This window comes from Pelophylax lessonae (genome assembly GCF_965119305.1).
Source record: "Pelophylax lessonae genome assembly, chromosome: 4".
Classification (NCBI taxonomy): domain Eukaryota; kingdom Metazoa; phylum Chordata; class Amphibia; order Anura; family Ranidae; genus Pelophylax; species Pelophylax lessonae.
Window position 1 is genome coordinate 636151417 of NC_138771.1, and position 144179 is coordinate 636295595.

At 45.1% G+C, this 144179-nt stretch overlaps 3 protein-coding genes across 3 annotated transcripts in view; all 3 read right to left on the reverse strand.

Moving 5' to 3' along the window:
- The window catches only part of LOC309554709 (very-long-chain 3-oxoacyl-CoA reductase-like), a gene marked incomplete at its 5' end in the record, with an annotated part of 154346 nt that extends 135225 nt beyond the window's left edge, over positions 1–19121 (reverse strand). The window contains 2 exons of the mRNA XM_082256412.1: positions 12371–12579; positions 19066–19121. Of these exons, the coding sequence (XP_082112538.1) occupies positions 12371–12579; positions 19066–19121 (265 nt within the window). The remainder of the gene's footprint in view (positions 1–12370; positions 12580–19065) is intronic.
- Positions 19122–38452: 19331 nt separating this feature from the next.
- On the reverse strand, positions 38453–102731 carry LOC309552383 (very-long-chain 3-oxoacyl-CoA reductase-B-like). The gene is made up of 11 exons (XM_082253327.1): positions 102522–102731; positions 84751–84797; positions 84599–84674; positions 79389–79499; positions 67385–67452; positions 61715–61759; positions 57263–57297; positions 54496–54577; positions 50647–50712; positions 47197–47346; positions 38453–38619 (listed from the first exon to the last, which is right to left on the reverse strand). Exons 1-11 carry the CDS (start codon positions 102679–102681, stop codon positions 38503–38505), a joined length of 957 nt encoding a protein of 318 aa, XP_082109453.1. The 5' UTR covers positions 102682–102731; the 3' UTR covers positions 38453–38502.
- Positions 102732–118467: 15736 nt separating this feature from the next.
- The window catches only part of LOC309555180 (alpha-2,8-sialyltransferase 8F-like), a 47846-nt gene continuing 22134 nt past the window's right edge, over positions 118468–144179 (reverse strand). The window contains exons 5-7 of the mRNA XM_082257024.1: positions 139602–139711; positions 139427–139513; positions 118468–119074 (exon numbers count right to left, since the gene is read on the reverse strand). Of these exons, the coding sequence (XP_082113150.1) occupies positions 118615–119074; positions 139427–139513; positions 139602–139711 (657 nt within the window). The 3' untranslated portion in view covers positions 118468–118614. The remainder of the gene's footprint in view (positions 119075–139426; positions 139514–139601; positions 139712–144179) is intronic.

Genomic DNA, 144179 nt, shown 5'->3' on the forward strand with positions numbered 1-144179 from the left:
GACCCTGGATCCTATACACCTACTCATGGATGGACTTCGGTCACCTTTCTAGAGCAGTGGTCCTCAACCCTGGTCCTCAGGGCCCAGTAACAAGCCAGGTTTGCAAGTTAACTGAAATACATTCCAGGTGATATAATTTGCTGCTCAGTGATTGCAGTATTCTAGTCTGCATCTCCCCAAGGTAATACTTAAAATCTGGCCTGTTAGTGGGCCCTGAGGACCGGAGTTGAGGACCACTGTTCTAGAGGACCCAGATGACTCCTTCTTGCATCAATTATACCCACTCGTGTATGGACTGTTATCACTCCTCGGATAAAATTTCTCCATACTTGGAAACCCTGAATCCATTAAATGTACTTATGTATAGACCAGGCATCTCCAAACTACGGCCCCCCAGCTGTTGCGGAACTACACATCCCATGAGGCATTGTAAAATTCTGACATTCACATGCATGACTAGGCATGAGGGGAATTGTAGTTCCTGAACAACTGGAGGGCCATAGTTTGGACACCCCTGGTATAGACTTCTGTCATCTCTCTATTAATAAGGAACCAAAAATTAACTAACATTCCCTTATTATTGCACATACCCATTACGATTACCCAAGTATGAATGTCTGCCACCTCTCTAAAGGGACCTGGACTTATGGATCAATCACACCCACTCGTAAATGAGCGGTTATCATCACCTCTTTAACAAAAAATTACTCAGACTAATATTTGGAAACCCTGAATCCTATACAACTACTAAAGGTATGGATATCTGCCACCTCTCTAAGAAAAAGGGACACAAAATGTATTATTATCCACTTTTATTACACTCATGCAAAATTCCTCCATACTTGGCAAGATGAGAGCCATTACACCTACTCGCATGGACTTCTACCACCTCTCTAAGATAAATGAACCCAGAATTCAATTCTTTCCATTATTATTGCCCTCAAGAAAAATTCCTCCATACTTTGCAAGATGGGATCCATTACACCTCCTTATGTATGGATGTCTGCCACCTCTCTAGAGAACCAGAATGACCCCATCCTGGATCCATTACACCCACTCATGTATGTACTGTTATCACCTCCCTGATAAAATTCATCCAGACAAATTAACTGTTATCTGTTATTATTACGTTTACTCGAAATTCTTCCTTCCATACTTGGCAACTGTGGACCGGTTACTTCTACCACGTATGAACTTCTGCCACCTCTCTCCGGGAAATGGACTTTCTGGATGGATTACACTCACTCATATGAACTTTCTGGATGGATTACACTCACTCATATGAACTATCATCACCAACAAGATAAAAAGGGACTCAAAATTAACTATTAACCACTATTACTGCACTTATTCAAAATTCCTCCAGATTTGGCAACCCTAAATCCATTACGCTTACCAACCTATAAACTTCTGCCACATCTCTCAGGGACCTAAATGACCCCCTCCTGGAATGATTACACCCACTCATGTAGGAACTGTTATCACCTCCCTGAAAAATTTCCCCCGTACATGAAAATCCTGGATCTATTCCACGTACCCATGTATAGACTTCTGCCACCTGAAAAAAGGAAACCCAAATTTAACTATTATCGATTTTTAATGCACTCATGCAAAATTCCTCCAGATTTGGCAACCCTAAATCCATTAGGCCTACCAACTTATAAACTTCTGCCACCTCTCTAAGGGACGTGTATGACCTCTTCCTAGAAGGCTTACACCCACTCCTGTAATAAGGCCCACCTCTGTAATAGAAAGGGACCCACAATTTACTGTTATCTACTATTATTACACTCCAGACATGGAGACCCTGGATCCTATACACCTACTCATGGATGGACTTCCGTCACCTTTCTAGAGGACCCAAATGACTCCTTCCTGCATCAATTATACACACCCGTGTATTAGACTGATAAAATTCTGGTAAAATGTCTCCATACTTGGAAACCCTGAATCCATGAAATGTACTTACGTATAGACTTCTGTCATCTCTCTATTAATAAAGCCTAGTACACACGCAACGAATTTCTGCCGACCGGTCGTCCATCTTTTGTCCAGAGTGGTGTTTTGTTGGTTGGAATGTGCCTAGACTGCACATGAATTTTCCCACCCGACAAAATTCTACTTCAGAAGTGATGTCATGTGTTGGTTTGCTTTCTTTGTGTTCCCTCTTCTCTGAGCATGCCCAGTCTTGCTCATAAGATTTTTCCCTGTCGAATTCTGTACTGACTGCACGAAAATTGGCTGTGTTTTGACGGAGGACAAAAATTTTATAGCCTGCACACCAGATTTTTTTCGGCCGAAAAGTCGGAGTCGGTTGTCGGAATCATCATACTAATAAGCCGAAAAACGGCAGATCGGTCGTCGGACGAAAATTCCCGGCCGAATTTCGACTCGTGTGTACGGGCCTTTAGGAACCCAAAATTAACTATTATTCCCTTATTATTGCACATACCCATTACAATTACCCAAGTATGAATGTCTGCCACCTCTCTAAGAGACCTGGACCTGGATCAATGACACCCACACGTGTATGACCGGTTATCACCTCCCTAATAAAAAATACTTAGACTAATGTTTGGAAACCCTGAATCCTTTACAACTACTCATGTATGGATATCTGCCACCTCTCTAATAAAAAGGGACAACATATATTATACACTATTATTACACTCATGCAAAATTCCTCCATACTTGGCAAGATGAGATCCATTACACCTACTCGCATGGACTTCTGCCACCTCTCTAAAATAAAGGAACCTAGAATTAATTCTATCCATTATTATTGCCCTCAAGCAAAATCCCTCCCTCCATACTTGGCAAGATGGAATCCATTACACTTCTACATGTATGGACTTCTGCTACCTCTCTAGCAAAGCAGAATGACCCCATCCTGGATCCATTACACCCACTCATGTTTGTACTGTTATCACCTCCCTGATAAAATTCATCCAGACAAATAACTGTATCTCTTATTATTACGCTTACTCAAAATTCTTCCTTCCCTACTTGGCAACTGTGCACATGTTACATCTACCCACGTATGAACCTCTGCCACCTCTCTCCAGGACATGGACTTTCTGGATGGATTACACTCACTCATATGAACTATCATCACCAATATGATAAAAAGGGACTCAAAATTAAATATTAACCACTATTACTGCACTCATGCAAAATTCCTCCAGATTTGGCAACCCTAAATCCATTACGCCTACCAACTTATAAACTTCTGCCACCTCTTTAAGGGACCTGTATGACCTCTTTCTAGAAGGCTTACACCCACTTCTGTAATAAAGCCCACCTCTGTAATAGAAAGGGACCCACAATTTACTGTTCTCTACTATTATTACACTCCAGACATGGAGACCCTGGATCCTATACACCAGGGATATGCAAACTGTTGTCCTCCAGCTGTTGCAAAACTATGACTCCCATCATGCCTCTGCCTCTTGCTGTCATGCTTGTGGCTTTTGGAGTCTTGCTATGCCTAATGGGACTTGTAGTTCTGCAACAGCTGGAGGGCCACAGTTTGCATATCCCTGCTATACACCTACTCATGGATGGACTTCTGTCACCTTTCTAGAGGACCCAGATGACTCCTTCCTTCATCAATTATACACACCCATGTATTAGACTGTTATCACTTCTCTGGTAAAATTTCTCCATACTTGGAAACCCTGAATCCATGATATGTACTTAGGTATAGACTTCTGTCATCTCTCTATTAATAAGGAACCCAAAATTAACTATTATTCCCTTATTATTGCACATACCCATTACGATTACCCAAGTATGAATGTATGCCAGCTCTCTAAGAGACCTGGACCAAATCACACCCACACGTGTATGAGCTGTTATCACATCCCTAATAAAAAATACTTAGACTACTGTTTGGAAACCCTGAATCCTTTACAACTACTCATGTATGGATATTTGCCACCTCTCTAATAAAAAAGGGACACAAAATTAATTATTATCCACTTTTATTACACTCATGCAAAATTCCTCCATACTTGGCAAGATGGGATCCTCTCCACCCTGCCACCTCTCTAGAGAACCAGAATGACCCCATCTTGGATCCATTACACTCGTGTTTGTACTGTTATCACCTCCCTGATAAAATTCATCCAGGCAAATAACTGTATCTGTTATTATTACGCTTACTCAAAATCTTTCCTTCCCTACTTGGCAACTGTGCACCGGTTACATCTACCCACGTATGAACTTCTGCCACCTCTCTCCAGGACATGGACTTTCTGGATGGATTACACTCACTCATATGAACTATCATCACCAACATGATAAAAAGGGACTCAAAATTAACTATTAACCACTATTACTGCACTTATGCAAAATTCCTCCAGATTTGGCAACCCTGAATCCATTACGCCTACCAACCTATAAACTTCTGCCACCTCTCTAAGGGACCTGAATGACCCCCTCCTGGAATGATTACACCCACTCATTTAGGAACTGTTATCACCTCCCTGATAAATTTCCTCCATACATGAAAATCCTGGATCTATTCCACGTACCCATGTATAGACTTCTGCCACCTGACTAATAAAAAGGAAACCCAAATTAAATTTTAATCAATTTTTACTGCACTCAGGCAAAATTCCTTAATACTTGGCAACCCTTTATCTACCCACATATAAACTTCTGCCACCTCCCTAAGACTTCCTGGGATCGATTAAACTCACTCATATGAACCTCTATGATAAAAAGGGACCCAAAACCCACTATTACTATTCCACTCATGCAAAACTCCTCCATACTTGGATACCCTTGGATCCAATACACCTACTCCGGTATGGACTTCTGCTTCTACTCACGTATGGCCTCTCTAAAAAAAAAAGTCCCATAATTAGCTGTTATTTATTATTGCACTCATGCAAAATACTTACATACTTGGCAACCCCGAATCCATTATACAGCTATGGCCTTCTCACACCTGTCTATGGGACCAGGACTTTCTGGAATGATTACACCCACTCGTGTATGAACTGTTATCACCCCCTTTAAAAATATCCTGCATACGTGGATACCCTGGATCCATTACACCTAATCATGTATAGATTTCCGTTACCTCTGAGATCCAGTATTAACTACAAATCCGATTCCAAAAAAGTTGGGACACTGTACAAATTGTGAATAAAAACAGGATGTAATGATGTGGAAGTTTCAAATTTCAATATTTTATTCAGAATACAACATAGATGACATATCAAATGTTTAAACTGAGAAAATGTATAATTTTAAGGGAAAAATAAGTGGATTTTAGATTTCATGGCATCAACACATCTCAAAAAAGTTGGGACAAGGTCATGTTTACCACTGTGTGGCATCCCCTCTTCTTTTTATAACAGTCTGCAGACGTCTGGGGACTGAGGAGACAAATGGCTCAAGTTTAGGAATGCTGTCCCATTCTTGTCTAATACAGGCTTCTAGTTGCTCAACTGTCTTTGTTGCATCTTCCTCTTTATGATGCGCCAAATGTTTTCTATGGGTGAAAGATCTGGACTGCAGGCTGGCCATTTCAGTACCCGGATCCTTCTTCTGCGCAGCCATGATGTTGTAATTGATGCAGTATGTGGTCTGGCATTGTCATGTTGGAAAATGCAAGGTCTTCCCTGAAAGAGACGACGTCTGGATGAGAGCATATGTTGTTCTAGAACTTGGATATACCTTTCAGCATTGATGGTGCCTTTCCAGATGTGTAGAGCTGCCCATGCCACACGCACTCATGCAACCCCATACCATCAGAGATGCAGGCTTCTGAACTGAGCGCTGATAGCAACTTGGGTTGTCCTTGTCCTCTTTAGTCCGGATGACATGGCGTCCCAGTTTTCCAAAAAGAACTTCAAATTTTGATTCGTCTGACCACAGAACAGTTTTCCACTTTGCCACAGACCATTTTAAATGAGCCTTGGCCCAGAAAATACACCCGCGCTTCTGGATCATGTTTAGATATGGCTTCTTTTTTGGCCTATAGAGTTTTAGCCAGCAACGGCGAATGGCAGGGTGGATTGTGTTCACCGACAATGTTTTCTGGAAGTATTCCTGAGCCCATGCTGTGATTTCTATTACAGTAGCATTCCTGTATGTGATGCAGTGCCGTCTAAGGGCCCGAAGATCACCGCCATCCAGTATGGTTTTCCGGCCTTGACCCTTACGCACAGAGATTGTTCCAGATTCTCTGAATTTTTGGATGGTATTATGCACTGTAGATGATGATAACTCCAAACTCTTTGCAATTTTTCTCTGAGAAACTCCTTTCTGATATTGCTCCACTATTTTTTGCCGTAGTATTGGGGGAATTGGTGATCCTCTGCCCATCTTAACTTCTGGGAGACACTGCCACTCTGAGAGGCTCTTTTTATACCCAATCGTGTTGCCAATTGACCTAATAAGTTGCAAATTGGTCCTCCAGCTGTTTCTTATATGTACATTTAACTTTTCCGGCCTCTTATTGCTACATGTCCCAACTTTTTTGGAATGTGTAGCTCTCATGAAATCCAAAATGAGCCAATATTTGGCATGACATTTCAAAATGTCTCACTTTCAACATATGATATGTTATCTATATTATATTGTGAATAAAATATAAGTTTATGAGATTTGTAAATTAGTCAATTCCTTTTTTACTCACAATTTGTACAGTGTCCCAACTTTTTTGGAATTGGGTTTGTACTATCAATTACTATTGCACTCATTCAAACTTCATCCATACCTGGCAACCCTTTATCTGCCCTTGTATGAACTTCTGCAACCTTTCTTGGATGGATTACACCCACTCATATGAACTGTTTCAACTCCCTGATAAAAAAAAAAAAAGAGACCTGAAATTAATTATTATCCATTGCTATGGCACTTAAGCAAAATTCCTAAATACTTAGAAACCCTGGATCCATTACGCCTACTCCTGTAAATTATTATTTTACCTCTCTAATAAAAAAAGGGACCAAAAATTAACTATTCACCATTACATTTACAAAATTCTTCTAGGCTTGGCAACTCTAGATCCATAACATCTTAGAATGTATGAACACCGGTTACCTCTTTGATCAAAAAAAGGGAAAGGGACCTGGGTGACCCCTTCTGAAGAGGAGATGGTTCCTCCCCTCCCTACCCCAGTTGACAAGCCTCCTCCATTCTACAGGACGGGTCTCTTCTTACGTTAAAATTGCTCTGCCATGCAGTTGGTAAGCCCACACAGGGCACAGCTATTCTTTCTTATCACAAGTCCATTCCAGAAAAGTGATCCATGTTTTTCCTCCGACTTGTCCCCTTTCCTTCTCCCGGTAGGTTTCAAATGGGGAACGCACAATTGCTTACCCCTCCTGCATGCCTAGATAATGATCTGGTGAGGAGTTTGAGGGGCCTTCACACAAAAAAAGCAACACAAATACATTTTTTGCTATCCCCCCCAAACAAAAAAAACATATTAGAGGCTGGCTGGTGAGGAAAGGAAGAGGCAGAGAGTGTCCCCCCTGCTGAGCCAAACCCAACCACATGCCCTCAACAATAGGAGGGGGACCATGCCAGAACCCCCTCATCCTGGCAAGGCACCTTGTCCCCATGTAGATGAGGACAAGGACCTCATCACCATATCCCTGGACTGGTCGATGTGTGGGTCATATCAGAATCTAGAAGGAGGCCCCCAGATATTTGGCCCTCTCGCTTACGTCCTGCACAGTAACCTTTGTTACTCATTCACAAAAAAACAATGTAATAAACATTGTCCCCTGATTTACATCAAATGTCACATTAAATTTCCATGGATCAGTGGCGGCTGGTGCTCAAATATTTTGGGGGGGGGGGGGGCAAACAGAAAAATGTAATAGGCATTGCTTTGCGGCAAAAAATTGCATGACTTTGAGGTCACGAAAGTGTGAAAGGGGCCTTCAGTAAAAGTATAGTGTGCCCCCATTCAATAGAGAGTGACCGCAGCGTGCCCCCATCAATGCAGAGTGACCGCAGCGTGCCCCCATCAATGCAGAGTGACCACAGCTTGCCCCCATCAATGCAGAGTGACCACAGCGTGCCCCCATCAATGCAGAGTGACCACAGCGTGCCCCCATCAATGCAGAGTGACCACAGCGTGCCCCCTTCAATGCAGAGTGACCAGCGTGCCCCCTTCAATGCAGAGTGACCACAGCGTGCCCCCTTCAATGCAGAGTGACCACAGCGTGCCCCCTTCAATGCAGAGTGACCACAGCGTGCCCCCTTCAATGCAGAGTGACCACAGGGTGCCCCCTTCAATGCAGAGTGATTCGCGATTGTCACACAATGGGTGGGCTCAGGGCGCACTGCTCTGCGCCCCGGGTCCACCCTTTTCTGAAGCCTATTAGAGCCTCTGGCTCTAATCACGTGCTTCAGAGGAAAAAAAAAACCCATTGAACTCCAGGCGTCCGGCGCCCCGCATGTAGATTAGGGGGTCGGACGCATGGATAGGGGGGGCCCCAATGCACCGGCCGCCACTGCCATGGATGAAGCTCCACGTCAGTCACAAAGAGTGATGCCCCAATGACCCGTCCCATAACAACCCAACGGTTTCTTGCCACAAATGAGAGCTCCTCTGCTGGAATCTGAAAGTAAAAATCCTGGCTGATGTTATTGACCAAATATGGTCATCGCTTTGTTATCAAACAGAAGCTGGCGGGGCAGAAACGTCATTTAGCACTTAGCAGCAATTTTCTTTTTTTTTTTAAACTATCATTTTGCTGGCGTACGCTGTGCACGTGTGCCACTTCATAGGCAGGTTTAAGGCATCTTCCAGGCATGTTATTTAACCACTTGAGCGCCAGAAGGTTATACCTCCTCCTTGACCAGGCCATTTTTTTCTATTCGGCACTGCGTTACTTTAATTGGTATTTGCGCGGTCATACAACTCTGTACCCAGATGAAATTTCTATCATTTTTCCACACAAATAGAGCTTTCTTTTGGTGTTATTTGATCACCACTGCTTTTTTTTTTTTTTTTGTTAGCTTTTATCAATATAAACAAAAAAAAAGACATTAGGCTCCATTCACATGTAGGCGTTTTGGGACGTTTTTGGGGAGTTTTTCTGCTCTAGGATCAGCTCTCAAAACGCCCAACAAGACAAATCCTATTCATTTCAATGGCCCCTGTTCACATCTGAGGGCTTTGATGCTGTATACAAAACGTCCAACGCTCATAAAAGTGCATGAGCTTCTTTTTGGGCAGATTACAGGCGTTTTCCATTGGTCTCTATTCAATCTAAAAACGCCTGCACAAAAATCGCGGTAAACTCGCGGTAAAAATCGCTGTAAAATTCGCGGTAAAAAACACGCGAAAACGCTACGCTCAGGTGTGAATGTAGCCTTATAAGCACTAAAAAAAAAAAAAACAATATTTTTTACATTCTGCTATAAAACATATCCTATAAAAAATAAATAAATTTACATGAATTTTGGCCAAAATGTATTCTGCTACATGTTTTTGATAAAAAAAAAACAAAAATAAAACCGCAATAAGTGTATATTCATTGGTTTGTGTGAAAGTTGCAGAGCCTACAAACAATGGTATATATTTACACACACATACATATATACACACACAGTATTTCACAAAAGTGAGTACCCCCCCTCATGTGACAACACTGAAGAAATGACACTTTGCTACAATGTAAAGTAGTGAGTGTACAGCTTGTATAACAGTGTAAATTTGCCGTCCCCTCAAAGTAACTCAACACACAGCCATTAATGTCTAAAACGCTGACGGCAGGTTGGCTCGGCTGCGCGAAACTGCCCAAATGACACATTTTGGAACAATGTTTCGTCTAGCGTATGGGCACCAGAAGACAGATAAACAAATTCTCTATTCAGGTGAGCCCTTAAAAACTAGAATCTTTATAAATGAACAGCCTTCCTGGTGGGGGCCCCTCTTCTTCCCCGGGCCCCAGAGTAGCTGCATGGCGTGCTCTTGCTATTGTCACCTGCCCCCCCCCAGGCTCAGGACCAGGCTCAGCACTCTAATTAGCGGGAATTAATTCTCTCTCTCCAGGATGTGATATATTACAAGCCCCAGTCCTCTGGCACTCTGCTGAGCTGAGAACATTTCCCATGACACTCCCGGGACAGTCCCGGACAGGACGATGTTTCCAGCAGTGATCAGTGGTTTCCATGTGATGGGAATGTCTCACCGGTCGTATGACCGAGTCAGCGATCCTGCTTGCTAGGAGATTATCGCAGGGAGTGATCCGGCGGCTGGCAGGAATGTGGGACAGAAATATTTGGCATTGATTCAACTTTATCGGCTTTAATCACACCGTGAGATCGGAGCGCAGTGCTGTGTAGGTGTCACCGGAAAACAAAGGTTCATTCTTAGGGACATTCCTTACAGATCAAGAAGAAGCCAGGGTTTTACCATCAGTCTGAAAATATATGGGGGGGGGGGGGGGAATATATGGGGGGGTGATTCTTGTGCAGGGGCCATAGTGAGAAATATCTGCACTGCGTGTAGATCAGTGCCTACTGTATATATAGAGATCACAATGTATCAGTGTCTGTACACAGAGATCACAATGTATCAGTGTCTGTACACAGAGATCACAATGTATCAGTGTCTGTGCACAGAGATCACAATGTATCAGTGTCTGTACACAGAGATCACAATGTATCAGTGTCTGTGCACAGAGATCACAATGTATCAGTGTCTGTGCACAGAGATCACAATGTATCAGTGTCTGTGCACAGAGATCACAATGTATCAGTGTCTGTACACAGAGATCACAATGTATCAGTGTCTGTACACAGAGATCACAATGTATCAGTGTCTGTGCATAGAGATCACAATGTATCAGTGTCTGTACACAGAGATCACAATGTATCAGTGTCTGTGCACAGAGATCACAATGTATCAGTGTCTGTGCATAGAGATCACAATGTATCAGTGTCTACACAGAGAGATCACAATGTATCAGTGTCTATACATAGATATCACAATGTATCAGCGTCTGTACATAGAGATCACAATGTATCAGTGTCTGTGCACAGAGATCACAATGTATCAGTGTCTGTGCACAGAGATCACAATGTATCAGTGTCTATACATAGATATCACAATGTATCAGTGTCTGTGCACAGAGATCACAATGTATCAGTGTCTGTACACAGAGATCACAATGTATCAGTGTCTGTACACAGAGATCACAATGTATCAGTGTCTGTGCACAGAGATCACAATGTATCAGTGTCTGTACATAGAGATCCCAATCTATCAGTGTCTGTGCACAGAGATGACAATGTATCAGTGTCTGTGCATAGAGATCACAATGTATCAGTGCCTATACATAGAGATCCCAATCTATCAGTGTCTGTACACAGAGATGACAATGTATCAGTGTCTGTGCACAGAGATCACAATGTATCAGTGTCTGTGCATAGAGATCACAATGTATCAGTGCCTATACATAGAGATCCCAATCTATCAGTGTCTCTACACAGAGATGACAATGTATCAGTGTCTGTGCATAGAGATCACAATGTATCAGTGCCTATACATAGAGATCCCAATCTATCAGTGTCTGTACACAGAGATGACAATGTATCAGTGTCTGTGTACAGAGATCACAATGTATCAGTGTCTGTACACAGAGATCACAATGTATCAGTGTCTGTGCACAGAGATCACAATGTATCAGTGTCTGTGCATAGAGATCACAATGTATCAGTGCCTATACATAGAGATCCCAATCTATCAGTGTCTGTGCATAGAGATGACAATGTATCAGTGTCTGTGCATAGAGATCACAATGTATCAGTGCCTATACATAGAGATCACAATGTATCAGTGTCTGTGCATAGAGATCACAATGTATCAGTGCCTGTACATAGAGATGACAATGTATCAGTGTCTGTACATAGAGATTACAATGTATCAGTGCCTATACATAGAGATCACAATGTATCAGTGTCTGTACATAGAGATGACAATGTATCAGTGTCTGTGCACAGAGATCACAATGTATCAGTGTCTGTACATAGAGATTACAATGTATCAGTGCCTATACATAGAGATCCCAATGTATCAGTGTCTGTACATAGAGATGACAATGTATCAGTGTCTGTACATAGAGATTACAATGTATCAGTGCCTATACATAGAGATCCCAATGTATCAGTGTCTGTACATAGAGATGACAATGTATCAGTGTCTGTACATAGAGATTACAATGTATCAGTGCCTATACATAGAGATGACAATGTATCAGTGTCTGTGCACAGAGATCACAATGTATCAGTGTCTGTACACAGAGATCACAATGTATCAGTGTCTGTACACAGAGATCACAATGTATCATTGTAGAGTGTGTGTAATAAGCAGCCATAAAGAGACACTTACCTGCCCATCCTCCGTACTTCCTGAGGTCCGTCTTCCACCACCGGGACAGGACATGGACTCGGAACCCTTTCAGCAGTTTGAAGGTTTGTTTGAGAACCAAGTATCCCAGAGCCAGGAAGCCCAGCAGGGTCAGTCCCTGGTAGAGTCCTGAGTCAGACATGTCAGCTCTGCTCTGTCTCAGTACTGCAGGTGAATGTGACTGTCCCCTCCTACAAATAATAAAGTCAGATCACCGTCTACACCCATCACATTCCCTCCAATCTACACACTCAACAATGTATCATCATCCCATCATAAAGAGGAACTCCGCTCCTTTCCTCTAGAGCTGCTGACTTTTAACCACTTCAATACTGAGCACTTTTACCCCCCTTCCTGCCCAGTCCAATTTTCAGCTTTCAGCACTGCCACAGTGTGAATGAGAATTGCACGGTCATGCAACACTGTACACATTTGACTTTTTTTTTTTTTTTTACACCAATGGAGGAGTTTTCTTTTGGTGGTATTTATTCACTGCTGCATTTTTTATTTTTTTCAACATAAAACAAAAAAAAAAAAAGTCTGAAAATTTTGAAAAAAAAAACACAAGTTTTTCCTCTTAGTTTCAGTTCTAAAATTTAGCAAAAAAAAAAGATAATAATCTTTCTTTATAAATGTGGGTGAAAATAACCCAAATCAGTGCATATTAGTCTGTAGTAAAGTTATAGTCTACAAACTATTATATATAGATCAATCAGACTTTCTCATTTCTTGAGACCCGAAAATGCCAGGAAAGTACGAATATCCACTAAATAACCTTTTTAGAAAGTAAAACAGTCCAAGGTATTTAGTAAGAGGCATGGCACATTTTTTTAAGCTATAATTTTTTTGTCACAATTTTTTTTTTTTACTGTCACCAGGGCAGTACAGCTTTATTATAACTGGTGTGGCTGGGAGCAGGGACACTGACTGGTGACAGTATGTAAAAAAGATTTTATATTATATATATATAAATAATTTTTTTAAATAATTAAATTATAATATATATATATATTTTTTTTTAATATATACTGTTACCAGTGCAAAACAGCATTGTCATAACTGGTGTGGCAGGGGCCAGAGACACTGACTGGTGACAGTATATAAAAAAAAAAAAAAAAAAAAAAAAAAAAGGAAAAAGAAGGGTATTCATTTTTTTTTTTTTTCAAAAATTGTATTTATTTTTTTTAACCACTTTAATACTGGGCACTTTTACCCCCTTCCTGCTCAGGCCGATTTTCAGCATTCGGTGGTGTCACACTTTGAATGACAAATGCGTGGTCATGCAACACTGTACCCATATGAAATTTGTATCATTTATTTAACAAAAAAATAGAGCTTTCTTTTCGTGGTATTTATTCATCGCTGGGCTTTTTTTTTTGCTAAATAAATGAAAAAAGACTGAAATTCTTTTTTTTTTCAAAAGCACTTTTCTTTGTTTTTGTAAAACATTTTGCAAATAAAGAATCTTTCTTCATAAATTTAGGCCAAAACCCGATTCCAAAAAAGTTGGGACACTGTACAAATTGTGAATAAAAACAGAATGCAATGATGTGGAAGTTTTAAAATTTCAATATTTTATTCAGAATACAACATAGATGACATATCAAATGTTTAAACTGAGAAAATGTATAATTTTAAAGGGAAAAATAAGTTGATTTTAAATTTTATGGCATCAACACATCTCCAAAAAGTTGGGACAAGGCCATGTTTACCACTGTGTGGCCTCCCCTCTTCTTTTTATAACAGTCTGCAAACGTCTGGGGACTGAGGAGACAAGTTGCCCAAGTTTAGGTATAGGAATGTTGTCCCATTCTTGCCTAATACCGGCTTCAAGTTGCTCAACTGTCTTAGGTCTTCTTTGTCGCATCTTCCTCTTTATGATGCGCCAAATGTTTTCTATGGGTGAAAGGTCTGGACTGCAGGCTGGCCATTTCAGTACCCGGATCCTTCTTCTACGCAGCCATGATGTTGTCATTGATGCAGTATGTGGTCTGGCATTGTCATGTTGGAAAATGCAAGGTCTTCCCTGAAAGAGACGACGTCTGGATGGGAGCATATGTTGTTCTAGAACTTGGATATACCTTTCAGTATTGATGGTGCCTTTCCAGATGTGTAAGCTGCCCATGCCACACGCACTCATGCAACCCCATACCATCAGAGATGCAGTCTTCTGAACTGAGCGCTGAGAACAACTTGGGTTGTCCTTGTCCTCTTTAGTCCGGATGACATGGCGTCCCAGTTTTCCAAAAAGAACTTCAAATTTTGATTCGTCTGACCACAGGACAGTTTTCCACTTTGCCACAGACCATTTTAAATGAGCCTTGGCCCAGAGAAAACGCCTGCGCTTCTGGATCATGTTTAGATATGGCTTCTTTTTTGGCCTATAGAGTTTTAGCCGGCAACGGCGAATGGCACGGTGGATTGTGTTCACCGACAATGTTTTCTGGAAGTATTCCCGAGCCCATGTTGTGACTTCCATTACAGTAGCATTCCTGTATGTGATGCAGTGCCGTCTAAGGGCCCGAAGATCACACCGGTCATCCAGTATGGTTTTCCGGCATTGACCCTGACGCACAGAGAATGTTCCAGATTCTCTGAATCTTTGGATAATATTATGCACTGTAGATGATGATAACTTCAAACTCTCTGCAATTTTTCTCTGAGAAACTCCTTTCTGATATTGCTCCACTATTTTTCGCCGCAGCATTGGGGGAATTGGTGATCCTCTGCCCATCCTGACTTCTGAGAGACACTGCCACTCTGAGAGGCTCTTTTTATACCCAATCATGTTGCCAATTGACCTAATAAGTTGCAAATTGGTCCTGCAGCTGTTCCTTTTATGTACATTTAACTCTTTCGACCTCTTATTGCTACCTGTCCCAACTTTTTTGGAATGTGTAGCTCTCATGAAATCTAAAATGAGCCAATATTTGGCATGACATTTCAAAATCTCTCACTTTCAACATTTGATACGTTATCTATATTGTGAATAAAATATAATTTTATGAGATTTGTAAATTAGTCCATTCCTTTTTTACTCACAATTTGTACAGTGTCCCAACTTTTTTGGAATTGGGTTTGTATTCTGCTACATTTTTTTGGTGAAAATATCCCAAATCAGTGTATATTATTTAGTCTATAGTAATGTTATAGAGTCCACAAACTATGGTATATATATATCTGAAAACCAATCAATCCTGATGTACTGAGGGACAATCTCATTTCTTGAGGCCCGAAAATGCCAGGACAGTACAATTAACCCCCAAATGACACAACTCAACACATTATATATATATATATACACATCATATACACATATACGCACACACACACATACATTACACATTGTAAGGGGTTGGCTCGGTAGCGGGTGTGGGTGACCCCTTGGGTGGGTTCGCTACACAGAGAGACAGCCGAGGAGTGGTTGAAAAACAACAGTCTATGGTTTATTCTTCCAATTTTCTGGAAACAAGTGCAAGCATCCAAACAGCATAAATCAAACAAACATAAAATAAATCCTGGCCACTTGGGGCGTCTACCTTCACATCACAGGAACCTACCTATGGAGTCTGTCCCAACCTACTGCTGGGCAGACACTGCTGGTCATACAGCAGAAAACCAATAGTCCATTTGTTTTTCTTTCACACAGAAAAAGTCAACACCACCTCACCTTCAGAAGTCTCTCAGCTCACTGCTCTCCTTAACGCAAAAAGCCTCAGGATGGATGATAGAAGATGGATGGATCCTCTGGATAACTTATAGAGGCCTTAGTTGCCTCATTCTGAATAGCTGAAGCTTTCCAACATCCTTAAACCTTTCTGGCTACCTCCGCAGCCGACACCTGATAGTAATTGGTGAATTGTCTAAACAAGGCAGAAATGTATCTCCCGTCTGTGACAACACCCACAGATTTACCTGACTTCCTGTCACAACATACATACATACACACACACACACACATATACATATTTTTTTTTTTTTGTCACACGGTATTTGCACAACGCACTTTTAAGCGCAATTGTTTTTTTTTTAAATAAAATTCACTGCATTTAGCCCAAATGTTGTTCTATAATGTTAAAGATAATGTTACGCCGAGTAAATAAGATGCCCAACATGTCATGATTCAAAATTGCGCATGCTCGCGAAATGGCAACAAATATTGGTACTTTATGGAGAAGCTCAGAAAAAAAATTTGTTATAAGAAATGCGGGTACCTACATCCCAAATATATGACAAAGAATTTAGGAAAAGAAAAGAAGGAGGGGGGGGGGAGGCTAGATGTGGGGACTTTAAAGTGGAGTTCCGGCCTCAAACATCTTTTTTAACTAAAAATACCCCTATAATACTAATCCATCGCCCTTTACAGAACCGCTATTCTCATACTTACAAGGTGTACAGTATTGGATTTTAGTTAAAATCGAACTTTTAAAAACGCTGTCTGGGCGTGGCCATCTTAGACGTGGGCATCTGAAGCCGCAGTGTAATCTGCTGTGTCCTTCTTCCTGATTCCAGGGAGTGTTCTGAGAGTTCTTCCTGATTCCAGCCTCCTGGGAGTGATGACAAACAGCTCCCAGGATGCAATGCAAAGGTGGAAGTGATGTCGGTGACCGTGGCCACAGAGGGGGGAGAAGGAGGAAGTACAATTAAAAATGCCCTGAAAATAAGGTAAGGGACCCCCGAAAAAAATTGAAAATGCCCAATTGTTGATCAGCATAGCGAGCACTCCAGGAATCACTAAAGTTGCAAAATAGGCCGGAACTCCACTTTAAGGGTACAGTCTTATGATCAATAATGTTAAGGAAATAACTGGTAGAATAAAAATTTCAAAATTTTTTATTACAAAAACCAAAACGGATGGTACATAAACAAGCCGAGTGTACACAGACACTGAACAATAAAACACTGTATATGTATGAGTGATTTGAGCCAATTGATAATGTATGCAGACTACACCAGTATATTCATAACGAAGAATAATACCCTCACTGACTCAAGTATGGAGTCAGGTAGATGTAGCTGATGGGATGGCCATAATGGCTGACATGTTTTGCAGAAACCCGCTTCTTCAGGGGCGTGGGGTGGTACAATAATGGCACGGTATACATATACTAAGATGCAAAACATAAAAAGAAACAAGGCAAGTAGAAAATAGTGAATAAACAAACAATGCGTTTAATTCATTAACATTATGAAACGCAAACAAATCAATCAAAAACATAGTTATGTGTGTGTCCAAATCTTTGATATGCCATAACCCAGTGAGATACCTACCTTATAAAAACAGTAGCCACCATCCAGCCAGGAACATTGAGGACAGCAAGGCAACTAATCTCCCCCGGGCGAGCATGGAGACAGCAAACAAAGAGATAGGACCCCTCAGCACAGATTGTAGTAGAGTCTAAGTGGTGGCAAACATTATGTGGGGTAACCAAAATCCAGACACTAAGGGATAATTTGCTTAAGTAGAATGATAAAGAATCTTGTAGTGGGATGATTACAACATACCATCCAGAGGGTAAACCCATCAAAGACAAGGCGGACGGTGGAGCAGGTGGTATGGCTCACGTGGCTGGGAAAATATTAGGTCACCAACTAAAAAGGCATGTGCTTCCAAGTAGGAACCGCAATACAGATACCAAAGCAAAGGGTGCCTACAGAAAAAAAGGGAGTAAGATGTATAGATAATATACAAATGTAATATGCAAAAAACCAAGTTGGAAAATATAGCCCCAAAGTATTGCATTGAGTATATATCAAAAGGTCCATATAGGAGCCATAAAAAAAGAGTACAGATGAGTAGAGACATATACCTGTGGTGACCACCAGCCCAAAATCCGCCGCCAAGTAAGGATGAAGGGCAGAAGGGGCACTTTTATCTGCCACCTCAACCCAGCAGCGTCCGACCACGCATGCGCCGAAAAAAGGTGCACCACGCATGCGCCGAGAAGCGGCGCGCGCGTGTTGCCACAGTGAGGCCGGGAGGAGCCAGGCGGGCCGCTGGGCGGACACCACACCCCCCATCTGACAGGGGGGGGGGTGGCGTTGCAGATGTGACACAGCGAATACCAACAGGGCAAATAGCTGATCATAGGGCACAGAGGCAAACTCGACAAATCGAGTGGGCATAGCCTCCTACGGACGTTGCATGCTCGCCCCGGGAGACACCCAAAGACACCCAAAGTGCCCCCAGCTCCAAGACAGGTTGGAAGGATGGAACTCACCAGGACAAGCCTAAAACAAAGATGGGACACTGTAAAAAAATGCAAATAGACATAAACAGCATTATACATTGATAATGAATAAAGTAAGTACTGTATGTACTCGAGTATAAGCCGACCCGAATATAAGCCAAGGCACCTCATTTTACCACAAAAAACTGGGAAAACTTATTGACTCGAGTATAAGCCTAGGGTGGTAATTGCAGCAGCTACTGGACCTAACTGGACCCCCACAAGAACCAAAACAGGGACTGCGGGCATGGTGCAGGGGCGGCGGACATGGTACAGGAGATGCAGGGCTGTGGGCATGGTACAGGAGATGGTACAGGAGATGGTTCAGGCATGGTACAGGAGATGCAGGGCTGTGGGCATGGTACAAGAGATGGTACAGGAGATGGCACAGGAGATGGTTCAGGCATGGCACAGGAGATGCAGTGGCTGCGGAGGAGTCTCACTTACCTTTCCGCCTTACATTTAAGAATGGCGCTGCCCAGCGCCAACACATCACTGCGCATGCGCCGTCTGTCCGGGAATAGCCGAACGTGTATGGTCTTTCCCAAGCTGGGGCAGCGCAAGCACACAGACCGGGGGAAAAAGTAAGTGAGACCGTGACTCGAGTATAAGCCGAGGGGGGCTTTTTCAGCATAAAAAAAAAACCATGCTGAAAAAGTCGGCTTATACTCGAGTATATACGGTACCATATGTAAACATATAAAAATCTGCAATATTATATCAACCTGAAAATGGTCATAGGTGTAGCTTGAGGAAATATTTGGCTATAGACACATGATCAGTAAATCATGTGGTTATTCAGACAGGGAACCAAATTGCTCTGTGCCTGAAGAGCAAGCAAAGAGAAAAACAAAGATTAGAGATACAGGGCGTCTACAGAGTCCCTTGATGGACAGGGATAAAGAGAAGGGAGAAAAAGAGGGGAAAACAAGGAGAAGAAGAAGAAGGAGGAACAGGGAGAAAAGGAGGAAGAGAGAGAAAAGAAGAGAAGGAGGTGGGGGGATGTGGGAAGGGGAGTCAGACCTGTATGAGTGCACCACAGAAATGGTTTATATGTGTGAATTTCGTTCAGGCCAGGAGGAGAAAGTGAATCCAGCCTTTCTATCCATTATGTCTCTTGTTGCAAGATGCATCGGTCCCAGGCACCACCCCTGGGATTGGGGGGGGGGGGGGACAACCTCCAACACCCTGAAGGACACCACTGTGTTGTCAAACCTGTGGTGTAACCCCACATGTCTGGTTACAGGGGTAAGGATCTTACCATTACCCGAATAATAGACATGGTCCCCTATGCATTGGCCAAATTGGCGGATGGTTTTTGTACATAAAATGCCGTGCTTTGGCATGTCATGAGGTATATCACCCCTTGTGTGGTACAGTTGGGTATGTGTGCTTAATTTATGTGATTGAGCATTGGGAAGTATAGTAATGGGACCTTTGCTAACCCAGGGACAGAGTGGACATTGTCCACAGCGATATGTCTCTGGGACAGGTGGGTGATCCATAACTTTATCGCAATCATGGCTGGTTGTTAGGCGGTCACGAAGGGAGGTGGCTCGTCTGAAAACAAGTTCGGGATGATCCTTGACGTGTTTAGAAAGTGTATGATCTTCAGTTAAAGCGGAGTTCCGGGCACAAAAACGATTTTTTTTTTGTGCCCCTCCGCTAGGTAGACCTGACCTGAAAAGGAATTGGATAGTTATTTTTATTTTTTTTGTTTACTCACCTTTTTATTGAAGATCGTAAATACTTACCTCTGACTGCTTCCTCCCTCGGAGCCGCGGCTCACCCCGTCACTTCCTGTGCTGCGATGATTCCTGGTAGCTAAACGTCATAGCTCCCAGGAATCAATGCGCCGCACCGGCCCCGCTCGTCACTTCCGGGCGACGCCGCATTCCCCTGCTAAACAGCTTCTGGGCATGCCCAGAAGCTGTTTAGGAATGCGGCGCCGCGCCGGAAGTGACGAGAGGGGCCGGTGCGGCGCATTCTGGGAGAAGAAGACGCGGAAGAAGACGCAGAAGAGGACCGCGCCGGCTTCAGCTGCCCACAAGAGAGATGGAAACGCTGTGGAAGAAATTTTCTAAGTAAGTATTTCTTCTAAAAGGTAAGTGCGAACCGGGACAGATCAGAGGCTAGCCATTGTGGAATGTGCTAGCCCTGACTGTCCCGGGGGTATGTTCATCAAAAAATGACATCTGTGCCCGGAACTCCGCTTTAAGATGATGCCAGTGTTTAGAGATAATAGAACGTAATTCGGTTGAATTATCAGAGTGTTGTGTAATCAATCTTGAATTGCTCCTAGGGGACTTCTGTTTATATAGTAAGTCCAAATATCGGTACTTAAAAATCTCCATAGGCAACAATTTAAACATTTCTACAGGTTACCAGTTCAGAGTTACAGAGGAGGTCTAGGGCTAGAATTATTGCTCTCGCTCTAACGGTCGCGACAACACCATTTACAGATGTGTGCAGGAGTAATGTATACGTTCACATTTGTGCGTAAGAACGGTGGGACGGGGTTGCTTAATAATACATTTTTAATTTTTTTTAATTTTATACAAACATTTTTTTTTTACACTTTTTTTTGGATGAACTTTATTGCTATCACAAGTGATGAACAATATCTCTTGCGACAGCATGGGCCTTGACAGGGCCTCTTTATGGAGAGATCTGGGGTCTATTAGACCCCATATCTCTCACCTAGCTTCCAATGCAGCCGATCCCACCGACCTGTGCGCTGGCGGCCAGGTAAACAAAGACGCAAAACCGGAAGTGACAACATAACTCGTCGCTCCTGTTTTTTGGGGTTACAGAGAAAGAGAGGAACAATGTCAATTCCTCTCTTTCTGTTCAGGGCAGCCATTGCCATATCGCTCCTTGGCTCCGCGATGGGATGGCAGAGCCAGCGAAAAGCTGCAGCCGCCGCAGGAGGGGGGTGGGACCCCCGTTACCCATAGAAGTGATCCGAGTAGCTAATTAGCCACTTGGATTACTTCTGTTAGAAAGAATAGCCGGTTGAAAAAATACATACCGGAATGATGCCTGTAGGTGAAGGATTCATCCCGATATAACCACTGAAACCGGAGGACGTCCACCAGGCGGAAGTGGTTAAAGAAGTTGAGAATTTTTGCTGAAAAAATGTGGGGGAGTTTCCCTTTGTTCTAAATCAAATGCTGTTTTATACATGGACATACCTCTATAGACCCAGTCAGACAGCATGGTCACCTGCTGATTTGACACCATCAACAGGCAGCTTAACTCTTCAGTAAGATTCAAAAGCTGAATCCAACGCAATTTTACTTTAGCTAATTGCAGTAAAGAGGATGGTTTTTCGAAGTGTAAAAAGAATGATTTTCCGAAGCCCTGTCTCTGAGAATAACTGTATGTGATAGAAATGGGGGGGGGGGTTCTAGCTAGGATTAAAGTATAACTAAAGGCAAAACTTTTTTTTAAGTTTTGGATAGAGTGGAGAGGGATTAGAGCCCCTTCCGGTTTTTATTGCTCTCTGTGTCCGCATTCGAGAGATTCACCCTCTCGATTTGTTCTGTTTACTATTATTATTGAAAGTGAAGGTAAAAGAATATTCCAAAATTTTGTGTTGTACCCAGAAAATTAACAGGAGGAGCAATCTTCAAATAGGAACAATAGTTCTGGTGACCTGGGGGTCCCAAGGGGTTCGCTTAATTTGTAGGGACTTCCTCTCACTTCCTTTTTGGCAATAGGACAGAAAGTGAAGAAAAGTCTCCATAATGGGACACAGGTTATTCTGCTTGCTCTATCCAAGCAAGGAGAATAACAAGCTAAAGCAGTTTAATACAACATTATACATATATATATATATATATACACACACACACACACACACACACACATACATATAACATAATATATAGGTTTTATATAATATTTATATATACTGTAAATATACGGGTGCATCTCATAAAGATAAAATATCAGCAAAAAGTTATTTCAGTAATTCAATTCAAAAAGTGAAACTCATATTTTATTAGAGTTGTATAAAGTACTCGAAACCCATACTTGAGTAGAAGTGGAAGTGCTCGATCAAAAAGTGACTTGAGTAGAAGTACTAAAGTAGTCAACATTTTTTGTACTTAAGTATTCCAAGTATTTTTTTTTTTTTTAATTTTGCTACTCAAGTACTGAAAGTAAAAGTACAAGTACTGTGTTATGTAGTTATTCAAGAAAGAAGTCAAAAGTTTGAACATCATATTGTTTTTTATTATTTTAAATGCAGCTTTTATTTATACATACAGTAGCTTTTATTTTCGTATGCGCTGATAATACACATGTTTTGAGCTTCATGAAACCTGCCATCTACTGTTCTGGCAGTGGTAATTTTTATAATTCTAACGAGTAACTATGCAGCACAAAAAAAAAATTGGAGTAGAAGTATTGAAATCATTGAAAAAATGTAGTGAAGTAAAAGTGGAAGTAGGAGAAAAAAAATTCTACTCTAGGAAAGTACTGATACCGCCTTTCGGTACTTAAAGCGGAGTTCCAGCCATTTACTCACCTGTCCAACGGTCCAGCGATGCGGCCGCCCGAAGCCTCGATCCTCTCCCTCGGCGCCGGCATCACTGCTGTGGGCACCCGGCTGTTACAGTTTGCGGCTTCACAGCCGGGTACCCACTGCGCATGCGCGAGTCGCGCTGCGCGCCGTGATTGGCCGGCAATCTTCTGGGACCTCTGACGTGTCCCAGAAGATTGCTCGGAGGGAGGGGGAGAGGAGAACTTCCGCTCAGGGCGCCGCGGCGCTCCGAGCGGAAGTGGGAGCGGGTACATGTCAAAACTAGGTACCCGCTCCCCCCCCCCCAAAAAATGACATGCCAAATGTGGCATGTCGGGGGGTCAGGACTCCCTAAAGCGGAAGTTCCACTTTTGGGTGGAACTCCGCTTTAAGTACAGTAGTGAAGTAGTTCTACTTAGTTACTATACATCTCTGTATTTTATATAGATGCGTTACACACAAAGTGATATATTTCAATCATTTCTTTCTTTTAATTTTGATAAATATGGTTTACAGCTAGTGAAAGCCCGAATTTCAGTATCTCAAAAAATAGGCATATTACAGAAGACCAATAATAAAAATAAAAAAAAAGTATTTTTAATACAGAAATGTTGGTTTACTGAAAATTATGTCCATGTACAGTATAGCATGCACTCAATACTTGGTCGGGGCTCCTTTTGCATGAATTACTGCATCAATGCAGCGTGGCATGGAGGCAATCAGCCTGTGGCACTGCTGAGGTGTTATGGAAGCCCAGGCTGCTTTAATAGCGGCTTTCAGCTCATCTGCATTGTTGGGTCTGGTGTCTCTAATCTTCCTCTTGACAATATCCCACAGATTCTCTTTGGGGTTTTGGTCAGGCGAGTTTGCTGGCCAATCAAGCACAGTGATACCATGATGATGTGACCAGGTATTGGTAGTTTTGGCAGTGTGCGCAGGTACCAAGTCCTGCTGGAAAATGAAATCAGCCTCTCCATAAAGCTGGTCAGCAGAGGGAAGCATGAAGTGCTCTAGAATTTCCTGGTAGAGGGCTGGGCTGACTTTGGACTTGATAAAACACAGTGGACCAACACCAGCAGATGACATGGCTCCCCAAATCATCACAGACTGTGGAAAAGTTTGCATTTCATTTGGAAACCAAGGTCCCAGAGTCTGGAGGAGGAGTGGAGAGGAGCAGAAGCCAAGTTGGATGAGGTCCAGTGTGAAGTTTCTATGTTCAGTGATGATTTGGGGAGCCATGTCATCTGCTGTTGTTGGTCCACTGTGTTTTATCAAGTCCAAAGTCATCTTGTTGTAAAGGTTATTAACCTGATTAGCTTTGTATCATCCACAAACACTGAGATTGAGCTATTTATCCCATCCTCTATATCATTTATGAATAAATTAAACATAATTGGTCCCAGGACAGATTCTTGGGGTACCACACCACCATTCTGAGTACTCGCCATTCATCACCACTCTTTGGACACGCCCCCGTAGCCAGTTCTATATCCAGGTACTCACCCTATGATCCATGCTGACAGACCTCAGTTTGTAAAGTAAAGGTTTATGGGGAACTCTATCAAATGCCTTTGCAAAATCCAGATACACCACATCCACACGCCTTCCTTTATCAGGATGGCAGCTCACTTCCTCATAGAATGATAATAGATTGGTTTGGCAAAAGTGAGTCTTAATGAATCCATGGGGATTACCACTAATGATACTGTTTTCATCAGCAAACTCTTGGATATAGTCCCTTATCATCCCCTCCAATTATTTATATACTATTAACCACTTAAGCCCCGGAAGATTTTACCACCTTCCTGACCAGGGGGTATTTTGCGATTCGGCACTGCGTGACTTTAACGGACAATTGCGCGGTCGTGCGACGCTGTACCTAAACGAATTTGACGTCCTTTTTTTCCCACAAACAGAGCTTTCTTTTGGTGGTATTTGATCACCTGTGCGATTTTTTGATCACGCGCTATAAACAAAAAAGGAGCGTCAATTTTGCAAAAATAACAATATTTTTCACATTTTTTTATATGAAATTCCCCCCAAAAAAAAAGTAAAAATCAAAATTTTTTAAAATTTTCAGCCAATTTGTTTTATGCTACATATGTTTGGTAAAAAAAAAAAATCGCAAAAAGCGTATTTTGATTGGTTTGCGCAAAAGTTATCGCGTTTACTAACAAAGGGAAAGATTTTTGTCATTTTTGTTGTTTTTTTTTAACGCATAATGGCGGCGATCTGCGATTTTTTTTGCGGTACTGCGACATTGGGGCGGACAGATCGGACCCTTGACTGACATTTGTGACACTTTTGGGGTTACCAGTGACATTTCTACAGTAATCAGTGCTATATATATGCACTGTTACTGTAAAAATACACTGGTTGTGAAGGGGTTAACTTTATTTGGGAGGGAGGGGCTGTGTGTATCCCTAGGGGCGTGCTTTCTACTGTGATTGGCTGTGGCTTGAGCTGTAAGGACACTGATCAACGGATCTACATACTAGATCCGTTTGATCAGTGTCTTTACAGCGAGGAGAATGACAGGTGGCTTGTTTACACAAGCTGCCTGACTTTCTCCCTCTCCCCCGCCAATCGCCGAGTGACCGGCGGACATCGGGTCCGCTGGTCACACGCGCGGGGGGGTCCGTGACCACGCGGGGGCGCGCGCTCGCTCCCTAGACCCTCACAAGCTAGTGACGTAGCCCTACGTCACTTTGCCTGTGAGGGGCTGACTGCCGACGTAGATCGGCGTTAGGCAGTCGGCAAGTGGTTAATGTTAAACTGACTGGCCTGTAGTTTCCAGGTATATGTCCCTGTCCTTTTTTAAAATATCGATACCAAATTGGCTTTTCTCCAATCAGCGGGTACCATTCCAGTCAGTTAACTGTCCATAAAAATTAGAAACAATGGTCTAGCTATCCACCGACTGAGTTCCTTAAGCATTCATGGTTCCCTCAATGAACTGTAGCTCCCCAGTGCCGGCAGCACTCATGCAGCCCCAGACCATGACACTCCCACCACCATGCTTGACTGTAGGCAGGACACACTTGTCTTTGTACCCCTCACCTGGTTGCCGCCAAATAAGTTTATCTTGATCTCATCAGATCACAGGACAAGGTTCCAGTAATCCATGTCCTTAGTCTGCTTGTCTTCAGCAAACTGTTTGCGGCTTTCTTGTACATCATCTTTAGAAAAGGCTTCCTTCTGGGACGGCAGCCATGCAGACCAATTTGATGCAGTGTGCGGCGTATGGTCTGAGCACTGACAGGCTGGCCCCCCATTCCTTCAACCTCTGCAGCAATGCTGGCAGCACTCATACATCTATTTCCCAAAGACAACCCCTGGATATGACGCTGAGCACATGCACTCAACTTCTTTGGTGGACCATGGCGAGGCCTGTTCTGAGTGGAACCTGTCCTGTTAAACCACTGTATGGTCTTGGCCTCCGTGCGGCAGCTCAGTTTCAGGGTCTTGGCAAGCTTCTTATAGCCTAGGCCATCTTTATGTAGAGCAACAATTCTTTTTTTCAGATCCTCAGAGAGTTCTTTGCCATGAGGTGCCATGTTGAACTTCCAGTGACCAGTATGAGAGAGTGAGAGCGATAACACCAAATTTAACACACCTGCTCCACATTCACACCTGAGACCTTGTAACAGTAATGAGTCACATGACACCGGGGAGGGAAAATGGCTAATTGAGCCCAATTTGGACATTTTGACTTAGGGGTGTACTCACTTTTGTTGCCAGCGGTTTAGACATTAATGGCTGTGTGTTGAGTTATTTTGAGGGGACAGCAAATTTACACTGTTATACAAGCTGTACACTCACTACATTACATTGTAGCAAAGTATAATTTCTTCAGTGTTGTCACATGAAAAGATAGAATAAAAGATTTACAAAACAACTGTGGAGGGGCAGGGGAGGGCTGGCAGCCTTAGGCCTGCGGGGCAAATCCAGTCAAGTGGCCCACTGAACCATGGAATCAGCTCACCATCCATGCCCACCTGGTTTTGGACTGACAGCTGTATACAGTGTCTGGCCCCTACATTAATCCAGCCCTGAGTTTACTACCTTTTTACTAGTTTTTACCACTTTTCAGCGTGGCCCCGGGGGCAATTGCCACCCTGCCCCCCTTGCCAGTCCTCCCCTGGTGAGGGGTGTACTCACTTTTGTGAGATACTGTATATGAGGTGGGCAATCTGGAACTGGTTAAAGGAGCAGTTTAACCGCTTCCAGACCGCCTGCTGCAGTTTTACTGCGGTAGGTAGGTAGCCCCTCCTGTGCGAACCGACGTAGGTCTACATCGGTCGCGTGCCTGCAGCTATGGGGTGAGTATGCGCCCCCACTCATCAGTGAGGACTCCAATGCCGATCCACGGGGCCGGGGGCCACGATTACCACCGGCCACCTGCGATCGCTCCCCGCTGAGAGAGAAGGACAGGCAGCTGTTGTAAACACAGCTGACCGTTCTTCTCTCTGGAATGATCACAGAGTGCCTGTGATCCTTCTATATAGGATCACCGGTCTCTGTGATAATTTCACAAGCCACGCCCCCCATACAGTTAGTAACACGCCCCTAGGTACATATTTAACCCCTTGATCACTTACCGTGTTAACCCCTTCCCTGCCAGTGTCATTTTTACAGTAACAGTGCATATATATAGCACTGATTACTGTAGTAATGTCACTGGTACCCCCAAAAGTGTCAAAAATGTCAGTTAGGGGTCCGATCTGTCCGCCGCAATGTTGCAGTCCCGCAAAAAAAAAAAAAAAAAACAATAAAAATGTCATGAATCTTTCCCGTAGTTAGTAGACGCAATAACTTTTGTGCAAACCAATGAAAATACACTTATTGCAATTTTTTTTACCAAGAATATGTAGCAGAAAACAAATTGGCCTAAAATGTTAAAACAATTTTGATTTTTACTTTTTTTTTTTTTGGGAATGTTATATAGCAGAAAGTGAAAATAGTTTTTTTTTTCCAGAATTGTCGCTCTTTTTTTGTTTATAGTTTAAAATTAAAAATCGCACAGGTGATCAAATACCACCAAAAGAAAGCTCTATTTGTGGGAAAAAAAGGACATCAATTTTATTTGGGTACAGCGTCCCACGACCACGTAATTGTCTGTTAAATTAACGCAGTGCCGAATCGCTAAATATGGCCTGGTCAATAAGGGGGAAAAATCCTTCCGGTCCAGAACTGGTTAAATCCTACAAATTAACCTCTTCCCGACCGTCCGCCGTCTTTTTACTGCAGCAGTGCGGCCCTCCTGCCCAAACCAATGTACAGCTACGTCGGTCGTGCGCCTGCAGCTAGGGGGAGAGCGTGCGGCGCCGGCGGGACGTTCCCGCCCCCACTCGGCAGCGGGGACTCCGATGCACGGGGCACGCGATCGCTCCCCGCTGAGAGAGAAGTAAACACAGCTGACCATTCTCCCTGGAATAATCAGAGCTCCTGTGATCCTTCTATATAGAATCACAGGTCTCTAATGGCGCTTTTCCACTGCATGGAACCGAACGGTTCGGCTCGCTTTTGCGCTTTTCCACTGCATGGTACCACATGGTACGGTGTTAGAACGGTTCGGTACGGTACGGCGGCGCTTTTCCAGTACATGGAACTGAACGGTACGGCTCGCTTAAACAGTACCACCTCGATTGTGGTTCCAAGAGGGCCGTACCGGTACCATATCCCACAATCCTTTGCATGCAGCCTTGACTGTTTGTCACTACTAGCCACTGATTGGTCAGAGAATCATTGTTATCCCACCCACTTACTACTTTAGTGGAAAAGCAAACCGTACCGAACCGTTCCAACACCGTACCATGCGGTACCATGCAGTGGTAAACCAAACAGAGCCAAGCCGGTACTTGCAGTGGAAAAGTGCCATATGATCATTTCACAAGTCCCTCCCCTCACAGTTAGAAAACACTCCCCTAGGCTCACACTTAACCCTTTGATTGCCCCTGGGTTAAACCCTTCCCTTCCAGTGTCATTATTACAGTAACAGTGCATATTTTTAGCACTGATTACTATAGTAATGTCACTGGCCCCCCCAAAGTGTCAATTGGGGGTCCGATCTGTCCGCAGTCCAGCAAAAAAAAAAAAAAAAAAAAAAAAAACGCGGATTGCTGCCATTACTAGTAAAAAAATAGATAAATAAAAATGACATAAATCTTTCCCGTAGTTAGTAGACGCAATAACTTTTGTGCAAACCAATCAAAATACACTTATTCCAATTTTTTTTTTAACCAAAAATATGTAGCAAAATACAAATTGGCCTAAATGGATGAAAAAAAAACAGTATTGGGAATGTTATATAACAGAACGTAAAAAAATAGTGTTTTTTTTTTTATTTTTTACAGAATTGTTGCTCGGCTTTTTATAGCACAAAAAATAAAAATCGCACAGGTGATCAAATACCACCAAAAGAAAGCTCTATTTGTGGGAAAAAAAGGACATCAATTTAATTTGGGTACAGCGTCGCACGACCGCGCAATTTTCTGTTAAAGTAACGCAGTGCCAAATCGCAAACAATGGCCTGGTCATTAACCACTTAAGCCCCGGAAGATTTTTAACTGGAGCCATAGAGATCCTAGGCAATATCTACTTCTGTCACATCACTTTTGAGCGCAGGAGATTTTGTTTGTTGTTAACCACTTAAGCCCTGGAAGATTTTACCCCCTTCCTGACCAGGGCCTATTTTGCAATTCGGCACTGCGTGACTTTAACGGACAATTGCGGTCGTGCGAACGAATTTGATGTCCTTTTTTTCCCCACAAACAGAGCTTTCTTTTGGTGGTATTTGATCATCTGTGCGATTTTTTGATCATGCGCTATAAACAAAAAAAAGAGCGTAAATTTTGCAAAAATAATATTTTTCACATTTTTTTTATATGAAATCCCCCCCCCCCCCCCAAAAAAAGTAAAAATCTAAATTTTTTAACATTTTGGGCCAATTTTTTTTTTTTTTTACCATATGTTTGGTAAAATAAAAAAAAAAAAAAAAAAAAAAAAAAAAAAAAAAATCGCAAAAAGCGTATTTTGATTGGTTTTCGCAAAATTTATTGCGTTTACTAACAAAGGGAAAGATTTTTGTCATTTTTGTTGTTTTTTTTTTAACGCGTAATGGCGGCGATCTGCGATTTTTTTTTTTCCGGGACTGCGACATTGCGGCGGACAGATCGGACCCTTGACTGACATTTTTGACACTTTTGGGGTTACCAGTGACATTTCTACAGTAATCAGTGCTATACATATGCACTGTTACTGTAAAATGACACTGGCAGGGAAGGGGTTAACTGTATTGGAGAGGGAGGGGTTAAGTGTGTCCTAGGGGCGTGTTTCTAACTGTGATTGGACATGGCTACTAGAGTAAACACAGTGATCAAAGGTCCTACATAGTAGAACCGTCTGATCTCCATTTTTACACAGGGGAGAATGACAGGCGGCTTGTTTACATCAGCCGCCTGCCTTTCTCCCGCTCTACCGACGATCGTAGTGTGACCGGCGGACATCGGGTCCGCCGGTCACACGCCCGGACTCCTCTGTGAACGAGCCGAGGCGGGCGCGCGCTCGCCCGCTATTGGCTCAAAACCCGGTGACAGGCTAGCGACGTAGACCTACGTCACTCTGCCTGGCCGGGGCTGACTGCCGCAGTAAATATACTGTGCGCAGTCGGCAATCGGTTAAATGTTTTTATTGCACCAGTAATCAAAGTTTAACTGTTTCACTAGATTTGTGTGTGTCTCTGATTACCTGTACTATTGGTAATAATGACTGAACCCATGGAGGACTTCCAGGGTTAGGGCAAACCAGTGGGGGTACAGATTCTACCAGCGGCCCTCACGAGGATAGCTCTACATTTATACCAGAAACTAAGAAAAACCCTTTTTTTTTTTTTTCAAAATTTTCAGGTTTTTTTTTTTTTGCAACAAAAAAAACATTAATTCAACGCCACCAAAAGAAAGCTCTGTGTGTGAAAAAAATAAAATAATAAAAATTGAATATGGGTACAGTGTAGCATGACTGCGCAATTGTCATTCCAAGTGCGACAGCCCTGAAAGCTGAAAATTGGCAGGAAGGGGGTGAAAGTGTCGGTATTAAAGTGGTTAAAAAATTAATAAAATAAAAATTTGGAAAAAAAAATTAGAACATTTTTTTGTTTTTACATACTGTCACTAGTCAGTGTCCCTGGCCCCTGCCACACCAGTTATGATAATGCTGTACTACAGTGGTTCTCAACTCCGGTGCTCAGGGCCCACTAACAGGCCAGATTTTAAGTATTACCTTGGGGAGATGCAGACTAGAATACTGCAATCACTGAGCAGCAAATGATATCACCTGTGATGTATTTCAGTTTTCTTGCAAACCTGGCCTGTTAGTGCCGGTTCACACTGATGCGATGCGGGAAGGCTGCGAATTCGCAGCCTGTTCCCGCATCGCACACGCATCCCCGGCAGTTCACACTGCCATATGCGATCCGCTGGGGGTGTCAATGTAATCTTAACGACACCCCCAGTTTGATCGCATATCGCAGTGCGATCTGACAGTTCGCACAGGATCGGATCGCACAAGTGTGAACCGCTGTGCGATCAGATCCTGATGCGGCAGCAAAAATGCCTCCTGTGCGTGTTTGCTGCGGGTGCGATGCGAATTTAGCCATACAAACTGTATGGCTAAACTCGCACCGCACAGCTGATCGCATGTCATGTCGGAGCAGTGCGCTCCGACATGACATGCGAACCCCGCACACGCAGTAGTGTGAACCGGGGCTAAGTCCCGGTTCACACTGCCACGACTTGTCAGGCGACTTGGTCGCCTGACAAGTAGCACTCCATTCAGTGCAATGGAACCGTTCTAATCAGAGCCACTCAAATCGCTCCGACTTAGAAAAAGGTTCCTGCACTACTTGGGAGTGACTTCGGAGCGGCTTGCATTGACTTCTATTAGAGAAGTCGTTTGCAAGCCACGATGAAGTCGTGCTGCACAGGGCGGCTTCAAAGTCGGGGCGACTTTGAGTCGCCCCAGTGTGAACCGGCTTTTAGTGTGCCCCGAGGACCGGAGTTGAGAAACACTGCTGTACTGCATTGGGGACAGTATTTACAAAAATAAATAAATAAATAAAAAATGTTTGTCTTCATTTTCAAAAAATTGTGACAAAAAAAAAAAAACGACCGACCGCCATAAGCAATTCATAGTAAAACAGCGATGTCCATCACTTTACAAGGTTTACCTGTCATACCACATACCTGTTACTACAGACTGCATGTGCCCTTCTCTGCTTATGCTTTCATGACATGCATGAGATGTTAAATGTTGAAATCTGTGGCTGATCCATCCATAGCAATTCCATATTGACCCCTATATACTGCATGTGTTGAATGACCAATTTAACCCAAACAGAGGGAAATGGGAAAGAGGATTACCTTTGAAATCCATTGCATGATGGGTCAGCTGTCTTGCTGGAAAAGCTAGAGACTGAACTTTCCTGCTTTGCTTTTAGGCGGCTGCTTCACCTAATTCAGCTTTGCTACACTTTGCAGCAAGCTGTTTCTGCACTTAAGTCAGAGGGAGGGATACAGTGCCTTGCGAAAGTATTCGCCCCCCTTGAACTTTGCGACCTTTTGCCACATTTCAGGCTTCAAACATAAAGATATAAAACTAATATTTTTGTGAAGAATCAACAACAAGTGGGACACAATCATGAAGTGGGACGAAATTAATTGGATATTTCAAACTTTTTTAACAAATAAAAAACTGAAAAATTGGGCATGCAAAATTATTCAGCCCCCTTAAGTTAATACTTTGCAGCGCCACCTTTTGCTGCGATTACAGCTGTAAGTCGCTTGGGGTATGTCTCTATCAGTTTTGCACATCGAGAGACTGAAATTTTTGGCCATTCCTCCTTGCAAAACAGCTCGAGCTCAGTGAGGTTGGATGGAGAGCGTTTGTGAACAGCAGTTTTCAGTTCTTTCCACAGATTCTCGATTGGATTCAGGTCTGGACTTTGACCTGGCCATTCTAACACCTGGATATGTTTATTTGTGAACCATTCCATTGTAGATTTTGCTTTATGTTTTGGATCATTGTCTTGTTGGAAGACAAATCTCCGTCCCAGTCTCAGGTCTTTTGCAGACTCCATCAGGTTTTCTTCCAGAATGGTCCTGTATTTGGCTCCATCCATCTTCCCATCAATTTTAACCATCTTCCCTGTCCCTGCTGAAGAAAAGCAGGCCCAAACCATGATGCTGCCACCACCATGTTTGACAGTGGGGATGGTGTGTTCAGGGTGATGAGCTGTGTTGCTTTTACGCCAAACATAATGCTTGACTTATATCACTCTGTGTGTAACGCATCTATATTAAATATAGGATTTTCACTTTTTTAATAGAAATACTGAAATAAAGTAACTTTTTGATGATATACGATTTTTTTGAGATGCACCTGTATATTCATTTTTTTTACTTGCTATATTTTTTTACCACAAAGGTGGAGTTACCCTTTAACCTCTGGCCAAATGCCTAGCACAAATATGTGCAGCTGCAGGGTGTGTGTTGTCCCTAATGCCTATGTGCTGCATGTACCATGTCATTGTTTACAATTGGGTGCTGTTGGGAGGAACTCCTGATCATGTGATTGCTGTGATAGCCAATCACAGTGGTCACTTAACCTGGAATTCAACCTCCAACTCCTGTCATCCAGAACCCCCTAAAGGCCTGTCAGAAGGCACCAGCAGGCTATTAAAGCTGAATTCCAGGTATAGAAAATTTTACTTAGTGACATTGGTCCTGCTTGTACCAATGTATGTATCATATCTGTTGGATCCCCGTGGAAGCTGGAAATCACTGTAGTAGATGTCAGGGACGTAATCGCCGCTTAGCGGCTACAGAACGACTCGGGCGTGTGCGCATGCGCGGATCGCGTGCGTCATGGCGCACAACACATCAGCCCTGCCCCTATATAAGGCTCTCTCCTGGCTTACTCCAATGCTGGTTTATCGTCAGCTCCCTGTGCCTGTATCCTGTGAATTACCTTGCTTCCCTGTTGTGACCTGTCTGCTCTTTCTCCTGTGTTGACCTCGGCTTGCCTGACCACCCTTGTTCCTGCTGCACTTCTACTTGATCTCCTGTGTACCGACCTTGGCTTACTTCAAATGGACTGGCTCTGGTTTATCCCTGCTGCTACCGCTGCCCCCAGCTTGCTTGATTATCTGCTTACTTGCATCAGGACTGATTACCCGTGTATGACCCTTGGCTTGGCCCTTACTTTTGCACCTGTATTACTGGATACCATTGGAGTTCCTGGAAGCTGTCCTGGGTGTCTACCTAGCCACCCACCCACCTGTACTTCACAAGCATCCAGTGCTCCTTGGAACGTGTCATCTCCTGTACCACTTCCAGGGGTGATCCGCACCGAGCTGCAAGGAAAGCCCTCTCAGCACTTCGGCCTCAACCAAGATATCTGACAGTAGACTTTGCTACTACAGGGATTTCTACTGGCTTCTGGGTATTGTGCCAAGCTGTTGCCCTGTTGAACACAGGAGGTAACCAGGGCCGGACTGGCCCACTGGGACACCAGGAAATTTCCCGGTAGGCTGCCTGCCTGGGGCCGCTTTGGGCTGTGGGCAGCTGCTGCGGTGCCCAGGACCGATCCCGGGTGGGTGGCCAGGTGCACAGAAGAGCGGGTGCGCCGTGAGCTGAGACAGAGGGGAGGGGCATCAAAGTCCTCTTCTCCCTCCTCCCATCCTTGTGTACGACACACAAGGCTTGAGTCTGAACTGTAAGTCCCGCCTCCTGTGATGGGCGGAACACTAATCCAATGCTGTGAAATTGAATCCGTGTGACGTGATCATGATAGGAGCAGGTCTAGGAGGCGGGACTTTCTTACAGTGGCATCCCGGGCAATTCATCTCCAAGCTTCCTGACACTGCAGGAGATTGCCGATGTATGTGATCCAGGCACAGGTAGGCTTAATTTGCTGGGCACTGATGAGGCTGCATTTGGTGGGCACTGATGAGGCTGCATTTGGTGGGCACTGATGAGGCTGCATTTGGTGGGCACAGATGAGGCTGCATTTGGTGGGCACGGATGAGGCTGCATTTGGTGGGCACGGATGAGGCTGCATTTGGTGGGCACGGATGAGGCTGCATTTGGTGGGTGTGGATTAGGCTGCATTTGGTGGACATGGATTAGGCTGCATTTGGTGGGCACGGATGAGGCTGCATTTGGTGGGCACGCATTAGGCTGCATTTGGTGGGCACGGATGAGGCTGCATTTGGTGGGCACTAATTAGGCTGCATTTGGTGGACACTGATTAGGCTGCATTTGGTGGGCACAGATGAGGCTGCATTTGGTGGGCACTGATTAGGCTGCATTTGGTGGGCACAGATGAAGCTGCATTTGGTGGGCACGCATTAGGCTGCATTTTGTGGGCATGGATGAGGCTACATTTGGTGGGCACTAATTAGGCTGCATTTGGTGGGCACTGATTAGGCTGCATTTGGTGGGCACAGATGAGGCTGCATTTGGTGGGCACTGATTAGGTTTCATTTGGTGGGCACGCATTAGGCTGCATTTGGTGGGCACGCATTAGGCTGCATTTGGTGGGCACTGATTAGGCTGCATTTGGTGGGCACTGATTAGGCTGCATTTGGTGGGCACGGATGAGGCTGCATTTGGTGGGCACTGGAAGGCTGCATTTGATGGGCACTGGTGAGGCTGCACTGATCTCTTGTATCATGTCTGCAGTCTCTGACCATCTCTTGTATCATGTCTGCAGTCTCTGACCATCTCTTGTATCATGTTTGCTATCTCTGACCATCTCTTGTATCATGCCTGCAGTCTCTGGCCATCTCTTGTATCATGTCTGCGGTCTCTGGCCATCTCTTGTATCATGTCTGTAGTCTCTGACCATCTCTTGTATAATGTTTGCAATCTGTGACCATCTCTTGTATCATGCCTGCAGTCTCTGGCCATCTCTTGTATAATGTCTGCAATCTCTGGTCATCTCTTGTATCATGTCTGCAGTCTCTGACCATCTCTTGTATCATGTCTGCAGTCTCTGACCATCTCTTGTATCATGTCTGCAATCTCTGGCCATCTCTTGTATCATGTCTGCAATCTCTGGCCATCTCTTGTATCATGTCTGCAATCTCTGACCATCTCTTGTATCATGTCTGCAGTCTCTAATCATCTCTTGTATTTATGTCTGCAGTCTCTAACCATCTCTTGTATCATGTCTGCAGTCTCTGACCATCTCCTGTATCATGTCACACCAAAACCTCAGCTTTAGGGCTCATGGACACTGCTGCCAGGGAAAAGCAGCTGTAAAAACACATTTTTTAGCGTTTTTAGTGTTTTTTAGAAATAACTACAAAAGTGGTTAAAAGTTTGCTACAGCGTTTAGTTGCATTTAGTAGCGTTTAGCAGCGTTTTGCGTTTTTACAGCTCAACAGCCTCTGCTCCTGGTTACACAGGCTTTGCGCACTATTGGCTTCCGCTACTGTCAATCAAAAATAGTTAGCCAATGAGGAGAGAGAAGGGGCAGGGCCGAACTGCAGCTCCATGTCTGAATGGTTAAATGGAGCTGTGACTCGGCTCGGGTGCCCCCATAGCAAACTGCTTGCTGTGGGGGCACTCAAAGAGAGGGGAGGAGCCAGGAGAGCCGAAGAAGGACCCAAGAAGAGGAGGATATGGGCTGCCCTGTGCAAAACCAACTGCACAGAGGAAGTATAATATGTTTGTTATTTTTATTGAAAAAAAAAACAAGACTTTACAATCACTTTAGAAAAGTACCTGTTGATCTCACCAGAAAACTTGCGAGTTGATAACTTCCTGTGCTTTCTGTCTTTCTGACTGTTATCAGTTGCATTATTCCCAACTACCACTGAACGATGCCGCTCTATGTTATAGATCAGGGGTCTCCAAACTTTCTAAACAAAGGGCCAGTTTAGTGTCCTTCAAACTTTACGAGGGCTGGTTGTTTGTGTGGGAGGAATAGTATCCCATCATTGGTATCAGTAGGAGGCATAGTACCCAATTATTGGTAGTGGGAAGAACAGTGCCCCATCATTCATGTCAGTAGGAGAAATAGTGCCCCGTCATTCATGTCAGTAGGAGGAATAGTGCCCCATCATTCGTGTCAGTAGGAGGAATAGTGCCCCATCATTCGTGTCAGTAGGAGGAATAGTGCCCCATCATTGGTGTCAGTAGGAGGAATAGTGCCCCATCATTCGTGTCAGTAGGAGGAATAGTGCCCCATCATTCGTGTCAGTAGGAGGAATAGTGCCCCATCATTCGTGTCAGTAGGAGGAATAGTGCCCCATCATTCGTGTCAGTAGGAGGAATAGTGCCCCATTGCTGGTGTCAGTGGGAGAAATAGAGCCCCGTTATTGGTGTGATTGGAATCAATAGTACCCAACCATTGGTAGTAGGAGAAATAATGCCCCATGATTGGTGTCATAAGGAATAATAGTACCCCATCGTTGGTGTCAGTAGGAATAATAGTACCCCATCATTGGTGTCAGTAGGAAGAATAGTGCCCCATCATTGGTGTCATTAGGAAAAATAGTACCTCATCATTGGTGTCAGTAGGAAGAATAGTGCCCCATCATTGGTGTCAGTAGAAATAATAGTACCCCATTATTGGTGTCAGTAAATGGAAGATTAGTGCGCTATCATTGGTGTCAGTAAAAGGAAGAATAGTGTCCATAGGAAGAAGTGCCCCATCAGTGGTGTAAGTGGGAAGAATAGTGCCCTATTATTGGTGTCAGTAGAAATAATATTGCCCCATCATTGGTCTCAGTAGGAAGAATAGTGCCTCATCATTGGTGTCTGTGAAAGAAAGATTAGTGCCCTATCATTGGTGTCAGTATAAGGAAGAATAGTGTCCATAAGAAGAAGTGCCCCATCAGTGGGAAGAATAGTGCCCTATTATTGGTGTCAGTAGGAACAGTAGTCCCCCATAGTAGATGTCAGTAAGAGGAACAGTGCCCTAAGGGCCAGATAAAGGCAAGCAACGGGCCGCATCTGGCCCCAGGGCCACAGCTTGGAGACCACTGTTATAGACAGTAGAAGAAGGTTGGGTTTTCTGTGGGCATATTTTTCTGTTGCCCTGGTATAGAAAGGTGAGTGAGTGTTGTAGTACAGGAAGTGTTACTGGCAGTACCACCAAAGGAAAAAAAAAAAACGCATAAAAAAAAAAGAACACTAACGCAGCCACCACATAGGACCAGTAAGCTGCAATATATAAATTTTTTTTATTTTTGGGTTTAGATACACTTTAATAGATGCTTCCTGTAATAAATGTTTGTTTATTATACATTTTAGATTTTTTTTTTTAAAGATAAAAAAAATTGTGAACTGCTACTGGTTCTTTGGTTTGGTGGTTTCTCCCAGTTTGTTCTGGTCACCCTCATCAGGTGGTACCAGGAGGCTGGAGCTGAGAAGGGCATCAGGTAGAATTTTGTGAAGAAGGTAACTCTGCAGAGAGAAAAGACCACAAAGAATATGAATGGTGGAGGGATATCACTAATTACTGATATTACTAATTATTAAGGACTATTGCCAATGATTATTTTTTGTGATGCCCAGCACCAGGGTATGGAAGATAAATAAATGAAAAACAATACAGTACATACACCACGGTCAAACAGTGGACACCGGACCATCACGCCCATTTGAGATTGTTGAACATCTCATTCCAAAACCATGGCCATTGACCACTTGCCATCTGGGCCAATTCTGACATTTCTCTCATACTGTATATGTAAAAATGTGTGTATTTGTGCTAGAAATGTATTAAATTTATAAGAAAAACAGAATTTTTGTAAAATCTTACCTGTAAAATTCCTTTCTCTGAGTCCTCCGACAGTCGCCGCCTCTTCATATTCGTCACACATGGGGTATTAAACTTTGCTCCGAAGGAGTAGCTAGGCAACAGAATATGTTAACATTAAAGCTTTTAACATATCCCACCCTCAAGGGGTGGTCCCCTCAGTCAATACCCTCCTACTTCCTGCAACCATATCTCAGTTTTAGTGGAATAGCAGTAGAGTATACAACCAAACCCCAAAAGAGGGGCGGGGGCGGCGACTGTTGGAGGACTCAGAGAAAGGAATTTTACAGGTAAGATTTTACAAAAATTCCGTTTTCTCTTACGTCCCCCGACAGTCGCCGCCTCTTCATATTCGTCACATATGGGGACGTCCCAAAGCAGTGCAAACATGAGGGGTGGGAAACGCATCCGCGCCGAAAGGCAACACAGTCTCCGCATCAAAGAAAGGAACCTTACCAAAGGAAGGAAACCAGCTGGGCAATAGAAAAAAACAAGTGCTCAACAGGAGCAACAACCCAGGAAAAGACAAAAAAAACAGGGGATACAAAACTTATCCCAACAGCCAGAGGTCCCTAACAAGGGACCCTAGGGAACTGCCGCACTAAGAACCTTGCGGCCAAAGGAAGCATCCGCCGATGCCTGAACATCTACTTTGTAGAATCTTGTGAACGTGTGTACGGTCGACCAGGTCGCCGCCTTACACACCTGGGCTACAGAAGCCCCATGACGACAGGCCCAAGACGTACTCAAAGATCTAGTAGAGTGCGCCTTCACAGGCACAGGGGGAACCTTCCCCTGCAAAGCATAGGCCTGTTCAATGGTCTGCCTGATCCATTTTGCGATGGTAGAGGCCGAAGCCGCCATGCCCTTCCGAGGACCCTCTGGAAGAACAAACAAGGAGTCCGTCTTTCGAAAAGACTCAGTCGATTTAAGGTAAACCCTTATCGCCCGAACAACATCCAGAGAATGCAATCTCACCTCCTTTGGATGTTTAGGCTTCGCGCACAGAGAAGGTAAGACAATATCCTCATTAAGATGGAATTCCGAAACTCTTTTCGGAAGAAAAGAAGGATTAGGTCGTAAGACCACCTTATCCAAATGAACAACCAGGTACGGAGACTTGCAGGACAAAGCTGCCATCTCCGACACTCTGCGAGCCGAAGTGATCGCCACCAAAAAGGCGACCTTTTTGGACAACATAGACAACGAGATCTCCCTGATCTGTTCAAAAGGAGCACGTTGCAACACAGACAGAACGAGATTCAAGTCCCAAGGGGGCAAAGGATCCCTCCTAGGAGGAACCAGATGCCGCACACCCTGAACAAAAGTGCCAACCAAGGAGTTGGAAGCCACGGGACGTTGAAACAGAACGGCCAGTGCAGACACCTGACCCTTTATCGTAGCCAGCGCCAAACGCTGATCAACACCCGTTTGAAGAAAAGACAGCACACGGGAAACCGAGTACGTGCGGGGTGAAAACCCCCTGGACTCACACCAGGCAAAATAGGCCTTCCAAGTACGGTAATAAACCTTCCCCGAGGAAGACTTCCTCGCGTTGATCAAAGTATGAACGACCTCTGGAGAGAGACCCCTCTCCTTCAGGACCTCGGTCTCAACAGCCAGGCCGTCAAAGCCAGCGACTGTAAAGCAGGATGGTATATCGGTCCTTGAGACAGTAGATCGTCTCGAAGAGGCATACGCCACGGAGCGTCGACCGCCAGATTCACGAGGTCTGCGTACCAGGACCGGCGAGGCCAGTCCGGTGCCACAAGAATCACCGTGCTGCGTTCCGAGTGTAACCTGCGAAGGAACCTGGACAGCAACTGAATCGGTGGAAACGCGTACATCAGCCTGTACTGATGCCACGGGGCCACTAACGCGTCCGACGCGTCTGCCCGAGGGTCGCGCGTCCTTGCCACGAACCTTTTCACCTTGTTGTTGAGACGAGACGCGAACAGGTCCACATCTGGAAGACCCCACTTCGCGCACAACATCTGGAAGACAGCCGGGTGGAGAGACCATTCCCCCTGATCCAGGGTCTGGCGACTCAGATAGTCCGCCTGCCAATTCTCCACTCCCGGAATGTGAACCGCCGTTATCGCCGGGACATGAGTCTCGGCCCAAGACAGAATGTCGGCCACTTCCCGAGCCGCTCGGGCACTCCTGGTGCCCCCTTGGTGGTTGATGTAGGCCACCGCCGTGGCATTGTCCGTCTGCACCCGAACCGGGCAGCCCTGCAGCCGGTCCGTCCAGCGATGAAGACAGAGCTTTATCGCACGCAATTCCAGAATGTTGATCGGAAGGGAAGACTCCCCCTCCGACCAAGTTCCCTGGGCGGATAGAACGCCCAGAACACCACCCCAGCCCGACAGGCTGGCATCCGTGGTGATCACCGTCCACGAGACAGGACGAAACGACTTGCCCCCGGACACCATCGGGGACTGGAGCCACCACAGAAGGTTTCTTCTGGTGCGATGACTCAACGAGATTTGAAGATCCAGAGATTGAGGTCGCCCGTCCCACCTGGACAGGATCTCCGCTTGGAGACCCCGCGTGTGAAACTGGGCGAAGGGAATCGCCTCGAAAGCCGAGACCATCAATCCCAGACATCTCATGCACGTCCGCAGAGACGAGTGCGGAATGTCCCTGAGGGACCTGACTTCCTCCTGAAGAGTTCTGAGTTTGTCTTCCGGCAGGAAGACCTTCGCCTGCACCGAGTCCAGAATCATTCCCAGGTAGGGAAGACGAACCGACGGACTCAGTGTCGACTTTGGAAAATTTATCGTCCAACCAAACTCCTGCAGAGCTTGCATCGTGACAGACAGGTCCTTCTCCAGACCCTGGCTGGTCGCAGACCGAACCAGAATGTCGTCCAGATACCCCAGGACAGAAATGCCCTGGGCCCTCAATAATGCCAGAACCGGTGCAAGCACCTTGGTGAAGACCCGCGGAGCCGAGGCGAGACCAAAAGGCAACGCCACGAACTGGTAGTGATCCTCCGCAATGGCAAATCGAAGGAACCTCTGGTGACCCTCGAAAATGGGGATGTGAAGATACGCATCCTTCAAATCGATGGAGGCCATGAATTCCCCCGGAACCAGGGCAGCCACCACCGACCGCAGGGATTCCATGCGGAACTTGCGAACCCGCACAGAGCGGTTCAGAGCCTTCAAGTCCAGTGACAGTTGAAGATTTGAGGGAAAAAATCTGCTCTCCGGCCGAGAGAGAAACTCGATCTTGTAACCAGATCGAACGATCTCCTGAACCCGCCTGTCCTGCACACGGGCCAACCAGGGTTGAAGAAAACTGAGCAAGCGTCCCCCCACCCCAAAACTGGGTGAGGGCGCCCCTTCAGGCCGAACTGTTATGGGCTGCAGATCCGGATTGGCCGGACTTCTGTTTCCCAGACCAGGGCTTCTTCTGAGAGCCTTGACCTTTGAACGGCTTGCCCTTGTAGTGCGGCCGAAAGGCACGAAAGGACCCCTGAGGGGGCCGAAAATTAGCATGCTTCTTCCCAGAAGCCCCCTTAGCCTTGGGGAAATGGGGCAAGAGAGTGCTCTTACCCCCGGTGATCCCCTTAATCAACACATCCAAGGACTCCCCAAAAAGGCGAGACCCATCATAAGGTAGATTGGCTAAGGTCTTACGCGAAGATTGGTCCACCGACCAACATTTTAACCAAACCAGGCGGCGAGACAACACCGCCACGCTGTGCACACGTGCAGCCAATGGAACCAGGTCCAGGTCCGCATCACACAGATACATGACACCCTGGTGGATTTGATCCACCATATCCAGGGTCGCCGGCGAGGCCGAGTCGGCCACTAGGACGCGCCTAAGCATCTGCGTCCAACTTGCGATCGCCTGGGCCGCCATGAGAGAAGCAAACAGAGCTCTAAGCATAGAACCCGTAACAGAATAAGTATGACGGGCAAGAGACTCCAATCTCCTATCCGTGGCATCACGGAACACAGGGGAATCCTCTGCAGGAATCGCAGTGGCCTTGTTTAAAACCGCAATTGCGTGATCCACTGGTGGAGGCACACACCACCTTTCATCAGTGGAAGGCGAGAAAGGATAACGCAGCTTGAACCTACTTGGTACAGCAAAAGGTTTGCGCAGATTGCGCCATTGTTCCTTAACAGCGCGCTGAAAATCATCATTGCAGGGAAAAACCTGCGGTGTCCTGCGTTTTCTCTGCGTCCCATAAGCCGCCAAGGCAGCGGGGGGACACACTTCATCCTGCAAACGCAATGTTTGCTTTATGGAAGCAATCAATTCATCCATGATTGCAAGCTCTTCAGGCGAGCCAGGGGGAGAATTATCAACCCCCTCAACTTCAGCCTCCACTTCGGACCCCACTAGATCTAGGGAGGAGCGGGACCCCGATAAGGAGGCCCCCGCCATAACAACCCCATCACCTTCACCCTCAGAATCAGAGGAAAGAGCAATTCTGGGTCTTTTAGTAGATTGAGCAGCCACCAGCATCTGCACCTGAGCAGCAAGGCCAGCCACAATAGTGGCTAAATCCCCCCCTGGGGGGGAAACAGCGGTCCCCTGGCTTTCCACCAAGGCGGTAGGAAATTTGCCCTCCTGAGAATCCATTGCCCCTGTAATACCAGACAATAAAGGGTTAACTGCCCCTTTAAGCAAGCGCGGCAAGCGCAGCCCACCGCACCACACTCAAGCACAATGAGACCCCCACAGGGAATATGCAAACTGAACACAGGCAATGGATAGCAAGAACAGAAGGATAAAACCTGAGGAGACCCTCGCCGCTGCTGCTGCCTCGATCGGTGTTCCTGGAAAGAGGAAGTGATGCTGCCAGGGCGCTCTATGAAAGCCTATGGAGGCTACAAGAAAATGGCCGCCATGCATGTAAAACATGCGGCCGGAGCGAGTGTAGGCAAAATGGCGCCGTTTGGCGCCGAAACCGCCGCTCCACAGTGTAGTAATGCACACATGTCATCCATGTATAAGAACACATGTCAGATCGCCGCAGCGATCGCTGTAAATGCCCAAACATGCCAAAAAAAAAACATGCCCCACAGCACACAGCTTTTCACACTGACCAGACTGACACACACAATGTCACACAGCTCCCCCCCCCCCCTTGCAGCCCACAGCATGCAGCCGAGAGAAAGGGAGACAAGCAGTGTGAATAGAGGCAGGTTACACAGTCCCAGACTGACACCCCCCCAGACAGACAGGTCCCCACATAGATACACTTACCTCTTAATGGCGTGGGGGACCCGCACAGACGAACAAGCCGCTGCACATGAGGCAGGGAGAGTCGCAATTCAAGACGCACAAAATGGGGGTTAAGAAACCGCACGGCGTCCAGTGAGATAGCCACCTCACCAATCATCCCTGCACCGAACAGGGATGGGTCGTTCACTGTGCCAGGAGCGTTACCTGGCTGAACGCTCGATGGCAGGCTGGGAAGCCACTGACCCACGACCTGCGACCAGGGGGATCAGCCCGAGACCCAGCCCGCATGATCCTCTTCATCAGAAGAACTAACTAATGCTGACAAAAATAACAGCTAAGTAAAGGTAGAGAGAAAACTCAAACAAAATTTCAAAAAGAAGAAAGAGTCTGGGGCAGAAAGCCCCAGCACAGGAAAAGCCAGCCACTCCTGACAAGCTAGACATTAAAACTGAGATATGGTTGCAGGAAGTAGGAGGGTATTGACTGAGGGGACCACCCCTTGAGGGTGGGATATGTTAAAGCTTTATTGTTAACATATTCTGTTGCCTAGCTACTCCTTCGGAGCAAAGTCTAATACCCCATATGTGACGAATATGAAGAGGCGGCGACTGTCGGAGGACGTAAGAGAAAAAACATTTTCATGAATTAAAAATAACAAAACAGTAAATTTAGTCCAATTTTTTTGTATAATGTGAAATATGTTGATGGAATGGTGCCAAACTTCGGTACTTAAAAATCTCCATAGGCTACACTTTAAACTATTTTAAAGGTTACCAGTTTAGAGTTACATAGGAGGACTTGTTCTTCTTTGTAGAATTATTACTCTCACTCTAACGTTTGCAGCAATACCTCACATGTGTGGCTTGAACGCCGTTTACATATGTGGGCGCAATCTACATGTGAGTTTGCTTCTGCTTGTATGCACTTGGGGACGGGGACGCATTCATTTTTACTTTTTTTTTTATTTTTACACAATTTCTTTACATTTTTTTTTTTTTGATCACTTTTATTCCTATTACAAGAAATGTAAACATCCATTGTAATAGGAATAGGGCATGTCAGGTCTAAAAGTCCTCAAATCTCTCCTCAATGCTGGAAAGCCTGAGATCGAAAAAACAAAAAACTATCTCCAGCTTCCCACCAAAAAAAAGTGTCAGTGTTTACATCTGCTGGCGCTGGATGTGACGTCATGACGTCACTTCCAGCCTCCGAGGGTCATAGAGATGGTCAGGGAGCATCTAGTCCACAGTTACCTCTATGGTAAATCCTATGCCGCCGGCGGTTTAATTCTTCGCCAATTACACAGGCGAGACCGGAGAAGCACCATAGGGCGGCGGGAATAGGGGGAAGTTCTCTCCTGCTGCCTGTTGCTTTTACTATACAGGGAATCCCTGGCTGAAAAAAAAAGATATCTGAATAATGCCTGTAGCTGCAGGTATCATTCAGATATCACCACCTAAAGCCCAAAACGTCATATGACGGCCTACTGGCGGGAAGGGGTGAATATGGAGTTGATCACCCTTCATGTCTAGAGCAGCCCCCAGTCCTCTGGGAAGGCTTTCCACAAGATTTTGGAGTGTGTCTGTAGGAATTTGTGCCCATTCAGCCAAAAAACATTTGTGAGGTCAGGTACTGATGTTGAATGAGAAGACCTGCTTTTCAATCAGAGTTCCAATTCATCCCGTAGGTGTTCAGTAGGGTTGAGGTCAGGGCTCTGTTCAGAACACTTAAGTTCCTCCACACCAATCTCATTATTCCATTCCTTAAAGGGGCTAGCCTTGGAGACAGTCATGATGGAATGGAAAAGGGTCTTCCCAAATTGTTATCACAGGGTTGGAAGAGAACAATTGTCCTAAATGTCTTTGTAGGTTGTAGCATTAACAGGACCCTTCATTAGAAACACTTGAGCTCCATCATTTATGATACATATTCCTGGCCATATAGTGTAACAGAAACAGGAGGATATGACTGCCTTGCTAGCTGAAGCTTACAATCTATTAGAACCACTGTCAAGTTTTAAAAGCTAATAATAAAAGAGAGGCTGGCGCTCTGATACGCTGAGGTACAGCTAATGTAGAAGCAAGATTACGGGTCAATACATAAGCAGAAAAATAAATAAATTACCTATATGACAATAGGTTCAGATAAAGTCCGTTTAGTGTAGGGATGATGAACTGTGGGATGAAAGTATGCACGAAGGGCCGGCTCTGCTGCACAGGAGTCAATCTGTGGACGGAGTAAAGCAAAAGACAAGCGGAGTGCCTCTAAGTGCAATACGTTTATTGAAAGGTAAGCATACAATATAAAGTAACTCACTAGATGAAAATGAGTGAAGGCTCAAATGCAACGTCCTGGGGTCAAGCTGTCCATGTAGCTGCTGCCGAGAGAGAGGATATGAAGATGGTCTTATCCGGTGGATGGAATGGCGGGGAGATGCTTGGCGCACGCTCTGAAACGCGTCGTGTGCACTTTGACCCTGCCTACGTCACACGGTCGACGCTGAGTCACAGCCTGCCTCGAAAGTCCGGTCTCGGGAAAGAAAGAGCCGGCATCTCCCCGCCATTTCATCCACCGGATAAGACCATCTTCATATCCTCTCTCTCGGCAGCAACTACATGGACAGCTTGACCCCAGGACGTTGCATTTGAGCCTTCACTCATTTTCATCTAGTGAGTTACTTTATATTGTATGCTTACCTTTCAATAAACGTATTGCACTTAGAGGCGCTCCGCTTGTCTTTTAAGTTTTAAAAGCTGTCCCAACAGAAGAAAATTCCACTCATTTCCTGTTTTGTCCAATACCAATCACTGGACAGGAAGTAAGGAGGAATGTCCTTGATGGATACACAGACAGCAACCAAATTCTGATAGAGGTTCCAACCCAACCCAAGCGTTTATGTGCTACATTGCAGACCAAGATGCACATGGACTTCCATAGGCTGCAAAGTCCTCTATTGTAATGTCATGTGACTATTTTTAAAAGCTCAGTAGAGTATTTACAACAGTCCATACCTGGATTGAGTGGGAGAGGCAGCCACTCGTCCGACTGGTCAGCCCAACTGTGTTCAGCGCCTCCCTGGCAAAATCCTCCGCGGTTTTCACAAGGATGCTAGTCTTCACGTGTTCTGTCAAGTTGGTGGAGACCAGCAATGGCATCACACACTGCAAGAAAACCAAGAGACCCAGTGTAAGTACATTCTGCCTGGTGAACTATTGCCTATTTTAGGTATAGTATCCTTACTGATACATTTTCCCATATTTCCATGCTTGCTGTTCCATATTTTACATTTTCTCATTTTTATATAAAGATTTATATATTCTCCCTCTAGTGACAATCTTCTCTTTCCAATCAGATTACCCTGGAACCCTTCACGCTGCATAGGTGAGAACCTCTGAGTACTCAACCATGTGTTTAAATTGCCTCCAAATGTTGGGGAAATACAGCTGCCATTCAGGACACATTCCTGGTGTCTTGCCTTTACCTTTAAAACAGCATCAGCATCTCCCACGTACATTTCCACACAGTTAAGGATTTTGCAGGTATATTGTGATAACATATATGTGAACCAGTGCTGTATTTTGGCCTAGGCCAACAAGGCCCAGGCCTAGGGCGGCACTATGCAGGGGGGCAGCAGAAAAGCGCCCCCCCCCTCCACTCCACCTGAGACTCTATTGGCCACTGGTTGCTCTCTCACCCCCCCCCCTCTCTCTCTCTCTCTCTCACCGCCTCTCACCCAACCCCCCTCTCTCTCTCCCTCTCTCACCTCTCTATTTCTCTCTCATCCCCCCTCTCTCTCTCATCCCCCACTCTCTCGCTCTCTCTCTCTCATCCCCTTCTCACCCCCCCCTATCTCTCTCACCCCTCTCTCTCTCCCCCCCCCTCTCTCATCCCCTTCTGTCATTTCCCCCTCTCTCTCTAGCTCACCCCCTCTCTTTCTCTCTCACCCCCCCTCTCTCTCTCTCTCTTACCCCCCTCTCTCACCCTCTCTCTTTTTATCCCCCCTCTCTCTCTCCCGCCCCCTCTCTCTCTCATCCTCTCTCTCTCTCTCATCCCCCCTCTCTCTAATCCCTCCCTCTCTCTCTCTTTGGCCTCCCCCTCTCTCACCCCCTCTCTCTTTCATACCCCCCTCTCTCTCTCTCTCTCTCCCTCCCTCCCTCCCTCCCTCACCCACCCCCTCTCTCTTTCTCTCTCCCTCACCCACCTCCTCCTGGGACTCTGCTTCCCACCAAAGACACCCTGTCACATGTCCCCTCAGTATTTATGATCAATCCCAGGATGCACTGCGGTGGTGCCCTCCCACTGGGATTGTAATAAAACCTGATGTGCCACTGGCTGTGTTTCCTCCACTGTCCAACAAGCTCCCTCATTGGATACAGTGGGGACACTCCCTCAGACCCAGTGAATCACACCTGAAAACATGTGACAGACAAACTAATAGATTAGGCTCCCCTGATAAGCAGCAGGAGCAATAGATGCTTTACCTAGCACCTACCTAACTAGGAGGGTGTTACACTATTAATCAGGCTCCCCTGATAAGCAGATGGAGACACTAGGCTTTACCTACCTAGCACCTACCTAGGAGGGTGCTAAATATCTATAGGTCTTGCAGCATGAGGTTTAAAAACAATCACTGGGCACGGCTTAGTGAAATCTTATCTTTATAGACAGATCCACAGAAATGGGGAAGATTAAGTGACTCCCAATTTCCTAAGTGATACTCCATTCTCAACTAGGGTGCAAGCTGCCAAAACTTTTTTGGTCCCAGCCAGGGGAAGCTCCTGTGGGCTCCCAAGACACACAGCCAATAGCAAACTGTTCTACAGTGAAATCAATGCCATGTGGAAGAGATAGCACAGATGATTCCACATATATGGCCCTAAGGAAGCAGTAGCTCAAAGTGACCTACCTGCAAACTATAGCTACAGACAACAAAAGCACCCATTCTACAGCAATTGCTGATCTCACGGAGGATCTAGTGGAGCTAACAGGCACCCACCATAAATAAATCTTCCTCAATCTATAACAGATGGCTCTACACCACAACACCCACCTTATAGCAATGCAAAGAAATGCCAAAGACCTGGACAACACAGGATGCCATATAAAGCTAATGACTCAGGGTATCCCAGAGTCGGTCAAGCCAGAACGGATCCCTCAAGTGCTTCAAATGCTTTCCAACAACAGAGAGAGCATGGAAGCCCCCATACATTTCAAATAAGCACAAGGGGCCATTTAACCCAGTTGAGACTCCCGTATCCTGCCTTGCCAACAAGCAATACTCCAGTAGGCACTGATGTGACTATTAGTGCCGGTTCACACTATTCCGACTTGTCAGACGACTTGGTCGCCTGACAAGTCGTGCTCCATTCTGTGCAATTGGAACCGTTCTAATAGGAGAGACTCAAGTCGACTTCCTGCACTACTTTTGGCCGAAGTCGGAGAGACTTGCATTGACTTTCATTATGTGAAGTCGGTGCAAGCCGAGCCGAAGTCGTGGTGCACGGCGACTTCATTAAGTCGCCCCAAAGTCGTGTCGTCATAGTGTGAACCGACTCTTAAAGGGGACTGCAAGCAAAAATAATCGGAATGAGGTCCCCCCCAAACGCTGTGCTAGACTCTTCAGATTTAGTAAAGTTTTTTTGAAGGGGATATCCCATACAAAAGTCAGGAAAAAAAAAAGTGAGGTCCCACCCAATAATCCATACCAGACCATTAAGTGAGCATGCAGCCTGGCAGACCCTGAAAGGGAAATAGGGGCCAGCATGCTGTTTTTTTTTTTTTTTTCCTTGCACGATTTAGTATTCTTTGTAAAATTAAGATTTGCCTCATTTACTAAGCTCTGTAGCAACTGCACTTGCAGAGTGCAACTGCACTTTGCAAAGAGCACAGTCTATTTGCCTTTAGTAAATCAACCCCAGAGTGATAATGCTGATGCGCACAAGGTGATTAGGGTGTGCCCGGGCACTCTCGGCACACCCTGTGCGCACACCCATGCTCCTGATTGAACAGAGCCTTGGGGGCACTCTGTACATGCTCAGTTTGGTGTGTATTGCTGGAGAGTTTTTTTTTTCTTACGAGAGTGCATGTGATCAGTATAGAGCCAATAAGCGCTGTCCAGACAGAGGGTCAGGGGTCCTGCAGCCTCATAGGACAGAGGGGAATGAAAACTCCTACAAGCTTTGACCAGACACTAATAGAAGTCACAAGAATGCTATATACTGCTGATGGGAAAAGATATTTAGCAGTTTGTATTTACTAAAATAATTGCATTTCTGTGTACTGTGGGAGAGCAGATATACTGAATGCAGGATCCTGGGTCTAGTAATACTTTGTTAGGGTTGGTAAAGGAGATAGAGAGCGCAAACATATTTTATTTTACATATTTTGCTTTATTATTGATATTACTTTATTATTGATATAACTGTAGGTATTGATGTTAGACATGCAGGAGCACCACCTACCTGTACCGTCACTCCTTTGTGCTGACATTCTGCATTAAGAGCACGTGAGAAGTAATCCACAAAACCCTAAGGGAGAGGAGAATCAGACCGATATTATATAATGTGTACATAGGCAGGGTGAAGGCAGGGCTTCAGGGTGGTGGAATGCAATGACGTCCAGTGACATCAAGTTTTACAATGGCCATTGAGCTACATGAGATTTATACTTGCTCAGGAAGCTAGCAATGTTAGTGATCAGTCCACCCAAACGTGACTGAAATAAATGTGGGGTGGTTTTGTACCTCCCCTATTTATTATAAACATGTATTATCTTGTCTATTCCTATGATAGTCTATCAAAGCTCTGATAAGGTTAATGGAGGGTATACTAACAATGCTAGCTATAAAAATAAACAAACCGCTTAAATAAGCAAGGATCTAATTTATTATAAATGTAGCACTGCCCCCTAGAGGACTGCTGAGAATTGCACTTTCTGGATTCCCCTGGGTTAATCTTCAACTGATAGCAGACAAATAGCATTAAAAGTCCTTGGCTCAGTCAATAATCAATCAATGTTTTTTTTTGTGTTTTTATTTAGAACTGGGATAGGAGAAGGGATGAGTGGGATACTCAACTATGAACTATGTACAATCTTGAGGACAACTAGCTGGAGTGTGCGGCAAGGCCGCTGCTTCACCTTGCCGCAAAAGTGAAGATAGATAATGTGATCCTGTTTAAGTTATTCTTCAGGGTTCTAACTTGGCACCCCCTTTCTCACTTGCTGTGTGCACTGATACCTGTCCACTGTCTCTCCACTGGAGTGGTCCCCTTTCTTGGGCAGACCCTTGCCAAGCTTCCCAGTACTCACTGACACTGTTTTTCCCAAGGTTGCTCTGTCTCCAACTTCACTCGTCAGCTTCCTTGAGCTCCTGGCTCAGCACCACACTCTTGGCTCACTAGGCCGACCCACTGTGACCACCTTCCACAACAGACAGAGACCGCCGTCACCCTCCCCCTGGGACCTGGCTTCCCGCCCAAAGACACCCTGTTACATGTGCCCTTGGCTTTTATAACATATCCCAGGATGCACCACTGTTTGTGCCAACCCACTGGTATAGTCATAAAAGCCTGTGTGTCACTGGCTGGGTTTCCTCCACTGTCCAACAGGCTCCCCTATTGGATACAGTGGGGACACTCCCTCAGCCCAGATGAATCACACCCTGAGCACATGTAACAGGCCTAACTACTGATCAGGCTCCCCTGATAAGCAGATGGAGCCGACTATGATTTACCTGCTACTCCCCTGTTAAGCAGGCAGAGCAAACTATTCTCCCTGCCTAGCACCTATCTAGGAGGGTGCTACATCAAGAAAGTAGAAATGCTAACATAAAACACTAAAAGGATACAACAGAGCATATAAGACAAAACAAGCACAGAGAATACTTTACATATGGACGTCCTTTGTATTCGGTATCTTTCAGCTGGGCTCAAGCGCAAAAAAGAGGCAAAGAGAAATAATTCTAGCCGGCCACTGCTTTTAAAGTCCACTCAGACACCACCCACAGAAAACAGCCACTGTCTGCTTGTCCAACGACAATTCCTAAGAGGCCACCCTTCCTAATCAACAGTATCTAGAAAAATATCTCATCTTTCCAGGAAGCATGTTATATTCCCCACTAGGGGTGCCATCCGTCCTAGAATCACTGTTTTTGACCGGGGTCATCTTTCAGTAACAGCTGGCCTTTGATGTTGGTATAACCTCCCCAGGAGGTCTTATCTGAGGCTCCTCTACCCCCATACCTCACAACAGGAGGCCTATGCGAGAACATCCTGTGAGGATATAAATTGCCATTTATGGCTCCTTGTCACGAACACCCTGCTGGGTAACCTTGCTCTGCTGGTATTCCAGACCAGGTGTAATCAGGTTTCAACCACCTAGAAACATTTGATGTAAGAACAAGAAAAACACGTTTCCTTCCAACATATGCCGCTTTGTGCCTAAAGGGCACACATCACCCTTCTTCAGAGGAGCCTCCATGGATCAGTCCATAAATGTCCAACCTTACGATATGTTGTGCTTCCCAACAGTCACTATTTACATTCAGATGGAGCCTGGTTGCTTCAAAGGGGACCTTAATCCTAAACTAACTTTAATTTTGCCCTGCCCCCCTCTTCTTTTTTTCAGCACCTCCCCATTTCTCACCTAGGCAGGAATGACTTTTGCGTCCTTTTAACCCCCAGTTTCTGTGTGTGCAGATGTGCCGCAGGGCCTAAGGTCCTATCAGAGTCCTGAGGCACATCTGCGCACATGCAGCTTTTTCGCACATGTGCACACACGCAGATTTCCTCTGCATGTGCAAAGGTTGGCTGCTATGAAAGTTCCAAAACCTCTATTGTTTGCGCATGCGCTGGAAATCTACAGCACAGACGTCCCAAAGTGCTCTGCAGGCCATAATAACGAACATAGCAGCACTGGGGGAAGCGGAGCAAAAAGAGAGGGAACTGACGTTCCTCTTTAACCACTTGATCTCCGAAAGATTTACCCCCTTCCTGACCAGGCCTTTTTTTTGGGATACGGCACTACGTTACTTTAACTGACAATTGCGTGGACATGCAAAGCTGTACCCAAATAAAATGTATGTCCTTTTTTTCCACACAAATAGAGCTTTTTTTCTTTTGGTGGTATTTGATCGCCTCTGCGGTTTTTATTTTTTGCGCTACAAACAAAAAAAGACCAACAACTTTGAAAATAAAAACAACATTTCTTACTTTCTGCTATAAAACACATCCAATAAAAAATTTTTTAAAAATCTAATTTTTTCATCAGTTTAGGCCAATATGTATTCTGCTACATATGTTTGGTAAAAAAAAAAAAATAATAAAAAATCCCAATAAATGTATATTGATTGGTTTGTGCAAAGTTATAGCTTCTATAAACTATAACGCCTAATAAAGACTAATTAAACCTTTTTAGAAAGTAGACAGAACAAGGTTAGTAAGAGGCATGGCAAGTTTTTTTGAAGTTGTAATATTTTGTCATAATTTTATGGGAAATGAAGAAATGTAAAAAAATTTTCATGATTTTATTTATTTTTTTATATACTGTCACCAGTGTAGTACATATTCATATAATTGGTGTGGCAGTAATCAGGGACACTGACTAGTGACAATTCAAAAAAAAAAATAATATATTTTTTCAAATCTTTTTATTTTTTTTGTATTTTTATTACATTTAGTTCTATTTTTATGATTTGTTTTTAAACACACTGCCACCAGAGCAATATAATATATATAAAAAATATATACCACAGTAACATTGTACTACTCTGGGGAAATGATCAGAAGATTTCTTTTTTATACACATTATGATTGCTTATAGCAGTGAATTTCATTGCTATAAGCAAGCATTATACTTTATGAAAACCAATTCATTCTGTTTGCTTTGTTGTGATTGGCTGTGATTGGCCAAAGCTAATCACAATGTACAGGTAGGCTGTGATTGGCCCTGTCTGTACCATGTGATCACTCTGACCAATCACAGCTAGCTAATTGTAAAAAATGGATGGCATGAAAGGAAGCCATCCATTGTTTACAACTGTCATGTGACCTGCTGTGACTGGTCACAGCAGGTCACATGGTATGGGCAAAGACCCAATACACTGATCAGTCATCGGCTGTGTCTGATGGGCACAGCCGGTGAGGTGCGACCTGGGAGGACATCATATGACATCTACTTGGATCGACAAAAGTCCCGCCTGGCCGCCATTTTGCAATAGGTCAGGGAACTGGTTAAATAAACCAAATGACCCTACATCAGAACCAGTAAGCTGTTCAGGAAAAAAAAAAAAAAAGAAAGCAGTGTTGGATTACCTTGGTACAGCTGTACATATTCTTATATGGATATGGACGAGATCCAGCCTCAGAAGACAGGTTTATTATCAGACCTTTCTTCCTAGAGAACCCAAAACACACAACAGGGTTAACTAATGTAATCTTCCACAAAATTCCATACTTTAAAAGACCCCCAATAACCAATTTCTTCTCATTCTACAGCCTACAGTGGCTTTCTTCCAAGCCAACATTTTTCTACGTCTTAAATATCCAAAAATGTCCAAAATCGTTAACTGTTCCAACTGGGGACAACAAGGAAAGCAAAGGACAGTCAACACCTTTTAGGAAGAACAAAATCCCCCCTCATCAGAAAAAGAAGGTTTAAAATAGTTTCAAAAAGTAAAAATATGAAAATGAGGCCAGCAAATTGATTATTAGGCACTGGAAATCGACTGAACCACCCTTTAGCAAGGAATGGATTGTCCAAATAGGTGACACATTACGCCTAGAAAAGTAGGTATTTCAACACAGAGGGTGCCTAGGTAAATTCCAAGGAACTTGGTCTCCCTGGCTAGACAGCCTGGAATATCGCCTGTCGAATTGTTATTGGATAGAATTTTGTGAAATTTTTTACTTTATGAAGTTTGATTTAGCTTTGGTGCCTTGAAAATACATTCTAAAATCGGAGCGTATTGGTGGAGCTGCAGTTCTGACACTAATGCAAAGCTTTGACAATGACGGATCATGGTATTGATGTATGGATATCCCTGAAATGCTGTACTGTCTCTGGACTATGTGTCTGTATTTCTACTGTTTATGTTCTCAATAAAAAAAAAAAAAATATATATATATATATATATATATATATGTCATCCGACCTGACAAGATCCACTGAAAACAGACAGATAGCGATACGTTCCCCATCCGTTCAGTGGGTCGGATCGGATGAGATCGGGTGAAAATGGACATACTGTCCCTTTTCATCCGATCTTCCCATAGAGGAGAGCGGGACTCTGACAGGTCCATCTCTGCACAGTGAGCAGAGACAGACCTGTCATCTGCCTGTTCAGCGGGGATCAACGGAGTGATCTTCGCTAAGCTAGCAGAGTCCACCGAGTGGATCCGCCCCATGTAAAAGGGGCCTAAAAAATAAAATGTTGATCAGATAAAAATGTATACACCTAGGAGCAAATGCTAAGATTATGCTTCAGAAACATTTAACCAATGATACCCCCAAGTTACTCATTCAGTCCCTTTCTATCCTGCCTTGACTATTGCAAGTCCCTTCTCATAGGCCTACTTCTACGCATTGGCTATGGTCCCTTCGGTATATCATGAATGCTACGACCAGACTCTGAGACTATCACAGTGCAGGTGCATTTATACGGAGACTTGATTACACACAGGTGGATTCTATTTATCATCATTAGTCATTTAGGTCAACATTGGATCATTCAGAGATCCTCACTGAACTTCTGGAGAGAGTTTGCTGCACTGAAAGTAAAGGGGCTGAATAATTTTGCACGCCCAATTTTTCAGTTTTCTATTTGTTAACCGGTTGCCGACTGCGCACAGTATATTTACTGCGGCAGTCAGCCCCGGCCAGGCAGAGTGACGTAGATCTACGTCGCTCGCCTGTCACTGCTATTAGAGCCAATAGCGGGCGGGCGTTCAGGGAGGCGCCTCGGCTCGTTCAGGGAGGAGTGACCGATCGCCGGTACAGCGTGACCGATCGAACAGCGGGAGAAAGACAGAGCGGCTTATGTAAACAAGCCGCCTGTCATTCTCCCTGTGTAAAAATGCAGATCAGACGGATCTACTATGTAGAACCGTTGATCTTTGTTTTTACACCAATAGCATTGTCCCACTACAGTTAGAATCACGCCCCTAGGACACACTTAACCCCTCCCTGTCCAATACAGTTAACCCCTTCCCTGCCAGTGTCATTTTTACAGTAACAGTGCATATTTATAGCACTGATTACTGCAGTAATGTCACTGGTAACCCCAAAAGTGTCAAAAATGTCAGTCAAGGGTCCGATCTGTCCACCGCAATGTCGAAGTACCGCAAAAAAAAAAAAAATCGCAGATCGCCGCCATTACTCGTTAAAAAAAAAAAACACCAAAAATGACAAAAAATTTTCCCTTTGTTAGTAAACGCAATAACTTTTGCGCAAACCAATCAAAATACGCTTTTTGCGATTTTTTTTTACCAAACATATGTAGCATAAAACAAATTGGCCGAAAATGTTAAAAAATTTAGATTTTTACATAATTTTTTGGGGGAATTTCATATAAAAAAATGTGAAAAATATTGTTATTTTTGCAAAAATTACGCTCTTTTTTTGTTTATAGCGCATGATCAAAAAATCGCACAGGTGATCAAATACCACCAAAAGAAAGCTCTGTTTGTGGGAAAAAAAGGACGTGAAATTCGTTTAGGTACAGCGTCGCACGACTGTGCAATCGTCCGTTAAAGTCACGCAGTAAAAAAAAATCGCAAAAAACCCCCTGGTCAGGAAGGGGGTAAAATCTTCCGGGGCTTAAGTGGTTAACAAAGTTTGAAATATCCAATAAATTTCCTTCCACTGCTGTGGAAACATATGTGCAGTGGCTAGTCATTAAAGCCAAATTTTCTTGCCACCACATACTGTATATGAATTATGAGGGCGACAATAGGTTAGGCAATGACAAAGTTATTGCTAAATAAACAGGCCCTTAGCAGGAGTGTAAAAACATGTTCTGGTCCATAGGGGTGTACAAGGGTGACAGCTAAACTGGTTAAATTGTTTCTCGGTTGGACTTACCTTACGAACATTCCTGGAAGAACAATTCTGGTCATCTGAAAAGGAAAATGAGAACTACTCAAAAACTGCAAACTAAATTTTATGGGCCCTTTTATAAAGCAGTGGTATGGCCTTACGAAAGAAGTCACTTTTATAAAACACAAAGCAGTCAGTGCTTTGCAGATTTGCTTAGCACTCCAGTTACTTAATTGTCCGTTATCTGCTTAGATCAACCTTTCTCAACACAGAGGAACCCTTGAAATAATTTTCAGGTCTCAGGGAACCCCTGCTAAAAATGACTATTATTACAACTCAGGATACATTAGTGGGATGGTCAGTGGGATGAATGTTCCTTACACTTGTGGACAATAGGAAGAATTACCTTCTTCCAGATAGCTAAAAAGATCAATGGTGTCAGGGGAACTTATCTGAGAGGCAGAAATTGCTCATCGCTCAAGGAACCCCTAGCAACCTCTGGAGGAACCCTAGGGTTCCACAGAACACTGGTTGAGAACCACTGGCATAGATGGATAACACTGTCCAAATCTTGTCCCCATCAGTAACATTTATACAATTTCAGCTTCCTAACCAATCACACCACCAAGTTACTAATTCACGCTCTTGTTATCTCTCAACTCTTACAACTCCCTCCTGGTTGGTTTACCTTTACTTAGGTTATTTCCCTTTAGTTTGTAATGAATTCTGCTGCCAGACTTATTTACCTTAATTACTGCTCAGTTTCCGCCACCCTTCTCTGCCAATCCCTCCACTGGCTTCTGCTCACTCAATGAATGAAATAACAATATTCAAAGCCAACCTCAACTGCCTCAATCTACATCACAAGACTTGTCCCAAATGATCACCCAAACCCTCCTCTTCTCTCCCTCTGAAGACTTGTCACTGTCCTCCCAAGACACTGCCCAACTCTTGTCGCCTTGACCTCCATAACACTTGCAAAATTTGCAGCTTCTTATCCAATGACATCACCAAGCTACTAGTTCACTCCCTAAATATCTCTCAACTCTTGCAACTCTCCCTCTTTGTTGGCCTAACATGATATAGGACATTCCCCCTTCAGTCCATCAAGAATACTGCTGCCAGACTCCTCCATCTTACCAAATGTTCATTGTCCGCTATCCCCAATATACTAACAACTACATACAAAGCCACCCACAGCAGCATCACCAACCTAATCTCAAAGTATCACAGTACTTTTCACTCCTCCCAAGATCTCTTGCTCTTTGTCAGGATGTGTAGCGCCATCTTAGCTGCTGGTTCCAGCATCCTGGTTTTGGCTGTGATGCAATTACTGTGTCTGTCTGTCTACCTGCAAGGTGATTGATTGTGGCCAGTCTCTGGATGGAGACCAAACCTGATTTAAGCCAGCCAAGCCTGCAGTCTCATGTTTGTGATTGCACTGTTTACATGTGTTCAATCTCCGTTTGTCTGTCCTGCTCTACTGTCTGGATTCCCCTATTTATGACCTCGGATCAGATATTGACTATTCTCGTTACTCTGCCTGCCTCTGACCAAGGGTTTGACCCTGACTAATCTAAACCTTGTCTGCCTTGTACCTGGACTGTCACTGAACTAGTCTGCCTGCCTGTCAAACATAAGTACCTCTTTTCTGTGCTCAGTTTGTGCCTGCCCTGACCTGGGGGCAACCTTATGGGAAAGGGTGCTGCTATATGTGGAAAACAGGAGAAGCCAGCTATAGTGCCTAACCACCTGTGTTAAGGGTAAGCATGACACTCTCTGGTTGCCTTGTCACTTCCTCCTATGCTCACCTTCAGGGCTTCTCTAGGGCCTCTTCTATCCTCTGGAACTCCCTACTCCAATCTCTCTGGCTATCTTCAACTCTGTTCAACTATTAGGCAATCGCTTATATCTAATTTCTTCAGACAGCCCCATCCCGCCTCCACCTAAAAACCTAGGTCAGATCACCCTCGCAGTTATTACCTTTTGTATCACTTAACCCTCCTGTTTAGATTTCAGACCCTTATGAGCAGGGTCCCTCTAACCCACTTGTCTTAATTTGTATTGTAACTATATTATTTTCCTTTACATTAAACATGGCTGCACAAGCGTTTTCATGTAAATTCTGTATTATAACAATAAAACATATCCTATATGTCAATATAAAATCAGTTTAACAAAATACACTATATTACCAAAAGTATTGGGACGCCTGCCTTTACATGCACGTGAACTTTAATGCCATCCCAGTCTTAGTCCGTAGGGTTCAATATTGAGTTGGCCCACCCTTTGCAGCTATAACAGCTTCAGCTCCTCTGGGCATATACTCCTACGGACTAAGGCTGGCCATACACGTATAGATTTGTGGACGAGAATGTTTGTAGAACATTCGTACAAAAATTGTTTGAACATTCAATAAATGGACAAAAAGTTTGAAAATTGTCCTTTGCTTTTAACATTCAATTTTAAAATGAATGTTATTTCTGAGCGATAACCACATACACTGCCCAAAAATGAGTTTACCAAGCAAAATTTTCCTTCCTGCCCCTTCGAATTTTCCCATGACTGCAGTTGAAAATTTGACCCCACTAACGGTTAGAAGATCAAAAAATTTTCTTAAAACGAAAGAATTTCCGAACGCAAATCTATACATGTACGGCCAGCATAAGACTGGGCTGCCATTAAAGTTCATTGCATATAAAGGCATGTGTCCCAATACTTTTGGTAATATAGTGTAGAAGAAATAAATGTAAATACATTTTGGAAATAATAAACATAAATGTAACAGTTCCTTCTGTGTAAGGGCTCTTTCACATGGGCGGACTCAGTGGGGAATTTGTCTGCTGATCCCCGCTAAGCAAGCAGGTGACAAGTCTGTGTCCTCTCAACTTATGCAGAACGGACACGGACACAGCCCGCTTTCCTCTACCGCCTGTCTGTTTACATCTGACTATCATCCGATCCAATCCGCCAGACGGATGGGGAACGGATCCCTCATTCATCTGTTGTTGGCAGATAGGATCAGATCGCATGTCTCCATAGAGAGCAATAGATAATCCGATTGGGTCCCCCTAAAAAACTGACAGGCTGACCGATTGGATAATTTATTTAAAATAAAAACAAAACGTATTCTCTGAGGAAACAGACTTTGTACTGCAGACCAGGTCGGCTTATTAAAAGAATTCTTGGGACAATTATTCCACCTAGAGATGGCCACGGAATGATTCACTGTATAAATTGTTGATCTGTGTGACTAATGAAAAAAATGTAATGCTACTTGAGGAATATTGTTATATGATATACTTTAAAGTAGTTGTAAACCCTTACAGTGATCCAGTAAAGTGACTGACCTCAGGTGATACACAGAGAAAAAACAATTCCTAGTACATAAGTTGTATCTGTTTATCTGCAGTCTTCTCTTCTCTACATCAGTTCAAAGTCCTGCATTTATAAAGCTTGTCTGAGATGTCTGAAAAAGGGGGTCAGAGAGCTGAAGTTACACTCTGCAGAGCTCAGTGAGAAGAGCTCTGACAGCTGATTGGGGAGAAGAGACACACCCCCCTTCACACAGCACACAGGAACAGAGCTGGGGCTGTCAAGCAGCTGGTGGTCCCTCCCCGTCACCATTTTTCTGTTAGTGTCTGGAAAACTTGTTAGAAGTGACTCATGTTGATAGCAGAGGAAGGGAGCAGCAGACAGAAATGACACTTAGTGCTCTGAGTTGAGACAAGTACAAACTATAGAGGGATATGCTTTGTTCAGATTTCATGTCTGAGGTTTACAACTACTTTATTATTTCTCTTAATGGCCGACAGAGAGGGGTGAATGTAATAACCAGTTAATTGTATATATAATTCTATATTTAGAAAGTGCTTCGGAATTGAGACTACTCACTATAGAGGGATATGCTTTGTTCAGATTTCATGTCTGAGGTTTACAACCACTTTAATTGTTTTTTAAAACTAAAGATATTTTAAGAGGCCAAACAAAATAGACCCTTTCTTACATAGAAATTATTTTTGTTTTTCTGTTTTTTTGATGACACTTTTTTTTTTTTTTATTATTTGTTTTACTAAGAAGTAAAAAGCCACCTTTTGGACTTTGCAGCCTTTAGGGTTTGTACACACATGCAGCTAGGGGGCAGTAAAACCAGGCGGTTGAACAAGGACCGGTCTGAACAAAGGCATGCAGCTGCTCGGGGCTGTACACGTGTTCTGGGCGCGATGCTGTGCTTACCGCCAATCATGCAGGTCTATGGGTCTGCCCCACAACCATGTGCAATGCATGTGATTGAGGTGTGATGGTGCGACATTTACAGGGTTAAATTAGATGGCGAGTAGGCATCATATCACCTCTTTGCTGGCTGTCAAACTCCTGAAAAACAATACACCGCAGATTACTTTTCAGAGGTGCAGCACATCTGAATGAGCCCTTGAACAGAAGCCTACTGTGGCTACTAGTAAATCCTTCCCTAACAAAGACTCTTTAGACCCTCACCTGGAGTACCGATAGCATGTTGCAGTTAACGATGTCACTCAGTTTCTATTAAAAAACAGAGAGGAGACTATTAAATCATTTGAAAAATACAAATTAAGTCTATTGCAGAAGCAGAATAAGCAGGACAAAAGGATTTTTGTTTTTCCACTTTTTTCCCGTCTCGCTTAGGCACGGAGGCAAGTTGCATAATGCAAACCTAAACTGTAGCCTTATGGGCTTCCCACAAGGCCTCGGCTGAAGTAACCGAGCCTACATTGTCAGAAAAGTATGTTTGTATAGAGCAAGGGTCTTAAAACTATCTCTTTCCAGTTGTTCAGGAACGACAATTCCCATCATGCCTTGTCATGTCTGTGAATGTCAGAGTATTACAATGCCTCATGGGGTGTGTAGTTCCACAACAGCTGGAGGGCCGTAGTTTGAGGATCCCTGGTATAGAGGATTGGATATGCTGGCAAATGACCCGTGTAGTCAAAGGAGGTTCAATAATAGGGGTGTTTAGTAGGGCCTGAAAGAGAGGCGAGAAAAACCAAAGGGTCATGGTCAGAGTATAGTAAAGAAGAGATTGAGATCTTAAGGACCAAGGGGAGATGGTGTACCTATATAAAAAAGTGGTAAATCCTGCAAAAGCACTCATGAGGGTTGGCGTAGTAAGTGAAATTGTCAACGGGTCTGTGGAAGTGAGCCCTTATAGATCCCCAGCTCAGGATTCCCCAGGGCGCGGAGTCTAAGCGCCAGCCTGCTTCTTCACCAGGGCCCCTGATGGTGGGGATGGACTTGCAGCAGACTGGAACCAGGTCGCGGCCCCCAGGTAGGCCCAGCTGAAGATGTGGAGACCGCTGGCGCGTGCAGAGTAAACAGGAGACTACAAGGATATCCAAGAGACAAGCTGAGGTCAGGACAGGCAGCAGACGTGCATAGACGGAGAAACGAAGCCGGGTCTGTACACAGGAGATCAGATACAATAGCCAAGGTTACAGGGATGGGAGCTCAGAGAACAGGGATGTTGCTCAAGCAAGGAGCAGTGCACTGAGCATGTGTATATATATAGGGAAGCATACAGGGAGGTGACCCAGAAAGTAATTGACAGGAACAGGATATAACCCACAGTGGAGCAGGCAACGCCCATAGGAGAACAGAGAAGCCCAACCACCACATGTGAAGGAAGGCAAGACAGAAGCACTGCAGCAAGGAGGTAAGAATATACAGACAAAACTATAGGCTAACTTGTGACAGAAATCACAATCCATTGGATGAAGCTCCCTCCAAACATCTATCAGACCAAAGGTTTGCAGAACTGCACACATCTGGGCCTCGTGGGCCGGGTCATGAGAGGGGGAAGCCCCTTGTGCATACTGTCTATCTAAAGCTGAATTGAGGGCAATGTTAGAGTCACCCATAAGAAGGAGCAAACCTTTCTGATGTTGAGAGACTACTATACAAGGTTGGGAGAAGAACCTATGTTGAAATATATTAGGTGCATAGTAAGAGACGATAGTAATGTCTTGGTCCCTAAAGGTCCCCTGTAGAAGTAAGTACCGGCCTGTTGGGCCTGCAAACTCCAGCTCACAAGTGAAAGGAAAGTTGCGTTTGAATGCGATCAAGACACCTCTATGTTTTCCAGTGGCCGAGGCAGTATGAAACAATGGATAATGTGGGTAAATAAACCGCGGGGGAGAGGACTACGCAAATCTGGTCTCCTGTAAACATACTATATCTATTTGTTGGGATTTAGGATGGGGAGACACTTTAGATCGCTTAAGGGACGAATTAAAGACATGAAATGTTTTGTGAGTGGATTTTCAACAGAAGAGTGGCCATTGCTTGAAAGGATGGAGGCGCTTGTCAGCAGAAACTAGGACAGCAAATGCCCTAGGTAGTGGCTGGCTGACATTCTCACGAATCCTGGGACCCAAGGAGTAAAAGAGAAGAGAACAGAGGGAAAGAAGGATAAAGTAGAGAAGAGAAGAAAACAAATGGTAGCTACAGGTAAAAATCACTAAATGGGTGGAACACATCCCATCAATAGGAGATGTCCAGGGTGGGTTGCTCCACCACCTGGCTGCGAAAGTACCCAAAACAATAGCTCCCACAGAGATAGGGAATAGGGGATGGGGAAGTCACAGGTAGCAAGTATGAAAACCCAGCCTGCAGATGGGGGGGGGGGACTGGGAGGGGAAACCAAGGGTAGGGCGAGGGGAGGGAAAGGGAGGAGGCCAAGGAAAAGGGGGGAGGGGGGATGCACCCCGTAGGTAAGAGAAAATGCCCATAGAAAACCAGGGGAGCAACAAAGGTTGCTGACAATATTTGTACAGAAAATCATAACCATAAAGGGAGTCGGGAGGGTGGCACAGTTCCAAACATCATGTCCACAACCCCCCAAGGCCTATTAAATAACCTGGGTAACTACAGGAATACATATGCATTAAAATATCATTAGAAAGAGGGTGGCCTCCACATCACCACCAGCATATGAGGGAAAGATGGATCAGAAGTGAAGAAATGGATAAGGGTGGGGAGGGTGAGGTGAAGGCCAGAAGGTGATCAGAAGGGTCACCGAAAGGGAGGGGGGAGGGGAGAATGGATGTGATGGAGGTGGGGAGGCCGGCCCATTTATAAAAAATAAATAAATTATGCGAATATAACGTTAGTAAAATGTAGCAGATCAAATTAAAAAGAAATTTAATGAGATCCCTCATTTGCCTATAGTAAGCCTAAGAGCCAAGCCATATAAAGCAGAAATCTATGACTTAACCACGGGAATGGAAGGAATTTCCTTTTTTTAATACTTGTTGGAAATATGCTGCAGATATGACTCCTACCAGTCACATGGTGCTGGGCAAATGACTGGGCCTATCTCGTTTTATTGTAAAATAAGAACACAAAGACGGGAAATTACATCAGAACCATATAGTTGCACTAGGAAGAACAATATATTATACATCATCAAACTCCATGACCTAGTGGAAAAAACACTGATCACAGTGTAACATATGAGAACAGTTGTCATAGTTGTGTATACACAGCATGATAATACTAGTGCTACTATTACTCACAGCTTTTTTATTTTACCAGAACATGACGGCACTTTGTACCACCACCTCCAGCACTGGCCCTGTGCTCACCACTCACCAACTTGTCACTGGTAAACACAGAAGTCGGCACTACTTGATTTCTCTGCTGGCTTCTGTGCTTACAAGGGACAGTGCCTCTTAAAACAGCTCACACAGAACCCTCACTACCCATTGACACAGAGGAGGAGGCCACCAGTCTTGGGGCAGTGGCTCCTCCTGCAAATTTCTCATCCAGCTGGCACCAAAGACTTCTCCCTGCCACGCCTAGGTAAATATTAGCTGTATAGTACTGGCAGTCAGTGATGGAGGAAAGTATGGGGTAGAAGAAGAGCTCTATATTGGGCAGGGAGGTTTGTGGGAAGAGCTATGATCTGGTGAGGAGGGGAGGTAGGAAGAGCTATGTACTGAAGGGGAGGGGAGGGGCGGTGGGAAGACCTATGTACTTGGGGGGGTGGGAAGACCTATGTACTGGGGGGGAGAAGAGCTGTGAAATGGGGAGGGGGGGGGGTGGGAGAGCTTTGCACTGGCACTGGAGGAGAAGAGGTTAGAGGAGGAAAGTGATTTGGGTTGTACACTAGCCTGTGTTTCCCACTCCTAACCCCTGCCCCCCCAATACACACACCTGAGCATGGCACAATACGCCCTCCTGAGCCTAAACCATATGCAATATGCACTCCTGAGCCCTGTATCCTGTACAGTATGCCCTCCTGAGCCCTGTATCCTGTAGAGTATGCACTCCTGAGCCCTGCACCCTGTGCAATACACACTCCTGATCCCTGTGCCCTGTACAATCCACACTATTAAAACCCTGTGCCCAGCAAAATACACACATCCCCGAACCCAGTGCCAAGCACAATAAACACTCCTGAACCTGGTGCCCACAATACACTATCCTGAGCACTGCATAATACACACTCATGAGCCCTGTTCCCAGCACAATACACACCCACGAGCACTGCACAATACACACTCCTGAACCCTGTGCCCAGTACAATACACACTCCTGAGCACTGCACAATACACACTCCTGAACCCTATGCCCAGTACAATACACACTTCTGAGCCCTGCACAATACACACTCCTTAGCACTACACAATCCACACTCCTAAAACCTGTGCCCAGCAAAATGCACACTCCTGAGCACTGCACAATACACACTCATGAGCCCTGCGCCCAGCACAATACACACTCCTGAGCACTGCAAAATACGCTCCTGATCCCTGTGCCCAGTACAATACACACTCCTGATCCCTGCACAATACACACTTCTGAGCACTGTGCCCAGTACAATACACATTCCTGATCCCTGCACAATACGCACTCCTGAGCTCTGTGCCCAGCACAATACACACTCCTGATCCCTGCACAATACGCTCCTGATCCCTATGCCAAGCACAATACACACTCCTGATCCCTGCACAATACACACTCCTGAGCTCTGTGCCCAGTACCATACACACTCCTGATCCCTGCACAATAAACACTCCTGAGCTCTGTGCCCAGTACCATACACACTCCTGATCCCTGCACAATACACACTCCTGAGCTCTGTGCCCAGTACCATACACACTCCTGATCCCTGCACAATACACACTCCTGAGCTCTGTGCCCAGTACAATACACACTCCTGAGCCCTGTGCCCAGTACAATACACACTCCTGAGTCCTGCACCCTGAAGGTGAGGCTTGATAGGGTGATCTGATTACCAGCATCTATTCTCTGGAGAAAAAAACCCTGCTACTACTATACTACTCATTTCTTGTGGTGATTCCATTGATTTATGAGAATTAGTCATTTTGATAAAAAGCCACTTTAAAATAGTTTTTGCCCTGATTTTCTAACTTTTTCTGCCTTCTGTGTCACAACTCCAAATTGTGATTTGCTGGTGCGCCCTCTAGTGGCTGTCTGTATTGCACACAGAGCAGTCAGCATTCTTGTAGAATGACTATTGCAAGACTATGAAGAGCAATGGAAGCAGAGGTAGAGTGCAGAGGAAAGAAAGAAAGAAAGAAAGAAAGAAAGAAAGAAAGAAAGAAAGAAAGAAAGAAAGAAAGAAAGAAAGAAAGAAAGAAAGAAAGAAAGAAAGAAAGAAAGAAAGAAAGAAAGAAAAGGGATGGAGAAAGAAAGAGATAGAAAAAAAGAAAGAAAGACAGACAGGGATGGAGAGGCAGAACACACTGCCAGGGAGTGTGGGCGGGGCAAGCACAGGAGGAGAGGGCGGGAGGACCAGAAGGAACAGTCAGCGCTGGCTCCGCATGTGCAGCTCTATCTTGCTGTGATCCAGAGCTGTCGGTGAGCTCCCATCCCCCGGTAAATTGCTCCTGATCGCAGCCCTCAATCAAAGCGGATTGTACAACTTATGGCCAGCTAGGACTCGGCACTGTGCTGATGGCAGGGAGATCTTTGCTACCAGGCTCAGAGGTGGCTCTTTAACTAAGAAAATTAGGTGGCTGTGAGGCCTTAGGCAACTGCCTAATTTGCCTAATTAAAGAGCCGCCTCTGGTGGAGTGTGTATTTTATTGGAGATTGTTTGTACCCGAAGCGGCACCGGCTTTGCTCAATAACACATCGAACTGTCATACCTGAGTCATCACTCACCTTGCCTAAATTGGGGGTGCTGAGAAATGGTGTTGATTTGCGATCGATCATTATCCCAACATTATTCACTGCAAGAGAAAGGCAGATTACTACAGAGGAACTACAATGGATTAGGGCCTATTTACAAATGGATAAACTGTGGTTGAAGATTTTGTGGTATTATAGTGTATCTAAACCTAAAAACAAAATTATGATACATGGTAGGCTGACCGTTCTTAGATGGCGGCTGCATTTTTTTTTTTTTTCAGACTTTTCTCCTTTATTTTGTCTGGTGATCCTACCAGTTACACATTTCGCGTCCTAGGGTGACAAAGCTCACTCCGCCGTACTGTAGGTAAACAGGTTATTTGTTTTTTACACTTATGGAGCAGATACAGGGCTTTTATTCTCAGAGAATAGGTGCAGGAACTCCCTTTTTCGGACTTACCCCTTGTCTCCGCCTCTACCTCCTTGAAACGTTCCTTGGTTCCACCCACTAACCCATTCCCTTTTAGAACATACAGAACCAAGTAACATTTGTGGTACTAAGAAATGTGTATGGTATTTGTTAATGATAACAAAAAAGCAGTAAAATAGATCCCCTGTAGCCAACTACAATAGACCCCCCAGCAAGAAAAGATCCAGCCAGCGACAAATGGCCCCTAGCAGCAACAGCAGATCCCCCAGCAAACAGCATCAATAGACCCTCCAGCAGCCAGCTACAATAGACTTCTCCCTAAACAGTAGATCCCTCCCAGCAACAACTGACCCCTCAGCAACATAAGACCCACCCCAGCAACAATAGACCCCCCTGCAAAACAGGATCTCTTCCAGAGACAATAGATCCCCCTGCAGCCACACTAGACCTCCCCAGCAGCAATAAACCCACCTGCAGGAATAGATCCCCTCCAGCAACAATAGATCCCCCAGCAGCCAGCATCAATGGACAATGTAGCACAACCCAGCACTCCTTGCCATTACATACATTCAGTGCTGGAGGTGGCGGAACTGCGTTCCCCCGCATTCCCACTGAAAAAAAGCCCTGAGCAGATATAACTAAATCCTTTAAATGGGAGCTCTGTTTATATCAGCCATGTTACCCATGATGTAGATCTGCATTACCCTGAAAAAACTGAGACTCCCAGTTGGACAATAATTTCTCTGCGTGACATTTGGTATCTCGGTTGATATGCAGATATCCTATTTAATATACAGTAAACAAAGCAGGAGCCTACAAAATGCACCCGTGATGCAATGCTCTGCAAGATTCAATGCAAAAATGAAATAAATGCACTTTTTTATTTTATCTATATGGGTGCATTTCTTTAAGCCTGACTCCAGCTTAGCTATCAATTTAAATCCTTTGTTTTGGGGCCAAGCTGACCCAAACAAACTACAGTCGAACTCTGGAAATTTGCGGTTCAGAGTTCGCGGCCTCAGTCATTCCCGGATTTTTCCTTAGAATCAAACTAATAGTTGTTTGCGGAAACCGCAAATATCCTCCGCAATTTTTTTATGGCCTTTTTTCGTGACAATATTTCATTTTTAATGTGTTTTAATGCTAAATGATTAACAATATAATTTACTAATTTTGTAAGATTATTATTAACCACTTTACCACCGGAGGATTTTGCTGTCTTACGTCCAGGCAATGCCGTACCCAAACGAAATTTAGGTCCTATTTTTCCCACAAACAGAGCTTTCTTTTGGTGGTATTTGATCACCTGTGCTATTTTTACTTTTTGCGCTATAAACAAAAAAAGAGCGTACATTTTGAAAAAATAATATTTTTCAAATTTTTTTATATGAAATTTCCCCCCCAAAAAATGTAAAAATCAAAATTTTTTAAAAATTTTGGCCAATTTGTTTCCTACTACATATATTTGGTAAAAAAAAATTACAATAAGCGTATTTTGATTGGTTTGCGCAAAAGTTATTGCGTTTACTAACTAAGGGAAAGATTTCTGTCATTTTTGGTGTTTTTTTTTTTAACGCGTAATGGCGGCGATCTGCGATTTTTTTTGCGGGACTGCGACATTGCGGCGGACAGATCGGACCCTTGACTGACATTTTTGACACTTTTGGGGGTACCAGTGACATTACTGCAGTAATCAGTGCTATAAATATGCACTGTTCCTGTAAAAATGACACTGGCAGGGAAGGGGTTAATTTTATTGGAGAGGGTGGGGTTAATGTATGCCTGGTGCTTATTGACGTGTGTGGGGGGGGAGGTGACTGAGTGACACAGGGACAGATCGCATGTTCAGCTATGCTGAACTCTGCAATCTGATCCTGTTTGTCACTTAGGAGATGCGCCCGCTTTGTTTACACAAGCGGGCGGATCTCCACACTCGATCTCCGACGATCGGGGAAGAGCAGCGGCGATCACTGCTGCTCCTCCCCTGGCCCGACTCCCACTGTGAATGAACACAGCGGGAGTGAGCCTCCGGCGGCGCGCGAGCGCCGCCCACAAGGGGAGGAGTCCAGCGACGTAGGTCTTCATCGCTGAACGGGAACGAGCCACTGTGCCACAGTAGAGGCACAGTGAGCAGGGCTAAAGTGGTTAACTTAACCGCTTGCCGACCGCCCGCCGCAGATATACTGCGGCAGGCTGGCTCGGCTTCGTGAATCGATGTATGGGTACATCGGTTCAGGGGAGCGTTCCTGGGGGCGAGCACATGCCAATCCACGGGACCACCGGCACCAATTGCCGCCGGGCACCTGCTATCGTTTCCCGCTGAGAGAGAAGGACAGTCGGCTGTTGTAAACACATCTGACCGTTCTTCTCCCTGGAATGATCACAGAGCCCTTCTATATAGGATCACAGGTCTCTCTGTGTTCATTTCACAAGTCCCTCCCCCATACAGTTAGAAAACACTCCCCTAGGCTCATACTTAACCCTTTGATCACCACTGGGTTAACCCCTTCCCTGTTAGTGCCATTATTACAATAATAGTGCATATTTATAGCACTGATTACTAGCGGATGCAGCTTAGCATTCCCGCATGATAACAGTTTACGGCGTTTACCGGTAATGTATTAAGCTGAGTTTGAAATAAAAGTGAAAGTGTTTTTGGAGCATATTTAGGGTTTAAACTATAAAAATAGGCATTTATAGCCATTTTTTTTACCAAATCCAAATATTGCAGTTTTTCACAATTCGCGGGTGCTCTAGGGACGTAACCCCTTTTAATTTTGAGGGTCGACTCTATTTCCTTTACCAACATAGGTGGCTGCGGACAGCGCTGTATAAATTGTATGTAGTGTTAGCTTTATACAGTATACAGTGATTTGTTCTGGCAGCAGTATGGGGACTTCTCATCCCAAAAAAAATCAAATCAAGCGGAGCACTACTCAGGCATTCACAGGAAGCCTTATGATCAAATACAAAGCTTCCTCTGATTGGCTGAGGTGGAGACCGTGATGTCATCTGCCCGCTTTGCTTCTGCAGCCAATCAGAGGAAGCTTTGTATTTATTTATAAAAATATAAGGCTTTCTGCGAATCGCTGAGCAGTACTCGGCCAAACTCAATTTTTGTTTTTGCAACAGTAAGGGAAGTATGTAGTGTTAGCTTTATACAGTATACAGAGATTTGTTCTGGCAGCAGTGCGGGGACTTCTCGTCCCATCCCAAAAAAATCAAATCAAGCGGAGCATTGCTCAGGCATTCACAGGAAGCCTTGTATTTTTATGATCAAATACAAAGCTTCCTCTGATTGGCTGAGGTGGAGACCATGATGTCATCTGCCCGCTTCTTGTCCGCAGCCAATCAGAGGAAGCTTTGTATTTATTTATAAAAATATAAGGCTTCCTGCAAATGGCTAAGCAGTACTCAGCCGGACTCAATTTTGTTTCTGCAACAGTAAGGGAAGTCCCTGTACCGCAGCCGGAACACAACATTGTATGCCCACTTGCTGGCCAGGCCTATTTCTGACACTTGTTGTTTACAATTAAAAATCAGTATTTTTTGCTGGAAAATTACTTAGTTAGAACCCCCAAACATTACATATTTTTTTTTAGCAGAGACCCTAGAGAATACAATTTTTATGACAGACTTTTTTTTGCGCAGCGGTTTTTTAACCACTTTACCACCGGAGGATTTTGCTGTCTTCCGTCCAGGCCACTTTTTGCGATTCGGCGCTGTGCAACTTTAACTGACAATTACGCGGTCGTGCGACCCCGTACCCAAACGAAATTTACGTCCTTTTTTTCCCACAAACAGAGCTTTCTTTTGGTGGTATTTGATCACCTGTGCGATTTTTACTTTTTGCGCTATAAACAAAAAAAGAGCGTTTATTTTGAAAAAATAACAATATTTTTCACATTTTTATATGAAATTCCCCCCAAAAAAATGTAAAAATCAAATTTTTTTTAAATTTTTGGCCAATTTGTTTTATGCTACCTATGTTTAGTAAAAAAAATCGAAATAAGCGTATTTTGATTGGTTTGCGCAAAAGTTATTGCGTTTACTAACTAAGGGAAAGATTTCTGTCATTTTTGGTGTTTTTTTTTTTAACGCGTAATGGCGGTGATCTGCGATTTTTTTTGCGGGACTGCGACATTGCGGCGGACAGATCGGACCCTTGACTGACATTTTTGACACTTTTGGGGGTACCAGTGACATTTCTACAGTAATCAGTGCTATATATATGCACTGTTACTGTAAAAATGACACTGGCAGGGAAGGGGTTAATTTTATTGAAGAGGGAGGGGTTAATGTATGCCTGGTGCTTACTGACGTGTGTGGGGGGAGGTGACTGTGTGACAGAAGGACAGATCGGATGTCCAGCTATGCTGAACACTCCGATCTGTCAGTCCCTGTCACTATGGAGATCCGCCCGCTGTGTTTACACACAGCGGGCGGATCTCCAGACTCGATCCCCGACGATCGGGGCAGAGCAGCGGCAATCGCCGCTGCTCCTCCCCTGGCCCGACTCCCGCTGTGAATGAACACAGCGAGAGCGAGCCTCCGGCGGCGCGCGAGCACCGCCCACAAGGGGCGGAGTCCAGCGACGTAGGTCTACGTCGCTGGACGGGATCGCGGCACTTTGCCGCAGTAGCCTCAATGTGAGCGGGGCTAAAGTGGTTAAACGCATATTTATTTTTTTCAGAAAAATACTTTTTACTCAATATATAAAAAAACAAAATATAATATATACCCCAATTTTTTGTATAATATAAAAGATGATGTTACACCGAGGAAATAGATACCTAACATATCGTGCTTTAATTTGCGCTCGCTCGTAGAATGGCGCCAAACTACGGTACTTAAATAGGCAGCGCTTCAAAAATTTCTACAGGTTACCTGTTTAGAGTTACAGAGGTGTGTGGTGCAAACACCGTTTACATATGTGGGCGTGACCTATGTATGCGTTCACCACTGAATGCACAAAAATTATTACATATTTCTCATTTTTACACTGCCAAATTTCTTTTGATCACTTTTATTGCTATTGCAAGGAATGTAAACATTTCCTGGGATAACAATAGGGCATGACAGGTCCTCTTTATGGAGAGATCTGCAGTCTAAAAAACTCCAAGTCTCTCCTCTACTCTGAAAAGCAAAAGATCCTTTGATTAAAAAAAAAACAAAAAAAACAAATGGCCTTGTTTACATGTGGCTGGAACCAGAAGTGACGTCATGACGCCACTCCGGTCCTCCTAGGGCATAGAGATATGCGGAGGCCAGATCGGTTTTCGGGCTTCCTGATCCCCCAGGTAAGCCCTAAAAGCACCGGAAAACAGCGGGAGGACTTCTTTTCCCAGTTAGGCAGTCACCAAGTGGATACTGTATACAGCTAGTGCTACATCTAGTTTATACAGTGGGCGCATATATTGGTAAAGCTTGGCCCAAACAAACTATTTAAAGTGATAGCAAAACTGGAGTTAGGCTTTAAAATTTGCAAAGGATTGACTTTACCTTTATTATGTAGCACCCTCCTAGGTAGGTGCTAGAGAGAGAGTATCGTTTTGAATCCTGTCTGATACCAGAGGGATTGCAGGTAAATCTATATTGTTCTCTGGCTACCAGAGTGCAGGATCTGTTAGTGAAGTCTGCTCAATGTGTTCAGGTGCAACTCAGTCTGTCTGCAGAGTGTTTCACACTGGTCCAATAGGAAGGCATATCGGACAGTGAGAGGAAACCTGACGAATGAGTGCTCAGGCATTTAATCCAGCCATGGTGATTTGGCAGAGAAAAGTGCCTCTGTGCATCCTGGGATACTGTATAAATGCTAAGAGCACATGTGCTCGGGAAAACCATATGGCCAGATTTTGCTTGTTCGCTCACACAAACCTCTTCAAGGGGATGGATTCTGACACACAGAGAAAGAAATACTGAACCTTATTTATTGGGATTTATAGTCTTTCGAATAAACTATAATGAAATGGAGATTTTTTAAAATGAGATATCAGAAGACAGAGGTATAAATCTAGCTCTTCTATTTTCCACTGTTTTTTGATATACTTGATTTTGCAGTGAGTACCCACAGATATTAGAAGTGAGTCTGTATCTGATATACAGCTAATAGTACTGGCATAGCTATTCATCCAATTAAAACTGCTGGTACATTTGTTCTGTGCTAATGAGGCAAAATTTAATGCTCTACTTCTATTTCCCTTACAGGTTAAACATTAGTCAGTGGTTTGGAGAAATATGGAGAAAATACAGTGGTTTGGAGAAATATTGCATGATGGACACTAGATGGAGCTGGGGATCACAGGAAATAAATACTTCAGTTCCATCTACTGGCCATAATGCAGTATTTCCCTGAACTACTTAAAGCAGAGTTCCGGCCTCAAAATTGAAAAAAAATCGATTTTGGGCCATCCGCTTGCTAAGGGCCACCTGAAAAAGAAATGGATATCCCAATTTTTTTTTGGTCACTTACCTTGATATTAAAGAAAATATACTCACCTTCCTTCCACTTCCTCCCTCTGCGGCCGTGGCCCACGCCGTCACTTCTGGCTTGCAATGACTCCTGGGAGCTGAATGTCATCGCTCCCAGGAGTCAATGCGCCTGCATCGGCCCCGCTCGTCACTTCCGGTGCAGGTGCATCATTCCCTGCTAAACAGCTTCTGGGCATGCCCAGAAGCTGTGCAGGGATGCCGGGCTTGCACCGGAAGTGACGAGCGGGGCCGGTGCAGTGCATTCTGGGACTCCGACGTCACCGAAGAGGCCGCAGAAGAAGACGCGCTGGCTTCAGCTGCCCACACCTGAGATGGCAGCGCTGGAGAAGAACTTTTCAAAGTAAGTATTTCTTCTTACAGGTAAGTGCGACCCGGGACAGTTCAGAGGCTATCCATTATGGAATGTACTAGCCCTGACCGTCCCGGGGGTATTTTTATCTAAATTTGACCCCCGAGGCCGGAACTCCGCTTTCATTTTTTTATGAATAGTCTGTAGAGGAAATAGAAGGAAAACATTTGATTTTGCCACATTGACACAAAACAAATGTACCAGCAGTTTCAATAGATGAATAGCTATGCAAAATGTTGTATAAATATTTCCAACATATACAACATTTATATCTACATATATATTACATACACATTTATATATACAACATTTTATACAACATACAACATTTAGATACAATATATATATATGTGTCATTTGTCTGGGAATTTGGGCACTTCAAAAGACCAGCTGAAATGCAATTTTTTTTATGGGCACAGCAACAAACATATGTATCATCAATTGCTTACCCGGAGTTCTACTTTAAGATAATTCACCAGCCCAAATGCAATATAACTTTCCTCTACCTGGAGATAGCAGTTTCAATATCTATCGCAATGGAATTTTTAAAATATACAATTGAGATTGCAATAAAAAAAGAATCCTTAGCCTCTGGGAGGCGCTGTCTTATGTTTGAAAGTGAACATCCTAAAAAAGTCCAAGGTCCAGTGAAAGTGCATCTCAAAAATATTTTTATTGCCGTCGGTATTTTAACAGGATAAAGCCATCCTCTCTATTTGTATGGTGACCATTGTCACTGAGTATGAGAGTAAGCAGAAATCCCAAATTTTCAAGTTTGAAGTCCTGGGAACAAGAGGGGGTGGGAAATCTTCCAATGAGGACACCCTCACAGTCCCTCACTTTTTGGAGATTTCCTTACTCTATCTAATAACAAAATGTTATATATATATATATATTAGGGATCGACCGATTATCGGCAAAGCCGATACATGGGGGGCCGATATGCACTTTCCCAGGTATATCGGAATTTGCCCCTGAGGTTACCGATATTTAGGGAAAGTGAATGTACCGGAGTGATGCCTGCAGCTAGAGGCATCACCCCAGTACCGGCGTCCATAGCCGATGGTCGGCTGTCTTGTAATGACAACCGATGCGGCTGAGAAGCCACTCGGCTGTCATTACAAGGAGCGGGAGGGGACATTCCCCCCCTCCCGCCGCCTTCCGCGGCTCGCCTGGGTCTCCCGTCCCACCGGGAGACCAGGGCATCCTACCTCCATGGCCGTTGAAGAGAAGATCCAATCAAAGCTGCATTCGGCTCTGATCGGGTCTCCATGTAAAAACCCGGAAGTAAGACATCACTTACAGGTATTCGGCGCTAAATTAAAAAAAAAAAAAAAACCACATTGGCTGTTTTGAATGCTTTTAAGTGCAGAGGAGGGGTTTGGGGACCCCCAGATGCTTCCACAACAGTACCTGTGACAAAAAATTTTTTTTAAATGTCCGAAAATATCGGCCGATACCGATATCCGTCATCAAAATATCGGTATCGGCACTAAAAAAACTATATTGGTCGATCCCTAATATATATATATATATATATATATATATATATATATATATATATACACGGTACCTTGAAAAGGTATTTATACCCCTTAAAATTTTCCATATTTTGTCTTGTTACAACCAAAAACGGAAATGTATTTGTTTGGGATTTTATGTGATATACCATGGGTGTCCAACCTTTTGGCTTCTCTGGGCCACATTGAGTGTAGAGAAATATTCTCGGGCCGCATATAAAATATATACTATAGTTAAGGTATACAAGTAATAAAATGCTGCCGCGCCCTTCCCACCCCGTCGCCCCCCCCCCCCCCGCACTTATTTAACACAACTAGAGGATGATCAAATAAAATGGAATCAGTATACAGAGGTTATACTTCTTCTGAGAGATATTAAAGGAACACTCTAACCACCATGACCACTTCAAATCACTGAAGTGGTGATGGTGGTTCGGGTCAGAATCACTGCACATGCTGGGATATTTACAGTTATGTGCTGGGGGATAGTTGCACCCCTAGCGCATGTGACTTAGGCAGCCAGAAAATGTCATGTCCTTATTCATACATGTATGAACAAGGACATGACATATTATGACAAAACTCAACTAAAAAACATATTGCAACAATTTACACACGCTAATGCACATACCTATTCTACTTATTTTGCAGGCCTGCTGGTGGTTACTGCTACGGGCGGGTAATGCTGGTGGTTACTGCTGGTGGGTAGTGCTGGCAGTTACTGCTGGCAAGTAGTGCTGGCCCATCAATGTCTATCAATTCAGCCTCACCAGTGTCTATCAATGCAGCCTGATCAGTGCCCATCAGCTCATCCTCATCAGTGCCCATCAGATCATCCTCTTTAGTGCCCATCAGCCCAGCCTCGTCAGTGCAGTCTCACCAGTGCCCATCAATGAAGCTTGATCAGTGCCCATAAACTCAGAATCACCAGTGTCCATAAATGCAGCCTGTTCAGTGCATGGGGATTAGAGAGAGGAGAGCCGCCGGATTACACAGTGTGCTGTCTATCATAGGAGCCAGTCCAGGAGACAGGACATCACATTAAAGCGGCCTCCGGGTAAGTGGGAGATCCCCGCTCTGTGTAATCCGGCAGCGCTCACCCCCCTTCCCCTCCAAAACAGCCCAATGGGTCTAGCGGGACCCATGGTAGGGTTGGCCCTGGCGGCCCCTCTGCCCCAGCTAGAGACATCTGGTCACCCCCTAGGCTAGTGGCCAGCAGGTCCCACAGGCCATGGTCAGCTTCCAGAAGAAACAGGGCATGGCCAGCATCAAGCAGGACCCAAAAGTCAGTGGCAAGCAGGACCCAAAAGTCCACGGACAGCTCCCAGCTTGACCCACAGCCAGTGGGTCCTGCTGGGAGCTGGCCACAGACCTGTGGGCCCTGCTGGTCCCTGACCTGTGGGTCCTGCTGGTCCCTGACCTGTGGGTCCTGCTGGTCTCTGGCCATGACCTGTGGGTCCTGCTGGTCACTGACCTGTGGGTCCAGCTGGCCCCTAGCCACGGTCTGTGGGTCCAGTTGGCCACTGACCTTTGGGTCCTGCAGGCCACTGACCTGTGGGTCTTGCTGGTCACCAACCTTTGGGTCCTGCGGGCCGCTGGCCATGACCTTTGGGTCCTGCCTGCCACTGACCTGTGGGTCTTGCTGGCCATTAATCGAATGGTCCCGCTAGCCTGTAGGTTCTGCTGGGAGCTGGCCATGGACTGTGGGTCACAGGCCACGGCAAGTGGCCAGCAGGACCCATGGGCCATGGCCTACTGTGGGTCCTGCTGGCCATGGCCTATTGGTCCTGCTGGTCACTGGCCATGGCCTGTGACCCACAGGCCATGGCCAGCAGCCAGCAGGACCCACAGGCCATGGCTAGTGGCCAGCAGGACCCACAGGCCGTGGCTAGTGGCCAGCTGGACCCACAGGCCATGGCCATCTCCCAGCAGGACCCACGGTGTTGAGGGCTATTTTGAGGTTACTGGGTGGGCACTGGGGCAGGGTAAATGGGGGAGGGAGATAGATGGGATGATCATGTAGGGGTCGGCTGGGGATGTCAGGGTCTCTCACATCAGTGATGGCAGCTGCCAGCTCAGTTCTAGGTACTCACATGGCCTCCTCCACTCCTGGGGGGGGGTTGATGCTCCTGTCCTGGAGTCAAGTACAGTTGCAGCCAGCATTCAGCCCCGCAGTCCGAGCCAGTCACATTTGTCCCGACTCCCTGGCGTGCCCTTCGTCTGCCTGCCTCTGAGATTCGGGAATTGTAGTTTTCTAGCTGTGCTGCTGTAAGTTCTCCACTCACTGGAGCTTGAGCGCGCATGGACTACAATTCCATTAATGCAATAGTCGGCCGCCGTGGCCCTGGCACGACTTCCTCCAAATCAAAAACTACAATTCCCATAATGCAATAGTCGGCCGCCGCGGCCCTGGAGCGACTTCCTCTGAATAAAAAAAACAGCAGCAGGTGGTGGGCCGCATTGCCTGCGGTCCCGGGCCGCAGGTTGGACATGCCTGTGATAGACCAACAGTTGTCCTGTGGGCAGATTCTTCCACCTGAGCTGTGGATCTCTACAGCTCCTCCAGAGTTACCATGGGCCTCTTGGCTGCTTCTCTGATGAATGCTCTCCTTGCCCGGCCTGTCAGTTTAGGTGGACGGCCATGTCTTGGTAGGTTTGCAGTTGTGCCATACTCTTTCTATTTTCGGATGATGGATTGAACAGCGCTCTGTGAGATGTTCAAAGCTTGGGATATTTTTTTATAACCTAACCCTGCTTTACACTTTACAACTTTATCCCTGACCTGTCTGGTGTGTTCCTTGGCCTTCATGATGCTGTTTGTTCACTAAGATTCTCCAACAAACCTCTGAGGGCTTCACAGAACAGCTGTATTTATACTGAGATTAAATTACACACAGGAGGACTCTATTTACTAATTAGGTGACTTCTGAAGGTTATGGTTCCACTAGAATTTAGTTAGGGGTATCAGAGTAAAGGGGGCTGAATACAAATGTGTGCCACACTTTTCAGATGTTTGTAAGCAGCACGCTCCCTACCTGGAAGTGCCGGATCACGTATCTAATACGTGATCCGGCACAGGAGAGCCGCTCTACCACCGTATAACTAAAATATGCACTCAGCAAGCGAATAAACAAGGCCAAAGCAGAAATGGGAAAAACTGCTTTATAGGGGTTGTAAACGTGCGAAAGTTGAAGACGTTAAACCCTTCTATTCTGTCTGTTTCAGCCCTCCAGAGACAGCCATTACCCAGCACTCCAATGTCCAGGTCCTTCAAGCCATCCTCAATCTTGGGGTAGATCTCCAGTCCTTTCGTAAAATCCGCCTGGATGATTCGGGTCTTTTGCCGAGTCTGAAGCTCTGTGAATGGAACGTGCAACTCTTAGCCATGGGTAAAAAAATAAAACATTTTTTTTTTAAAAAAGCATTTATCCCAGGCAAATTAAATAGAATGTGTCAAGATCTTACAATCATAGAAACATAGAGTGATGGCAACAAAAAACGAAAAAAAAGTGATCGAGTCTGCTCAACTTTTTATTTATTGTTTTACCTTTTTTGCTTAAATATAGTACAGGTCTTTTTTTCTCATAGAGTACAGTGGGTACGGAAAGTATTCAGACCCCCTTACATTTTTCACTCTTTGTTATATTGCAGCCATTTGCTAAAATCATTTAAGTTCATTCTTCTTCTTCATGAATGTACACATAGCACCCCATACTGACAGAAAAACACAGAATTGTTGACATTGTTGCAGATTTATTAAAAAAGAAAAACTGAAATATCACATGGTCCTAAGTATTCAGACCCTTTGCTGTGACACTCATATATTTAACTCAGGTGCTTTCCATTTCTTCTGATCATTCTTGAGATGGTTCTACACCTTCATTTGAGTCCAGCTGTGTTTGATTATACTGATTGGACTTGATTAGGAAAGCCACACACCTGTCTATATAAGACCTTCCAGATCACAATGCATGTCAGAGCAAATGAGAATCATGAGGTCAAAGGAACTGCCTAAAAGAGCTCAGAGACAGAATTGTGGCAAGGCACAGATCTGGCCAAGGTTACAAAAAGATTTCTGCTGCACTTAAGGTTCCTAAGAGCACAGTGGCCTCCATAATCCTCAAATGGAAGACGTTTGGGACGACCAGAACCCTTCCTAGAGCTGGCCGTCCGGCCAAACTGAGCTATCGGGGGAGAAGAGCCTTGGTGAGAGAGGTAAAGAAGAACCCAAAGATCACTGTGTCTGAGCTCCAGAGATGCAGTCAGGAGATGGGAGAAAGTTGTAGAAAGTCAACCATCACTGCAGCCCTCCACCAGTCGGGGCTTTATGGCAGAGTGGCCCGACGGAAGCCTCTCCTCAGTGTAAGACACATGAAAGCCCTCATGGAGTTTGCTAAAAAACACCTGAAGGACTCCAAGATGGTGAGAAATAAGATTTTCTGGTCTGATGAGACCAAAATAGAACTTTTTGGCCTTAATTCTAAGCGGTATGTGTGGAGAAAACCAGGCACTGCTCATCACCTGTCCAATACAGTCCCAACAGTGAAGCATGGTGGTGGCAGCATCATGCTGTGGGGGTGTTTTTCAGCTGCAGGGACAGGACGACTGGTTGCAATGGAGGGAAAGATGAATGCGGCCAAGTACAGGGATATCCTTGACAAAAACCTTCTCCAGAGTGCTCTGGACCCCAACAAGACAATGACCCTAAGCACACAGCTAAAATAACGAAGGAGTGGCTTCACAACCAATCCGTGACTGTTCTTGAATGTCCCAGCCAGAGCCCTGACTTAAACCCAATTGAGCATCTCTGGAGAGACCTAAAAATGGCTGTCCACCAACGTTTACCATCCAACCTGACAGAACTGGAGAGGATCTGCAAGGAGGAATGGCAGAGGATCCCCAAATCCAGGTGTGAAAGACTTGTTGCATCTTTCCCAAAAAGACTCCTGGCTGTATTAGATCAAAAGGGGGCTTCTACTAAATACTGAGCAAAGGGTCTGAATACTTAGGACCATGTGATATTTCAGTTTTTCTTTTTTAATAAATCTGCAACAATGTCAACAATTCTGTGTTTTTCTGTCAGTATGGGGTGCTATGTGTACATTCATGAGGAAGAAGAATGAACTTAAATGATTTTAGCAAATGGCTGCAATATAACAAAGAGTGGTAACAAGAAAGATAGTAAAATAGAACCCCTGCAGTGAGCAAAAATAGACCCCACCCCAGCAACAATAGACCCCCCCCCCCCAGCAACAATTGATACCCCAGCAACATTAGATCCCCCACACAACAATAGACTTTCCTCCCAGCAACAATGGACCCCCCCCCCCCACTGCAGCAACAACAGATCTCCCAGCAGCCAGCATCGGTAGACCCTCAAGTAGCCAGTAACAATAGACCTCGTCCTCTAAAGTAGAACCCCCCCCCCCAACAACAATTCTCCCCCCCCAGCAACAATAGACCCCCTCCCCACAAAAATGGATACACATCAGCAACAATAGATCCCCAGCAGCCAGCATCAATAGACCTGCCATCACACCCGATCAACTCTTGCCATTACATACATTCAGTGCTGGAGGTCCTGGAACTGCATTTCCCCCACGTTCCTGCTGAAAAAAAACCTTATTTTTTAGAATATAAGTAGAAAAAATAACAAAAAAACATATAAATTACTTAGAACCAAGGATTTTTTTCAGCTGGAACTTGGTGGAACTTAGTTCTACCACCTTTGGCTCAGGCTCTCTGCTCCCTGCTCACCACTATCACTTGTATACACAGATGTCTGGCTTCTCGGTTTATCAGTTACAGTTTGTCTCCCAACGGCTCCCTCAGATCTGATCTACTGAATGGCACCAACTGAGTACATAATTGGAACAATGGAGATACAGGTGCCCAGGATGCAGTGCAGATGCCAACACCCCCACTGGGTGATCTCCCCACAAGTGAGAGAGCCACAGCTAACTACAGTGTGGAGGTATTAGAGCCGACTGGGTGCTTCAGCTTAATACAGCAACAAAAGTAGGACATATGGAAGATGGTGAAGCTTTTAAGGAGGTGGGAAGAAGATGGGGGCAGTGGCGGGAGGCAGGGGTTGCATGCAGAGGTCAGAGCTGAAGAGGTTTGAAAGTGAGATGTGGATGGGATGAGGATGTAGAGGTAAGCAGCTGTGGAAAAAGGCTGAACTCTGCACTCTGTGTGTAGCGCACCCCTGAATTCTGCACTCTGTATGCAGGGCACTGCTGAACTCTGCACTCTGTATGCAGTGCACTGCTGAACTCTGCACTATGTACGTAGTGCACCCCTGAACTCTGTGCTCTGTGTGTAAGCCCCACCTTCCGGAACTCTGCACTCCTGGTATTTAATGCCCCTTTAAGACACTCCCACTGTTAGTGAAATGTGACCACACTCACTATTTGATGCTGTTCGGAGTTGATAAAGTTTGGGGTGTCATGGTTGGGTTCCTGTATCTATTTTCTGAGAAAAAAAGGCCTGCTTAGAACACTTTATCTGCCATCACTCTTCTATGACTGTACACTCTTGACACTTTCTATTTCATTTGCATGGGAGTAATGCATTTTATTTCAGGCATGCAATAATATGTACCGTAAGTTTGCACTTTTTGTGTCTTATATTGGCTATACGCCATGTGACAGACGCCCTGCCCTATGTGAATTTAGGTAATGGTTGTAAAATGTCACAGGATTTACATTAGAGCTTAATGTGAAGCTGCAGAGTGTTTATTGTGAGAAGAGAAGGAGCTGTGTTCTGAGTTTTCTCTGGATTTTGTACTCCTGGATAAGGGCCTGGAGTATGAAGATTCCAAAGAGTATTGGGTGGGACAGAATCCTCAATTCTGTGTCTGGATCTTCCTAGGCACCTGCAGCCTGAGTGAGCCTGAAGAGCCCATGGTATGGGAGACCAGAGAGAGCAGCGATGCTGCTGACAGGAGAGCCAGGTGGCTCGGTATTTTCTGTTAACGTTGTTGCTGAGTGAAGCTGAAACCCAGAGGGGTAAGTAGAACCTTCAGGGCCCCCGATGTAAGAAACCATGAAGGGCCCCCCTGACCACCCCCCCCTTCAATCCGAGCTTCCAGTTCTGGGAGGGCATCCATGGACATCCTCCCAGAACCCTGCCTCCCATGAGCCCAATCACAGCGGTCCTTTACCATCTGATCAGCTAAATGCTTGCGTCAGTGTGAGGAAAGGAGAGCCCTTAACCGGCAAGACTGTAAGTACAATGTTTACACTGATAATCAGGGCACTGATCATCAATGCCCTGGTTATCAGTGCAGCCTATCAGTGCTGCCTATCAGTGCTCATCAATGCCTCCTATCAGTGCCACCTATCAGTGCCCATCTGTGCCACTTATCAGTGACACCCATCAGTGCACATCAATGCCACCTATCAGTGCACATCAGTGTTGCAAACCAGTGCCTCCTCAGCAGTGTCTCCTGACCACTGCCTCCTCAGCAGGACTCTGAGCTGAGAGCATCTTTCTCATACAGCCCAGAGCCGGCACTGACAATCCCCCCCCCCCTCTTACGGATAGGAGAGGAGAGAGCTGATCTGCTCCTTCTCCTCCCGCCCCTCTCCTCCTGCGTGCACCATGGGAAGTGTGAAGCCCAGAGGCCAAATGATCAAATTCAACTGCTTAGCTTCACACTTTCCAGGGTGCTCACAGGAGGAGAGGGGCGGGAGGAGAAATAGCAGATCGTCTCTCCCCTCTCCCATCCATGCAATAGAGGGAGAACTGTCAGTGCAGGCTCTGGGCTGTATAAGAGAGATGCTCTCAGCTCAGAGCCCTGTGGCCAGCAACCCTGCTGGGGCCCCGTGGCAGTGGGGGAACACCAGGGCTTGATCACAAGTGTGACCTTTGTAACCCAAGTAGTTCTTCCACTGCTGAAACCCCTGCGTGGGAATCTTGGATGGAACTTTAATTTTGTTTAAATAAAAGTGGGCTGCTGTGCCCTTAAACACAGTTCAGACTTACATGGACTCACTTTAAAACCGCTGAACACCACTGAGGTAACTAATCTACATATCGCAACCAGTAGAATGATGTTCAAAAATGTTTATGTTCGGAACATTTTCACAGTTTTCTAATGGCTAGTGGGGTCACATCATGATTTTTGACCATAAGTGACGAGAAAATTCAAAGGTGCAGGATGGAAAATTTTTCTCGAACATAATTCTAGTGATGAATGGGGTTTTCATTTGGGAACAATTTTACAAATTGTAATAAAACCTGTTTTAAACTTTTGTATTCCATTCAAATGGCAGGTCTGGGTGAAATTTTAGGAAATTTGGAAATAAATTAATTCAATTCAATTAACTCAATGATGGCATAAAAGAAAGAATGTAGTGAGGAATTATGTTTCAGAATTTCTTTAGAAATGTTTGAATGAAAACTTGACTGGGGACTCCACCATGGAGAGGACAGACACAAACAACCCTTACCGATCTCTCTCGACACTTTCTCAAGCTTTTCCAGTGTCCGGCTTATGAGGACCACGTTGAAGCCCCTCTTGGCCAGCTATAGAAGGAAATAAAATAATATTATAGGAGTAAAACATCGGGAAGGAGGGGTGGATAGAGGAACACATCATTACCTCTTCTGCGTATGCTTTTCCGATGCCATCTGTAGCTCCTGTTACCACTGTAGACAACAAACAGCAATTTTTTTCTTTTACAGGTAGAAACAAACAAAGCAATTTTAATCAAATAAAAACTCAGAGACTTAACCACTTTGCCTCTGAAGCTATTTTTCCATTTTTTGCACACAAGTAAAAAATCTGCATTTTTGGCTATAAAATGACTTAAAAATTTTCAGAACATTCTATATTTTATGAAAGCAGAGGCCTTGTACGTTGTAGAATGCAAATACAGTAGTTTAAATTTTTTATGTCTCTTGATATTTGTGCAACTGTTTATCAAACGCATATTTTCAAAAAAAAAATATAATGAACATAATTTTAGTGTAAACACATACATTTCGAGTAAATGGATACCAAACATGTCAAGTCTTAACCACATAACGACCAGCCGCGGCAGATGTACTGCGGCAGCCTGGATCTCCCAGGCAAACCCACATACATGTACGGCGCTTGCCTGGGAGGAGCTAGGGGGTGAGCGCGCACTGCCAGCGGCGCGCTGCCGCCCTCGATCGTCAGCGGGGAAGCCAGTGTGTGTGACAGGCGGCTCCGATGGCAGCCGACCACTCGCGATCTCTCCCCGCTGACAGAGAAGGACGGACGGCTGATGTAAACACAGCCATCTGTCCTTCTTCCTGAGATGATCACAGAGACCATGTGATCCTGCTATATAGGATCGCATGTCTCTATGGTCATCTCACAAGCCCAACCCCCACACAGTTAGAACCACTCTCCTAGACTTACATTTAACCCCTTGATCACCCATAGTATTAACTCCGTCCCTGCCAATGGCATTATTACAGTAACAGTGCATATTTTTAGCACTGATTACTGTAGTAATGTCACTGGGGGGTCAGCCTATCAGTGCACAGACCATACGCCGCACACTGCATCAAATTGGTCTGCATGGCTGTCATCCCAGAAGGAAGCCTCTTCTAAAGATGGTGCACAAGAAAGCCCGCAAACAGTTTGCTGAAGACAAGCAAACTAAGGACATGGATTACTGGAACCTTGTCCTGTGGTCTGATGAGACCAAAATAAACGTATTTGGATCAGATGGTGTCAAGCGTGTGTGGCGGCAACCAGATGAGGACTACAAAGACAAGTGTGTCTTGCCCACAGTCAAGCATGGTGGTGGAAGTGTCATGGTCTGGGGCTGCATGAGTGCTGCCGGCACTGGGGAGCTACAGTTCATTGAAGGAACCATGAATGCTAACATGCACTGTGACACACTGAAGCAGAGCATGTTCCCCTCCCTTCGGAGACTGGGCCGCAGGGCAGTATTCCAACATGATAACGACCCCAAACACACCTTTCAAGATGACCCCTGCCTTGCGAAAGAAGCTGAGGGTAAAGGTGATGGACTGGCCAAGCATGTCTCCAGACCTAAACCCTACTGAGCATGTGTGGGGCATCCTCAAACGGAAAGTGGAGGAGCGCAAGGTCTCTAACATCCACCAGCTCTGTGATGTCATCATGGAGGAGTAGAAGAGGACTCCAGTGGCAACCTGTGAAGCTCTGGTGAACTCCATGTTTCAGAGGGTTAAGGCAATGCTGGAAAATAATGTTGGCCACACAAAATATTGACACTTTGGGCCCAATCTGGACATTTTAACTTAGGGGTGTACCCACTTTTGTTGTCAGCGGTTTAGACATTAATGGCTTTGTGTTGAGGTATTTTGAGGGGACAGCAAATTTACACTCTTATACAAGCTGTACACTCACTACTTTACATTGTAGCAAAGTGTCATTTCTTCAGTGTTGTCACAAGAAAATGTATAAAAAAAAAAATTATAAAAATGTGAGGGGTGTACTCACTTTTGTGAGATACTGTATTATATATATATATATATATATACACACACACACACACATAAACACACACTTAAAAAGGTTTTGTTATAAAATGTAAAAAAAAATAGCTTCCTCTGATTAGCTTAGTTAGAGGGGTGAGCCGATGACGTCAGGCTCTCAGGCTCGGCCAATTAGAGGAAGCTTTGTATTCATTCAAAAAACCACACCATATAATACCCGTTTTTGGTTACAATATAAAAAATAAGGTTGCATTGAGTAAATAGATACCAAACATTTCATGTCTTAAAATTGCGTGGTCCCACGATATTGCCACAAACGATGGTGCCCAAAAATCCCCATAGGTGACCCTTTTCAAAGCCTTTACAGCTAATCAGTTTAGAGTTAAAGTGGAGTTCCACCCTAATTTTATACTTACCTCCATCTTCTCGCTCCGGGTCACCTGAAAAAGAAATGGATAATCGCATTTTTTTTTTTACTTACCTCGTAGCGAAGAAAATATACTTACCTTACTTCCTTCTTCCTCCTTCCTCGGCCGCGGCCCGTCGTCACTTCCTGGCTCTGCAATGATTCCTGGGAGCTGAACGTCATCGCTCCCAGGAATCATTGCGCCTGCACCGGCCCCGATGTCAGTTCCGGGGCGCGCGCGTCATCCCCTTCTAAACAGCTTCTGGGCATGCCCAGAAGCTGTAGAGGGATGACGCGCGCGCACCGGAAGTGACGGCGGGGCCGGCGCAGGGCATCGAGGGACCGAAGAAGGCGGAAGAGGACGCAGAAGAGGATCTCGCTGGCTTCAAGCTGCCCACATCTGAGATAGCAGCGCTGGACAAGACGTTTTCAAGGTAAGTATTTGTCCTAACAGGTAAGTGCAACCCGGGACAGATCAGAGGCTAGCCATTGTGGAATGCACTAGCCCTGACTGTCCCAGGGGTATTTAAAAAAAAATAAAATTCCAGGGTGGAACTCCGCTTTAACTAGTAGATCCTGTGCTAGAATTATTGTTCTCACTCTGACATTCGCGGCAATATGTCTCGCTTATGGTGCAACTGCACGTGCACACCCTGGGCTTGCGTTTGCACAGAGTGACTGTTTGTAGACTTTTGATATTATCGTGGAGTGAATAAATTTTTTCAAACCTAGCACTTTTGAATTACTTTGATGTCATTTTTGTATACTTTTTTGGATAGCTTTTTTTGTACTTTATTGTCACATATTATGTTGTTCATTGATTTGTAGCACTGCCCTTTTATTTACTATATCGTAATTTAATGTTATTAAACATTTCCTTTCCTTTTCAATCTACATTGCTGTAATTTTCTGTAAAATTCAATGTGGCAACTAGAAGGCGTTCTGTACACCGCTGCTATAAAGAACGCATCCAGAAATGTAATCTTCTGCTTATGTGATTGGCTTACTTTTACCAATGGCTAAGCCCGAATGTAATTACATACTGAACCCACCATACAATTATTGACCTTTGGCTGTTAACCTGAACAAGGCAAACATCTTACATACAACATGTATTGTATTTTAGATTTAGATGCAGTGCCCTTTAAATACGATCAATATTACCTAATATGTACCGGTTTCTATTTGTATGCTGCTGATTATTACTTTCTCAGTTGTTTGTTCTCTTTTTATTGTACTGTACCTCTGTTTCTGGGATACTTTTCAATAAAATTAAATAAAAAAAAAATGACAGGGTTTCTCACCTTCCCCAATCCATTCAAAACTGCAAAAATAAAAAAATCTAAAAGTTCTACTTCTATTTCAATAATTTTTTAATAAAATCCAGGTAAAAATACAGATATAAAATACATATTTGTTACAGGAATCTGGCAAAAGTCTATAATATTGTCATGAATATTTATTGGAATAAAAATTGAAGAAAAAAATTGGGAGGGTAATGCCTAGTATACACTATGAGAAAATTGGACAAAAAATACCGCCTTCTGAGGGATCGTCCGGCAATGTGATCATTAGTACACAGCTTTCAAGAGCTGATCGCGACAGTTCATGCAAAATTATCTGAAGGGACAAGCACGAAAAACCTTTTTGTACGATACTAGAAGGTACGATTTTCATATAATCAGTACAGTATTCATCCGTAAAAAATCATAAGACCATGATCCCGCATGCTCGGAAATGAAAGAATACATTAAAATAAAATACAACACGTTACATCACTTCCCAGGTTGTATTCTGTCATACGAGAATTTTCTTTTTACTTTAGTAATCTATTGGCTTTCAATATGAGACTAGCATGTAAAAAATTTTATAAAATGGTTGATCATTCGACTGATATTCCTATTGTGTGTACAAGGCTTAACCAGTTGTCGACCACCCGTCGCAGTTTTTACTGTGGCAAGGTGGCTCGGCTTCGAGAACTTACCTAACTGTACGTCGGGCGCGCGTGCCCGCTATCCCCGCGATGTGCGGATTCGGTTCAGAACCCATCAGTCATAAGGTCCAGGCCAATGATTTTTGTGTTCTGGTGATCGGTTCTGACCAAATGTAGAACATCCTCTGCCCATATAATGTAAACCAGGCACAAGAAATCATAAAACACCAATTATCCTAAGAAAAAATATGGCATAACAGGAAAAGGAAATGATGCAATCTTCTCTCCTGGAGCCCTTTTCGGTTCCAGCGTGAGAGAAGAAAGCATCAGACAGTGAGTACACAAGCACTACACTGACACCAGTACACATAGGCACATTTGTCACCCCCTGGTCATCCCCCAGTTAACCCTTTAACTCCCTGTCACAGTGTCATTATATACAGCATACAGATAATTTACTGATCACTGTATTAGTGTCACTGGTGATGCGAGTTAGTTTCAGAGGCAGTTAGTGGTAGTTAGTGTTTGTCCCAGATAGGTTTAGGGTACCCGTCATATATCCCCTAATAAAGATTTAACCCCCTGATCCCCCCCAGTTAACCCCCTTATTGCCCTGTCACAGTGTCACTATTATAGTGTACAGATCTTTTTTCTGATCACTGTATTAGTGTCACAGGTGATCAGTTAGCATTAACGTTAATTAGCGTCAATACAGGATAGCGTCAGATTTCCCGCCACATATTTAGTAATACATTTTAACCCTTTGATTGCCAGTGACACACACACACTAAACACCTCCATTACTAGTATAGTGTCTGAACAGAGCAATATCTTTGATCTGATCAGAACTATGCTAGCGTTCCCAATAGTTTAGTATAGTGTTCCCAAAACGCAGTGTTAGCAGGATTAGCTCCGACACCTGCCAACACCTGCGTTTAGCCCCCCCCAAAGAAGTGCAGTATTAGCAGATTACTGTCACTTCCAATACACAGCACACTAAATTGCAGCATTAGCAGTGTCAGGCCTGATCTCTGCTAGCACTAGCAGTTACATTTTTTGGTAGCGTTTCAAACAGTCCTTGACAGCAAGGTGCTTTTTTACCTGTGAGTCACACAAGGTACCTATAAATGTATTGGCCAAAATGTCCAAACAGAGGTACACTAGTGAAGAGGCCTACAGGATACTGTGCATGACAGATGAGAGTGATGGGGAAGCCTCACTGTCAGAATCAGGCTCAGTATTCGAACCTGTAGAGAGCAGTGGCACCCTGACAGATAGCTCTGATGACGGAGTAGTGGTCCCTGCTAAGGTCAGGCATACCCAACCCCGCTCTTCTGTTGCTGAGGTACAACAATCGCAGGGTTCTCTTATGCAGCAGTGTCGGTACTAGTGCCGCTCAACCTTCTGGTAAGCACGAGCGGCTTAGTACACCCTGGTCATAGTCAACCCAGCACTACAGTAACACTTGGTGACGTTGCAAGTCCCATAAGTGCTGTTCAAGCTGGTATGCTGACTAGCACAAGTAGTGTCCCACAGCCACCAATAATTCCAAGACAGGCATGTAGAGCCCATAGTGTCCTTGCTGATGAGCTTGCAAACCGTGATTGGTAGCCCACCACTTCTGCAGCGCCCTTACTTACCCCATTCACTGGTCATCCAGGAATTCACGTGGAAACAGCCAATTTTACTCCCCTTGACTTTTGCGAGCTGTTTTTCACTGAAGATTTGTACAGATATATTGTGGACCAAAGCATATTATATACCGATCAATTCATCGCCGCAAATCCAAATTTGACCCTTGCCAAAGAACTTGCATGGAAATTTATCACTGTTTCTGAATTTAAACCTTTCTGGGCCTATCCCTCCTCATGGGCATTATTAAAAAAGAGTGAGTTGTGGTCATATTGGTCCACTGACCCAATTCCCCATATGCCCGTGTTCTCTGCTGCCATGGCCAGGACTAGATAAGAGCAAATCTTGCGGTTCATGCCCTTTAGTTACAATGCACTCTGTCGTCCTCAGGGTGACCCTGAATATGACCCGCTCCACAAAATTCGGCCCCTCGTAAATCACTTCAACCAAAAGTTTGCAGCCCTGTATATGCTCCAACAAGTTGTCTGCATTGATGAGTTCCTGATTACATTTTCTGGCCGCCTTGCTTCAAACAGTTTCTCCTCAGCAAACGTGCCAGATATGGGATCAAGATGTATAACCTCTGTGACAAGGCAACAGGCTATACATGTAGTTTCCGGATTTACGAGGGAAAAGGTAGCAATGTGGAGCCCCCCAACTGCCCAGACTACATGGGCAGCAGTGGCAAGATTGTTTGGGAATTGGTGTCACCCTTATTCAGAAAGGGGTACCATTTATATGTAGACAATTATTACACAAGCGTGACACTTTTTTAGTCACCTTTTTGATTCTGGAATTGGCGCATGTGGCACCGTGCGACCTAATCACCGGGGTTTCCCCCAACGGCTTGTAGATTCCCGACTTACAAGGGAGGAGGGGAGAGCCTGCTTGAAGTGTAATAAATTGCTTGCAGTGAAGTGGAGGGACACACGGAATGTTTTCATTCTGTCCTCTATTCACGCAGATACCACAGTCCAAATTGCAATGGCCACTGGTGTTGTTGAGAAGCCCCTCTGTGTCCACGAATACAACCTTAACATTGTTAACATCAACAACCAGATGATGGCGCCATACTTAATTTCCTGTAAGGTCAGCCGGTACAAGAAAGTGTCTGTATACTTATTCCAATTGGCTCTGCTGAACGCTTAGGCTCCATGTACACGGGACGTTGTTAAAAGTCCCTTTGAATGCTGGAATTTTTAGGACGTTTGAAACGTCCGTTCAGTCGCGTTTGTACCCGCGTTTAGCGGGCGTTTAGCAGTGTTTGCGGGCGTTTGCGTTTAGAAGCGTTCCTAGAGGTCAAAAAAATTATTCCCCTTTAAAATGGAAAAACGCGAACGCTAAACGCGGGTCATCGCGTTCAGACGCGTTCGGACGCGTTTAGATGCGTTCGGACGCGTTTGTGCGTTTGAAACGCCGGGAAACACACGTTCGAACGCAAATAATTGCATTCTAAAAACAGTCCCTGAACGCAACTGCCTGCAAATGACTGTAAACGACCTGGTGTACATGGACAGATAAGATAAAATGTAGATGGGTTCAGGGGCTTCTGAAAAAAACGCCCAACTGCTCCTAAACGGCCATTTCCAGCGTCCCGTGTACATGGAGCCTTACTGTATGTGCTATAAAAAGCATCAGGAAGAAGTGGATCCTTCCTAAAATTCCAGGAATAGATCATCACAGCCTTCTGTTTCCAGGAGGTGCTGTGGCCCAAATTCACAATCCGGATGCAGTGAGCCGGCTGCATGAGAGGTATTTTCCAGATGTCCTCTCTAGTACCCCTACCCATAGAGCACCCCAAAGAAGATGCAGAAAACCCGGATATAGGCGTGGTACCTGCTTTTTTTGTCCCTCCTGTCCTGGCCTACCCGGTCTCTGCATCAGGAACGGTTTCCGTTGCTACCACACTAGTGGAGTATTAGTATAGGGTACAGCACAGCACAGTCTGGGGCACACTTTCACACAGGGTCTCAAAAGATGTTAGATGGCTTACACATTTTGAGAGACCCTAGCCTGGAACATGTAAAGTTTTTTTACAGTTACAAAAAAAAGTGTATAAAAAGAGTTACAAAAAAAATAAATAAATAAAAAATGTAAAAATAAAAAAAGCCAAAAATAGTTGTCGTTTTATTGAGTTCATTTTCTGTTCTTACTGTTTTACTGTACTTTATAATATACTGCTATACTGCAATGTTTTTTTTTGTTACTGTTTTGTATTGTAAACCATAGTTTGCTTTGCAGATACCACCATTCTACTGTACTGTATGCTATTAAAATGTAATGTTTGTATTGTTGCTGTGTTTTTCATTGTTAACCATAGTATTTTTTATGCAGATACTGGCATTCTACTGTTTTATTGCCCTGTATACTATTATATTGTAATGTTTTATTGTTACTGTGTTTTAGTGTTAACCATTGTTTTCTTTGTAGGTACACCCATCAGCTGCAGCACTAATTTGTTTATCCTGACAGCAACAGCGACGAACTGCGACCAAAAGCATTGGTCTGGTGTCATATGTAAATAGCAATTGCAGCATGCATGTGAGGTATAGCCACGAACGTCAGATCGAGGGCAGTAATTCTTGCAGTAGAACTCCTCTGTAAATCTAAAGTGGTAACCTGTAAAGGCTTTTAAAGGCTTTTAAAAACATACGTCATTTGTTGCCGCTGCAACAGTGTGCACAATTTTAAAGCACATCATGTTTGGTATCTATGTACTCGGCGTAAGATCACTTTTTATAGTTTACCAAACAATTGGGCAATATATAGTGTATTTGTCCATTAAATTAAAAAAAAAGTGTTTTTTTTTTCGCAAAAAAATTGAATTTGGAAAATCTCTGCACAAATACCGTGTGACAAAAAAATTGTAACACCCGCCATTTTGTTCAGTAGGGCCTCTGCTTTGAAAAAATATATATAATGTTTGGGGGTTCAAAGTAGTTTTCTAGTAAAAAAAATTTTTTTAATTTAATTAAATGTTTTTATATAAACAAAAAGGGTCAGAAAAGACTTGGTCTTCACAGTTTAAACACCCCAAATGACCCCTTTTTGGACAGAAGACATCCCAAAGTTGTGGAAAAATGTTTTTTTTTTTTTTTACACAAAGTTGTCACTAAATGATATATTGCTCACACCTGCCATGGATATATGTGGGTTGACACCCCAAAATACATTCTGCTGCTTCTCCGGAGTATGAGGATACTACATTTGTGAGACTTTTTGGGAGCCTAGATCTGTACGGAACCTATGGTGCCCACGAGTCCTGGATTGGCCGGGACTGTCCTGCAATTTACATCTCTGTCCCAGGTCCCGGGCACCTTTTATCTGGGACAATAGTGTCCCAGAATGAAATAGAGGACACACAGCCATCTGGCTAACTACATTGACTGAAGTTCAGAACTGGTTGCCAGGGCCATCCCCATCTGTCATCTAGCAACCAGTGACATCACACACACAGACTCTCAGAGTGAGGCGGGGTCAGGAGCGAGGCCATGTCTAGAGCATGAGGAAATGGATAGCGTGCCTCCCTCTGAAGCCACTGCCATGGCAATCTCTTCAGACAGAGGTAAGAGGCTGGCAACCTCTCCTTTTAGTTGACCCTGCAAAGAGCCACAAGCCAAAAAGCAGCTTTGGGCTACAATTACTAATAAGGCTGCCAGCCCAGAAAATACTCTTTCCCTGGCGCCCATCCCGATCGCTGATAACCTGGTTTCTGAAACTATGCCTGAAATCCATGCCGCTTGCTTTCCAAAAAGACCTGCATAGAGAATTACAAATCTCATTACCCAGATCTATGATAGGGTGGACTGTCTAGAAGAGAGGGTGGACACATTAGAGGAGAACATGGGAGATGCCAAATCACATAACGAGCTTCTGGATGCGCATGACCATCAAGCAGAGGAAATTCAGCATATTAAAGTAAAGTTAACAGACCTAGAGGATCACTTTAGACGCAATAACTTCAAGTTTAGGGTGATACCTGAATCAGTGAAAACCACTGATCTCATTCTCAACACCTTTTACAACAGCTTTTTACCACCCTGCTTCCATGTCTAACTCCCTGTGATGTCATCAAAGATCGGGCCCATAAGAACTCTAAACCTGCTCATTTTTCTGCAGATCTTCCCAGAGGTGTCCTAGCCCACATCCACTTTTTTCACATTAAGGATAAGATCCTCTCCTCCGCAAAATCTACAAGCCCTCTCTCTACCTGCGCCTTACTCCAACATCCAGTTCTTTGCAGATTTATCTCCTGCAACGAGGGAAATGCCCAGAGCATTTGCCTTGATTACCTCAGTTCTTCAAGAGTGTAAAATCGTCTATAGGTGGGGCTTTCCAGCTAAATTACTATCCACTTACCAATATCAGACCATACCCATCCTCACTCCTAAGGATGGATATAAGCGGCTAACAAATTGGGGCCTACTCCCTGTTGTGTCCCATACTATGGGTAAGAGGTGACCCCCAGACAGCAACATCCATTTCCTGCAATTTGGCACCTCTTGTGGACACTAGATTAACCTTCACCCCAACATGGTGTCCCACGTCAACTATGATCCAGGCTGGGCAATGTGTTTACTTTACCTTTCACCCTCCTAGGAAACGGTGTGCTACGCACACTCCACTGTTTTGCATTGCTGTTTTTTTTTTTTTTTAATCCATTGTTAATTTGTTTCTGCATATCTCTTAGAGTTCTTATCTCCTATTGTATTTTGCTCTTTCTACACACATAATTGCTTTGTAATCTGGTGGTTATCAGTATCATGGGCAGGTAGAATAGCTCAAGCAAAAATGTACCTCTTACCTCATATTTTGTATGTATTTCGTACTATTCCCCTACCATTTGTACAGACTTAATTATGCAAACTTCAAGCGCTTATAAACACTTTCATCTAGGATAAAGAAGTCCATCCTCACCTCTCCAGTTTGTCAAAGTGGGGTGGGGGCTCCCAACATTCTAGTCTACTACCGTGCAGTACTACTAGATCAAATCAAAACCTGGTGGTCCAACACTCACTAAACTAACCGGAAACGAATCGAGTCTACAGTGTTAGCAGTTGACCCGAAATTGCTCCTCAGAGCCTCGCTGTTTCGTTTTAAACCTCCTCATTTTTCTTTAGACACCATAACAGCATCTCTTCATGTATGGTCAGCCATTCTGCAACTCACTGCCGGTATCCATACTCTCCAGACTACCTCTCAGATCCTTAGAACTTCTCCTACCAGATTTGCCTCTCTCTACATGGATAGCTGCGGGCATCTCAAATGTAGGACTTCTGTTCTCCTCCACTGGATTACACCCCTTTTCCTCTGTACAGCACACCTTTGGATATCTCCTAAAACCTTCTATATGTACCTTCGTATCTGCTCTCTATTTTCTAAAACAAAATGGTCTAAGGAAGACTCAGCTCTTTCTTGAAGTTCTACGACACACCCAGACCTGCTGTCAGAGGGATCTCCTTGGTGTATAAACTAATTACATCTTCTTCTCAAAACCTATCCTCATTATCAACCCATCACTGGTCTACTTTTAGGACAGATCCTCCTTAGGTCAAACAGTGGCACCTGGCTCTATCATTGCCACTGCAGTTTTCTCATTGTATCACACACTGGTAAGCTCTACTAAAGTTGTTCCACAAATGGTACTATACCCCATCTAGACTTGCTACCATTTACCCTACCATGTTGCTGAAATACTGGCGAGATTGTGGATGAACTGGAGCTTTATATCACATCTGGTGGGACTGCCCTGTTATCAAGAACTATTGGTTTGAAGTATCCAACCTTCATACATCTTTGTGTTCAGTCCCCTATTCCATGACCCCACTCGACCTCCTGTTAGGCTTGTCCATTTCCTCATAGTCCAAACAAGTCAAAATATTAGTCACCCATATCTTAATTGCTGTCCGCTTAGTGATGGCAAGGCCGTGGAAATCCTCACATTCACCCTTTTTATCGGATGTCACCCGAATACTAAATGCCCACTTTCAGCTTGAATTTGTCTTCCCCAAGTTTTTATAAGACAAATTGGATTGTTGACCACAGAAGTGGGGCCAACTTCCTACTAGCTTGCCCCAGAATCTTTTCTCTCTCTTGCATACCTTTTAAGAACACCTACAAGATTACTATGTTCACATACTGTTACTAAACCAGCCTACCTTCCTAGAGTTATTGTATGAGGATATATTTCTGTGTATATTGTAACAGGAAGTCAGCTAAATCTGGGAATGTAGTCACAGGAAGGAGATACATTTCCACCTGATTTAGAAAGTCCATTAATTAATTTAGGGTGTTGGCTACAGAGCTAGCCAGCAGGAAGTTGAAAGGCCTTCACCTGTTCAGAATGAGGGAGTTAAGGCTCTATAATTTGTTCAGAGAAATTCCTATTGTTTGCTGCCTCCAGAAGCTGTGTCCTGAAGCCATGTGGGCTGGGAGCAGGAGGACAGTCAGCGTGTGCCTCCCGACAGGATGTGTGGGCCTGGGAGAAGACCCCCCGGAGTGATGTGTGCCCGGGACGGTAACCAAGGGTGAATACGTCTCAAAGGTGAGAAGACGAACTGTTGATGTGAAAGAAACAAAGGACTGTGTTGCCCTGTGAAGCTATTATAAAAGGACTATTGAGTGTCCGCTGTAGGACAAGGAAGTCTGCCCGACGGTAGGTTGGAGACAGACACTTAGGCAGGTTCCAGTTGTGAGAAGGTAGCCGCCCACAGAGGCAAGGATTTATTTTCTGTTTTATTTTATTTTGGATGTTTTGCTGCATACAGCCTGGTGAAGAAAACACCATTTAATAAACCACACTGTTTGTTTGCAAGCACTTGTCGGCTACCTCTCTGGGAAAACGCACCCCCCAAGGGGTCATCCACACCCGCCACCGAGCTAATCCCTTACATATGGTGGAGGATGCAGGCAGAAGCGAAGATCCCTGCAAGGAAGTGCAAATGTTTGATGAACTTTGTCTGGTGCATGAGATTGCACAATCTATGTGTGCAGGAGAGAAGATCCTGACAGAAAAAAAAAAAAAAAAAGTGTTTTAAAGAGACAGGGGTCTCAAAATTTTTTGATGAACTTTGTTGTGTCTGGTGCAAGTGACTGCACAAACTGTGTGCGCAGGAAAAGAGATCCTGCAAGAGAGAGAAAAACTACATGTGTTGAAGAGACAGTGGTCTGAAAATTGTTTGCTGGACTGTGAAAAATTTGTTTGTGGAGTTATTGAAGATGGGGCGGTCCAAACGCCTGAAAAATGCAAAGATAGATGAAATGAGAGACCGGATTCTATGGATGGAGGGGATGTTGCCGTCTGAACCAGCCCCATCCATGCCTAAAGAGAGTCTACTAAAGAGGAAGGTTGTTGTCCCTAGCAACACTGATGAAACTGCTATGGAGACGCAGTGTGCTCAGATGAAAAGTAAACTCAAAATGGAGGAGATGTTGAAACATCTGATTATATCAAATGCAGCTCAACAGCAGGCAAATGCGGATTTTCAGCAGAGCTTTGCAGCTCAACAAAAGGCTCATCAAGAGAGCATGGCAGGCTGGAAACAGAGACGCCAGCAGCCAATGGAGGCCATCGGTTTGGAGGAAACCGAGTATGTGTGCAGGGCTGAGTTGGATGCCTTGCAACGGAAAATGGAAGAAAAGGAACAAGCCTTGGAATTGCTTAAAATGGAGCATAGAAACTTGCAGGAAACAAATGAACTACTCAAGTCTCATGTGTCACAGTGGGAAGAATCCACTGCTCTTCTTTTGGTCGAGTTGCAAAAACGCAGAGAGACTATAATGGAGAAAGATACCATCCTCATGGAAAAGGAAAGTGAAATTCAGACTTTGCAGAAGCAAAGTATGGCTGATATGTTGGAGTTGCGTAATCAGCTGGAAAAAAGTCTTCAGTCTTTGGGAGCTACAAAAATAGACCTGCAGGAGTCGCAGGAACAGAATGTTGCTCTGGAAGCGACATTGTCTCTCAGCGACAAAGAGAAAAGTGAAAGAGAGGCTAAATTACTGAGTACTGTGTATGAGCTCACTACTTTAAGCAATGTGGTAGATGAATGGCGTGCGGACTGTGAAAGTTGGAAAGGGGAAGCCCAACGTGTCCAGCAGCAGTTAAAGGAGAAAGAAGCCTGTGTGGCAGAATTACATTCTTATTCCCAGATGCTAGCCAATGAGGTGAAGGCTCTTATGCAGGGAAAAGAAGATTGTGAACATAAGAGGGAAAAAGTAGAGGCACAGCTTCTGGAATCGCAAGTCAAGGTGTCAGAAGGTGACCGATTGTGTGCTAAGCTGTCAGAGAAGGCAAACCGACTGCAGGTTGAGTTGGACAATGTTACAAATCAGCTTTCTCAAGCAGACAGCAAATCTAGAGAAATTGCGGAAGATTTTTCTATCTTGGAATCGCAGCTGCAAGACACGCAGGAACTCTTACAGGAAGAGAGGTGTCAAAGGCTGAGTTTTAGCACAAAGCTCAAACAAATGGAAGATGAGAAAAATGGCTTCCTGGAACAATTAAAAGAGGAGGCGGAAGCAAAGAAAAACCTATCAGAGCAAGTCGCAACATTGCAAGCTCAGATAGCGGTTATGAAAAAACGCATGGAAGAAAGCGTTGGTTCATTACAGTGTGTTGAAGATGTGAAAAAGAAGTTTGATCAGATGCTTGGTGAAGAGAAGAATGTGTCTGCAAAATATGCAGAAGAACGCGCACGTGCAGAAACGGAGGTGCGTGATAACGAGAGCAAAGCCCTGTTCTTGGCTCGCTCTTTGGAGGAAGCTCTAGAGTGTAAGGCTGAACTAGAAAGTGTTAAACAGCTGCGTACAGAAATGGAAGAATTGGTCAGCTCCAAGGATGATGTTGTGAAAAGCGTTCAGGAGCTAGAAAAGTCTAAGCGAGCCTTAGAACAGCAACTAGAAGAGATGAAGATTCCGTTGCAGGAACTGGAAGAGGAATTCCAGGCAACAGAGGATCTGTCCCAAAGAGGGGATAGTGTGCCTGATGCAGTTTTTAAAAGGATCAGTGTTTTGGGGTCTGTCCTGAGTGAGCCTCAGAAATGTGACGACATGTGGCTTGAATCACCCCTTTGGAATAAACCGTTCCTTCAAAAACTTCAAGCATTGGAAAATGTATCATTAGAGCTTCAGCAAACAAAGGAGCTGAGTAAGAAATGTGGTGATTTCTCAGTTCAGGCTGAAAACCTAGTGGAGAAAACTAAGGCTGTTGGTGAAAACGTGAAGCAAATGAATAAGTGCCTTTCAGGGAGTGTTTCCAAAATGGAACTGGTGAAAGACGGGTGGCAGAAGTTTGATCGTGATCTTGAGATGCATTCCATGTGGAATTCAGATAGAGAAAAAGAACTAGGTGACCTTGAGCGGTCAAATAGTTCAGCAGAAAGTGCATTGAAGAAACCTGTAAAAGAATGTGTTGCAGTTCCATGCTTCTTCACTGATGCAGAGAGGAGGTCTATAATGGATACCACCCAGATCGCTGGGTTCAACTGTGTTGTTGCCTTTGACCCCTATGTTGGTGGAAGGAAAGTTGATGATGTTCTGGTTGGCTACTTCTGTGAAGAGTTTGGCAAGAAATATAAACTGAATATCAAATCAAATAGTAGGCCTTTACTGCGACTCGCTCAGGAGGGCGAAAAGTTTAAGAAGTTGATGAGTGCAAATGCTTCAGATCTGCCTATGAATATGAAATGTTTGGTGAATGATATTGATATCTCTGGGAAAAGGAACAGGGGTCACTTTGAAGAAATGTGTGACAGCCTGTTGTCTCAATTGGAAAATCCTCTGCACAGCATCTTAGAGCAAGCAAAGCTCAAGAAGGAAGATCATTCCCTTTTACAACAAAAAGTCAATGATTGTGTACAGCTGTATGGAGAGGCAACTCAAGTCACAGAGGGATGTCAAGAGTCCCTACTTGGAACAAAGCTTAGTGAAGCAAAGGTTCTCAAAGTTTTGTGGAAAACATTTATGGATTGCAGAGAGAGGCGTCTTAAGAATGTTGAAGACATTAAGACTAGCCCAATTGAGTTGCCTATGGATCACGGTCCTCCGTGGTGGATTGGACAGACGGTTATGAGGGACAAGCTGTCTGACATTTATGAGAAAGCTGTCAATGAAGATGACAGAAACGAGAAGGAGCGAAATGATGCCAAAAATGCAGTTGAAGAATGTGTATATGAGATGAGAGACAAACTGTGTGGCATTTATGAGAAATCCGTCAATGAAGATGACAAAACAGTTTCATCCGGAAGCTTGAGGATAATAGGAGGCTTATCAGTGAGTCAGCAGTGCTTGACACATGCGTGCCTGGAAATATGTGTCCCAACCCTAGGGTTGAAACAAGAGGGGGGGGTATGTAACAGGAAGTCAGCTAAATCTGGGAATGTAGTCACAGGAAGGAGATACATTTCCACCTGATTTAGAAAGTCCATTAATTAATTTAGGGTGTTGGCTACAGAGCTAGCCAGCAGGAAGTTGAAAGGCCTTCACCTGTTCAGAATGAGGGAGTTAAGGCTCTATAATTTGTTCAGAGAAATTCCTATTGTTTGCTGCCTCCAGAAGCTGTGTCCTGAAGCCATGTGGGCTGGGAGCAGGAGGACAGTCAGCGTGTGCCTCCCGACAGGATGTGTGGGCCTGGGAGAAGACCCCCCGGAGTGATGTGTGCCCGGGACGGTAACCAAGGGTGAATACGTCTCAAAGGTGAGAAGACGAACTGTTGATGTGAAAGAAACAAAGGACTGTGTTGCCCTGTGAAGCTATTATAAAAGGACTATTGAGTGTCCGCTGTAGGACAAGGAAGTCTGCCCGACGGTAGGTTGGAGACAGACACTTAGGCAGGTTCCAGTTGTGAGAAGGTAGCCGCCCACAGAGGCAAGGATTTATTTTCTGTTTTATTTTATTTTGGATGTTTTGCTGCATACAGCCTGGTGAAGAAAACACCATTTAATAAACCACACTGTTTGTTTGCAAGCACTTGTCGGCTACCTCTCTGGGAAAACGCACCCCCCAAGGGGTCATCCACACCCGCCACCGAGCTAATCCCTTACAATATCCATGCTATTAGTTTTATGCAACCGACAACACTTGTTTACTTTCCACTCTCTGATTGCTCAGTTACGGTTGTTATGTGATGTATATTGCTATTTCTCATATATAATGTACAACTACCTCTTACCTTTTTTCTCCAATAAAGAAAAATAGTTAAAAAAAAAAATCAAAGTGTAAAAGTGTACATCCGCGGTCCGCACTGTAGGCGGCCACGGATCTACAGGGTTCCAGCAAGCTTATTATATCGTCTTAACTGTTTAAGTAATTCTTTTCACTATGAATAGTCTTTTTTCTTGAGGACACGGGGAATGAACCTTGATCTTCCAGCAACATTTTTTCCTTCCCTTATTGGAGATGCGGAGTGCAAAGTCTAATTATTCATGCCTGCTTATATCTACTTAGTGGTAAGTAGACATCTGAAGGGGGGAACCCCATGAAAAGCACAGATTAAGCACTCAAGCACTTTATAAATATTGGAGAAGGACATATCACTCCGGAAGGATTTATTAATGGACTTTTATTTTAAGCACAATATATTCATTTAATTCTATTTATTTGATTATTAGAAATATATGTTTGTATAATTTTATGATAATTATGAGTATATGATCGTCATTTTTTTACACTTTTATTTATTCATATTGATATTTTTAAGCAGCGCTGCATTCACATATCCACATTTTAAAGAGCACTTGCACTTTTTTTGCAGCTAGCAGCTTTTCTAAAAACACTCAATTTATTTATAGCACTGAGTGAGCACTCTTTCACTCAAATCCATAAGCGCAGGGTCCCTCAGTTCACATAAACATGTAGTGCTTGTGCGAATGCCAAGGATCCCATACCTTATGAAAATGGTAAAAGTTCAGGTAAAATTGTTGGCACTTACATAACAGACACTTACCTGCCCATCCCCCGTACTTCTTGAGGTCCTTTCTCCACCATCGAGAAAGTATGTGGACTCGGAACCCCTTCAGCAGCTTGCAGGACTGGCTGAGAACCAGGTGGGACAGAGTCAGGAAGCCCAGCAGGGCCAGTCCCTGGTAGAGCACAGAGTCCGACATTTCAGCTGTCCTGTCAGTGATGATTTGGTTCCCCCTCCCAGGTGATAATATCTGCTTACTCTCAGGTCCCATGCACTGTGTCACATCCAGACTGTCCTCTTGTACGGTAGCAGATGATAGATTTTCAAAAATTTCAGTTACGAGTGGGTAAAAAAAATACAGAAGCAAAATAAAAGTCAAATTCAGCAGGATAAGGGTGAAAAAAAGTTCATCATTCCTATTGGGTGATTAAGTGCCCACCAAAGTGTTACAATATCACACCAGATTTTTATGCCCACCTTTGGGTCTCTGGGTTTGCATTCCAGATCTGAGGGTTGCTGGTTGAGCTCCCTGTATTTAAGTGATTTTCTAAAGGAAAGTAAAATAATTTGCTTCTCCATATAGTTACAAAGTTAGTCAGGTTGAAAAAAGTCCATCTAGTGCAACCAATAGGAAAAAAATACAAAATCTCCATATACACTATCCTATACCCACAGATGATCCAGAGAAAGGCAAAAAAAGTCCCTAAAGCAACGTCCAGTTTGCTCCAGTGGGGAAAAACACATTCCTTCCTGATCCTCCAGAAGGCAATTTGGATATACAATGTGATATCATATGGAAGCATATAAAATAAAATGTCAAAAACAGCTAAAAGGATACGATAAAAATAGCACTACAGCAACAATACACCTCTCTAATCGTGCACAGCATATGATAGAGATATATACATTTTCTAAAGGAATATAGAACAAAATAGAACTGCATACTCGCAAGAACTGTGTATATATAAATAAATCCAAAGCGCCACAAAACAGTGTGCATTTGTCTTCATTGCAAATATTGTTTCTCCATCACGTGAGAGATTGAACTTATTCCAAAGTGTGTGCAAACAGAGAACTTGTCAAAATAGCATGGCCTTGATCTTTCATCACATGAAGGGCTTACTTTGAAATCTAGGACATAATGCATTTGAGAATTCTGTGTACATGCTTAGCTTGGAAGTTAATATACTGTATATACAGTATCTCACAAAAGTGAGTACACCCCTCGCGATTTTGTAAATATTTTATTATATCTTTTCATGTGACAACACTGAAGAAATGACATTTTGCTACAATGTAAAGTAGTGAGTGTACAGCTTGTATAACAGTGCAAATTTGCTGTCCCCTCACAATAACTCAACACACAGCCATTAATGTCTAAACTGCTGGCAACAAAAGTGAGTACACCCCTAAGTGGAAATGTCCAAATTGGACCCAAAGTATCAATATTTTGTATGGCCACCATTATTTTCCAACACTGCCCTAACTCTCTTGGGCATGGAGTACACCAGAGCTGCACAGGTTGCCACTGGGGTCCTCTTCCACTCGTCCATGATGACATCATGGAGCTGGTGGATGTTAGAGACCTTGCGCTCCTTGTCAGACTCCAGAATCTTAATTCAAACCATTTTCCTCACTCTTCTGGACCAGATCCTCCAGGGTCACCGGGGTCGCGACACTCACCCGCCCCAATACCATTCGAGGCTTCAGGCTGACCAACTGCACAGCGATGTTCCGAATGCTGACAGGAACTTTCCCTCCAGTCCTCCACAGTATCTTAGTGGGCACTATCTCTGGAACCAGTTCTAGCCCTGTATCTTCTCCCAGTGGGTTTCCTTCCAACATTACAAAAGGACCCGGCTGGTTCCAAGACAGCTTGATTGTAGCTTTCATACATGTCCTCTCTCCAGGTTGCAACACCCACTCCTAAGTGTCCAGTCATCATAGCTTCCTACCCCCTCCACTGGGGACTTCTGATCCTGAATCACTCATTGGAAAGCCTTCCTTAACTGGGGGTGTACTTCTTCAACAGCTGAGCCTCTTATAGCCAATAGAGTGAGCATTCTTCTCACCAGGTCTGTGTTTTGTCAAAAACCTCCATCTTCCCCACTACCAAAGGATCGAAAGCGATTTTGATGGGTATATACCTGTCATAGGGAATTTTTTGGGGCCCAAGTCCCCAAATCTCCAACTCTTACAATTCGCACAATGGAATGTGCTTTAGATGCTTGTTATAGAAGTCTTTGTATAACAGGGTCACTTGAGCCCCAATGTCCAACAAGGCCCTAGTGTAAATCCCTTCCACCTGCAGTGAGACCACCCGGGAGGGCCCACCAGCTTCTTCTGCATCCTTCTTTCTGGTGTCGGGAATAATCTTCGCTGTGCAATCAGCACAGGTTCTTCCAAACACCGAGGCGTATTAGTTACAGGTGTCTCCAAACTTGCAATTGGAGAAGAAGTCATTCTCAGCTGCAGTCCAGGGGTGTATTTCCAAGGAGACTCAGCAGTCTGTACTTCTACCGATTTCATGATTGGAGACCAGATCCTTTTTTTCTTCCTTGGAGGAGAAGATACATTGACTCCCTGTGTCTTTTTCCCCGACCCAGGCAGCCCTCTTTGTGAACTAGGCGTAGAGGGAAGGGACTGGGTGGAGGACCCTATCCCGCGCTGTTTTTACTAGTGCTGGAGCTCTGTTTAATCTCGGGATGCTCAATCGGCTCCTTCACTGAGGTCCCCTGAAGTTTTCCGCTTTCTTTGAGAAAATAGATTTCTGTAAGGCTTTCAGCAGCTTCTCCAGCAATCCAGAGCTAATCCCTCATTTGAGGCATCTGGCCCGTAAGTATCCTTCTTCTCCACACTCAAAGCAACCTCTGTCTCGAGAGGGGGAAAGACTCGGCCCTCTTGGAATGCCCTTTGGCTCTTGAACTTTCCCTTGAGCTTGCATCACTTGCATCAGATCCTGGCACATTTGGGTTTAGGCCTGTGCCACCTGGATCATAAAATCAGTTGAGTTTGAATTGTTCTCCGGTTTCTTTTCTCCCGAACTCTCACAACGACCAAAGTCGACATCCGCTTCACTTTCTTCATCGGAGAGACTATTCTCCACCCGAGCCAGACGGGCAGAAGCCCTCTCTCTCCTCCCTTCACTAGTTAACAGTTCTCGAACACCTTGATTCTTCTCTTCCAACAAGGCCTCTTCCTCCCTTACTTCTCTCATCAGCTCAGGGTAAGTTGGTGTAGCTCAAACTATTTTCAGTAGCAGCTTCAGAACTATGGGGTGGTTTGGCCGAGCCCCTTGTAGCACTCTGTCCAGCTGCACTTGATCAGCATTCTTAGGGTCTATGCCCTTCTTCGAGATGATCTGATGCAACATCTTGTCCACTCATAAGACATAATCAGACTGTCTCTCTCCTCGTTGTTGGTGCATATGATTAAATTTATATAGCAGGTTAGTGGTCATTTCCACTCGGCTGAAAACGGGGAACAAGGCATCAATATAGTCCATGGCCAAACAATCCTTGTTGCCCATTCTCAAATTCCTAATCTCCTCAGCGGCTGGACCTCTCAAACTCTCACTAAGTCTTTGCCTCTTCACCATATCTGGCCCACTCCATTCTTCGACTGCTTGAGTGGCCTGACTCCTCCAGTCCTCAAAGTCCTCCTCTCCCGTTGGAGTTGGTGTCTGGCCAGAAAAGAACCGCAACCTTCTTTAACCTTGCCCGGCACCATTTGAACCATTCTTGACCAAGCTCTCAACTAAACAGCTCATATCTGTATAGAAGGAAACAGGGGGGAACACCGAGCCCACTGGCATCAGGACTCATGGGACCAGGGCTGGCTGGCGAGAGCAGTGGCCCCTCTTCCAACGCTTCCTTTTTCTCCAATTGGGAGAACACTTGTGCCTGGATCCCCTCTGTCAGGGTTACCTCCTCTGCCTGGAAGCATATAGGCACGTCTTCTTGCCATTTCAGCAATACTTGCATGACGTCCAACTCACCATCTACTCGAACATCCAATAGGTAGGCCCTTTGTTCTGGCACCAGGTTTCTCACCCATTTCAGGATCTCTCTTTCCGTGCACTCAGTCCCAGTGACTTCCAGGACTATGCTTCGCCCTTGGGATCTTCCCCAGGCTCTTGCGGCAGCCGAGTTCATCGCCTTTCCGGTCATTGGCTCGTAATGGGGTTGGCTAAGGGCTGGAGTAGCAAAGAATATCCCGAACGAGCCCCTAAATGTAGCACTGCACCCTTGAGGGCTGCTGGTTAATGGGTGTTCCTCAGCACTCACCTGACCCTGTGAACAATCCAACCCATCTGACACTCTAGGTTCTGACATGGCAAGTATATCCTCCAAAGACACACTGACACAATTGAAATAATGTTTTGTTGTTTTACTGAAAAGATGAACAGGTATAACTTTAAGACTTAAGAATATACCAGTCAGTATATTAGTCAGTTAAACCCCACCAAACTCAATGAGATTCAACAGAATGACATCAATATGAATGTAAATGGTTAATAGAAAATATCAAGGATCATTAATAACACAATTAAACAGGGTTTCAAACAAGGACGGTCAATACTTATGGCAATGTTATGACTATGGCCTAGAAGAAAGGTCTTAGGAATTTTACCAAAGATGGAATTAGTTCTAACTAATAGCAATTTAAAGTAATGTGAACCTGTCCCCTTTATGGCAAAGCAAATATTAGGACCCCTCTCCTAGCAAGGGCTTGCTAAGTCTTCACTGGCAGTTGGAGCTCTTATCACTGTCCAATGTGATATTTGTAATCCCAAAATAGTGATATGTGCAATACTGTCTGTGGTTAGTGTGTTGGTGAATGAGGTTAGTACTTATTGATTAGAATTTCACACAGGCACCCTAATGTTCTCTGATGTCCATATGTGTGGATCCTGCAATACAGGCGATGCACCCTCCCACGCCTCTGCGTCTGGCAGTGATCGGTACTCTGATGCCCCGGTCAGTCGATTCAGCCTCCGCTCATTCTTCATTCCACTCCACTGGAACAGCCACCTCTGTGAAGTCACCAGCATCCGCACCGCTGAAGATGAGCTCCGCACTCACCAGGCCATGTGTACTAGGCCCCAATCACCGGCAGTGTCTGGATACGCCACTCAGGCTGGTCTGCACTCACTGGGTCCCGGAAGCAAGAGAGAGTGCGCACTGTGTAGCAGATAGGTTTATAGGCTTTCACTTCCTCAATGCTTTCTCAATGCTTTCTGGGAAACCTTCACTTCCTCAATGCTTTCTGGGAAAATAGTTCCCTCGGTAACCCAAATAACAGTCTGCCTCCAGTATAGAACGAAATCACCCACAGTCCAGTTGTTCCACTTCCTGCGAGAAGCCGATCCTCCTCTAAATGCAGCCTTAAAGGGGCACTCCAGCAACATCAACAATAACGGTAAGCCAAAATATAGATATATACACTTTATATTATGGAAATCTGGTTCCGGCTACATAAGAAAAAAAATTGTGCTTTATAGGGAACATCTAGAGATATTAGAGTGTCACTAAACCCACATCATAAAAAAACGATCAATAAATGGTGTATTCCCTGCTGAAACACTTTCTATTCGGAGTATAGTATCAAGTCAAATAAACTCCTACAATATTAATCTGGTCAGTTAAGTAGCAGAGGGGGTTGTTAATCAGTTTCAGATGCTTTGGCGTTAATGAAATTAACAGGTGCACTGATAAGCAACAATGAGACAAGCTCCAAAACAAGAATGATTTTACAGGTGGAGGCCACTGACATTTTTTATCCTACTCATATTTTCTGTTTTCCCCTGGTTTTGCATTTGGCAAGGTCCAGTGTCACTACTGGAAGCATGAGGCGATACCTGGACCTTATAGAGGTTGCACAGGCAGTCCAACTCCTCCAGGATGTCACATAAATACGTGCTGTTCCCAGAAGGTTTGCTGTGTCTCCCAGCACAGTCTCAAGAGCATGGAGGAGATTCCAGGAGAGGGGTAGTTACTCTAAGAGAGTTGGACTGGGCCGTAGAAGATCCTTCACCCCTCACCAGGACTGGTATGTGCACCTTGGTGCAAGAAGGAACAGGATGAGCACTGCCAAAGCCCTACAAAATGGCCTCCAGCAGGCCACTGGTGTTAATGTCTTTGACCAAACAATCAGAAACAGACTTCATGAAGGTGGCTTGAGGGCCCAACATCCCCTAGTGGGCCCTTTGCTCACTTCCTGGCACCGTGGAGCTCGATTGGCATTTGCCATTGAACACCACAATTGGCAGGTCTGCCACTGGCGCCCTGTGCTTTTCACAGATACGAGCAGGTTCACCCGGAGCACATGTGACAGACGTGAAAGGGTCTGGAGAAGCCTTATAGAACAGTAAGGTGGCTGTAACATCATTCAGCATGACCGGTTTGGTGGTGGGTCAGTGATGGTCTGAGGAGGCATATCCATGGAGGGACGCACAGACCTCTATAGGCTTGACAATGGCACCCTGACTGCCATTAGGTATCGGATGAAATACTTGGACCCATTGTCAGACCCTACGCTGGTGCAGTGAGTCCCGGGTTCCTCCTGGTGCTGGACAATGCCTGGCCTCATGTGACGAGAGTATGCAGCCAGTTTCTGGAGGATGAAGGAATTGATACCATTGAATGACTTCTTTGTTCACTTGACCTAAATCCAATAGAACGCCTCTGGGACATTATGTTTCGGTCCATCTGACACCGCCAGGTTTCATCTCAGTCTGTTCAGGAGCTCAGTGATGCCCTGATCCAGATCTAGAAGAAAATACCCCAGGACACCATCCGTCGTCTCATTAGGAGCATGCCCCAATGTTGTCAGGCACGCATACAAGCTTGTGGGGGCCATACAAACTACTGAGTACCATTTTGAGTTGCTGCAATGATATTTCAGCAAAATGGACTAGCCTGCTGCATCATTTTTTCACTTTGATTTTCGGGGTGTCTTTGAATTCAGCCCTCTGTAGAGTGATAATTTTCATTTGCATCAAACGATGTTTCATTCCTAAAAATTTACCCAGTCCATATCAGTATAGATTTTCAGCATGAGATTCCCCCCCATTGAGATCTGATGTGTTTTCAAAGTGTTCCTTTATTTTTTAGAGCAGTGTACTCACTCAGACACTATGAGATTTGTTTTCTGTATTCTACAAAACACCTGGTTAACCTTCTGCTCTCTATCTCCCCCTTCTGTTCACATCCCCAATTCATTTAGGGATTTTGCAGAGTTCTGTTGGCAGGTCTGCACATGCTCAGTTTTCAGTGAGATTCTACAGTGCATCCGGAAAGTATTCACAGCGTTTCACTTTTTCCACATTTTGTTGTTACAGCCTTATTCTAAAATTGATTAAATTCATTATTTTCCTCAAAATTCTACAAACATTACTGCATAATGACAATGTGAAAGAAGTTTGTTTGAAATCTTTGCAAGTTTAATAAAAATAAAAAACAAAATAAGCAAATGTATATAAGTATTTACACTCAAAATTGAGCTCAGGTGCATCCTGTTTCCACTGATCATCTCTGAGATGTTTCTACAACTTGATTGGAGTCCACCTGTGGTAAATTCAGTTGATTGGACATGATTTGGAAAGGCACACACCTGTCTATATAAGGTCCCACAGTGCATGTCAGGGCACAAACCAAGCCATGAAGTCCAAGGAATTCTCTGTAGACCTACGAGACAGGAATGTATCGGAGCACAAATTTGGGAGGGGTACAGAAAAAGGCCTACAGATTTGAAGGTCCCAATGAGCACAGTGGCCTCCATCACCTGTTAATGGAAGAAGTTTTGAACCACCAGGACTCTCCCTACAGCGGGCCGCCCAGTTCACGGCCTGTGGTTCCTGAAATTTGTTCAGAAGAAGGATCACCCTGGTCAGAACTAAAATCAGAACTAGGTAATTCAATTCCCTGGACAGGAATAGGGAGGACCTTGGGTAGTTCGGACATTACTTGAACCTTTGCAGGAATTAAATCTGCACAAGGAGACTCAGGACCTAAAAAACTTGAAAAGAACAAACTTTGCCCCCCTTTCTGGGTACTCCCAAAAGAAACATTTTGCGCATCGACTTGACGCTCACAAAAGAAGTCCACGGGGGCCAGATACCAGTGAAGATGTCCCCCCACCCCAATAATGTGTGAGGGCAGACCTTCATGCTGAAGGGGTCTTTTCTGCTGATCCAGCGAAGCTAGCTCTAGGCTTACCAGACCAAGGTTGCATGGAACCTCCCGGAGAAGATTTGAAAGATCTATTTCTCCTATTCTCCATCCCAGAAGCACAATAATCATTTTCTATCTGCTGCGACAAGGCTCCTTCCCTTTCCTTGATTGTGGCAGGAAGGTACTCTTCCCCCCATGATGCCCTTAATGATGTAATCCAGGGTAGCCCCAAACAGGCGATCACCTTGAAAGGGCAGATCAATAAGTTATTACTTAGAGGCTTGGTCTGCGGACCAATTCTTAAGCCACAGCACGCGCCTAATCACCACCACTGAAACAGAAAGTTTTAACCACTTTGCCACTGAGTACCGTAGTACTACTGCGGCAAAGTGGCTCGTTATTGTCTGACGACGTAGACCTACGTCGTCAGACACTCCCCCTTGTGGGCGGCCCTTGCGCGCCGCCAGAGGCTCGCTCCCGCTGTATTCAGTCACATCGGGAGTCGGGCCAGGGGAGGAGCAGCTGCGATCACCGCTGCTCTGCCCCGATCGTCTGGGATCTAGTGTGGAGATCCGCCTGCCTGTGTAAACACAAGCGGGCGGATCTCCCAAGTGACAGGGAGTGACAGATCGGAGTGTTCAGCATAGCTGAACACTCCGATCTGTCCCTGGCTCACTCAGTCACCTCCCCCCCCCCACACGTTAGTAAGCACCAGGCATACATTAACCCCTCCCTCTCCAATAAAATTAACCCCTTCCCTGCCAGTGTCATTTTTACAGTAACAGTGCATATATATAGCACTGATTACTGCAGTAATGTCACTGGTACCCCCAAAAGTGTCAAAAATGTCAGTCAAGGGTCCGATCTGTCCACCGCAATGTCGCAGTCCCGCAAAAAAAAATCGCAGATCGCCGCCATTACGCGTTAAAAAAAACACCAAAAAATGACAGAAATCTTTCCCTTTGTTAGTAAACGCAATAACTTTTGCGCAAACCAATCAAAATACGCTTATTGTGAATTTTTTTACCAAACATAGGTAGCAGAAAACAAATTGGCCAAAAATTTAAAAAAATTTTGATTTTTACATTTTTTTGGGGGGGAATTTCATTTAAAAAAAAATGTGAAAAATATTGTTGTTTTTTCAAAATGTACACTCTTTTTTTGTTTATAGCGCAAAAAGTAAAAATCACACAGGTGATCAAATACCACCAAAAGAAAGCTCTGTTTGTGGGGGAAAAAAAAGACGTAAATTTCGTTTGGGTATGGCGTCGCACGACCGCGCAATTGTCAGTTAAAGTCGCTCAGCGCCGAATCGCAAAAAGGGGCTCAGACGTAAGACAGCAAAATGCTCTAGTGGTTAAACAGTACAGCAGCTGTATCTAAAGCTGCATCACAAATAAACTGCAGCCCATGGACCAACTATTCCACTAAAATAACATAAGCAGCAGGGACCTGCTCACCCCCCAGGCCCTGGCGCAAAAGCTTGGCCCATTCAGTGTTAGGGTCTGAGACACCGGCACTGAGGCAAAGACTGGCCGCAATGCCAAAACAGCCATATTAAACATAGTGCGTGCCACAACCTTCGCTTTCCTGTCAGCCAGGTCCTTAAAGGATGGGAATTCCTATACTGGGATCATGGTTACTTTATTCAACCCGAAAATAGGAGGGCCCACCACTGGTGAACTAGTCCACTTTTTAAAAGTGACTCCTCAAAAGGATGACGTACAGCAAAACATTTGGGGACCAAAAAGGGTAATTTTTGGTTGTTCCCATTCCTTACAGAAAAAAACATTCAAAATAAGGCACATAAGGAAACACCTTTGGAGTGCGAGGTGACTTATGCATATCAAACGACACAGCCACATCTGTGGCTACATAATCCGCATCCTCCATTTTTAAAGTCTCACGCAGTGCAGTGATAAGTGTGCCTACCAGCACTTTTTCATTCGCTGCTGCGACCATGGAGGAATCATCCTCATTATCGGATGGATCTGGGGGTGTTATATTAAGCCCCCCTGGATGGGCCGTGTACACGGCGGCATCAGGCTAAGAATGAGGCGAGACAGACTGAGCAGGGGAAGGAGGGTGACTCTTCCTCCTGGGCCTTTGCCCACACGCTACTTCCACCCAGGACACTAAGGACTGCAGGACCACAGTCAGTGCAACCATGGCAAGCTAGGGTTCTGAGGGACCTGCCACCTCCATGAGGAAGTCAGTGGGGGAGATGTGAACCTGAGGCTCCATAAGAAAAGGAGTACCTTGCAGTACAAAAATGATCTTTTGGCACCACTAAAGGCTCAGGGTACCGATCAGCAGAGAGAGAGATAACAGCGAACCCCAAGGATTCACCCTACTGACCGGAGGAGCGCCGAAAACCCAGCATCATCATGGACGCCATCCCTGTTCAAATGTCCTGGGCACAGGAAGAGAAAACTGAGGAGGAAGCAGAGGAGCTTTGGCATCCCCTCAAGGCTTCAGTCACCTCCAGCCTCTCCTGGACTAAGGAAAAATGTCCCCTGTGACATCATCGGGCTATACAAACATGGCCCCCAGCCGGAGACCAGCTAGACTAAGAAAAATAGCCCCGTGACATCATCAGGCTACACAAACATGGCCGCCAACTGGAGATCAGCCAGACTAAGAGAAAATGGCCCCGTGACATCATTGGGCTACACAAACATGGCCACCAGCCAGACTAATGGAAAATGGCTGCCATCAGCTACAGCATGCTGCCATCAGCTACAGTATGCTGCCAGGATCTTCCCTGCACCCTCTGCAATGCTGCACCCTCTGTAAGGGGACCCCCTTCTGAAGGTAGGACACACGTTAGGGGAGACTCAGCTGCGCACTCTGCACCGGTCTCTTCACTGGGAACCCCCTGCACTATACCCACACTGGACACAGTGGGGCATGCACCTAGGGGTCTCCTACACTGGGACCCCTCCAAACTACCAGGGCAGGACACATTATCGCAGGACCCTTACAGAGTCGGGATAGCAGGGGGGGACCCCAGGGGTCTCCGCTGAATCCTCTGCCCTGGGCCCCCCCCGACTACAGATTCAGACAGGGGGGAAAGGGAGTGGGGTAAGCCCAGCTCACTGAGGGATTTTAAGGATGGGAGGAGGGAACCTACAGGCAGGTCCGACCATCCCTGGAGGTTACCCAGGTCCACCGCAAAAAAAATGCCAAAAGGGGAGAGGGGGGACTGTACTTAACCTTCCATGGTGTGGGTAATGCTCCATACAGAATCTCTTCACCAAACTAGTGGAGCTGTCGGCCATGAGAGTGCTGCAACTCAGACCCAAGCCTGGTTGTATGCGACCCTGAAAGACTTTTAACTCGCAGGCCAGCCTCTGTCTGTGAGGCTATGTCGTGGCCGACTTAGCGTGCAACTGCAGTCTGCACATGCTCGCTGGCTGGGCGGGGGGGACTACTGGATCTAGATGTAGGCACTGGAAGTGCTCAGCCTGGCAATTGATTGTAGATCTCCTGAGAGAAAAAACAAAAAAATGTAAGGAAGGAGAAAAAACTGCTAGGACCAGAGATCCCAGCCAAGAGCCTAGGTCCTTACTCCTGACCAGACAGATTAAAACTTATTAACTAGAGCAGAGAGGGAGGTTATATACCAAGCTGAAGACGGCCCATGGGCATAGCCAGGTGTTTTTGTTCTGCCAAGTCCTTCTCCTGGAGGAGGCCACATAACCCAGTAGTTTTAATTCATGGAGTGCTGTGTTTGGCGATGAATGAAAGAGAAACAAGATTCTCTGGTCTGATGAAACAAAGATTGAACACTTTGGCCTGAATGGCAAGCGTCACGTCTGGAGGAAACCAGGCACCGCTCATCACCTGGCCAATACTATGTCTACAGTGAAGCATGGTGATGGCAGCATCATGCTGTGGGGGGTTTATTTAGTGGAAGGAACTAGGAGACTACTCAGGATTGAGGGAAAGATGAATGCAGCAATGTACAGAGAAATCCTTAATGAAAACCTGCTTCAGAGGGCTCTGGACCTCAGACTGGAGAGAAGTTTCATCTTCCAACAGGACAATGACCCTAAGCACACAGCTAAGATAAAGGCGTAGCTACGGGAAAACTGTGAATGTCTTTAAGTGGCCCAGCCAGAGCCCAGACTTGAACCCGATTGATCATCTCTGCAGAGATCTTAAAATGGCTGTGCACCGACACTCCTCATCCAACCTGATGGAGTTTGAGAGGTCCTGCAAAGAAGAATGGGAGAAACTGCCCAAAAATAGGTGTGACAAGCTTGTAGCATCATACTCAAAAAGACTTGGGGCTATAATTGGTGCCAAAGGTGCTTCAACAAAGCATTGAGCAGAGGCCGTGCATACTTACAATATGTACATGTGATTTTATTTTTATTTTTTTTTATTTAAATTTGGAAAGATTTCAACCAAACTTCTTTCACATTGTCATTATGGGGTATTGTTTGTAGGATTTTGAGGAAAATAATGAATTTAATCCATTTTGGAATAAGCGTGTGATGTATTGGTATGGGTAAATGGCACTGATCTATGTAGTATATGCAAAATGTAGTGTATATAATGTTCAAACCAGGTGTAATTAAATATATAAATATATATTAAAAATTATATAAAAATATATATAAAATATATACAATATAGAAACCAGTGTTGGTGTCCACTTGTGACATAAAATTATATGAACCAGCAAAGTGACATGTGCATCAATGAACTCTGAGCCGTGAAAAAACTAAATTAAATTAAACAATGTGCCAATATGATAGAAAATTGTGCACTAAGGTGCAAAGTGCATAAATTATACAATATACCTAGGACGTAACACAATTGTGCAAATGGTGCAAAGAAAACAAGGTAAAATTGAATCACATCAGTGTCTATGGCAAATTTGAAAATCCGGAACAAATGCTGGTTATGAAATAGACTTTCATCAGTATAATTTCATCAGTGTGGTGAAACCAGTCTTTAAACAATGCACTTTAAAAAGTGCTACTGTGCAAGTGACAATCCGTGAAGTCCCATGCAATGCAGAGGGACTGTGATGAAGACTAGATGGTATATCTGATGAGGTATTTATACTTGGCTGTACCAGAACAAAATGTAGAAATAGTGAAGCACTGTGAATACTTTCCGGATGCACTGTATGCATAACATTTCCTCTCTATCACATCTGAGCAGCCCATGTAAGTATAGAGTCACACATGTGGGCATATATGCAGTAATTACTGACAGCCCACATCCTCCCTCCTCCTCCTCCATGTCCACTAACCAGCTAAACACAATTGGTTTGAGACATTACATGTAGATTGATGGAGGCTTCGCCTTTCTCTTATTTTAAGACACAGGCTAGAGGGGCACAACACAGCCCGTGGCTGGCAGAAATTCTCCCACACCATGGTATTGCCAAAAAAATAATAAATATTTGATTTGAAATATATATTTGTGTGACAATTTTAAAGAGTTTATTGATATTAATTATTTATTTTTACTCTGTATTCCAAGGGCTGTTTTTTTTTTTTTTTCATTTTGAACATGATACAGCAGCAGAGGACTAGACGTTCTTCCTGCTTTTGTTTCCCTGCAAACAGGCTGGGAGAGAGTTGGGTCATGTGACAGCTGTATATTATTTAGGAAAAAGGTACTTCAATTTTTTTTTCATATTTTTTTATTTTATTAAAAAACAACAGGGCCATCAACCATGTACAGAAATAGAAGGGACAATGTAAATAAAACAGTGTGTGTTTAGTATCACTTTAATGGTGTCTAGGCATTCCCCAAATTTTTGTTGAAGTATAGAAGTGCACTTCCTGTGTCTGGGCACTCCTGTTTTTCCCAGCTGTATATTTGCAGTGTGAAATCATCTACTGCATCAGACTCACAAAATGGTATTTGCCTGTATACAGTAATGCATGATGCTAAGCATGCTGAAAACCGATTTAGGGTTTACATACATTTTAAAGCATAATGGGGTTCAAGACTAAGTAGCACCTTTGTACCCTCATCTCTTTGACTGAGTAGGGTAATAAGGATTGCAAGTGGCAAAGTAAAGCAGCTCTATTTGCACTTCTTTTACTGGCATAGACACCAACTGCCTACAAGAGAATACTCCTGCATCGCTTATCCTAAGCTATTGACCTACCCCAAACCATTGACCTCTACCTTCCATTTTGTCCAACCTGTGATCCCTCACTCATCCTATTCTTTCGTCCTGCATACACACAACTAATACTAAGAATCGCATTGGTTACTACCTAACTTGCACCCATGCAGACTTTCAAATATCATTAACCTCCCTGGCGGTCTGATTTTGTGCTAAACGGGGTACATTGTTTTGCATAGAAATATGTTGTTTTATATTTTAGGCCTGTAATTCTTAGGAATAACTCACCTAAGGCCCCTTTCACACATACCGTTCGATCAGATCCGCCTGTCAGTTTTTTTAGGCGGACCTGATCGGATGCCCCATGCATCCCTATGGGGCAGCGGATGTCAGCGGAGACATCTCCGCTGACACCCGCTGCCATCCGATCCGATCCTGTCCATCAAATCCGGACGGATGGAAACCCTATTTTCCATCCGTCTAGCGGATTGGATCGGATGAGAATGGACAGGCGGTCCGTTCTCATCCGATTCCCCCATAGAGGACAGCGGGGATCTGACAGCTCTATCTCTGCACACAGAGCGGAGACGGAGCTGTCATCAGCCTGCTCAGCGGAGCAGAACGGAGTCCGTCGGCGGAACAGACAGGTGTGAAAGGACCCTTAATCTGTCCAAACAAGAGTCTAGTAGACATCCCTGGTATGATAAAGTTTGAAACACAAAATCATAAATTATAATATAATAAATTAAATCAAATTCTTCATTGTTTTCGAAGTGGAGATATTTCATTACGAGGGAGAATTTGTACTCTGACATGACCGTGCCAAAGAATGGAATGGCAAGTAATGTATTGGTTGTCCAATACCACTTCTGCAGGGGTTTCCCCACCACTCCCTGAAGAATTATTAGGCCCAGAAATTTCCAAATGTCATCTTTGGTCACTGGTTCCCACTTTCTGCCTCTTGCAGACTTCCAATGCATAGCTAAATATTGCTCTTTGGACCAGTTGGTCTCGGTAACTATTTTTGTGATAACCTCATCGGTCAGAAATAATTTTAGATATGCCAAGGGGTTGTCATGGTCAACATCAACTTTCATACCAGGTGTTCCTGAAAATGGGAATCTTGGGGGGGGCGCCGCCTGATCCGTACCGCAGTCAATAGAGCACCAAGTCCGCACATCGCTGGGCTCATTCGCAGAATCATCGCTGTCGTCACTTTTAGTACCTGATGACGAATTTTCCCATGAATCACTATCGCTCAGTTCTTCAAATATTTCCGATTGACTGTCGCTGTTTTCCAGTTCGTCCAAAAGCGCTTTTGAGCTAAAAGAATGCTTTTTGGACACCATGGACATTCTCAATTTTCCAGGCACAAAGAACCTCAAAAAGTACATGCAGGGCACTGGAAAAGAAACTAGGTGAAAACCTGGGGTGAAATGGCATGATACAAAGTTGTAATCCTAACAGATAACACTGTATCATGTCATTTGTTTTATTTTATTTTTTTAATCTCCCGCCGGTTGCGTCGCAGGGAAGGAAACCGGAAGAAGGTGCCGGCATCCGCCGAGCACACAGCGGGGGGACAGCGGGGGATCGCAGAGCAAGGTAAGTTTGATTGTGGGGTAATCCTGAGTGTGGCTCGCGGTTACCGCTTTTGGCACTGTATATTAACCCCGAGCCACACTCGGGAATACCGCCAGGGAGGTTAAGCGGAGGTAAGGATATGTCCTTCATTTTAATGGTTCCACCATTTTATCCCATGAAAATAGCTGTACATTATTGTGCCTCCTCTGTGTTTCCACTGTTCAATGGAAGGAAAGGTACACCTTTCCTAGTTTTGCTGTACTACACAAAACATTTAGCAATGTTCCAGGTTCAGACGTAGAGATCCTTGAACGTGCATTTGTAGGTATTGATAAAATTCATCAGGCATTGCGTGGATGCCAGGTATTGGTGAAACATTGTCATAATAGTGATGAAAGATTGGAACGCCATCAAGGTCTTGGGAAAAAGGCCAAAAGCCGTAGAGAGCCACTTTATCGCAAACCTCCATCGCAACGCTCACCACCATAAGTCCAGAAGAAAGACGGACAGACTTGAGTCCTCTACTTTTCCAGTGAGCAGTCAGGTTCCTGAGGTAGTCTGGGTTGAAGAAGACGACCTTGCTGTTCAAGTCAAAGTCCTCGATGGTGTAGAGCACCCGAAGGGAGACCGCTGTGTTTGCTGAATAAGAGAATGCAGGTAGGAGGATCAAAGGAGAGCTGTACTCCTGCACCATCATGATAAATGATTTCCTCCTCTCTGTGAGACTGTGGAACCTAGTGAAGGAGATATAATAGAAGTGTAAATAAACCCAAGAACACAAATTTAATATATTGCTGCTTAACAATATTTTCATGTGGTGGCTGCATTCCTTTTTGTTTTTTAGGCTTTTTTCTTCTTAATTTTTACTTGGAGATCCTGCCAGTAACACACTTCCTGTCCTAGGGTAACAATGCTCACACATGGTACTATATTAATGTAGAAGCAGCAATGTCACAATAGGACAGGACTAAAGAACCCACCTTGATATAAATATACCAAATCTCAGGAAGGTGGTGTACTGTGCCACATCCCAATAACTTAACCGGTTGCCGACCGCCGCACGACTATTTACTGCGGCGGTCAGCCCCGGCCAGGCAGAGTGACGTAGATCTACGTCACTTGCCTGTCACTTCCTTGTGAGCCAATAGCGGGCGAGCGCGCGCCCGCCGCGGCTCGTTCACAGGGAAGTCAGTGCGTGTGACCGGTGGACCCGATGTCTGCCGGTCACTCGCCGATCGTCGGTGCAGAGGGAGAAAGTCAGGCGGCTGATGTAAACAAGCCGCCTGTCATTCTCCCCTGTGTAGAAACAGTGATCATACGGTTCTACTATGTAGGACCGTTGATCAGTGTTCCTACACCTCAAGCCACAGCCAATCACAGTAAAAAGCACGCCCCTAGGGACACACTTAACCCCTCCCTCCCCAATAAAGTTAACCCCTTCCCTGCCAGTGTCATTTTACAGTAACAGTGCATATGTATAGCACTGATTGCTGCAGTAATATCACTGGTAACCCCAAAAGTGTCAAAAATGTCAGTCAAGGGTCCGATCTGTCCGCCGCAATGTCGCAGTACCGCAAAAAAAAAAAAAAAAAAAAATCGCAGATCGCCGCCATTACGCGTTAAAAAAAAACAAAAATGACAGAAATCTTTCCCTTAGTTAGTAAACGCAATAACTTTTGTGCAAACCAATCAAAATACGCTTTTTGCAATTTTTTTTACCAAACATAGGTAGCAGAAAACAAATTGGCCAAAAATTTTAAAAAATTTTGATTTTTACATTTTTTGGGGGGGAATTTCATATAAAAAAATGTGAAAAATATTGTTATTTTTGCAAAATTTACGCTCTTTTTTTGTTTATAGCACAAAAAGTAAAAATCGCACAGGTGATCAAATACCACCAAAAGAAAGCTCTGTTTGTGGGAAAAAAAGGACGTCAAATTCGTTTAGGTACAGCGTTGCACGACCGCGCAATTGTCCGTTAAAGTCACGCAGTAAAAAAAAAATCGCAAAAAAAACCCTGGTCAGGAAGGGGGTAAAATCTTCCGGGGCTTAAGTGGTTAAATAGCCAGGATAAAGGAGAAGGACATTTTTCCTTCAATGTGAGGGGACTTTTAACCACTTGCTGACTGCCCTATAGCACTTTTACTGCTACAGGGTGGCAGATGTGGGCAGAATCACGTACGTACACGTGATTTTGCATTTCTGCCTGCAGGGGGCGTGCGCACGCCACTGATAATTCACAGCAGAAGCTAATCTGCGGGTCCCAGGGACTCAATGTCCTCCGGCACCCTCCGATCGTCTGTAAAACACAGAGAATTGAAATATGCCTATGTAAACAAAGCATATCTCAGTTCTGAACGGGGGCAAGGGTCGATCCTGTGTCTCTGCAAAGCAGAGACTAGAAACTCTCTCTTTCCTAAGTAAAAGCACCTCACACATTACATAAAAACACTGGCTAGGCAGGCAGTTAACCCTTTTATTGCCCTAGATGTTTAACCCCTTCCCAGGCAGTGTCCTTAATACAGTGACAGTGCATATTTTTAGCACCGATCACTGTATTAGTGTCGCTGGTTCCCACAAAGTTAGGTGACCGATTGTCCGCTGCAATATCGTAATACCGCTTTAAGTCGCTGACCGGCGCCATTACTAGTATTAAAAAAGAAATAAATAAAAATTCTATAAATATTTCCCATAGTTTGTAGACACTTGCGCAAACCAATCAATGGGATTTGTTTTTACCAAAAACATGTAGCAGAATACATATTGACCTAAATTTATGAAGACAATTTTTTATTGAATGCGTTTTATGGCAGAAAGTAAAAAACATTGTGTAAAAAATAAAAAAATGCAGATGTGATCAAATACCACCAAAAGAAAGCTCTAAAAATGACATAAATTTTATGTGGGTACAGTGTCGCACGACCGAGCAGTTTTCAGTTAAAATAAAGCCGTGCCATGTTGCAAAAAGTGGGCTGGTCATGAAGGGGGGGGGGGGGGGATCTTTCGGAGGTCAAGTGGTTAAGGCACCGTACTAACAAGACGAATCAAAATACATAAAACAATGAATTTATTTTATCACAATAAAAGTGTTTTAGGTGAATAACAACATCACCAACAAATAAAATTCATACATATGATAGCATATGCATAAACCATACAAGCAGACACAGCAATATTGTGTCCCACTAGCAGTAGCCGACGCATTTTGCAGTACACAGCTGCTTCATCAGGGCTAGCATGGTATTGCTCTAGAAAGTTAAAGAAGATTTGACACTATACAGAAAATATACATATATACAATATCTCACAAAAGTGAGTACACCCCTCACATTATTGTAAATATTTTATTCTATCTTTTCATGTGACAACACTGAAGAAATTACACTTTGCTACAATGTAAAGTAGTGAGTGTACAGCTTGTATAACAGTGTAAATTTGCTGTCCCCTCAAAATAAATCAACTCACAGCCATATATGTCTAAACCGCTGGCAACAAAAGTGAGTACAACCCTAAGTGAAAATGTCCAAATTGGGCCCAATTAGCCATTTCCCTCCCCTGTGTCATGTGACTCGTTAGTGTTACAAGGTCTTAGGTGTGAGTGGGGACTGGGGAGCAGGTGTGTTAAATTTGGTGTTATCGCTCTTACTCTCTCATACTGGTCACTGGAAGTTCAACATGGCACCTCGTGGCAAAGAACTCTCTGAGGATCTGAAAAAAAGAATTGTCGCTCGACATAAAGATGGCCTAGGCTTTAAGATTGCCAAGACCCTGAAACTGAGCTGCAGCCCGGTGGCCAAGAGCATACAGAGGTTTAACAGGACAGGTTCCACTCAGAACAGGTCTCACCATGGTCGACCAAAAAAGTTGAGTACGGTGCTCAGCGTCATATCCAGAGGTTGTCTTTGGGAAATAGACGTATGAGTGCTGCCAGCATTGCTGCAGAGGTTGAAGGGGTGGGGGGTCAGCCTGTCAGTGCTCAGACCATACGCCGCACACTGCATCAAATTGGTCTGCATGGCTGTCATCCCAGAAGGAAGCCTTTTCTAAAGATGATGCACAAGAAAGCCCGTTGTTTGCTGAAGACAAGCAGACTAAGGACATGGATTACTGGAGCCATGTCCTGGGGTCTGATGAGATCAAGATAAACTTACTTGGTTCAGATGGTGTAAAGCGTGTGTGGAGGCAACCAGGTGAGGAGTACAAAGACAAGTGTGTCTTGCCTACAGTCAAGCATGGTGGTGGGAGTGTCATGGTCTGGGGCTGCATGAGTGCTGCCGGCACTGGGAAGCTACAGTTCATTGAGGGAACCATGAATACCAACATGCACTGTGACATACTGAAGCAGAGCATGATCCCCTCCCTTTGGAGACTGGGCCACAGGGCAGTATTCCAACATGATAACGACCCCAAACACCTCCAAGAGGACCACTGCCTTGCTAAAGAAGCTGAGGGTAAAGGTGATGGACTGGCCAAGCATGTCTCCAGACAAAACCTTTTTGTTTTTTGTTTTGGACACAGAGGAAGGTTAAACCCTCTGTCAGCTCTTTTATGCTGTTCATGTCTCTGCTAGGGAGATTTACCCTCCATTGGTACTGGCGACCATTGTCACCAAGAAAATAAGTGAGGGGAGTTCCAAAATTTTAGAGTTGTCCCAAGAAGAAGATATATGGGGAAATCTTCCAGTGGGGACACCCATTCCACTGTCTAAGAGGGGAATTCCCCTCTCGCTTCCTGTTGCATCTCTGAGACAGGAAGTGAAAAGAAATTTCTGCAAACGAACACAGAGAGGAAAAAGGAAAAAAAAAAAAGAACTGTCAGGGCTTTTATTCCTTGCCAATTCTATCCAGGGCAACAAAAAAGGTTTTGGCTTCACATAAACTTTAAGACCGGAAGGATTTTCCCCCTTAATGACCAGGCCCTATTTTGCGATTCGGCACTACGTTACTTTAACGGACAATTGCGCTGTCATGCGATGCTGTACACACACAAATTTATGTCCTTTTTTCCCCACAAATAGAGTTTTCTTTTGGTGGTATTTGATCACCTGTGTGATTTCTATTTTTTGCGTTATAAACTAAAAAAAGAGCGACAATTCTGAAAAAAAAAATATATATACTTTTCACTTTCTGCTATATAACATCCCCCCCCCCCCCAAAAAAAAAATGTAAAAATCTAAAATTTTTAACATTGTAGGCCAGTTTTCTGCTACATAATTTTGGTAAAAAAAAAAAAAAACGCAATAAGCATATTTTGATTGGTTTGCGCAAAAGTTATCGCGTCTACTAACTACGGGAAAGATTTGTCATGTTTATTGTTTTGTTTTGTTTTTTTTACTAGTAATGGCGGCGATCTGCGATTTTGAATGGGTCTGCAACATTGCGGCGGACCGATCGGACACCTAACTGACATTTTTTGACACTTTTGGGGGTACAAGTGACATTACTACAGTAATCAGTGCTAAAAATATGCACTGTTACTGTAATAATGACATTGGCAGGGAGGGAGTTAACAGTATAGGTGACCGAGGGGTTAAATGTGACCCTAGGGGGGGCATGGCTTCTGAGATGACCATAGAGACATGTGATCCTGTATAGAAGGATCACAGGCGCTCTGTAATCATCCCAGGGAGAAGGACGGTCGGATATGTTTACAACAGCCGACCGTTCTTCTCTCTCAGCGGGAAGCGATCGCGGGTGTCAGGCAGCAATCGGAGCCACCTGACACAGGCCTCGCCTTCCCCGCTGACGATGGGGGTCGGGAGCGCGCCAGCGGCGGCGTTAGCTCGCCCCCTAGCTCCTCCCAGGCGAGCGACCTAGATCTACCTCGTTTTGCCTGTACGAGCCAGCCTGCCGCATTAAATAGAACGTAAGCGGTCCGGAAGTGGTTAAAGGGGGTCTAGTTATAAAACATTGTTTGCATGAATGTCAAACACATTTGTGGATGCTGCTTGATCGTTGGCTGTAATTTCTCCTATAGAGTAATCCCTATGATTAAAGTGTGCAAATGAGTGCGCTAACCAAAAAAAGAGGTGGGTGGAGGCAGCACCTAAACTCTAGAAACAACAGAGTACAAACATGGAAAGAAAATATAAGTGCGCTTCCCCAAAAAAATATATACATGTGAATTGTGTTACATGTTTTTCCCAGGATTTAGTTGGGAAATCACCAATATAATGTTTTTCTATTGATTTTTATTATCACCAATATATTTCTCACTGTAACGTTCATGCGTTTTTGTTTGTGGATTGATTTACAGCTGCAGAATTATTACACTCAGTAGCCTTGTAGAGAATCTGTTGAACAACATATCCAACTCTCAGGACTTCATCACCGTGTACAGCCTGTTATATACTATATATATATTAATAGATGTTTAATGGAGGATAGAGTATATGAGGATATATAGATGAGAGACAGGCTATTGTATGGTGAGCACTAGAAGTAGTATTAGGAGAGTTGCAGGTGATGGTAAAGCAGATAGGTTCTGATGTGAAGTATAGTGCAGATGGTAAGAGGACACAGATGGAGTATACTTAGACAGAGTAACCTAGTGCAAGGATAGTTGAAGGTAGTCCCAAGAGCTAACAGTCTATGCAGATGATAGTGAATAGATAGATACAGATAGTCTTGGTAATTGCAGTAGATGACAGTAGGAGATTGGTTAGCAAGAATCCTCTGCGGGGTACTTATCACTTAGATAGGTTTAGGAATAACAGTGTCCATTGGAGAGGGGTGATCCCGTAGCGAGATACGGATCACCAGCGAAGTTTCCGGCTTCAGTTCAGCAAGGGAGGTATGTCAGCAGCTCCGACTTCTCAGGCGTAGGTGCGATGAACATGTGGGTTCGAACGAGCGATGAGTGAGAGCAAACCGGCGATTGAAATAACCGCTCATAGCGGCGCTCGGCAATGATGTCATCCGGTCTTAAAGGTATATGCGTCCTTTGTTACACAAGATGGGACGCAATTAGGAGAGGAGAAATATGGAGACAAGGGTACCAGAGGTACCGGAACATTACACTCACATTGTATTTTGTCGTTATTTCAGTTGATTATAATCCAGCTATACATTTGTTGTAAGTTTACACATGTATATATTTTTGGGGAAGCGCACTTATATTTTCTTTCCATAATCCCTATGATTGTTAGCTCCATCTTGTGATCAAAATGCGGCATAGGTGTAAGCAGCCTATTGCATTAGGGTGTGCACCCCAAAGCTCTTATACACCTGTGTGAGTGTGTGTGTGTATACACTATATATATATATATATATATATATATATATATATATATATATATATATATATATATATAAGAAGAGCCAGTCAGAGATCTCCCCACCAGCACAGTGAAAGAGAAGTGTGGAAGCACTTCTCCTATGGCAGAGCCAGTCAATGTAATATTTTTCTGATTTGCCTGCTGGCACACAGAGCGATATTGCTTTTGTGCATGGGGTGATCAGGATGTGCCCAGGCACACCTAGCACATCCTGTACGCACGCCTATGAAATGCGGTATATTTTCTTATTAAGGTATTTCATCTATAAGGCTGGGTTAAAACTCGTGGGAATTGGATGCGGGTTTCTCCACATCCAATTTGCATGTCAGGAGCTTGTGACCGGCTCTCCGTGGAGCCAGCCCACACGGCTCTGGGGCGTTCGCGGAGCAGATTTCAGGTGTAGCACCCTCCTAGGTAGGCGTTAGTGAGAGAGTATAGTTTGAGCTCTGTCTGCTTACCAGAGGAGCTGCAGGTAAATCTATAGTGTTCTCTGCCTACCAGAGAGCAGGATCTGTTAGTGAGGTCGGCTCACTGCGCTCAGTATGCAACGCATTCTGTCTGAAAAGTGTTTCACGCTGGTCCAATAGGGAGGCATGAAGGAGAAAGAGAATTTGGGACTTTCATTGAGACATATAGTAGGGAAGTCTCCATCCCTGGATCAATATGAAAACAAGGGGAAATTGTATGTATTTTTTCCTTTGGAGGTGCCTGTATGCCCTCTGGGCAGGGGCGTTGCTAGGTGGGAAAAAGACCAGGGGCTTCAGCCCGAAGATAAATTTGATAACCCCTCCCACATTTTAAAGTAAGCCCCGCCCAAGCTCCTCCCATATTTAAAAGTAAGTACCGCCCAAGCTCCACCCAATGGCCCCCTCAGTCAAGGGTCAGTCAAGGGGTGGTATGGAGAGGAGTACAGGGGGTGAGAAATTGGGTGGTATGGAGAAGAGAGAAGTAAAGGGGGTCAGTCATGTGGTGGTATGGAGAGGAGTACAGGAGGTCAGTCATGGGGTGGTATGGAGAGGAGAGGAGTACAGGGAGTCAGACATGGGGTGGTATGGAGAGGAGTACAGGGGGTCAGACATGGGGTGGTATGGAGAGGAGTACAGGGGGTCAGACATGGGGTGGTATGGAGAGGAGAACAGGAGGTCAGTCATGGGGTGGTATGGAGAGGAGTACAGGGGGTCAGACATGGGGTGGTATGGAGAGGAGTACAGGGGGTCAGACATGGGGTGGTATGGAGAGGAGTACAGGGGGTCAGACATGGGGTGGTATGGAGAGGAGAGGAGTACAGGGGGTCAGTCATGGGTGGTATGGAGAGGAGAGGAGTACAGGGGGTCAGTCATGGGTGGTATGGAGAGGAGAGGAGTACAGGGGGTCAGTCATGGGGTGGTATGGAGAGGAGAGGAGTACAGGGGGTCAGTCATGGGGTGGTATGGAGAGGAGAGGAGTACAGGGGGTCAGACATGGGGTGGTATGAAGAGGAGTACAGGGGGTCAGACATGGGGTGGTATGGAGAGGAGAGGAGTACAGGAGGTCAGTCATGGGGTGGTATGGAGAGCAGAGAAGTACAGGGGGTCAGACATGGGGTGATATGGAGAGGAGTACAGGGGGGCAGATATAGGGTGGTATGGAGAGGAGCGGAGTACAGGGGGTCAGTCATGGGGTGGTATGGAGAGGAGAGAAGTACAGGGGTTCAGTCATGGGGTGGTATGAAGAGGAATACAGGGGGTCAGACATGGGGTGGTATGGAGAGGAGTACAGGGGGTCAGACATGGGGTGGTATGGAGAGGAGTACAGGGGGTCAGACATGGGGTGGTATGGAGAGGAGTACAGGGGGTCAGACATGGGGTGGTATGGAGAGGAGTACAGGGGGTCAGACATGGGGTGGTATGGAGAGGAGTACAGGGGGTCAGACATGGGGTGGTATGGAGAGGAGTACTGCCGGCATCAGATGGAACATAAATGAATGCAGCCTAAACTCAATCCTATTAAACTCCTTTGGCGTAAATGTAAACAGCCAGGTCTTCTTGTCCAACATCAGTACCTGACCTCAAAAATGCACAAGTTCTCACAAGCTCAATACAAAATCTTGTGGAAAGCCTTCCCAGAAAAGTGGAAGCTGTTTACAGATGCAAAGGTGAGACCAACTCAATATACCACCCCATGACTGACCCCCTGTACTCCGCTCCTCTCCATACCACCCTATATCTGCCCCCCTGTACTCCTCTCCATATCACCCCATGTCTGACCCCCTGTACTTCTCTGCTCTCCATACCACCCCATGACTGACCTCCTGTACTCCTCTCCATACCACCCCATGTCTGACCCCCTGTACTCCTCTCCTCTCCATACCACCCCATGACTGACCCCCTGTACTCCTCTCCTCTCCATACCACCCCATGTCTGACCCCCTGTACTCCTCTCCATACCAACCCATGTCTGACCCCCTGTACTCCTCTCCATACCACCCCATGTCTGACCCCCTGTACTCCTCTCCTCTCCATACCACCCCATGACTGACCCCCTGTACTCCTCTCCATACCACCCCATGCAGTGAGACCTCCCAAACTAAAAGAAAGGGGTCTCACCATAAATATGTACCAATGTTTAAGAATGACCAAATAAATAATCTATAAGCAGCTAAAAAGTCAACTGATTGAAGCAAACAACATATAAAATCCAACTCTTGTAGGCTGATCCGATTCCTTAAAAAAATTCTTAAAAAATCCTTAAAAAAATTCCTATATTTGCCTAGGATATATGAAGATAGGAAAATATATCCAACTTGTAGACAACTCCCAATCTATATTAAAAGACGTGTATGATGCGAATCCAAAAATTGATCCAATTCCTTAACACTAATCATAAATAAGTAATCTAAATATCTGTTCCCAGTGGAATTATGGCTTCTTTTCCTAAAACAATATGAGATGAAAACAGGCTAAATAGTTGCAACAGCTTTACGATCTTTGGGTACACATGCATCATCACTGATTCATTTGTGAGAATATTGGCTATATTTGTGAATTACGAACTAGTATTGCGATCCAGTCGGCTGTTGCGACTATTTAGCCTGTTTTCATCTCATATTGTTTTAGGAAAAGAAGCCATAATTCCACTGGGAACAGATATTTAGATTACTTATTTATGATTAGTGTTAAGGAATTGGATCAATTTTAGGATTCGCATCATACACGTCTTTTAATATAGATTGGGAGTTGTCTATAAGTTGGATATATTTTCCTATCTTCATATATCCTAGGCGAATATAGGAATTTTTTTAAGGATTTTTTAAGAATTTTTTTAAGGAATCGGATCAGCCTACAAGAGTTGGATTTTATATGTTGTTTGCTTCAATCAGTTGATTTTTTAGCTGCTTATAGATTATTTATTTGGTCATTCTTAAACATTGGTACATATTTATGGTGAGACCCCTTTCTTATTTTAGTTTGGGAGGTCTCACTGCGATTGGTTGACTCGGTCTGAGTTTCTTCTGAGATCTCTTCTATTGTGCGCCGACTCACTGGGGTTTTTTAGAAAGAAAATGTATTACAGCACATCCAGTCAGTGGCGTACCTAGAGCATTTGGCACCCGGGGCGGATCCTATATCTGGCACCCCCCAACTTTAAAATGTAAAAACACCCACAGAAATTTGTAATGTTTTCAAGAATATTTATTGCACACATTTCACAGCCCCCCATCACAGTGCCCCTTGCAGTGGCCCTCCGTCTCTCTAATCACAGTTCCCCCTTTTGCACTCTCTGCCTCCCTCCCCTGCATAGTCCTACCTTCAGCATAAATAGATAGCTAATACTATTAGCAATGTGTTTAACCACTTCCCGCCCGCCCTATTACAAAATGACGGCGGGAATGTGGTTGTGTTATCCTGACCGGACGTCATATGACGGCGGCAGGATAACACCGCTCTGGGCGCCCCCCGGGGGCGCGCAGAGCGGCGATCGGTGATGCAAGGTGTCAGTCTGACACCCTGCATCTCCGATCTCGGTAAAGAGCCTCTGACGGAGGCTCTTTACCATGTGATCAGCCGTGTCCAATCACGGCTGGTCACATAGTAAAACAGGAACAGCCGTTGATCGGCTTTCCTTAGTTCGTGCCTGACAGGCACGAGTAAAGGAGCGCCGATCGGCGGCTCCCCTGACAGGGGGGGGGTCGGCACTGGTAATCAGATCATTGATTACCAGTGCAGACCCTCAGGGGGGGGATCTGCCACTAGATCCACCAGGGATGCCCACTATGACCCCAGGGATGCCCACTATGACCCCAGGGATGCCCACTATGACCCCAGGGATGCCCACTATGGCCACCAGGGATGGCAATCAGGGCTCAGGGAGCCCCCCATTGCCCTCCCCATCAGTGATGCCCACCAGTGTCCTCCCTATCAGTGCTGCCCACCATTGCCATCCTTTAGTGTCGCCCACCAGTGCCCATTATTGCCCACCAGTGCCGCCTATCAGTGCCCATTAGTGCCCATCAGTGCCGCCCGTCAGTGCCGATCAGTGCCGCCCGTCAGTGCCCATCAGTGCCCACCAGTGCTGCCTATCAGTGCCCATTAGTGCCCGTCAGTGCCACCTATCAGTGCCCGTCAGTGCCGCCTATCAGTGCCCATCAATGCCGCCTATCAGTGCCCAGCAGTGCCGCCTATCAGTGCCCACCAATGCTGCATATCAGTGCTACCTATCAGTGCCACATATCAGTGCCTATCAGTGCCGCCTATCAGTGCCGCCTATCAGTGCCGCCTATCAGTGCCACCCCATCAGTGCCACCCCATCATTGCCTCCTCATCAGTGCCTGTCAGTGCAGTCTCATCAGTGCTCATCAGTGCAGGAAAAAACTTATTTATTTACAAAATTGTATAACATAAACAAAAAAACTTTTTTTTTTTTTCAAACTTTTCTGTCTTTTTTTATTTGTTTAGCAAAAAGTAAAAATCGCACAGGTGATCAAATACCACCAAAAGAAAGCTCTATTTGTGGGGGGAAAATGATATAAATTTGGTGTAAGTACAGTGTTGCATGACCGCGCAATTGTCATTCAAAATGCAACAGCGCTAAAAGGGGAAAATTGGCCTGGGCGGGAAGGGAGGGAAGTGCCCTGTATTAAAGTGGTTAAGTTTGAGTATGAGATTGGAGACTTGCTAAAGGAGAAGGCCAGAGACTGCAGACATAGTACAGGAGACGGTCAGAGACTGCAGACATGGTACAGGAGATGGTCAGAGACTGCAGACATGGTACAGGAGATGGTCAGAGACTGCAGACATGGTACAGGAGACGGTCAGAGACTGCAGACATGGTACAGGAGATGGTCAGAGACTACAGACATGATACAAGAGGTGGTCAGAGACTGCAGACATGATACAAGAGATGGTCAGAGACTGCAGACATTAAACAGGAGAGGGTCAGAGACTGAGGACATGATACAGGAGATGGTCAGAGACTGAGGACATGATACAGGAGATGGTCAGAGACTGAGGACATGATACAAGAGATGGTCAGAGACTGCAGACATGATACAGGAGATGGTCAGAGACTGCAGACATGATACAAGAGATGGTCAGAGACTGCAGACATGATACAAGAGATGGTCAGAGACTGCAGACATTAAACAGGAGAGGGTCAGAGACTGAGGACATGTTACAGAAGATGGTCAGAGACTGAGGACAGTAAACAGAAGATGGCCAGAGACTGAGGACGTGTTACAGAAGATGGTCAGAGACTGCAGACATGGTTCAGGAGACGGTCAGAGACTGCAGACACGATACAAGAGATGCTCAGAGACTGAGGACATGATAGAAGATAGAAGAACACTAGGGGGGCCGGAGAGCACAGGCGAAGAAGAGAGCACTGGAGGAGCTGAAGGGCACGGTGGGGTGGGGGTGGGGGACTGGAGAGTATTAAGAGGGGGTTTGGAAAGCATTGCAGGGGGGTTGGAAGGCGCAGGGGGTGGAGAGCACTGGGGGGGACAGGGAGCATAGGGGGGAGGGAGATGAAAAGCACAGTGGGGAGCTGAAGAGCACCGGGGGAGGGCTAAAGAACAGGGGGCAGTCCAGTGCACTGGGTGGGGGGGTTAAGAGCACTGAGGCGGGGATAAGTGCACTGAGGGTGGGGGGGGGAATAAGAGCACCGAGGGGGGGGGGATAAGAGCACTGAGGGGGGATTAGAACACTGGAGGGGGGGGGTTAAGAGCACTGGTGAGCCAGCAAAGGAAGTTGTATAGGAGGGGGATGGGGCAGCTGCATATAGATGAATTGATCTTTCCCTATTCTTCCTGCAGGAGGGAGAGGAGGAGAATCAGTTATTCAGCAGCTGCAGAAAGAATAGGGAAAGATGAATTCCTCTATATGCAGCTTCCCCATCCCTCTACTACCCAGCACACACACTTGGGCAATGGGCACTCACCTTCTTCCCGCCGAGGCTCCGCCCCTTCTTCCCACCGAGGCTCCGCCCCTTCTTCCCGCCGATGCCCCGCCCCCTTCCCGCCGCGGCTCCGCCCCCGCTAGTCCCCGGACTGAAGGAGCTGCCACTGCCTGCCGTTTACACAGTGCCCTTTATGCCACTGCATCCAGTGATTGGTGGGCGATCTGGGGCAGCCGCAAGGAAGGAGAGTGATTGCCGCTGTCAAGTAGCATTGATTTCGGGTGTGGGCGGGACCGGTATGCGGGGCTCCGCCCCATTGTTCCGTGCATAGAGAAACAGAAGCTGTCTGGGGAGGAAGGTAGGCGTGGCATACCGGCCCCGCCCACACCCGACATCAATGCTGAAACTTGACAGCTGCATTCACTCTCCTTGCGGCTGCCCCGGATTGCCCACCAATCATTGGATGTGCTTTATAAATCTTACACTGCTGAGGTATGTAGCCCGATTTCTCGGCCAAACCCAGGCTTTGGGACTCGGGGCTAATCATTTTAAAAAAGCAACAGGAGACCCGGGGCTTTTGGGGAGCACACTCGGGGCTATAGCCCAGGTCAGCCCCCCCCTGCCGACGCCACTGCCTCTGGGCTCATATCCTCAGTCCCTTTACTACAGCTCCCGGTGCAGACTACATGGGCATACCTTTTTTTGTGACGGGTTACCGTCCCATATACAGTGGCTATGTAAGTACTACACAGGGAGGGTTCACCTGTTCCCTCTCTGGTTACCCTGTTACCCCCCCCCCCTTTCCCCTAAGTGTGGCCCTAGTTATTCTTACATGTTTTATTTTAGATCCATGATGCATTCGCCCCTGAAGAAGTAAAAATTTTTTCCCACAAATAGAGCTTTCTTTTGGTGGTATTTAATCACCTGTGCGATTTTTATTTTTTGCGCTATAAAAAAAAAAAAACAATATTTTTCCCATTCTGCTATAGGACATTCTCAAAAAAAAAAATTAAAAAATCTAAATTTTTTTAACATTTTAGGCCAATTTGTTTTCTGCTACATATTTTTAGTAGAAAAAAAAAATCGCAATAAGCGTATTTTGATTGGTTTGCGCAAAAGTTATTGTGTCTACTAACTACGGGAAAGATTTATGCCATTTTTGTTGTTTTTTTTTTTTTTTTTACTAGTAGTGGCGGCGATCTGCGATTTTTTATGGGACTGCGACATTGCGGCGGACAGATCGGACCCTTAACTGACATTTTTGACACTTTTGGGGGTACCAGTGACATTACTACAGTAATCAGTGCTAAAAATATGTACTGTTACTGTAATAATGCCATTGGCAGGGAAGGGGTTAATACTGTTGGTGATCAAGGGTTTAAATGTAAGCCTAGGGGAGTGATTCTAACTGTTGGGAGGGTTGGATTTGTGAGATGATCATAGAGACATGAGATCCTATATAGCAGGATCACATAGTCTCTGTTATCATTGCAGGGAGAAGGACGGAAGGCTGTGTTTACATCAGCCTACCGTCCTTCTCTGTCAGCGGGGAGAGATCGCCGATGTCAGGCCGCAACGATGTCAGGCGGCAATCGGAGCCGCCTGACACACGCACTGGATTCCCGGCTGATGAGCGGGGGTGGGAGGGCGCCGCCGGTGGCGCGCTCGCCCCCTAGCCTCCCCAGAGCGAGTGCCATACATGTACGGCGATTTGCCTGTGGGAGCTAGCCTGTCACAGTATATCTGGCTGGTTGGAAAGAGGTTAAAGTAGAACTATAGGCAAAACTTCTTTTTTTTTTTTTTTCACTTTGGATAGAGCAAGGAAGGGTTATAACCCCCGTCAGATTTTTTTTCCACCAGCTCGTCCCAATGCGGAGATTTCCCTTCACTTCCTGTCCCTTACCCGAACAGGAAGTGAATAGAAATCCCTACAAATTAAGGGAGTTCCTTGGGGACCCCCACATCACCAGAACCAGTGTCCCCATTGGAAGATTTCCCCTGTATTACTTTCTATGATAATGGTAAACAGGACAAATAGAGAGGGTGAATCTCTTTAACGGGGGCACAGACAGCAATAAAAACTGACAAGCGTTCCTATTCCTCTACACTCTATTTAAAACTTAAAAAAAAAAAAGTTTTGCCTTTAGTTGTACTTTAATTGAAATTAACTTAATAAAGAAAAGTTATAAAAACAACAACTTCCAAACATAATGTAAAGCATCGCATCACAATGATCAAAATGGCCGCCAGTGAACACTCTCCGCATCAGTGAGTCGGCATCTCACCAACTCCTGGCCTGTTTTTTTTTTTTTTTTTTTTTTTTTTTTTTAAGCCCGTAGCGTGTGAAACACACTCAAAAGACTTCACCCGATACATAAAAAAGTGCACACACACAAACGTGAGGAACACAAAAAGTGCACAGGGTGTGCGAATACAAATGGTCTTCCCTCCAAAGAGGTAGGACCCGAACCTCGATCCCCCGGGGCGCAAGACTCCTGACAGGGATTTAAGGTACTCATGGTCTGTCTGGCCGAAACCAGACTGACCCCGTTCTTCAGGGGGACTGCCGAAACAGCCCCCACCGAGTACTAAGTAGGGCTCCCCCGAAGGGAGACCCCATGAGAGAGGGCGGGCTAAGCCAAAAGGCCATATCCACCCCCTCCCAAGACTCAGGGCAGGGCCCGAGGACCCACACCCTACAAGTCGTGCAAGTGAAAAAAAGGTGATAGAAAGTGACAAACTACAAAGAAAAAGCACACACAAACAAAAAGGTGGGGAAGGGGAAGTGGGGAGGTGAATTAGTGCCCTTGTGAAAATACAAGGGCAGGCCTTCCGGCCGGAATAAAAATTCCTCTGGTCGAAGCCAAAAGGCCTTGCCCAAGAGGCAGGTGCTTAAAAAAGTGTGCGTAGGTGCAGTGACCATGGTGCCGAAAAACTCAAGGCGAGCTGCCCCTCACCAGTGAGAATTAAGGCACCCCTGGGCTGCCACCCCAGGGGCACATACACTACGGGCTTTCTCTACCCCGGCCCAAAGGCCAGACCGAGTGTAGCCCTATCCTACCAGGAGGCATCAGAACTTTGGACAGCTTAGGGAGAACCTACCTTCAACTGGGGACAAGCCTTTTGCAAGGCCAGATTCAACCCAGGAGGAAAGGCTCCCCCACCGCCACCGCCGTTCCTTACCAATCACATCCAGGAGCAGTACTAGCTGGCCACGGAACCAATCCAGTTTTCTCGCTCCCTTCAAACTGGTAGGGGCGGACCCCTTCAAATCAGAAGGCAATGGAACCATCCGGCTTTCTCTGATGTGGCTTACTTCCCAGTCCCCCGGTTGTTCCGGAGCGCCCTGGTTCATTTCGGCCCCCACCGATACTAACCATCAGGTTCCATACCAACTGATAAGAACAGATACTACACTTGATCTTAGCCAAAAGGCCGAGTGCCACATCCGCCGCATCACTTCAACGCCCTGACACGTTGCATCCACAGGACTTCCTCAAAGGGCCAAATCGCACATCACCACTCGCCGATTTATACAGAGCAGCCTCAAGGATAATTAAGCCTTTGAGTTTGCCAGATGTAAATTAGTCAATTAAATGCAATACATGTATTAAGAAAAATTTCCCCTGATAACTTCTAACTGCGATGTCATTTTTTTTTTTTTGCTTTCAATACATCAACTTCAAGGACAACATGTTCACTTACGGTCTTATATTTCCCACTGATATTCAGATGCCATTGTAATGAGGTAATCAGTGTCATTCACTTAACCTCTCAGTGGTCATAAAGTTATGGCTGATCAGTGTATATTGTTGGAGATACAACAGCTTTCAGTTTAGCAGATTAACTGCAGTTCACAAATAGGACACTAGGTGTCGCTAATGCTCAGTGATATGCTATGCATTTCTATGATGTGTTGTAATATCCTGTACACTGTACTGAACTTGTTGGTTATCTCTTCCTGTTTTGTTGTTCTTATTATAATGAGGTGACATCTTTGATTTCTGTGTTATGTTCCAATAAAGAAGCCAGTTCCTGTTTACTCCACAATGTCTGATCTGAATGCAACATATATTTGGCGCACACAGAAATATTGCTGGTTTGAAAAGCACCCCGTAGGCATCATTATAACCAGAGTGACCGGCCCCATGACTGATACCAGGTCAAACTCAGGTACTCACTCTGTACTTTTAATGGTGTAATAATGACTACTGAACTGCATCCATTTGTGTTTTTCATATCTGCTGAAGTGACAGATCTGCATGGAGTTTACTTTATATGCTTCAAGCCTCCCTTACCATCCAAAGCATGTCAGGGGGTCATGGCTGCCATAAGGGGGACAGCGCATCCTGAGGGGCCCAGGCCCCAACCAGGGTTGTCATTAGCGCGGGGCAGCCGCTGTCAGAGCGGACTTGCCAGGATGCAGAGGGTGGTGTGGTGAGTGGATCCCAGCAGTGTACAGGGAGCGGTCGGGCCTGCTGTCAGAAAGGCTTCAGTCAGAATGGCAGTGTGAGCCCTGCAGTGTGGGGTGGGTCAGGCCAGGGGTTGCCGGCGGAGGGCCCCGTGGAGGAGAAGGAGGTCAAGGTGGAGAAGCTCCACCGTGCTTTTTTGCAGCTGCCACCGGAAATCCTGGTGGAGATTAGACACAGGCTCAGCTACCCCTCCTGGCACCAGATCCTCTCCACTGACATCATCTGGAGGAGTCACTGCAGGACAGGTGAGAGCTGGTAGGACTGGTGCTTCCCAAGGTGTGTGTGTGATTAGAGTGACACTGCCCCCCTCCTGTCCCGTTGCCCCCTGTCCTCTCTAACACTGCCCCCCACCTGTAGGGGAAAGAGATGAGACTGGAGGAGGAGGAGGACATGGGATGGAGAAGATGGGACTAGAGGGTAACATAGGATGGAGGAGATGGGACTGGAGGGGAGAGGACATGGGATGGAGGAGATGGGACTGGAGGGGAGAGGACATGGGATGGAGGAGATGGGACTGGAGGGGAGAGGACATGGGATGGAGGAGATGGGACTGGAGGGGAGAGGACTTAGGATGGAGGAGATGGGAGAGGACATGGGATGGAGGAGAAGGGACTGGAGGGGAGAGGACATGGGATGGGGGAGATGGGACAAGAGGATAACATAGGATGGAGGAGATGGGACTGGAGGGGAGAGGACATGGGATGGGGGAGATGGGACTGGAGGGGAGAGGACATGGGATGGAGGAGATGGGACTGGAGGGGAGAGGACATGGGATGGAGGAAATGGGATTGGAGGGGAGAGGACATGGGATGGAGGAGATGGGACTGGAGGGGAGAGGACATGGGATGGGGGAGATGGGACTGGAGGGGAAAAGACATGGGATGGGGGAGATGGGACTGGAGGGGAGAGGACATGGGATGGAGGAGATGGGACTGGAGGGGAGAGGACATGGGATGGAGGAGATGGGACTGGAGGGGAGAGGACATGGGATGGAGGAGATGGGACTGGAGGGGAGAGGACATCGGATTGGGGAGATGGGACTGGAGGGGAGAGGACATGGGATGGAGGAGATGGGACTGGAGGGGAGAGGACATGGGATGGGGGAGATGGGACTGGAGGGGAGAGGACATGGGGTGGGGGAGATGGGACTGGAGGGGAGAGGACATGGGATGGAGGAGATGGGACAGGAGGGGAGAAGACATGGGATGGGGGAGATGGGACTTGGGGTGGAGAGGACATGGAATGGGGGAGATGGGACTGGAGGGGAGAGGACATGGGATGGGGGAGATGGGACTGGAGGGGAGAGGACATGGGATGGAGGAGATGGGACTGGAGGGGAGAGGACATGGGATGGAGGAGATGGGACTGGAGAGGACATGGGATGGAGGAGATGGGACTGGAGAGGACATGGGATGGAGGAGATGGGACTGGAGAGGACATGGGATGGAGGAGATGGGACTGGAGGGGAGAAGACATGGGATGGGGGAGATGGTGGGACTGGAGGGGAGAAGACATGGGATGGGGGAGATGGTGGGACTGGAGGGGAGAGGATATGGGATGGGGGAGATGGGACTGGAGGGGAGAGGACATGGGATGGGGGAGATGGGACTGGAGGGGAGAGGACATGGCATGGGAGAGATGGGACTGGAGGGGAGAGGACATGGGACTGGAGGGTAGAGGACATGGGATGGGGGAGATGGGACTGGAGGGGAGAAGAGATGGGATGGGGGAGATGGGACTGGAGGGAGGAGGACATGGGATGGGGGAGATGGGACTGGAGGGGAGAGGACATGGGATGGGGGAGATGGGACTGGAGGGGAGAGGACATGGGATGGAGGAGATGGGACTGGAGGGGAGAGGACATGGGATGGAGGAGATGGGACTGGAGGGGAGAGGACATGGGATGGAGGAGATGGAACTGGAGGGGAGAAGACATGGGATGGGGGAGATGGGATTGGAGGGGAGAGGACATGGGATGGGGGAGATGGGATTGGAGGGGAGAGGACATGGGATGGGGGAGATGGGATTGGAGGGGAGAGGACATGGGATGGGGGAGATGGGACTGGAGGGGAGAGGACATGGGATGGAGGAGATGGGACTGGAGGGGAGAGGACATGGGATGGAGGAGATGGGACTGGAGGGGAGAGGACATGGGATGGAGGAGATGGGACTGGAGGGGAGAAGACATGGGATGGGGGAGATGGGACTGGAGGGGAGAGGACATGGGATGGTGGAGATGGGACTGGAGGGGAGAGGACATGGGATGGGGGAGATGGGACTGGAGGGGAGAGGACATGGGATGGAGGAGATGGGACTGGAGGGGAGAGGACATGGGATGGAGGAGATGGGATTGGAGGGGAGAGGACATGGGATGGAGGAGATGGGACTGGAGGGGAGAGGACATGGGATGGAGGAGATGGGACTGGAGGGGAGAAGACATGGGATGGAGGAGATGGGACTGGAGGGGAGAGGACATGGGATGGAGGAGATGGGACTGGAGGGGAGAGGACATGGGATGGGGGAGATGGGACTGGAGGGGAGAGGACATGGGATGGAGGAGATGGGACTGGAGGGGAGAGGACATGGGATGGAGGAGATGGGACTGGAGGGGAGAGGACATGGGATGGGGGAGATGGGACTGGAGGGGAGAGGACATGGGATGGAGGAGATGGGACTGGAGGGGAGAGGACATGGGATGGAGGAGATGGGACTGGAGGGGAGAGGACATGGGATGGAGGAGATGGGACTGGAGGGGAGAGGACATGGGATGGAGGAGATGGGACTGCAGGAGGAGGACATGGGATAGAGGGCAGTCACCTTAATAGGGGGCAGCATCCAGCATCTAAAAACTCCATTTAAAAGTTCCACAGCACACAAATACACACACATAATAATACAGATCAATAAATATCCATCATCTATATGTATTTCTGAGTCATATAAGGAAGTCCCCACACATTCAGTACCTATTGAATATGATGCTTGGGTTCGAGGTGACAAGATCGGTCTTTGTCCCAACGTCATTCGTCCAGTTCAGAGGTGGAAAATTCAGCCTACACAGAAGGAATGGAAGATGTGAGAATGGCAAGCATGGTAGATCATCATTGGACCAATGAGCCCATCTCCTAGCATTACTCTCACCTGAACACAAAGTCAGCCCCGTCAATTTCCGCACCACAGGAGCTGTTGTTTAAAATTCCCCCATTCCCGACCACTGCACAGCTTCTGATTGGGCTCTGGAAGGGGGACTTCTACGATGAAAGAGAGATGAGCTCAGTTTTATTATGTTCATTCACTGCCTGGCCAAAAAAAAAAAAGTCGCCACGTGGAATCAACTAAGCAAATAGGCAAGAGTCTCCTATTGGAAAGTTACTGCATGGGGGATTATCTTTCAGCTGGCAACAAGCTGTTTAACCCCAACTGAAGCAATGAGTAGCTTCTACTTTCTTAATCAACCATGTCCAAAGACACTTCTCGTGAGATGCTAGTCTGTTTGAGAAGGGTCAAATCATTGGCCTGCATCAAACAGTGAAAACATCTAAGTAGATTGCAGAAACTACTAAAATTTGGTAAAGAACTGTCCAACGCATTATTAAAAACTGGAAGGATAGTGGGGAACCATCGTCTTCGAGGAAGAAATGTGTTCAGAAAAAAATCCTGATTAATCGTGATCGGCGATCACTTAAACGTTTGGTGAAATCAAATTGTAGAAAAACAACAGTAGAACTCGGGGCTATGTTTAATAGTGAAAGTAAGGGCATTTCCACGCGCACAATGCGAAGCTGACTACCTGAATATACTTAATGACCAGGTCAGAGGCGTAACTAGAACCTTCAGGGCCCCGGTGCATGAAACCGTGAAGGGCCCCCCCCAGACCCCTGGACGGGGCCCTTCTCTTCAAGCCTGGGGCTCTTCCCACTGATCCTTTACTCTTGTTGCCGGGCCCTTTATTACGGTCCCGCAGTTGGACCCTTTCACAAGTTCTGCAGTGGGCCCCCTTCCTGCCATCTTGTGGCCTCCCCACGGTGGTGGAATGCCAGGGCCTGGTCACAAGTGTGACCTTTGAGATCCTGGAAGTTCACCCACTGGTGTCAGTAGTTTTTATTTTTCAGTACTTTCATTGTTTAATTTTTTATTGTTTAATTGTATTTTTTTACAATGTCACTGACTATGACTCTGTCCATTCAGAAAAGGAAGGAGCTGGTAAATACATATTTACTGACCCCTTCCTGGTTCTCTATCATGACACATCCCCTGCAGCAGCCGGCAGGAGAGGGGAGGGAGCACAGTGGGGGGGGGGGGGGCAGGGGAGCACACAGGGGCCCAGAGACAGCAGAACACAAGTGAACTGGATAGGAGGAGTGATGGGGGCAGCATACAGAGGAACCAATCTCCTCCATTTTCCTCCTGCAGCTACAGGAGGAAAAGGAGGACAGTGATTTCTCTACATGCTGCCCCCCCCCCACCCCTTCTATACAGGTGTACAGGGGAGCCGCACAGGCCCCCTGGAGCATGGGGCCCGGTTGCAATTGCAACCCCTGCAACCCCTGTAGTTACGCCCCTGGACCAGGTTATTCCATCAATGGGATTTTTCTTCCCTGATGGCACGGGCATATTCCAAGATGACAGGATTCATCGGGCTCAAATTATGAAAGAGTGGTTCAAGGAGCATGATACATCATTTTCACACATGGATTGGCCACCACAGAGTCCAGAAGTTAACCCCATTGAGAATCTTTGGGATGTGCTGGAGAAGGCTTTGTGCAGTGGTCTGACTCTCCCATCATCAATACAAGATCTTGGTGAAAAATGAATGCAACACTGGATGGAAATAAATCTTGTGACATTGCAGAAGTTTATGGTAGCAATGCCACAGCGAATGCGTGCCGTAATCAAAGCCAACTAAATATTAGCGTGTGACTTTTTTTTTTGGTGGCGACTTTTTTTTTTGGCCAGGCAGTGTATTATGTTACAGTTTAAGCACTTGGGGTTGCCTGTGCTTATAGATTAGAGGCACAAGGGGGCGCACTGGACCTGATATGGAGTGTTATCTACAATAACTTAAAGCGGAGTTCCGGGCACAAAATCAACCTTTTTTTTGTGCCCATCCGCTTGGTCTCCTTCACCTGAAAAGGAATTGGATAGTTAAGTATATTTTTTTTTTACTTACCTTGTAATTGTAGATAGAAAATACTCACCTATTCTCCACTTCCTCCCTCTGTGCCGCGGCTCCGCCGTCACTTCCTGGCTTGCAATGATTCCTGGGAGCTGAACGTCATCGCTCCCAGGAATCAATGCGACGGCACCGGCCCCGCTCGTCACTTCCGGGGCGACGCCGCATTCCCTGCTAAACAGCTTCTGGGCATGCCCAGAAGCTGTGGAGGAATGCGGTGCCGCACCGGAAGTGACGAGAGGGGCCGGTGCAGGCGCATTCTGGGAGAAGAAGACACGGAAGAGGACGCAGAAGAGGATCGCGCCGGCTTCAGCTGCCCACAACAGAGATGGCAACGCTGGAGAAGAAATTTTATAATTGAGTATTTCTTCTTGCAGGTAAGTGCGAACCGGGACAGATCAGAGGCTAGCCATTGTGGAATGTACTAGCCCTGACTGTCCCGGGGGTATGTTTATTGAAAAAAAGTTTTCGTGCCCGGAACTCCGCTTTAAGAATGATAAGTCAGCCACCCATGAAGAACTGCCAGGTGTGGCAACAACCAGAACATTAAATACAAATGTAAAAGATGCTTATTATAGACCGGGGGTCCCCAGACTTTTCAGTATGAGGACCACGTTGTATATTGTACAAATATTTGTCAGCCAAAAAACTGTTTTATAAATGAATGAATAAAATTTGAATGATGAATGCGTTTTACTTGGAGCTTTTTTGTAATCAGAATTATATAATTTGGAACAACAGGGAAAGAACCTCAGAAAAACAAAGCGAAAAAAATCCACATAAACTTGAGTCTGATCACAGTCCCCCTTTTCCCCCTGAGTCCTCATCAGAGACCCCCTTACATCAGAGTCCCTCCTTACATCAGAGACCCCCCTACATCACAAAGTCCCTCCTTACATCACAGTCCTTATCAGAGAATCATTTACATCAGAGACCGCCTTACATCTGAGTGCCCCATCAGAGACCCCCTTATACATCAGAGTCCCCTCTTACACCAGAGACCGCTTTAAATCACAGTCCCCATCAAAGACCCTCTTATATCACAGTCCTCATCAGAGGATTTCTTACATCAGAGTTCCCGCATACATCAGAGTACCCATCAGAGACCCCCTTTACATCAGAGTCCCCCTTACATCACAGTCCCCATCAGAGACCCCTTACATCACAGTCTCCATCAGAGACCCCGTTACATCACAGTCCCCATTATAGACCCACTTACATCACAGTCCCCATAAGAGACCCCCTTACATCACAGTCCCCATAAGAGACCCCCTTACATCAAAGTCCCCATCAGAGACCACCTTACATCACAGTCCCCATCAGAGACCCCCTTACATCACAGTCCCCATCAGAAACGCCCTTACATCAGAGTCCCCATCAGAGACCACCCTACATCACAGTACCCATCAGAGACCACTTTACATCAGAGTCCACATCAGAGACCCCCTTACTTCACAGTCCCCATCAGAGACCCCCTTACATCAGAGTTCCCATCAGAGACCCCCTTACATCGCAGTCCCCATCATAGACCCCCTTACATCACAGTCCCCATCAGAGACCCCCATATGTCAGAGCCCTCTTACATCAGAGTCCCCCCTTACATTAGAGCCCCCCTTATATCTGAGTCCTCATCAGAGAATCCCTTACATCAGAGACCCCATCCCTGTAGCCTCCCAGAAAGCTGGTCGTGTATGCCACAAGTTTTTTGAATAACAAAAGACATATACTGTATTTTTGGAAGGTAAGTGCAAAGAAAAGAAAGAGAGGTACTCTGTGTATATACTGTATATATATATATATATATATATATATATATATATATATATATCATTTTAACACTGTGTCTCTGTGCTTCTCTGTACAATGCAGGCAGGTTATGGTTTGAGGGAGGGGCCAGGGAGGGTACAAAGCTTCCAGAAAAAAAATCACACACCAACCTGTCTCAGTACCCCTCCCAAAAGCCCCCAGTCCCAATTTAAGCAGAGGGTGGCTCTTGGCAGCAGTATTACAAATAGGGTTGCCACTTTTTCTTCACACCAAACACGAACACAGCAATTTTTATATTTTTTAAAATAAGCACTATAGGATTTTAACAGACCTGGGACATCTTTGGGCACTCCAAAGAGAATAGTAATGTGGAATACATAGAGCCCCCTCACCCTCCTGTCAGGCCCTGTTCCAAGCCCCATTCCTGTCTGAATAATGTGTGCAGGTTTCAGGTGGACCGAAATCCGGACACATGATTCAAAACCCGGACTGTCCAGGTGAATCCTGGACAGGTGGCAACCCTAAATACAAATATCAAAATGCCCAATGGTCTTGACCACCAGTATAGAACAGATGTCCCTCCACCTTCACCCATGACTGACCAGCTATACCCTATACTCCACCGACCCCTTCCAATACTTGCAATTAATGGAGAGCACACAACGAATGGAGTAAATAAATGGCCGTAGCAGCCTCTTTATTAACAAATAAACTTAAATTACCATAAATGATAAAACATTCCTTATAACAGAAACATATCAGTAAATAAGGCAGTTGGT

Coding starts and splice junctions, on each gene's coding strand:
- LOC309552383 (XM_082253327.1), bottom strand. CDS start 102,681: ATGTCGGACTCTGTGCTCTACCAGGGACTGGCCCTGCTGGGCTTCCTG. Junction 57,298..61,714: donor ACATGCTATCGGTACTCCAG/GTGAGGGTCTAA, acceptor TTTCCTTTTCAG/ATGACCAGAATTGTTCTTCC. Junction 47,347..50,646: donor ACAAAGGAGTGACGGTACAG/GTAGGTGGTGCT, acceptor GTTTTCTTGCAG/TGTGTGATGCCATTGCTGGT.